This window comes from Chroicocephalus ridibundus, chromosome 11 (genome assembly GCF_963924245.1).
Source record: "Chroicocephalus ridibundus chromosome 11, bChrRid1.1, whole genome shotgun sequence".
Lineage (NCBI taxonomy): Eukaryota > Metazoa > Chordata > Aves > Charadriiformes > Laridae > Chroicocephalus > Chroicocephalus ridibundus.
The window spans coordinates 13,775,813-13,881,242 of record NC_086294.1 but is presented as its reverse complement, the minus strand read 5'-3'; the positions used below and the strand labels follow the sequence as shown (position 1 = coordinate 13,881,242).

Sequence of the window (105,430 nt, the reverse complement as noted above, 5' to 3'; positions counted from 1 at the left end):
AGTGTATCGTGAATTATCCTGCCTGGTCCCGCTCTTGTTGCCCTGCTGCTGGCCCTTGCAAGGGCTGTACCCGATGGTGCTGCTCCCTGACACTGGTTTTGGCTAATAAATACACTGAGAGATTTGGGTTTATAATACTGCATCTTGCAGTCAAAATTGTGTACGTTATATTCATTTTACTGATCAGACCCCATGTTTCAGTTTATAGAGCAGAGGAGTCTCATTGCTTCATTAACATGAAAAATTTGAGATAATTCTTTGGCGTTACTGGATTTCCAAGTAAAGGGAGAGATGCAGGTGCACGCAAAAACTGGAATAGAGACTGAACACTTTTAAATTTTATTGTTTTAGACACATAGTCTGAAAAAATACTATGCATTCCTAATTGTCAATTCATATGAAACAAGCATATACATTTGGTTATATTATTATTGATTTAAAATAAAAAATGAAACCATTACAGAAAGACTGCTGCATCTTCAGAGAACTTTGCAACAATTTTTTCATGGAAGATTGCTAAAATCAATCTCAGGTTCCAATATTCCTTTGGTCGTTATTTTATTTTATGTATTTATTATTTTTCACAACATGTTTAGTATAGGCATACATTCTGAATGACTTTATACCGATTGTGAGGACAGAGTGCTGGAGTAACAACAGATTTTATAAAAGAGCTTTTATTGTCAGTCCACGAGAAAATCTTATGAACAGTTTTGAGAAATGTGACAATTTAATTCTTTACAAAAGTTTCCATAGATGACTTTTTGAAATACATGCTAATATACCAAAACTGAAAAATCTTTAGTTACAGTTAAGATTTTTTTTTTTACACAAATGTATATATTTTAACCCCTCCACTTCCAGTTGAAAATAGAATAGGCAACACTTAGGAAAATGCCTCATTTGTTCGCTGCTTGTACTTTGCTAAAATACCTAACAAAAAGCTGAAATGAAGTGAAGGGCTTAAAGGGGCTCTAGATGCCTCAGAAAACATTTTATTTTGGAACAATTCCAGGGATCTAAAACTGTTTCCCTCCCAGACTACAAGCATCCAGATTTCTCCTCCAAAAAGAACAGCCTCAGCTTCATCATTTAACAGGAGTAAAGATGGTGTAGAAATCATTGAATGTGCAAAGTACTGAAGAATGTTAATTCCAAAAGGAAACAAAGATCTGAGATCTTTTTTTTTCCCCCAGACAAAACCAAAGTGAGCTAAAGACACAAAAAGTACGCAGATAGAATTGCCTCTAAATAAAATGCTTCTCCAAATTTTCTGTAAGGCATCAAGAGGTCTTTAAGTAATCTGTTACCATGCAAAAATAGTATATTCTTTCCCAGTTTACATTCATCTTGTAGCAGTTTATTTACATATAGATCACCAGTTTGTGCTTTTAACACATGGAAAATAATAATAAAAAAAATCTACAGTTAATTTGTTTCATTCCAGAAGATTAAGTCAGATTATTTTCTGTTATATGCAAGAATTTCATATTCATGGTAAAAATGACACTGGACTTTACTGATGCTGATTATACTTACTAACAGTGAGGACAGATTGCAAAATAGTACGTTTCATCAATGAACAATTCACCGTCTCTCTCTTACCTGATGCGCATCAACTACTTTAACCTGCAAATGTGCCTTTCAGGACAGAGCAACGCTGTGTATTTCCTGCCAATTTGGGGTTAAGACTGGCAGGTATGAGTTCTGCTCACACCTGTGGATGTCTTGGACCCTTTCTGTGGCAGAACAGTATTTTGTCTGTGCAATATATTGAGCAAAGAACATATAAAATACATAACTAAGCAATATTCTCTTCCTGGAAACATGTTATTTTATTCTGTTTTTTATATACGAGCACTGGAGACAGTGTCCCTGGGATTTCACAGGCAAAGCACTAGGCCCAGGAAGAACCTCTCACATTTAAAACATCCGAGAATACAGTACTCATCCTTCGGCGACACCGAGTGACAGCCCTGTCGCGGGAGCCGGACTGACTAGCACTGAGCCCGCCTGCGATGGCAGACTAGAGCCGTGCTCATTTCAGTGGGCTTCCTGTATTTTGTCATTCATTGATTGCGGAATGAACCCCCAGATGACAGTGATTAGTTAAAACCAGTCATCCTGAAGCCATCAAGAATCGGGCTCTTTACAGAGAAGGGTAGCTCACGTTGCCACTTATGCAAGAGCGCTTGAGTCTCAACTCTTTCAAGGTGAAAGTTAGAAATTAATTTTGTAATTAATTATCTTGAGGGGGAAAAAAATGGTTATTGGACAGCCCTGGGGATTTTTCCTTGGGGTTCACAGCAAGTATTTCACTGTAAGAAAGCCCAATGCAAGACAAATGTTCCTGGAATTTGAAGAGAAGCCTGTTTGTGCCTGGCTCACACATTACACATGTGTTCAAGTTTTAATCTCTTAAAACATTGTTATGATTATGGTGAGAGTGATCTGCAGAGGAAAATCTGATTACACAAGAAAGAACTGAAGAGAGCTTTTAGTTTATTTATACAGTTTTTCACAAGTTCTGAAAGTATTCACACTTTCAGTGTGGCAACACAGTTTCTCCCAAATTTTGCATCATCCAAGTGTGGCCAAGTCTGTATTTTTTCTTTTTTATTTTTTTGGTGTTCATATCTTTGGCTCTAATGCATCTGACATTTTGCATCAAATACTAAAAGAAGAATACAGATATTCTTTTCAGCATTATATACATAAAAATAACAGCCATCTAAGCCATAAACAAACTCATTTCAGGATCTTCTGTGCTTAAACAAAGTCAGAGTGTAGTTGTCTAGAAAAGTCTAGAAAACTGAAATCATTTTAGGAGAAAAGCAAATTAAACTCATGTGGCAGAAAAAGTTCAGTGGAAACTAGTTTTTCTGTATTTATTTAGATAACTAGTTGGGGTTTTTTTAATTATTATTTTAAAAGTATGTCGCGTTAAAACAGGAAATTGAACTAATTCTTCATTGCTTTGAAGTATGCATATGTAATGACTGTCTTTTGGCTGATACAAAAAGGAGATGAACTAGACTCCGCAGAGATGAAAATCCTTTATGACTTGACCTAAAGAGCCAGATTTTATATAGTAATTCCAATCCTCTGTAGACATGGCAGATGCAAATTCCCCAGGGATATTGTTGCTGTGTACATTGCTGACAAATGCATGTACAATGCCATCAGATCACAGCAGCGGTATTTCTTATTTGCTTTGGACTGATATGAGTCATTGCACTGGAATTGAATGAGGAATCGAGCGCAAAAAAGGGATTCAGACAAATCCATCCACATTTGATAAATCAAAGCGCTGTGTTCTTTATATGAGTGGTTAAGTTAGCTGATACGGCTTCCTTTGTATCGTTTTGTTCTGAAATTACTGCAATAAATCAGTCTTCATGTAACACTAACTCATTAATTCATTTTATTTCATTTTGAAGCATGCAATGGAATTTCAGAAGAAAAATAAGAGATCATTTAAATTAAAAATTTTAACTTTTCGCTTGAAAAGTCTACAGTGGATTTCAGTTTGAGAGAGAAAATAGTGTGCTTTCACTGTTCTAGCAAAGAAGATCCAGCAGGCACGGCTCCATGCTAGTATGCACTGGTGCAACAAACAGCAGCTAGTAAAATACACATATATATTTAGGACCCTGTTTAGCAGAAGGAAGCCACTGACAGTCCACGTACTCAAGCGACTTTACGTTACAGTTTTCTCATTGTTTTGTACCATGCTTTGTATCAGGAGAGAGCTCTAGAGTCCATTCCTGTTGCACATGGGACTTATTCCCTTCCCAACGGCTGCAGCTGGTTGCAAAAGCCCAGGTTTCATCCCGACTCCTTGCTCTTTATTCCAGAGAGGCCACTGGAATTGATGACAGTGGGAACAGGGGCTTCCAGACGTCTGAACAGAGAGATGTTCTTCTTAGCAGGCCTTTCTGTAACCACAGCCAACGTTTTACCGTACCACAACACCTTCCAAGAGCACTGGCTAACACAGCCTTTCGCCCATCCCTGGGGCCTTTTGGAGCAGTATTTCTTCTTCTTCTGTGGCCAGCCAAAGGATGACCTCCACCACTGCATCTCAGGCTGGCCTTTCTCCCAAAAAACCCAATTTGTTTTGCTAAGCCCCGTTCAGAAGTGCAGCGTACACCTTGTGCTCCGTTTCTTTAGCACTGTTTCTGACAAGAAGTTAGTCCAACTGGACTACGCAGTATTAGCAGCATGTAAAGTAATAAATTAGGGACCGGGAGCATATGGGTTAATGTGACCTCCCACAGGAAGCCGCCACAGAGCCAGTGATGCTTTTGCAACCTTCGTGGTTTGAGTAGTTCAGATGTCCGTGAATGTACTGTGCTGAAGGAGGCCCTAATGCAAAATCAGCATGCCATGTATAAATTGAGTTCAGATGAAAAGGAAATAGAGGGAATTCTATCCTATCACTTCCTAACCTGTTCTTGTAATCTCAAGGTAATATTAATCCATTAGATGTAATATACTAATAGGTCTATTAAGTACAAATAATGGGAGATTCATTCCTATTTCTTTCTGGTTGTTAGTTGGGTCATTAATGATTAAATCAAATCAATGTAATTTATGTCCTGGAAAATATAAAAACTATCACTTAATATATAAACTGATATCCAGCTTGAAGTTCCAGATCAGGGAAAACACTTTCACCATCAATCACTGATTGTTTTGAGGTAGACCACATTATTGAATTATCCACAATTGTAGTTTCTAATGTATTAGGTTATATACAATCAAATACTAACAGAGATACCTGAAACTTTCCCTATTTTAATTAGAAATGTTTGTAGTTATTAATAAGGTAAGTTTCCATAATTTACTTGGTCATAGATTGAAATTTCTGTATATTTTGTGGCAATTTAGCATAATTCTTAGTAGTACCCTACTGTGTACATAGAGTAAAAAATAAATTGTATCACACCTGATGGAAAAAAGGAGGAAAATTATGGTTAGTGGTGAAGTCCTAGAACAATGAAAGGCTCAAATGTAAGATTCAGATGCGTATCCATTTCAGCTGTGTCATTCTGGCTCTGTACTTTTGAGTATTATTCTAATATTGCTACGAAGTCCATTATTCAGAAGATGCTTCCTTCAATTTCAGATGGAGATGCTTGAATATAGCTCTTCTATTTGTTTTTTGAAGTAATCTCTTAGTTCTGGTCTCTTAGCCTTTAATGTTGGTGTCAACAAACCGTTTTGTACTGAGAACATATCAGAGTGAATGTAAATGGCTTTGACCTAGAATAAAAGAGGGATATATTTTAGCAAAAGTTACAGGCATCCCACTCAAGAAGCGCAACTTCTCACGCCAGCCCTGCTGCATTACCTCTGGCTGTGCCTCGAGCCCATGGTCCCCAGGGTTTTCCTCACCTTCCCAACTTTTCCAAGGTGACACTAAATCCCTCCATCCCAAGAGCCAGCGCGGAAGGGAGAATGAGCACGGAAATCTCTCTTCCACATGAAACCAAGGGCAAAGAGCAGCCAGGCAGTGCGCAAGAGACAGCGTCACCATATGTGACACTGGAACTGCAGGGTTTCACACGGTTGAAGGGCTAGAAGAGCGAGGAAGGGAGGGAGGGCAGGGAGCCGTGCTGAAAAACATCGGCTTAACCCAACTGCAAAAGAAAGCAAGCAGCACGGATGTGGTCTGGCAAAATTATCATGAAGCTTTGCAGGTACAAGGAGTGTACATGATGAGCATCTTTAAAGAAGATGAATTGACGGCATTTTACTAGGTAATTAAAATGATGTAAAACCATTCATCCTAGACAAACAGGATTTTACAAGGCTGCCCTTGTTAGCGGCGGTGCCTCTGAGCACAGCAGGGAGCCTGGCAGCGCAGATGGGAGCCAGCTTTTCCTCCCCATGCATTTATGGGAGTGCTGGTGCGGGAGAAAGCAGAAAACTGCTGCGTGACTGGTCACAGTCCACTCATTTAAGACAAAATTCCCCACCCATCTGCTGCTTTTGTGGTTCCCCAAACCAGACCAGTTTGCATTTTGTTAGACTGGGAGTTGCAGGAATATAGATTGAGAATCAATTTTTAAATTCCCATTAGATATGTGATTCATTTTTCATTTGCAAGCATTGTGGGCCAGTTCCTCCCCCAGTGACATCCTTCCCAAAAACCGGTGTTTGTGCTATTAATGCTTCCCTCCCTCACTGCACGGCTCCCAGAGCCTGCGCCCTGGGCTGTTGGTTACAGAAGGCAGAGTTGTCACTTCCCAGCCTGAGGTCCAAGCTCTGGCCGCTGGCACTGCAGACAAGGACGGGGATGATAAAGAGCAGCTCTTCCACATAACGGGGCTCCCATCCCATCCCATCCCATCCCATCCCATCCCATCCCATCCCATCCCATCCCATCCCATCCCATCCCAGCATTAGCCGTAATATCTGGCTCAAAGTTCAGTTTTAAGATTACGTATTGCAACAGAGATGTCGATTTTTAAGCCCTTCAGTTTTGAAATGCAAAATATTTCTTCTTAACTTTTAGAAAAATGCCAAGGCTTTCCTCACTACTTTATTAATTGCAAACTGCTGGTAGACTAGATTACTTGAGGATATTTCATACTGTGAAGAGTACGGCTGGAGCAAACCAGACTTATTACCCAAGACGATCATGTGCATTGCAAACCGTGCTTTATCTTGAATTTCATTTCAAAATTCATTTCTTTTTACTATCATTTCATTTGCATATGTAACCGAGAAGTGAAGAATAACAAGTTTATGTTTAATGGTGCCTCTGCTGCACTCGGATACAGTGAATTACTCAATAGAATTACTACCCAGAAACAGCCTAAACAAAAGCAAAAAGGCCCTTGCTAATTATATGTAATGATTAAGGTGTTCATTATTTTAAGAGAAATAAGCATTGAGACTTTTTAAAATGTGGTGGATTTTTTTTTACTGTGTTTTTAATGCTATGTAATCCACGGTTGATTTCAGAGTTCTCCTTCTGAAGTGTTTGTAGCTCTGTTGCAGAAATATTTACACAACCACCAGAAAAGAATTGGTGCGCAGGTTGAAAATACATAAACCAGCAGCATTTCCTAGGTCATTTATAAGAAAAGTAATTAGTGACCCAGTTTCTTAACAGTGCTCTCAGTGGCAGAAGCATCAGAGTCCTATGGATATTTATCTTGAGCCCTGGTTGTCAGACTGGAGAGATTATCCCTGTCCTTGGATTAGATTTTTACCTCTGCCCCCCAAATTTTCACTAAATTTAATTCAAATTTCAAGCATGAGTGGAAGGTAGAAGCACAGCGTATATATTTTTCAAAGGAACAAATGCAATTTGCCAGCAATAAAGCTCGCTCTCAGAAAACACCGTGTGCAGCTGCAACAAGGATATGCAGTAAGAGAACAAATGCTGACAAATCCCCAATTCAATACAAATGGACAAATTGCCTGCCTGACCGCATTGAATAATGTATTAATTGTTTCATTTTACCTGCTCAAAGGAATGAAGTCCACTCTCTTTACCTAACCGTACCATGTCTTCCATTATCGCTTGCTGCAGTTCCTGGGTTAAAGCACGTAAAAGCACATAATTCTTCATGAAATATCAGTCAACCTTACATGCAATTAACATCATTGTTCATCAAGAAAACATGTTTCTGAGTAACATTCAAGTTATTGATAGTTAATACATAATTGATACTATTGATACTTAATACTATTGATAGTTAATACATAATTAGCAAATATTCTATTAAAGAAATGTACAGACATTAAGTGTGGTGATGTTAACTGTTTCCTCGGGATGAAAAGTAAGGTTATATTTTCAAACATATATGGCAGAGATGCTTAAATTTGCCATCCTTCAACCATTTGCCAGACGTGGATGCAGAATCCTTTCCCACAGATGCCAGTGGGATGATTCAGTGGCATCAGTGTTCATTGATGGGATCCCATGCAGTTACTCAGTATTAATGAGCGTGCATAAATAAGGGATCCTTATTTAAGCTATCTAAGCAAACACAACCTCTCCTACACCATCCTGGTGTCCTCTGCAAGACAGACCCTTGGTCCCCCCCCGACAGGGGATTGCAGAGGTCTGTACAGTCAGCACACATCACTGTATCCACATCAACCCTGCTTAATTTTCAGCGAGGAAATATTTCTTGTCACCGAGATCATTAATAATAGATACCTACTCTATCTAGGTTACGCTACAGTGAAAAAGTGTCTGTACTGCAAATAAATAGAAAGACAAACCTTATTTTTACAGAGTTCTGCATACGTTCCATCAAACCCTCTTTTCTTTGCCCAGCCTGGCATAACTTCGGAATCGGGCACCACAATCCCCACCAGAAAGGCCTGGAGGTGAGGGAGAAGGAGAGTTGCAGGCAAAAGCTGAACCACATTTAAGACCCTACATTGAATTCAATACGTGAAGCCCTACGTTGAAGCCCACTGAATTTGCTACATGTTTGTCACTTGTTTAATTATGTCAATAATTTACTAACATGTCATAGCGAAGTAAATTTTGGTGCCTGTGCCTTTTCCTCAGATAAAATGGCTCTCTGTGACTGTTCCTCTGTGACAACAATTTCAACACCTTCAGTTGGGTTTGTGTTCTGCTTGGATATTAATTTACTAACTTTTTTCACAGGCATAAGCCAGAGCTGAACACACCCCGTATCACTTACGCATACAGTTCACGGGCCTGCAAGTCTCAGGCAAACTCCGATGCCAAGGGAAGCCTCATGTTTGTGGCCAACGAATGTAGAGGGATGAATTTCAGTGGTTTCAGAAGCCGTATGTGTTTGTATAAATATGTGAATAAACAGGACAAGATTGGGCAAAATGTGTAGGCAGTGGTCATGGAACAGCAGTGGCTCTGCCTGCATCTGGCTTACCACAGGCAGCGTGGGCAAAGGAGAGCATTAGAGACCCAAAGGGTGAGACCAAAGCAAATTAAATGTTGTTCTTGATCTTTGGCCACAGTATCCTCCAAAGCTGCTTCAGGTCACACCAGCAGCTCAGCTGCTGTGCGCCGGGCAGCCGGCTCTGGAGCAGAAGATAGACATCGGGGCAAAAACTGATGCGTGATCCATGCACACTTTCCCCTCTTCATGCCCAGCTCTCCGTCTTCTATTTACAAAGAGTAAAGATTTTCTGAAAACTTAGTTTTTACCTGCAGGCTGTCTCCATGGACGTAGATCTGGGCAACAGGGTCACTGCGGATATAGATATTCTCTATCTTCTCCGGTGCAATATATTCTCCCTGAGCAAGTTTAAATATATGCTTTTTCCGATCAATAATTTTAAGAGTCCCATTCTGTTAGGGGAAAGAAATGAGAGTTCCCAGAGAAGTTATTTAACCATAGAGACTCAGTAAGCAATCTGCTTTTAACAGAGCTCTTTAAATTGCCACAAAATGCTTCACTGACATATCAAGCTTATTCTGTAAATACTCGGTCCTTTGTAAAGAGAGATCTGCTTGGAGATTTAAGTTTGGTACTTGAAAATTTACATGGGATCATACAGTTGCCATCAGAACTAAGTATCTGATCAGTACGCACAGGTAACCATTTCCCAATGTCTCCAGTGTGAAGCCAGCCCTCCTGGTCCAGCGCTTCGGTTGTCTTCTCTTCATCTTTCAGATAACCTTTGAAAACATTGGGTCCTTTCACGCATATCTGCAAAACAGTCAGAGTTGCTGAGAAATTATTTTATTATTCTGCTATAATACTTACGAGATAAATCGTAATTCACTAAAATTGAAATATTTTAAAGGTTGACTTAATGCCTGTGCTTCGTGAAACTAAAATATATTTTGTTATAAAATTACTGATGGATTTTTTTCAAACTAATGTAAGTATGAAGTAGGAATTGCAAAACTGATTCATTTGAAGTTGGTTAGCATTCAGTTTGCAGTTAAAAAAAAGTTATTTCAATAAGTTTCATTTCTGTGCAATATAGAAACATCAGCAATGTAGAATTCACAGCACTTCAGCTCTTCTTAGCTGAACTAATTAATTTAGTCTTAGCTTTTAAAGGAATTTTAGGCTTGGCATTGGCTGGAAGTGCTGCCGCAGCCCCTTTTTAATTAGTGCTTTGCTGCTTTATTGCTGCATTGATGTTTTCCTTTCCTTATTGTAAAATGTAACACATCTGCAACCATGCACCTTACAAAGGTAAAATGCTTCTACAACTACATAACTATTTAATACACTGTTAACTAGTGAGAATTTGATATAAAAATGTGATTTGCTACCTCTCCTTCTCCTTTGGAAGCAAAATAATTCAGCTCTTCCACATCCTTCAATCTGATTAAGTTACAGGGCAAAGGGGCTCCTACATGACCTGGAAATCAAAGTTATCAAGTCACTTGTCATCTCTCCTATAAACAATACTTAGCATTTTATGATTAGTTGCTCGCACAGTTGTAGATACCCTGGATGTTCTTGCAGGAGCTGTGTCTCTGTGCAGAAATAACTTCCTTATTTAAGGTTTTGCACTATTAAGACCAAATACTTGAACTTCCTATTTGGCTATAATCCCCTGGGAATTCCAACTGCAGTGAATTACGCTGAGGATGCTTCCCCCACCCCTACAGATTCTCCAAAGATGAAGTGAGGACAACACCTGCAATGGCCGACAAGCACAGCTAGAGCACTGCGCTGGGCAAAACAAGCCTCTTCCCCCAAAAAATAGCCACTAGGACAGATGAACTGGAAGAAGAACTCTGCCTCACAGCCCTTCGTGCGCTGTATCTCTTGCGGGCTGATGTCTTGTTTTGCCAAGGAGCCAGATGGAAGAGCACCAAGGATGAGGATGCAGTGTTGGCGCGCAAGTGCTGCTTTGCCCAGTGCTAGCCAAGGCAGGGGCCGGTGGGCAGCGAGCCCCAGCACACACCGGTATCTGCAAGGGAGTGGTTTTGGTTTGAAGAAAACCAAAATGGTGGGCACTTGTGCTGGGAGAAGAAAGTCTGTGTTCTTCTCCAGCCATGGAAAATCTGGGTTGGAAAGAAGGAAATGTTTAACTAGCCAGAGCCATTGATATCCAATGTCCAGGTTTCCTACTAGTATTCATTTGAATGGGTATGATACCCATTTCAGAAAATTTTTATAAATACTGATGAATTATATTAAGAAGAAATTAAGCCGCAATACTTGTATGTATTATCTGAATCTTACTTAGTGCTAATTTTTATCTGATTTTGACAAGACTCAGAAGTTTTGAAAGCCTGAGATACATAAAGTATCGAGTAGTGGTGGATCTGTATTCGAAGCCTGGGTTTGCTCACTAAGTACATGAATGTATTAATCTTTTCTTTGTTCCAGCATTCCATTCTAACAAATGTTCTTTTAAATTCAGCTCCAATGCTCTAGAGAGGACTCACAGGCCAGGAGCGCAAAGGTGCACTATTGCAACTAACAGCTTATGGGACAATTCCAAACCTCCCCAGGCAAACGTGCCCAACGTCCAATCCCTGTGTATTTATTCTGGACTAGTGACACTTTCAAGAACACCACATTTGCTGAAGATTATCCACACGGTGGTGAATGCTGCCTAACACCCTGCGATGTTACAGTCCAGAATTTTCAAAAGAAATGTGCATTCTACAAGCGGTGGAAGAAAATTCTTACCTGATGTCCAGTCACCTGGGGTGGTAAAGGTGCATCCAGCTGTGCATTCTGTTTGGCCATAACCTTCATAAACCTGACAAAGAAACAGGTATCTTTAAAGCAGCGTAGATAATTTCACTATTACAGAATAAAATTAGAAGAATTGCCCTCTGTTGCACCGTCTGGTGAGCTGATCCTGCCAGCTGTGACACACAGGCGCACATTTACCACAGGGACACTTCCCCTGGCTATCACTGTATACAAGATGTCATTTACAACCCTATGAGTTACCATGGCTCTGTAGAGCCGAAAATAGTAAGAAGACAAGTTCAAGCACTTAGCTTTTGAGTCAGGAAGAATGTTACTCTATGAGAGGAACTTATTAGTGGGGAAAAGAAGGTATTTCTTTGTGGGATGTTTTGAAAATACACCTTTTAATTTTTTTTGACTAATTTTAGGCTCTTGAGTGAAGCCTTTTAGTTGCCCTGGGCTTCCCAGTCAAAGGGAAATAACGGAGTAGACATCTTCAGTGGGTTAAATTGCCATCTGAAGATTATCTTTCTCTATTTATATATAGAATAAAACTCTTGTAACAAAGTGCCTAGCACATGCAGAAGTGCATTTAATTGCACGTACTCGATTAAGTGCTGAGAGACAGATGGGATGAGTCTATGAATTTTTTTGGCAGCTGCCTGCAGCGCAAGCAGTGCCCGCCTGCTGCTCCCTTCCCAGGGCCACGGGAGCAGAGCTGTGGGGACACCAGTTGGAGCCATGCTAGGAATAGGAAAGCTGTCCCCAGACGCAGTTCTAAGGTCCCAACCGATCACCTTGCTTCAGTGCAGTGCATTTCCCAGCTGACAGTAACGAACATCTCCATCAGCTCACCTGGCATCCGAGGGCGGCACGGAGGAAGCCCAGGACGGTGGGAGACGCAGGGGCAGCGCCTGTCACTATCATGCGAACGCACCCACCGAGACTTGCCTGGTTGCGAGCACGAGAAAACAAAAGAAAACATCACAAATTACTATTGATGGCCAAACCGGCAGTGTCGGTCAGTGTTGCTGATACAGAACTTAAACAAATTGTACCAGGTCCTGCACTTGGGTCCCAGCAACCCCATGCAGCGATACAGGCTTGGGGCAGAGTGGCTGGAGAGCTGCCTGGCAGTGAAGGGCCTGGGGATGTTGGTCGACAGCCGGCTAAACATGAGCCAGCAGTGTGCCCAGGTGGCCAAGGCAACCACCAGCATCCCGGCCTGTGTCAGCAAGAGTGTGGCCAGCAGGACAGGGGCAGTGACCGTCCCCCTGTACTGGGCACTGGGGAGGCCCCACCTCGAGTGCTGTGTCCAGGTTTGGGCCCCTCACAACAGGAAAGACCTTGAGGTGCTGGAGCGTGTCCAGAGAAGGGCAACGGAGCTGGTGAGGGGTCTGGGGCACCCTCAAGTCTTGTGAGGAGCGACTGAGGGAGCTGGGGGTGTTCAGCCTGGAGAAAAGGAGGCCGAGGGGAGCCCTTCTCGCTCTCTACATCTCCCTGAAAGGAGGGTGTAGCCAGGGGGGGTCAGTCTCTTCTCCCAAGGAACCGGCAACAGGACAAGAGGAAACAGCCTCAAGGTGCGCCAGGGGAGGTTTAGGATGGATATTAGGAAAGATTTTTACACTGAAAGGGTTATTAAGCATTGGAACTGGTGCAGTTGAGGCACCATCCCTGGAGGTATTTAAAAGCCGGGCAGACGTGGTGCTGAGGGACGTGGTTTAGTGATGGTTTTTGTCAGTGGCAGGTTAATGGTTGGACTCGATGATCTGAAAGGTCCCTTCCAACCTAGGCAATTCCATGGTTCTACATGATTCTAAAATGTTCTCTCTAGAATAGATGCAGAAATACAAACTGGCCCCGAATCTCTCTTTAGGAATAAAACCCCAGCTAAATCTTAATAACTGTGTCCCTTGCGGGTAGAATTAGTGTCCAAAGGAAAAAAACATTGGTTGTCGGGGGGCAGGAGTCACACACGGGGCAGGAAGAGCGGCTCGGTCTCACCTCCTGCCGCCTGGGCACGGGGCTGACCTGCGGGGAGCCAGCCCTGGCCTGCAGGACACGCAGCGGCTCCGGGAACCAGTGGGTAAAAAACCCAGACTCTTCCCCCCTCCTTTTTTTATTTGCGCCTCATCATTTTTAATGAATTGGCTTCCCAAGCCATCTAAAACAATGCTGTCCCTTTTTTAAGGCAGATGACCTTCAAATATTTGTGGAGGGCATTACATCAATTCCTGTGTCGCGTCTTACTTCTTTTTTCCCCCTTCTTCCTTTCCTTTTTCTTATTCCACAAGTAAAAAGAGAGCCCAGCACAAAAGAAAACAGCTCCCGACTGAGTCTGCCAGTCTCGCCAGATCCCGAATCAATATGCAGCCTGTCTCGCCTCGTGTCTGCGCTCCCCTCAGCGTCCTGTGAACTCGCCTCTCTTCGCAAACCGAGGACAACTAATCCGCAGACAAAAAGGACAGTCAGTTTCTCTAGTTAAAAATAAAGTGGCATGGCTCCATATAAGTTATCCAATTAAAAAAAAAAATGAAGTAATCAGAGGCTCCTGGAGTAGTACAGAGCCCAAAAAACCTTGTTGAAACCAATTTAATCATTTTTTACTGAGATGTGTGGCACACAGCAGGGCATTCTCATTTCTTTCCCCTCTTGTTAAACCATTTTGTGTTAAAAATCATTTAATGTTAAACCATTGCATTTTTCTCTACACCCTTATTCTTGTTCTCCTAGGAAAAAAAAAGTGGTTTTGAATATGCCCAATTGAAGACCAACCCTAAACCAAATCATATCTATAGCGAATTTGCAGAAAACTTTACTGCGATGTCTCTTTGCTCATACTCCTCTTTTCCTGAGCACCTTCCTGAATTCCATCTGTGGTGGGAGGAGAGCGGCGTGGCTCCGAGGGGATCCTCTCTCCTGCCTGGTGCTGAGTGTGAGCAAGGAGAAACACTTTCCCCATGGGACACGGGCAGAGCCACGGCGGGTCCCGGTCCAAAGCACGGCACCCAAATATTTCTCGGTGCTCCTGAAGGAGGGATGTGGTAAAAGCCATCTTAGTCTGCCTTCTCCCTTCCCCTCTGGAAAACTATCCCTAACAGAAGCTGAAATTTTGGCATCTTATGCACGGTGCTTAAAAAATAAATACATAAATAAAAATAAATGTGGCAAAAGTTAATGCAAAAGGTCATTCAATAACTAACTGCGTTCCATTTCCTTCTTCTATTCAATTTATCCGTCTGCCATTTGCTAGTGAGTAGCAGTTGCCCACAGTTCATCAACAGGCAAACGGACCACGCTGACTTCAAGGAAGATCAGTCATTGGTAGAAGAAATGACAGTCCTTTGACTTTAGACTCCTTTCTGAAATTCCTTACCTGTATTTTATTAAAGAAAAGTTTATCCCACAAGCTGTCATTTCTAATGATCCCGTTTCGAACTTCAGCCTTTTTCCGTCTTGCAGCAAATTCCAGGATCCAGCGCTTGAGGGACGTGTCTGCCTGGCTGAAGATCTGCGGGAGCGCAGGGAGAGAGGAAACATCGCCTGCTGTGCCCACAATTACAGCTTTACATGCTGCCCGTGCCAGGTAGGGCATGGTTACATTAGCAATAGAGTTAAATAAGACTACACCATGGCTTTTTTATTGGATTAAAACCAAGGAGTGGCTTGTTTCACTCTATTTGCTATTGTACATCCTGTTCCTTTGGGGGAGAAAAGGAGAGAGGATGATGGGGCGGGCTTTGCCTAGATTTACACAACTGCTATTTCTATATGATTTCTATGATAGGATTCAGTGAAATAATGAAATCTGAGCAACTAGGAATGAGCAACTTGGATACTTGGCAGGTAGAGCAGGTATCGGCGCTGGGGGCTGTGTTTACCTGAGCGTAATCAGACACCAGCGTGAGCTACATCTCTTCAAACGAGAAGCCCCCAGTGCCCGTCCCTCTAACGAGGCACCAGAACCCCTGAGCCAACAGTCCCGACCTTGGGAAAAAATTAAATCAGTAGCTTGTGCTTAAGCTCATCTTTAGAGGATAAGTCTTCTGAGGAATAAATATTCCCAGCTGCTCAAACAGATTTACCATGATGACCAGACGTGTCTGGCTTAAATACCTTTTCAAGACCATCTCTTAGTTTTAAAGATTTCTAGATCCAAAAGCCAACCTCACGTTTACACCGCCTAAATCCTCACAGTCTTTTTGCAGTTCCTGATTTTCAGCCATCATTGACACCAGAAAGAGAGATTCAAGTTCCAAAACTGGTTGAAGGGCACAAAAAGGCTTCCAGGTTTGCCTGGTGTTGCTGTGATGAAAAAATCCCTCGTCTCTGGAAACGTCACTGGAAACCTCAGTGAGAACAGGGGAAGAGCCTAATACAGAGGGATTTCATAGTAACGTGCAATAGCCATGCCTGCAGTCTGTGTAAATCAACATAATACAGACTTACAGATTGGAGCGGCTGCATCAGTTACGCAGGGTAAGAATGCGTTTGCAGTGAGGCAGAAACAGTACCCCCTGCTCAGGAAATCCCCGCCACTACGGGAATTCTTTCAGATAAGTACTAAAGGGACAGAAACTTCATTATTACAAAAAAAGAGCAAAATTAAACTCACCTTATCATACATCCTGTTTAACAGCCGCGGCACGACCGGGAAGATGGTTGGACGCAATGCTTTCATGTCATCAGACAAGAGACGAATATCTCCTTGAAAGAACCCGATTCGCCCGCCATGGCAATACACGACAGACTGATGGGAAGAAAAAGGAGCACATGTAACCCCGTCCCTTTGAATTCCCGCGGCAGAGCATCCCTCCCACGCGCAGAAGTGCCTTTCCTGAAAGTCTGCTCTCAGTAAGGCAAAAACGGGGCTTTAGAAATATATATAAATATACATAAATTTTGCACTGAACAGAAATAGATGGATAGTTCTGGGCACTTTTCAGTACTGGCAATTCAGCATCCACCAAATTTGCCACTGTTCCTGGAAGAACAAAGCTTTTAGAAGGGATTTCCCCTAGTCCCCTGCATACGGGGATGGAGAAGTCAGTTACGGTCAGATTCTGGATCTGAACTTCTCCTCTGAAGCCCAGACCTACCACAGCAGCTCACAGCACAAGGAACTGTTGTCAATAAAGAAATGAGTATTAAGAAACACTGTAAAACATACTGAGGGTCAGCCGATTTTTAGGTGTTAATACTTTAGTTTTGTTTAAATACAACAATACAGACTACGTTAGCAATACAGTGCCTGATCCTGTATCCCAGAAATAGAAGCCCATTTCATAAAAGGTGCTTTGCTCGTATGGAAACTACAGATCCAGAAGTTTTGTACTTGGAAAGAAAAGAGGTGACTTTAATCAGATCAGAATGGAGCTGGGAGTGCGGGACTGGGCCGGGCAGGCTGCCTGCGATGAGCCAACTGGCAGCTGAAGCGGCAGCTCTGGTAGTCAGAGGACTAGTCGCTAACTGGGTAAAACTGGTATTTTATCGCTTGTGCTCCTGAATTCGAGACCAGCATCCCTTCCCTGCTTTTGGAGCACAAGCAGGAGGAGGCATCCTCAGCTTTCCTGAGCTGTCTGAGCTCTGCAAGGGGCAGGTGGAAAATGTCAGCTCCCTTTGTGTCAACTTTTCTCCGCAAATAACTAAACCAGTTAAAAATTCTTTAAGAGACACCTACGTCTCCTTGTGCTACTCCTGAATAATCTGTAATGCTAACCAGAGTGCTCTCACTGCTCTGTCAACCAGTTAGAGCTTGTCTCTCCATCAACTGAAACCACAGGAATTTTATGCATGTGATGTGGGTTTAACGAACACCACGCTGCCAAATCTCAGTTTTACACTGCACATGCACATGACTTAAAAAAAAATGTAAAAAGGAAAATATAATCAGCGGTCTTATTGGGAATTATAAATAACTATTAGAAATCTTTATCTTTGAAGAAGGTATCTGTTTAATTTTAACTGTAAGTTCCAGGAACCAATAATGTTGGCTAAAGCAAGGGAAGCTGACACAGTGCTTGCTCTTCAGCATGCTTTTGAAAATGACTTTTTACCCTTTTTGAAAAAATCTTTATATTAATGATCTTTTTTTTTTTTCTTAGAAGAGGGGATTAACCTGTACATCCTTTGGTTCAGATGTACATATTTCAAATGTTTTTAACTTTTGCCCCCCCATCAGATGACTTTTTAATAATTTTTTAAATATTTTTTTTAATTATTAAATTAAACTTTTTTTTAATAATTACATTCTTGTTTGCTGGCAAAGCAGTTTACTTCAATAATGACGCCACACTGCCCAGCTTGCCTTTTACAATGAGACTTACAAGTGAAGATAGGCTGGGCTGTAATTCTCCAAATCGTTCATGGACTTTCACTTCCAATTTGCAAGTTGTTTTTTTAACAGGGCAGAATATATTATTTCTGGCACAGATGTTACTCAGAAGTGGGAGGCTTATATTCAAATGCCTGTCTGACTCAAAAGTATGTTTTCAGCCTGAAACAGTCCTCCCTGTGGAATTACAGAGCTGCAACTGAATCCAGATCCAATCTTTGCATATTGGATCAGTTTTTAGTTTGCAGCTTCTCAGGCTGGGAGAAGTGGTGTGATCGTCTCGCTGACTTGCCTAACACGCTGATTGCAGCACAAATGATCACCTGTCTTTTCAGAAAAGAGACATGAAATGTCAGTTCTGCGGGCTGGCACGAGTTAACACTTCTATTTGCCATTATTTCCAGGGGACGCTGGCTTCCAGTTAATGCCCACCGTACGCTGCCCTGCCAGGAGGATCACGTGTGTCACACCATGATCTTAGTTTCCTCTTTTTCAGTATCTGCAAGTTGTTGGCTTGGGTTTTTTTTGCAGATCTGATTATTTATGCAATAAAAGGATTTTAGCTGATGTAGAAAACGGCACGAAAAATCCTTTTACTCCCATGACACCTCATCCTAGAGTGATTTGAGAAGCTGCCTCCAAAATGGTGCAGGTAGCAGCTCCTGCTTGTTGACAAAGGGCCATTTTCCAATCTCAGAGCCACTGGTGTAAGCCGGAGAGCTTGGGAAAGTCTCCTGGAATGGCTCTGGACTCATGACCATGTCACCGAGACCAGAGTCTGGGCCCTGGTGTTATGCATGTGGCGCTTCTGGAGTACAAGTTTTTTTAGTGCTACAAGATATCGCTGGTTATTTAGTATTTTTTTGTTTGTTTGTTTGGCGTGGAAAAAGATGTTTTCCACTGACACTAGGACCTTACCTGTACCATTCTCTCAAACATGTGTGCTAAAGGCAAATAGGAAATGTGTACATCCGCACAAGTAGGAGACCACTGACTCTGGAAGAAAACACAAGGAGCCCCACGAGGCCTCGTCAGTTCAGGCAGGTTTCTTACCTGTATAACTCTTTCAAACATGTGAGCCAGAGGCAGGAAGGAGATGAGCACATCGTCCTGTCTCGGAAAGATCACTTTCTGCAGGTGAAGGGCATGGGAGACAGAAAGGAAAGAAACACTGACAGGAAGACAACAAGAAAGTCATAAAACAATAAAAAGAAAAATGGCACCAGAGGAGCAAAAGGGTAAAGACTGTCGAGAGAGGAAGGGAGCAGCATACAAGGTGAAGCGTTAAGCCACAGCGGCAATGAAGCTCGGTTAGCAGGAGGAGTAGAGAGCACGGAGATGTACACAGAGGGCAACGGAGAGGGCTCTCCATGGCAGAAGGCGTATCGTAGCCACGCTGGAAACAGAGGCTCACCCTGACAATGGACCCAGTTTTTATCCATTGCTTTCTACCACGAGACGCTGAGCCCAGGACGTGCAGACCTGCAGGAGCCTCCTGGAGATCAGCGGGGCTCTACAGCCACACCAGCTTTCCACATCCCACAGAGCCCATCAGAGATTCGCAGTGTAACCACAGCCAAAGCTACAGGTTTTTTTTTTTTCTTTTCCTGAGGTTAATCATCAATTTGAACCAGAATGTATCAGAAAAATTTATGATATTTTTTTTTCCAGCTGCAAAACCTAATGATTTCTGTTAGTGTTTCTCATCATTTCAAGTGATTAAAATGTGATTTTAAGGGCATTATCACTGCCCCACAGACAGGTGCAGTGGGGAAAAAGAAGGCTGGACAGATTACGCAAAAAATTAAAATGACCAAAGTCTTCGGTGTGCCAAGGTTTTAATTCTGTCTCACAGGCTGGGGTAAACAAAGGCCCGGAGAGCCTGACCTGACCCATGCCCCAAAAGAAAATCAGCCTTTCTACCTACATTTCCAAGGGTAAGGCTTGTCATAATATTATGGATTAAAAAACCTGAAAGCTTGATTACCCAATAATTTGCACCAAAGCCAGTGGTATAAAATCTATTAGCTCCCAGTATTAGCAGTTTATACCCACTTTGCATCTCCGCTGCTGTGACAGAATCGATAGTCCGTGCCCTGGGATGCAGTGGTGGATGGAGGCACGGGAGTTTCTTCCTCGGGGAATATTTTATTGGAGTTAAATCTGCGCAAGTCAGATTTGGGTATGCCCTCCCAACCGCTACCTAGGGAAGTCAAACAGGATTGACAACGCAGGGTTTTCAGCATCCCTTTGCACAATATTTTATGTGCCACTCTGAATTAAGGCATTAGGGCCTGTAGACCTATTTATACGTTGTTTCAAATTGGCCTCATTTTCTGCAAGCACAGTAATGTAAAACCATTAGCATCACTAGCTATGCTGCTTTTTGTTTGCGCTGCTAAAAGTGACCAGACAATAAAAGATTTGGTTTTAAATCAGACCAAAATGATGACATTGAATTTCACAGTTGGCACACTTGTCCAGTTAAATGTAAAAATGAAAACTGCTTCTTGGCATTTGGGATCAACCTTATAATAAAGCTCTAGGTTCACTTAAAATTGTTCCATTTATAAAAATCACTGAACTAAGCAAAACTGGCACATAAACAGCAAACCTATGGTACTTCTCAGATTTGGGTATTTTTATTTTATGAATTGATACTACCTTCAAGTATTTTGCATTTTGCTTGTTTTCATTACTATGAAATGTCATTAGACATTGCCCAAATCGTGCGGATCGGCCACTGGCATTTACACTCTTGCCAACAATCTCTGGTGACTGAAGCTCTTGAATTTACCGCCACTTACACCAGACTTAGGTCTCAATCCGATACCACAGAGATTAACCAAAGAGTCCCATTGCCGTCAGCGAACACTAAATCCATTTCCGCGGCCCGGTCCTGGAAGATGCCAAGTTCCCTCAGCTCCCTCTAAATTAGTTCTCTTCCAAAATAAACGTTCCTGCCCTTTGAAACTCAGCCGTAGCCACGCATCAGCTTTCACCTCAGCAGCTCGCTGCCTCCAAACCCAGCGAAAGCTCTGCGCTGCGGAGCCCAAGGGCTGGCTGCAGCGAACCGCTGGGTTTGACATTTCATACCGCAAATTACTGGAGTCACAACCCTGCAAATGCTTGGACACGTGATGTGAGAAATCCCAACAATACGCGTGTCCAATTTTCTTTGTAACAGCGGCCTGGAAATCTCAGAAAGTTCAAGGATTAAGATAATAAAACTGCAGTATTTGCAGCACCAATGATAAGACCAGCAAGGGCTGTAAGGTAACAAATTGTCCATCCCATATGTACATCACTACTTTATGGAATTGCCTGTTTACTACCAAAAAAAAAAAAAAAAGATTCTTTATATTTGTTAGGTACATACTCCATATAACCCTTAATACGTTGTGCGACAGCAATTCTGCTTCCTACATTGTTTCTAAACATAAGATTACACATTGCGTGAAACATATTATACAGGTACTTGGCCAGCACTACACTTTTTTAAAAAAATGTATAATGGAAACCGAGATATACTTTAATATCAATGACATTAACCATTCTCATAAAAACTTACATGTTCTCATATATACACATTTCATATGCAGAAAGCTTTAAAAAAAAAATGAAGATGACATTGTGTGGGCACCCTTAGGAGTGGACCCTGTGCTCTTCTTGAAGCACCAGTTGTAAATACACAGGGCTTGTTTGCTCTCCTAATTATTTGAAAATAATTAATTAATCGATTTACAGGAGCCAGTGTTGCTTCTCAGAAGCACTTTAAGCCCTACAGAGCCAGGGAGCCAGGGCTGGAAAGGGGATTTAATGCCCTCCAGTGCTGTAAGCTCAGACCTGCTCCCATTTCCACGGATTTGGCCCTCTAAGAGACATTTCACCTCCTTCTGCAGGAGCACATTTCCAGCCCGTGCAGGGACACAGCTTAACCCCCACACTCCGCACATGGAAACGTTTTCTAAATCAGGGTATTCACCTCCGTCACTTTCAGAAAGCCTGAAAAATCAGCAACCACGTTCCCGTGAGTCAGCATAGCACCTTTGGGGTTCCCTGAAAGGAAACAAAGAGCGATTTTAAAAGACGAGACAGCAGGTAATTTCCAAAAGCTTAAAAAAAAAACAAACCAAAACAAAACACAACAAACCAGGAAATGGTTACAATATTAATTTCTCTTTTTGAATTTTAAAATTTATGTAATTTTTGTAGTCATTACTGTGGAGTAAACGTGCATCAAAACCACTTATTGCAACCCTCAAAATTTAAGAAAATGATACTGGAAACATGGTATAACATGAACATTTCTACTGGGGACTCTGAACAAGTTTCCACCAAAAATAGCCCAAATACAATTTATGAGATTACTCAGGCAGAGCCGCTTGGTGAGCATGGCCACCAGCCCTGCCCCGTTCTTCCCAGCCTCTCCAGGTAGGATTTATTTCATACAGATTTTGACTAAAAACGATCCTGAACACCCACAGACCTCATTTAAAAGGCTGTTAAACTCTTACTTAGACAGCGCGCTGGATAACCCAAACAATACAGAAAACAGGTAATACATGGTAGAAATGAGGCTACAAGACGACCCCAGGAGACCGCAATTAAGGGAAGTCATTAATACTGTCAGCGGCGGAGCAGAGGTGACCTGAAGACGGGGACAGGAAGATGGCAAAGCCCCAACGTGTCACCCCAGCGTGGGGCACTGCGCCCATGGCACGTCACCCGTGGGCACCTCCACACCGCCCGCATTTGCTCTTTCACCCTCTTTTCTCCTCGGAGCTGAGAATCAGCACCGTAATACAATTTTTGGATTTTGTGTCTGTTCGTACGCCAAAATACGGTGTTTGTTAAACAACAAACGTGCAGGTTGAAGCCTCCAAGGACACAAAGCAGAGCCCAGAGCCCCATCCCTGCGGCGCGTGTCCTGTCACTGCACTGTCCCTCGTCATCACCCTCAAAGGGTTTTTTTCCAAAAGGTGTAGCTCAGCTCGAATAAAGATTACAGAGCCAGACTCTGCCTCTCTCTCTCCAGCGTGTTTTTAAGCAGATTGCTTTAATTCGATCGAAAGCCGACGGGAGGAGCTTTCCCTGCGGGTACCCTGCCGCAGGGATGCCGGCGGGAGCTTTGCCACATCGTTACACTTAACGATGGATGCAACGGCCTCAGCAAATTATAAATCAGCCAGAACTTCATTCTGGCTTCCTCAGATCACGAAGGGGCACTGGTGTTTTGTGAATCAGTCTCAGCACAGAAAAATTTGCTTAATTCTCCCGGTTTCAGAGCGGTTTGCAGGCTGCATCGCCGGCAGCCCCTCACTGCGGGTGCCGAGCCCTCTGCCCTGCCGGCTTTGCCGACATCACTTCCATCGAGCCTCGCAAACAACGGAATAAAGGCCCAAACAAAAGTAATTATTGCATGCATTTATTGCGCTAAAGCAGGACATTTTGAACACAGTGTATTTTACTGAAAATCCGCATTTGGTGTTCCAAGTGCCTTTGAGTACTTCAGCCCCAAACACTTGCGTGGGAACAGGGTGCACAGGAGCTGTTTTGGTCTCACATTCGTCCTTCTCCGAAGCTCAGAGGCGAAGCTGGGGCTGACATCTTTGCTGACCACAACTGCTCCTGCCCTAATGTCTTGTACAGACGGGCTTGTGGGCTCCGGCTCAGCCAGGCAGGTTTCATTTCAAGGTGCTTATTTTCACAGCTGGGTGCACACGTGGATCCAGACCTCAAGAAAAGCTCCACGATCCGATGCCCGTTGTAAACACATGCCAACGACGCAGAAAGTGCTCCTGTTATTTCAGTTGCGTCTAGACAAATGCGCACGCTCAGCCCCCGCAATTCCACACGTAGCCGTGCTCCCGCGACACTGCATGCATTTCTCTGCATCGGCAGCCGGCGGGTTGCGCATCGGTGGAGAGAATGTGCTCAGTGCTGGTTTGGAAATTCAAAATTGTGCCCTCCGGCTATATCAGCCACAGATCTGGCTCCCACACCTTCACACAGCTCTCCAGACTTTTTTGGGAAGATTTCTCAGATGCTTTGAGACTCATTTACTTACTCTGACTTTTTTTTTTTTAACGCAAATTCAGTGCCTCTGCTCAAATCGCCGTGAGGTGCCTGGAAGCAGCATGAAGGTTGTGGCTCCTTCCCCCATGTCCTGCCCGCAGCAGGCTGAGCATCATTATCAGCTGCAGTGATAACGGCGTCAAAGCAGAGCGTAGAATCATAGAATCGTCTAGGCTGGAAGGGACCTTTAAGATCATGAGCAGCAGCGTCAGAGCCAGGATAGCCTTCATCGGGAGAGATCCACAACAAACCATGCTGCCACGGGGGAGCTGGAGCTTTTTGGGCTGGGGAATTCCTGTAAAATTTGTCCTCTTTTCGTTCTTCTGTTTTAAGAGCCAGCAGAACAAGTGCCCCTTGCTACGAGCCCTTTCCCAGAATTAACACTTCGAGAGAAAAAGGTTGGCAGTGATACTGCTTTTCCTTTAAATAAAAAAAAAAATAATAAAAAAAAAAAAATCAATCAGTAACACTGCTCTCAAGTTTGAATTTCCTTGTAAAGACACACCTGTGAGTGTCTTCTTATGGAAATGGGTGCGCTGTGATCCCAGTCAGTTGATAGCCCAGGTATGGCAATTTCTCCTTGTCCTGGTGCCAGGCTGGTTTGACCCTTCTCATAAGCAACAGAAGAACCTTTTCCACTTCACTAAACGGGTACCTCAAGTAGCAGCTCCAGCACTAACTCGGTAGCGTGATCCATCGGCACTTTGGCATGTGCTTTCCTCCCGCTGGGAGGCTCTGGGCTGTGCCCTGGCAGGCTGGGAGAAACCGCTGGGAAGCAATTTTAATCCAGTCGGTTACATTTCCTTGAGGAGGCGACAGTTTGCTTCTCTGGAGCAGCCTGCATGAAAAATTGTATCCTGATGGTTTGGGGGCATCTGTGTGGCTTTGGCCCATTTCTGGGTGCTGATGGTTTCTTGGTAAAACAATGAAAGTTGGTCTCGTCATCTGAGCACGGCAACCTCAGCCTCTCCCTCCTCCCCAGGGAGGCAGTTGGACATCTCATCCTATCAAAGAACAGCACATGTTAAAGTCTACTTCTGGGGTTTTTTTATAAGCAGCTAAAATTATTTCCAGTACTGCAATTCCAGGCTACAAACTGTAGCTAAGATTTGTTTCACACCATAAAAAATGTTTAGAGCCCTTCAGAATTGAAAAATCCCTTGAGTACATATCCGTTGGAAGAAAAATTCCGATTCTGATCGTTAAAAATATGCTGATGTGGGCTATACAAAAAGCCAAGACTTTTACGTCAAAACACACCACGGGAACCAGACCAGAGTGTTGATGCAACCCCTGGAGAAGCCAGAAGGTGATGTGCAAAGTCCTCCAGCAGCAAAGGATGGGCTGGTGGCTCACAAAGCACTGCTCTGCGGGAGGTTAGTTTGCACGTAACCTGCGGAATTTGATATCTCTGGTTTGGGTGGGAGAAAGCAAACGAGCTCCCTGGTTGTCCTATTTCTGTAACTCCAGGCACGTTCCTAAGAAAAGCAGAAAGAAACCAGCCTATGATTGCATTTGCAAATAAAAAAAGAAAAATCAAAACCCCCTTCTCAATTCAGAATTTCTTATTTAGAAATAAAAATATCAACAAAAACGTGACTTGAAAAAAAAAATTGCTCTGCACTTTAAAATTCACACAAATTGTGCCCCACCGTATGTATCCTTAGGCACGGCTCCCATTTGTGCCTGGCCACTTTGTGCCAGCAGAGCCGGCGCTCCCAGCACACATGGCTGTCAGGTCCACCTCCTGCACTGGGTTCAACCTTTGCCTTTTAGGAATTCCCACTGCCGAGACGGAGCGGAGCCACGGGCTCCTCTCACAGGGCACTGCATCGTGTACTCTGGAGTGCACAGACCTCAGAACTAAGAACGATGCATGAAGGTAAAAAAGCCAAAGCCTTTTAACACATTTTGAGTTTGTACGGGAGTTGACAAAGCAGCTGCCTACCTGCTGCGCAGTACGAGTCTTCTGGAGGTGGAAGATGAGGATGTCCCCTCTTGCTCTGCTTCGCACTCCGCAGGTGGAGCAGCAGCTCCCTCCTCAGAGGGCAGCTTGGTGTCAAACAGCACCTTCTGCTTGCCTAAATGAATGGAGGCCAAATCGAGGACCCCAAATCCTTTGGGGTAGGACCAAGCGTTAGGTAATCCCAGAGCCCAGGTGAACCTGGAAGAGCCACTCCAGCAGCCCCCAGAGCGTGGTCCTTCCCTGCAGGTAAGTATAAAAGCAGTTCCCCAAGCGTTCATGCCTTGTGCATCTGTGGCAGAGATTGTAGGGGTTTGGGGTTTTTTTTTGTGTGTGTATGGTTGGACTCGATGATCTCAAAGGTCCTTTCCAACCATGAAGATTCTATGATTCTATGATCTGCACTGTCTGCTTTTTGATAGATGTTATGTAGGTCGAGTTCTCGAGAGTAGGAAATTCATAGACTCATAGAATGGTTTGGGTTGGAAGGGACCTTAAAGCCCATCCAGTGCCACCCCCTGCCCTGGGCAGGGACACCTCCTTCCAGACCAGGTTGCTCCAAGCCCCGTCCAACATGGCCTGCAAGCCCTACAAAAACCAGGGTCTGGAGAGAGGAGAAAGCACTGTGCCTGCTACGAACAAGCAGGAAAATGCCACTGCTCCTCTCCAAGAAAAAGGGTCCAGCGGCATGGGAGTGCTGGCAGCGTGGGCTGCCCAGGCCCGTCCCCCAGCACGTGGTGCCCCAGGGCCAACCCAAGGACATGGCCAACAGGCCAGCAAGCTGGGACACACAGCAGAGGAGACAGAGGTGCTGAGGACGTTGGTGTGCTTAGGATACAGAGAATGGAAAGCTGTGCACTCACATTTCCGGGTTTTTTTAAAACATCTGCAGAAGGTAAATACCCATCAATCAAGAGCTTCATAGCTACGCTGCAAAGGGGAAGCAGAAACATGGGCAGATTTCCAAACAACTGGAAAATCATACTGCCAAAGTGTATGTCAGGGAATTCAAGTGAAAAATAAATATAGCATTATTTTTAATTTGCAATCTACAGAAACGTATGCACATATTTGTTCTTAAATATTAAAAATGCATAGAAATTGCCATACCAGCATAGCAGCACATTTGCACATATTGAGGTGGTGCTAATAAATAATTCAATAATCTTTTCTAACATGTCAGGATTAAAACACATCTTCTTTTACCTGTAGTGCCACTAGTAAAACAGACAATTGATAGATCTTCTGGTCGAGGAGGCTAGAAATACACAAGGAAAATCACATCAATCAAATGCAGACGGGTCAATGGTAGACTGTTGTCATTGTATAAACTTAAAGATCAAACCAATTATATCTCAGCTCTGTCATAAAAAGCTTTCATTCCCCTTGGCAAATATAAAAGACCATCATAAAACTCGGGTTTCTTCAGTTGACGCAGTCACTATTCTTCCCATGTGTTTTGCTCCAGCTGCATTAAGGGCGTGCTTTAGTGTAAGATGACTTTGATGGAATATTTGTCTTGCGGTTAGTATTTTCAAAGATACCATCTATACCTGTAGGTGTGGGGGAAAACTTGAGATAATTTACTGATTTCCAGATAAATTCTGGAAACCTGTGGTTATCCACAACAGGGGACAGCTTTCCGAAGCTGCCGATTGCTCCCGTTTCCAGTAGTATCTCTGTATTCTCAGCACTGCTGCATGTGTGTGCTATTTTGGGTCACCGGCGAATAAATAAGCGGCCTGAAAATCAGAGGCTGCTTTTGAAGGTTCTGCACGAGTATGAGCAGCCAGTGAAAAATATCAATGCAATTTTCCAGAAATAACCCAGAGAAATACTGCCAAGTAGCGTTTCTGAGCTACAGAAACCCCACTGGAAAGCCAAGGGTGGAAACACATTCCCCCAGTGCCGCTTCGGTAAGGTAGTGGAATTAGTGTGGCTTAAAAATGGCATTTAATTACTGTCTCATTAACATGTTCATCAAGGATGAGCTACCTCAGTTAAGTGTCTCAGGCGGAGGGTATGAAGCAAATGCTGCCCATCTCCATGGGTGGTATCGACAGTCCCTGGGCTCCTCCACTGCCTCCCACCCCAAGAGCATCACGGGACACGCTGGCTTTTTCTGCCCGGGGCAAACCTTTCCTCTCTTGGCGGTGCAATAAATCATAGAATCACAGAATGGTTTGGGTTGGAAGGGACCTTAAAGCTCATCCAGTGCCACCCCCTGCCCTGGGCAGGGACACCTCCCACCAGACCAGGCCTTGAACCCCTCCAGGGATGGGGCAGCCACAGCTTCTCTGGGCCACCTGTATGTAACGTAGGCAGCTGCAATCATAAGTGGGGAAAAGCGGCATGCCAACACTCACCACAGGCACGTGTCGACTCTCACGGCCACAGTCCTGAAAGACATTAAAGTAACAAAAATGATTTCCACTTAAATTCCTGTGGTGTAACCCACTTGCTAATAATCTGCAAACCACTAAGGGAGAGCGTGAGCTAGAGCAGAAAAGTTTGTGGCTAACGCTTAGGTCATCTTTTCTATCCAAAGCTTCTTGCATCGACTGCAATGCCATTCTTGGATTCCGTAGTGCTTGGGCTGGTTGAGTTGAATCCAGGCTGCTTCATAAAAGTGTAAGGCTGTAGGTTTACGTGTAGGAGGACAGTGTCTCGAACAGCAACCCCCCTTCCCAGGCTTAAATAGCAGCTGATACCTTATTTGAGCAGGAAAGTTTGAAATGTTGGCTCTTATCAACAAGGAATAACACTGAGAGGCAACTGCACTGAGCATCAGCAGTATCAGCCACAAGCTGCTCTTTTCTGCTCTCCAGACACTGAACCTGCCACGCAGTTCACAAGTCCCTGGATATTTTACTGTCTTTTTAACAGAAACTACAAAATACAGTAAAAGGAGAGGGAGAGCAAACTTACCTCCACCTCCTGCATGGTCTGGATGCGAACCCCACAGCGCCTTCCTCTCTCCGTCAGCTCCTTCTCAAATGGGTCCATCAGGATGATGGAGCTCAGCCCTGGCGTTTCTCTCCTCTCCACGTGGTCCAGGAGTATTCTGGCTTTTTCAGGTTTGTCACAGATGACTGTGGAAATGTCAGCTGGAAGAAAAGCAGCCAAAGGAGTTGTTTACAGTAAATCTTTATTGATGCAAGACAGGCTGCTGGCTGATAGCTAACATTATATCAGTTCTGATATTGACTTCAGGCTAACATCAGAAACCTGAGAATGCAACATATATTTCTCTTAGAAAATTACTGCAATTTTAGCTAACCTAAATGAATGCCGAAGCTGTAGCTGACATCTACAATTACCCTGGGATTCAGTTCAAAACACTAAAATTGCTCACCATGTGGGCTAAAAAATCTAGGAGGCAAAATATGAAGCAGCACAGGATTGGGTGGCTGTGGAGTAATTCCTGCTGCCAGAGCATCCCCATCCACGGCTGTGCATGGCCAGGCGCGTGGGAAATGCAGCAGAGGCAGCCCTGACCCAGCATGGGGACACAGCTCCCCAGAAACATCTCTAAGTGACTTCAAGACACTCAATGAGTAAAATTTGGAAAGCTGAAGAAAATAAACCATTCTGAGCAACAAAACTGGTTTCTGAGAAGATTACATCAATCTTGTTTTTACCTGTGTTGACGATGTAACGAATGGCTCCGGGACCTAAGGTGTCGTAGAGGGGAACAACCACCATGGAGTAGGTGTAGCAAGCCAGCTCAGAAATGATCCACTGCAGGAGGACATCATGGCATGAAGGTGAGAAGGGGGTCATGGAGGCAGATTTAACACACTTGAGAACAACCTTCAAGTATAAAGCAAGCTCACAAGTCAGGAACATTATTAATAAAGCATCAAGTTGAACTTCAAACCTTACCTCTGGACGGTTTTGAGCAAAGACCCCAATGAACTGCTTTGTGGATGGCTTGCAGCCCTGCTGAAGAAGCCCTGAACCCAGAGCTTCTGCTCTTTCAGCCACCTGGAATTTGGAGAGAAAAAAAATACATTAAAAAAGAGGAATATAAGCAATACCAAACTAAGTGAAGACTAAGCTTATACAGGGAGGCTCTCAAATTATTGTATTTGCTATCTAAAAGCTCAATTTTTTATGTCACCATGAGCCATTAGTAGTTGACTAGCAGTTGACCTCTGGTTGGCAATGCCCCATGGCTTTGAGCATGTCAGTGCTGCAGTCAAGAGCGGGCAAATGGCATCGAGCTGGTCCCCGAAAGCCAACACACCTATATAATGCCGGGATGTTCCCGACACACCTATGTAACACCAAGGTGTGCCTGGCTGGGGAAACCAGGAGCCCTTGCACAGCGTGTTGGCAACCTCCTGGTCTAGACTGTGCGTGTTACTGACGGATGCCTTAACACCCCCTTCTTCTGCCGGGCAGGCGAGGGCACTGGGGGAGAGGACTCCGCGGTGGCGTCATTTCCAGCTCACCTCCTTGTAGGACAGCCACTGGTAGGGCTGCTTGGGCTTCCTGAACCCCAGGCAAGGGCCGTTTTCTGGAAGACACAAGCAGAGATGACGGTGTTACAGGGGAGTGCCGGGAGTTAATGCGCTACCCACGCTGCGGGGATGCAGCGGAGCCCTCAAGGAGTAAATCTGTTGTTATCAGGGTCGACTCTCACTCCTGGGGCAGAGCTCACAGCAAACCCAACCAAATTAAAAACACAGGTGCAGATAATGAGAGATTGGCTGCTGGGGTCTCCCAGAGTCACTTCAGTCCTTGTCCCCAAGCTGCAGAGGGGACGGCAGCAGTTTGCCCCCAGACAGCCTCATTTAAAGACACTTCTCCGAAGGCGGCATGAGCGTTACTGTCTGACGAGGGCTTTCATCCCAAACACCGTCTCCCACTGCCTTCGCTGCCTTTTGATTTAAACACTTCAAAGTGAAAACTGCTATTTTTAGCACAGCCGACTCTGGAGGAGGGTAAGACAATACACAGCATTATGTGACAGGAGGAATATTTGAGAAGCTTAATTAATTTGCTAAGTGTACTTACCTGCACAAGATCCATCCCTCCATGCTCCTACCCAGTTATTTATTTACCCCTATCCTGCTGGGTGGAACATTTGCGATTCCACTGAGGCTTTTCGTGGCACCGAAAATAATAATCTGACATGAAATTGGTGTGTTCAACGAGGCAGGACGTTGTAAGCAGCGGACACAGAAATAGCTATGATAGAGCAGGGAAGAGTCGCTGTGGCTTTTTGGAGGGGGAAATGATGTCTCACAACTGTGCGAGCGCTCTTTGGTGGTACCATCGATCATGGGGTAAGGGTGATGGACTGACACACCACACTCAGCTTTCCGAAGAGCTTTTGGCAGAGTCCCTCACCCTGCCCTGCTGTGGAATGAAAGGTAAGCTGGAGGAGCTACTGATGAAAAGGCAGCAACAAGCAGGAATAAGTATCTGCGTTTGCAGCGGAGGAAAAGCTCTGTTGGGTTCCACAATTCTGTGCTTGGATCAGCCCCATTTAATGTATTCATAAATGTTCTGGAAATGAATAATTTATGATGAGCTTTGCTGATGCTGCAATATTCAGGACGTTAAGCTGCCTTCCAGTGGCAGCAAAAAGTACCAAGAGGCTGCACAGTAAAATTCAATGGCATTAAGGGCAAAACAATGCACGTTGCAAATAATAACCCTAATTATAACCCTCACCAAAACCAGCACCTGCACCACCATGGGCAGCACAGGCTGCAGCACCCGCCCTGCCCCTCGCTGGGCCTCCTCCATCCTTGGCCTCTACCCCTTGGACTTCCCACTTTCTGGATCTTGCAGCTGGGCCTCCCACTCTGTGGTCCTCTCTCCCTTCCACACCTTTTTGGCACCCCCACTCTTTGGGCCACTACAGTCATTTGACCTTCCACAGACCTCACCACTCAGGCCTCCCAGCCTTTGGCCTCAGCACTTGTGGGTCCTCCCACTCCTCTTGGTCGTCCCACACCTTTTTGGCCTCTACACTTTTTTTGGCCTCCCACACGTAATAGTGCTCTGTAGTTTTTGGGCCTCCCACACTCTCTTAGGGTCTACATTCTCTGGGCCACTGCACTTTTGTGGCCTCCCATACTCTTTCAGTGATTGTATCTCCTCCAGCTTCCCACACTCTTTTTGCTTCTTCACTTTTTGTGCCTCCTGCATCCTTGGAGCCTCCTACACTTTTTCAGCCTCTCCGCTATTTGTGCCTCCCCTATTCTTTCAGCCTCTCACTCTCTTGATTTCTACAATTTTGTGGCTTGCCACATTTTGGTGGCCTCCCACTCCTTTTTTGGGCCTCCCATGCTCCCTTGATCTTTGAGTCCAAATGAGCCTCTACACCATTTGGGCCTCCCACACTCTTTCAGCTTCTACACTGTCTGAGCTTCCCTAAGCCTTTGAGCCTCCCACACCATTTGGACCTCTACATCGTCTCATCCTTCACCTCTCCCTGCCAGGCCTCCCCGTCACCATGCTCTCACCTGAGATGCTGAACCCCCTCCTGAAGACCTCGTACATGGTCCTGGCATCATCGTAGTAGTGCGTCAGCAGCTGCGGGCTGTCCCCGATCACCGACCGGCGTGCCCCATCCAGGCCCTGTGTGACACGACATGACATAATGCGACACAGTCGGGAGATGGGGAAACCCCGAACCATAAAGCAGCACGCTCCCCAAATGCTGGAGAGACCTCTGCAGCCACCACCGTGTTCCTGCGCCACCACCCAAAGGGACAGGAGAGGTGGGACGTCCACCTTGGCTCCCCAGTAACATGGAGAACCACCTGCCCAGAAAGGAGCGCTTGACCCGGCTCGTTGCCACAGGAGATGGTTGCCATTTCCCAAGGAGGTTTGAGGAGGAATTATAAATCTGCAAGTAACAGAGTGGGGACATGCTGGGGAGGGCGACTGCTCTGGGCTCCTCAGGTCCCCAGGACTGGCACCACGGGCACCTTCTGAAGGACATCCAGACCAACACCAAGGACAGATGAAGGCAGAGGCCAGACTCCAGACCCCGGTGCATGGGTGCAGTCAGGGTGTTTGAGGAGCAGGAGGCAGGCAGGGCGAGAGCGACCCAACCGGGAGCACACTGGGAGCCAAGAGAAAGTCTCACTGAAGCCGTAACCACAGGGGAAAATTGGCTTGGAAAGCGTAAATCCCTCCTACCCTTTTCAAAAGTTGTTGGAATTAAAGACAATAAGGTTTTCGAGGGGCCATCACAAAAGACCTTAAAAATTCTCATCACACTTTCAGATATTAATTTAAGTGGAAACAATTTTCAGAAATATTTCTGCTCTTTAAAATGGAGCAGCTTTATTAAACTTTAAAACCTTTTGCAAGCATGAAAATTAATAACTCCTCAGCCTCCCTGCATGGATTTGGGTCTGCTTTTTCTTATCATTACAAAGTTTGCAGCAGCAAACTCGGTAATGGGCACACACAAGAGGTGCCGGCTGATTTGATCTTATCAGCTGTTGCCTTTCAGTGGTTTCTCCCATGCAATGGCAGCTCCTGCAGTTTGTGGATCTGGATGGTTAAGCAAAGCTAAGACCAAAATGTTGTGGAATATCTAAGACAGTAAATCAATGGTCTGTATTCTAGTTTTCCAGTTTACAGGAAAAGGTGAATTAAGGAGCGAAGCGATCCCTGGTGTAGCGCATTACATGACTGATTTCAGGATGGGGTTGGGGAACCCTCAAACCAAGCAAAAGCACCTTTTGGCATCCCCTGTGCTCATTTCCAGGCATGCAAACCTCGGCCGAAAGCCATCCTCCCCATCTGGTGTGCCCCTGGCCTCACCTCGACCTCCTCCGACTGCATCCGCAGGTCACAGGGCGGCTTCACAGCCCGGGGCCGGCTGGCAAACCAGTAAGCCACAACGGCCGCGAAGGCACCAATGCCCACCAGCGCCGTGGCCGGCAGGTTGCGGAAAAACTGGCTGAGGTCGTCGAACTCGGGGAGCCGCAGGCTCCGCAGGATTTCCTGAGCCTGCATCTTCTCCACAAGTGAAACGGCGAACTCTGCAAGAGCCAGGAGGACGCGGTCAGGACACGCTGTGGGATGGGCACGGTCAGCGCGGGTTGGGAAGGGGGGGAACGTGCTTTTCTTCATCAGCCATTGCAAACCCACTGCTCTGCCAACCTGTGGGGCTGCCTGCACACAACCACCTTAACTTGGGAAGAACACCATCCACGGAAGAGATACGAGAAAGGAGGAAACGTCCCGGCAAGGATGAGCAGGAGCAGAGAGCTCATTCCTAAAGGACACGTGGGTACCAGTGTAGGTCAGGCGATGCAGCTGCAGTTATCTGTAGGAGACAGATGCTGTGACAAGCTCTGGGGTCAAGCTATGACTGTACCCTCAGGGCTGCCAGGAGCTTGTTCTGCCTTCCCCGAGCAGGACGGGGGCTGCGTGGTGGCCACAGCCCCCAACAGGGACAGGCAGCACGGTGCCAGCTCCAGCCACAAGGCCTCAGCTCACGTGGAGCGGGGCAAAGCCAGCGTGTCTCTGCATAACGTTGTGCGGACACACTCCGAAACACCACTCTCTGCCTTTACGCCAGCTCCACATTCTCAACTTCAGGTTCCGTATGATTTACATCAGGGTAAATTATAGGTGCTTCAAGCCAAGGAAAGCTTCATTTCATCGCACAAATGTTTCCTGGAAGAAACCACAAGCGACTGCAGAGCGGGGATAAGGGAGTGCCGGGGTATCGGGCTGAGGACACGCCACCGCCGGGTCCCCACCCTGCACCCCACCAGCCGCGCCACCACCAGCGCTCTGCGGGGAGACAGGAGGCTGCCGGGAGGGTCGAGTCCCAGGCCATTCCCCGCAGGCAGAACCGCAGCCCTGGAACCAGAGGAGAAGGGCTGAAGCCTCGACTCCTGGCAGGACACAGAGGGTCTGCTGGGAACCCCCGCGGCCCCTGCGCTTCTCTGAAAATAAAGCCAAGAGAAAAACTCTTCTCCTTTTGTGTGAAAAGGGCTGTGCATGGAGGAGGCAGGTGAGGGGAGAAGTTTTATGACACGGGATGGTGACACTCTGCCGTCCCCAGCTCATCCCCCTTATACCTGCAGCATCACTGTGCTGCGGGCGCAGGGAGGGCGGCTCTGGCTTGTGCCGGGCTCAGGGCTGAGAGCTGCTCACTGGGAAAGCAGAGGGCATGCCGCTGAGTGGCATCTTCCCAAGAACAAACCCTGCAGGTTGACTTACTTTTTTCTTTTGCATGTACAGAAATGGCCACCGGAGAGAGGAGCAGGACACCCGCCTCGCGGGGTGCAAGGGGAGGCTGTCCTCAGGGGACTCGCGTTTGGCTGTTGAGTGCACAAGACGCATTTTAAATAACTCCTATTTACAGCAGCAACGGCCCCGGTATCAACTCCCCGCCAGGGAGTCTCCAATAACGGCCAGCCCTGCAAGGGAGAAGCCAAGCAGATGCCGCAGGGGAGGGGATCCACGCAGTTAAGGTTTCCTGTTAAGCCCCACAGCTCTATTTGTGACTTTAGCAGCAGACAAGATCTTAAAGAAAAAGCTTTTCTGCGGCAGGAGCCCGGGCAGCCCCTTTCCTCTCGCCCTCTGGCCTCGCTCCAGCTTCGGAGCTGCTGAGTGATGAATGGAGGGGCTTCGCTCCCATGGAGGGGCCGGGGCTTCCCGCACAATGGCACCACTGACGTTAACACAAACCAGCTTTTTTCCTCCTGGGAACAGTGTCTGGGTTACGCCGAAGGTCAGGACTACCCTCTCGCAGCCTTTTCCCCTATTTGTGCCCAGCGAGCTCTGGAAGCCGGCGCAGGCCAGCCTGCAAACAGGGAGGCACCCCCCCGCACAAAGCTCTGGAGGGGTTTTTTTAAGTTTGCATGAGCAAAAAAACCACAGCGAACAATGAACCTCACCCGTTGTCGGGCTACAATGTTGGGGGGTGGCGGGGAGCAGCAGGGAGTGGTGGCAGTGACACAGAACCTGTGTTCAGGGCCACCTCCTTCCTGTGGCCTCTAGCTCAGTCACCCCTTGGGCCAGATGCTGCACCCCGGTGCCAGCCCTGCATCCCGCAGCCACCTCTGCTCCCCCAGGGGCTCCCGACTGCGCAAACCCTCTGGGACCACAACCAGCCCCTCCAAGAACGGTTGTGATCATCACAGCAAACAAAACAGCACCCGGACGATGTTACTGGGCAATTCCCAGGCATGGGGTAACCTTCTCCTGAACTTTGAGCATTTTTCCAGGAATCTGCTCATCCAATAAAATATTGACTACACGGTTGCAATGGCATTCAGATGAACTGAGACCAAGTGCTGATTTCTCCCCCCAGTATTTCTCCACAGCAGGCTATGAAAAGCAGCTTGCCAGCCACACTTTTACTAGCCAACCACAAAAAGTGGGAGAGCTCAGTGCGGGAGCTATTCATTTACTGATTAATTAGCTATTTGTGCAAAAGCATTTCAGCCAGTCCCACTTCAAACCCCTTTGCTCCCAGAAATACAACCTGCCCCACCAAAGGTAGCCACCCAGTTCGCTGCGGTTGCTGGTTACACTGAAATCTTGAGAATAACTCCCTCGGCAGCAGCCTGTGAGCAGTGTTTTATATCCACCCGAAAAGCCGAAAGCTGGGAAGGTACTGGTGGGAAGAGCAAGGGGGTGGCAGCGCTGCCGCTGGGGGATGCTTGGTCGCAGCCACGTGCTTCTGCCCTGGTGTCACCTGGGGAGCACCAAGGCCAGGCCTTTCTGCACGTCTGTCCAGGTACAGAGCATCCCCAGACATCTGGAGTTCATGGCATCATCCAAAGGATCATGAGAGTCAGGGTTGCAATAAAAAGAACGAGTGTTGGAAGCCAGACCCTATACAATATGGGAATAAAACTATTTCTGTTATAATACAGACAACGAAGAAAGTGTGACTACACCTTTACTGACTTTGCATCCCCTTGATATGTGCCAGGTGTCACTTACGTCAGTACCTGGATTTTGAAAATTTGCTCTAGAGACATCAAAAGCACACTTCTAATCTGCCAAAAAAGATATGATGCCTTAATACAGAATTAAGAATCAGTTCTAATTGCTGGGAGGTATTTGGCCTGAGCAAAGTGATGGGCACGGTGCTCCTCAGGTTTGCACGGAACATATTCCCCTTATTGGGGCGGTGGCAGGGACGCCGGGGACCGTCGAGTGCCAGGAGCAGGGTGCCGTTGGCAGCATCGGCCTCTGCGGCGAGGTAAACCGGGTAACTTTGGCTGCTGCAGCACAAGACCTGCAGGGAAACTACCTAAATTGCACTCATTTCACCCGCTCCCAGGGGAACAATCAGAACATTCATCACAATCAAATGCTCACGGTACATTTATTATTTCTGGCCACTCGTGACACATTCTGCTCCTTCTGCTGAATTCCTGCCGGGGCCATTGCTTCCCACCGACCTGAAGTTTTTGTCAGGCAGCAGATCATACCCCAAAACAGGTGCCCAAATCCTTCATTCATAACCACATCAGATGGATTAAATAAATAAGTATGACTGGAAAACAGAAATTCACTTTTCCCCGCTCAAGGGAAGCTGCTGGCCCACTCCCATGTGAACGTAAGATTCCCGTGACCACAAAGTCTGCACGGATTTTTAGATCCTTTATGATTAAATAAAAAAGGAAAAAAACCAACATGTAAGTACTTCTAGTCAGTGACTCATTTTAAGTACACCCCCGGGCATCTCGGAGGATGCCACAGTGATGGAAGTGTCAGCAATGGGAAATAATATCAGAAGATACGCTTGATAGCAGAAACCCACTTAGTTTTCTGCCCAGATGCAACAAGTGTGCTGGGGTCCCTGGCAGAGTAAAGCAGACGTGCTGACGTGTAAAGAGAAAGTTCACAGACTCATCTGCTTCTGCTTTCCTACTTTCACTTAGTGATCTAAGTTCAGGGAAGACTAAACATCTACATCGAAAACAAGATCCTGTTCCCAAGAGTGAACTTACCCGGTCGAGGGAAGCTGCCGGTGCCTTTGAATCCTCTTATTCGACCTGAGACCTGCAACTTCAGTCACTAACCCCCGTTTCAGATCACATTTGACTTTTGCCCTACAGAGCTTGTCCGGACTTTGCAACAGTTAATTTTTGCATCCCAAAGTGATTCGTGATGAGCCCGTACTCGATCTGCTCGGAGCAGCAAACCTGCCTCGGGAATGCGGCCAGGAAAGGGGCCCAGGTGTGTTTGGGAGGATCAGGGCGGTCCAGACAGGGAAGAAACAGCCCAGCACCCTCTTACCCAAATATTTTTCTCATGTGATCAGGAAAATAAATAATAATAATTAAAAAAAAAAAAAAAGACAGCACGGTTGGGCTTCCCATGAGCAAGGCAGTGTCACACACCCCAAAGCGCACCATCACCTCAGCCTCAGGACCCTCTGCATCCCTTTTCCAGTGGTTTTTGCCCCATTTCTGTTACCGACAGTGAATCCTACGCCTGGCTGCGGTGTGTGCTCCCTGCCAGCAGGCAGAGCACCACGGCTGTGCACGCAGCCAGGGAAACACCAACATTTCCAGTTATTCCAAACGGGACTTCACATTTACCACTGGAATTCTAAAGTATTCACATGGCAGAGATAAGAGAAAGAAACATGCAAGGGAGGACAGAAGAAAGGGGTTCTGAGAAAGGAAGACGTGCTGGTTAGTTGTTAAGAGGGAACAGCCACGGCTGAGAGCCAGGGCTGCCCGAGATGGATGGCACACGTGGAACCTCCCGTGCCCAGGGTTTGGGGTGACCTGGGCTTTTGCAGCCACTCTCTGGGTAGCCAGGAGCGACACTGGGCTCTGAATCACCCACCAGCCTTTGTCAACAGGCCGTCACCACAGGGACAATGCTTATTTATTTCTTTTTTTTTTTTTTTGCATTACAAACGGCGCTATTGTGCGATTCAGTTTTGATCTCTTCCTGCTGGAAGTGATTCCGTAACTCCAGCGCAGTCAATGGAGTTTTAGTGACACGAACCAGTGTGGGAACAGCCTCACACTACTGGTGTATGCATAATGCAATTAAAATTTTACCCGTCCTGTGCAGCCGGGCAATCACATCCTTCCTACCCTTACATCAGCACCCGGGCACCCGCTTGGGAAGGAGAAATGCTTTGGAGATGCCTTTATCTCCCTGCCCACCACACATCCACCGCGGGGGAGGGAAGAGGTGAGTGATTCCTTTTATGTTAGGAAACTCGGCGAAACGTCTCATTACTATCCCTAGATTCAAGCACAAAATAAAGGGCTATTATAGCACTTTATAGCACTAAACCAAAATCATACATACAGCTTTTCAGTCTGTCTGAGAGAATTAACTATTTGCAGCGGGGAACTACGAACTGCAGCCGGCTGCCCCCCCGATGGCTCCGAGCCTGCAGACCCCCAGCTTCTCTCCTTGTGAGTTGTGGTGAGAGGAAGGCGATTCTGTGATTCTGGGAATATCCCCGTCAGCCGGCGCTCGCCGCAGCCCCGTGTCCTTGGCTACGGCCCCGGCAGCTCACGCGTTTCACTGAGGAAACGGAATTTACAGGATCTAAAACGTCTCAATCCAGAGAGGCAGATTTAGAGGGTTTTTCATTCAAGTGAAACAGCGTGAGGTTTTTGAGCCGTGTTTTCTCACATTCTCACATCACCCCAGACTCTGAGATTTGTAGTCGCTATCACGGAATGGTGTTGGTGTCAGAAAGTTTGCAGAAGGAAAAGCACCCGGCAAAGTTTGGTCCATTCGCCCTCACCTTCCCCTGCAGAAGGAAAACACGCTCACAGTGCCCCGAGCACGAGCTCCAGGTGACTTTGAGATGAGGCTTCAAATCATCCTCTGAGTATGTCACTGTGTGAGAGTCTCTGTTTACAAAGGGCAAGGGAGCATCAGAATTCCCAGGGACACACTGAACTGGCCGGTATTAGTCGGACAGCATCCCTGGAACCCATTTGCTAATTTAAACAAAAGCTATTGCAATGATTACCGTGTTTCTGGAAACACGTGCGCAGAGGCTGCTGTAACCCTGCAGGCAGAGGGCATTTGGGGGTTTTGTGCATTGCTTGCCGAGTACAATTCTTTTTTTCTTTTCCTTTTTCCCAAGCTTCAAGCAAGCACGCGGTGGGGCGGCAATCCTGGGAGAAGCCGCTGCCATTAAATGCGGCTCAGGTAGCACTGACTTTGTCTTGGCCGGGGCAGCAGCTCTTGGGAGACCACAGGCTACGAATTCCTAATCACTGCTGTAATTACGATGCCAAGCCAGCCTCTGCCATGCTCCTCCGCAAGTTTTGCTTGTGTGGGAAGAGAAGAAGAGTTGGATGAACCTTTGGTGCCCAGCCCGAGGCCCATCTGGGCTGTGGTGGGGCTCAGCCGAGGAGGGGGGACACCGTCCATTTCGCTGCAGATGGGACCCACACTTGCACAGGCAGAAACGCAAAAGATTTTATGAGAACAAGTGATCTAACCATATCTCCGACCACAAAACCTGAAGCCCTGCCTTCGTTGTGCTTCAGCCACAAAGGCAATGCCCAGTTTTGTGGCTGTCGTGAACCTGCAGATTTATTTTCTCATTTATCTTAATTAAAGAGGAGAAAATCTGTGAAGCTCAGGGCACATGGCCACCTTTCTATTTTCAGCTAGTTTGAGATTAGGTCAATTTTATTCTGTTTTAATAGTTTTCCATTATGGTGTTTATGGAAGTGGTAATGCCACACTTTATAGCAGGCACGAAGCCAGCTGAACAGTGTTAATCACAGAGAGGAAATGTCATTATGTACGTATTGATCATTACAGATCACTACTGAAAACCTTGCAGAAGAGCTGCACTGCCAGGAGATGGGAAGCCAGACAACCCGCGAGTCCTACAAACCACTTGAGAAAGAATAAAGGGGGTGACAACATCAAGGGGAAAACACAAGCACCAAAAGTATCTGAAACTATGCAAGAATCAATGTGCAGAAATCCAACAGCCCCAAAAGGAAGCAGAAGATGAGTGACACTTGGCTCAGGTACTTCCTGGCCTACACGTGTGATTGTGGTACAAACACGCCACCACAGCAGTGACCCAAAATATATACAATCATGGAATGGTTTCAGTTGGAAGGGACCTTAAAGCCCACCCAGTGCCACCCCCTGCCCTGGGCAGGGACACCTCCCACCACACCAGGCTGCTCCAAGCCCCGTCCAACCTGGCCTTGAACACCTCCAGGGATGGGGCAGCCACAGCTTCTCTGGGAACCTGGGCCAGGGGCTCACCACCCTCACAGCAAAGATTTTCTTCCTAATCTCTCATCTAAACCTAGATTACCTGGCCTGCATCCCTCTGCGAACAGCTCGGGCACCGGTGACCCTGTAGCACTGACCCACCCCGTACTTACCTCAATGTGTACTCAGGGACCCTCTGTTCTCTGCAAGGATCAATCAGCTGTGACTACCTGGGATTCAGCAATTATTTGGATTATTGGCCAAGCCAAGGCTAATGCTGTTTAAAACTTTCTTAAACTTTACCTGCTTTTGCTCCTCTAGCAGGACACGTTTCACTGTAGCCCTTTTCCCCATTTAATGTCTCTCACCTTCAGTCAGATCACACTGAACTGAACTCCCACGGCTTTCGGGTGATGTATCACTGCTTTGATTTTTTGGGACAGTATATTTTCATCAAAACCGTGTTTGTCATTTAAAAAAAAAAAATGCCCCCTACCCACCAAAACAAACTCTTGCATATGCTTAATTTTACCCCCTATGAGCAAAATAATCGACTCTCAAGTGCAACAACATATAAACCACAATTACTGTGTTTTACTTAGTTACACAAGTCTTTGCAGGGTCAAATCATACGTTTATATTTATTTTAAGAATCAATGCAAAGGCATTAGTCCTCATGGGGCACGGTTCCACTGTAACTCAGTGAGTCATAACAGGGAAGGTGCAGGGCAGGGGGGGAAGAAGGATCAGTTTAGAGATAAAATTGCTTTTTTGTTATTATTATGCTAGGACTCAGACAACATGAGAAGATGTGAGAGGTGATGGACTGAGAATAGGTATTTGCTCTTGGACATCTATTGGCATGGATGGCGAAGAAGGGAGGAAAGGCACAGAGCACCTGCGAGGCTGTGGCATCTCTCTGAGGAGCAGACACTGGAGAATCACCCAGTGAACAAGAAAGGTAATAAAAAGCAGGTTATAATTTTTGTGTGTTATTTTTACTGATGAAAAACGTCCTTCTCCCCTTCCTTTGGGAATCAGACACGTCCAATCCGTTAAACTGGCCCTTTGCCAACAAGACTATTAAGGAACGAGGTTTCAATGGTTCCATAAGCCTCTTTAGCTGGAATTGCTTTTGTGCCGGTGGAGCTGGCCAGGGGCTCGGTGCACCCCGAACTGGGTCTCTGGGGCACGGGATGCAGATGTGGGGCTGCAGCGAGGCCATCGGGGACGGTCCCCGTGCCACCGCCTCCCCCTTACCCCCGCAGCGCTGTCCCTCCCCGGCCAGCACGGCAGAGTTATCTGCCATGGAAAAAGGCTTTACAGCCAGGTCAAGCCTCTTTGATCTGCTGGAGAGGAATAAGGCAAATAAAGTCCACCGGGAGGAAGCCTGCAATGCTTTCGCGTGACCTCTGGCTACTGCATGGAGAAGACAGGGATGAATGAAAGGGGTTCAGCGTGTGGCTGCGGCTGTGGCATGGTTTGGCCCGGTGATGTAAGTGGCAGTATTACTTAGGAAAGGCAGGCAGAGAAATGCCTGGTGCAGAAAGACTGTCTTAGAGAGGAGCCTGCCAAAGGATTTGGTACCATTTTCTATACATATATATACACACACAGAATTATAAATCTGCATATGCAGATGTATATGCTTGTGTATGCATGTATGTAAAAAAAATAATAATAAAAAAATATATATATCAATCTCCCCCTGCTCTGGGTGACTGATGAGTAACACTTGCGCCACTAACTTTATTGCAGAGACATCTCACGCTTCTGAAAAAACCACTGCCCACCAGGTATCTGGTGTGTGAACGGCATGGGCTCCTCCTCAGCACGACCACGGCACCACGCTCTGCTGCGGCTCCCGGGGACCCAGCTGGTGGCAGAGCCCAGCGTTGGGCACAGGGGTCCCGCTGACCCTCCAGCCTCCTCCAGCCTCCCCAACGCCAAAGCCAAGGCACAGACAAAGGATGGGGATCTCCAAGCAACCCGGAGGAGCGGCGCTGGCCTCCAGCTCCCAGCACTGCTGAGAAATGCATTTGCAAGGAGATGCATTTGCAAGACACAAGATCTTTGCAAGCGTCCACCAGAAAGGGAAAAATGCTAACAAGGAGCTCAGTGTCCTGAAAGTCCAATTTTACAGAAAGAGCACAGTAATCGCACATCAACAGAGGTATTTAAAGTATCTAAAATATCCACAGCATACCACTCCCTTGCCAAAAGAAATTATTCAATAAATAATTCAGTGGCTGTGCAGAGATCTTACTTTACACACTTGTAATGTTTCAGAGAGCAAAATCCACCACCCGGACGGCTGGAAATGCCCTGTCCCTCTGCGCTGGGTCCACCCGTTCAGCCGCTGATGCCAAATCCCCACAAAAAGCTGCATCCCCCGGTCCCACACCTCCTCGCCGCCCTCGGGCACTGCTCGCAGACGTGAATCAACCTAGAAATACCTTCCGCACCCCTGAGATCGGCGCAGCAGTGCTCAGCAGTACTCCAAAGCCACCGTGACTCACGCATACAGGAAAGTTGAGACTGGGATCCTGGTCCAAACCTGTCACTTGTCTGGATAACAAAGCATTAGGAAGCCCGTGCAAGCATTTTAAGTTTCCTACTAGAAGGGAAAAACTCAGCAAGCTCAGAGCTCTGTTGCCTCTGAAGTCTATCAATTGCCTATGGCACGGTGACAAAAAAAGCTCCTCAAACTGCTGAGATGTCCTTAAAACGTTACCCAGCGCCAGCATGTGATGAACCAGAGTCACAAGGTTTCATTGACCAGGCTAAAAACCTCAGCCTGTGGTGGCAGAGGATGAAGTTCAGATGACAAAACCCACCCGGGCTATTTCTGCACCCACTCTCGTGGGTGCCGCATCTCCCTCGTGCCAGCTGTGTGCTTGCCCAAAGCAGGCTCGGGCGATTCCCCCAGGCTAAATCATAACTCAGACAGAAGAAAATGCAAACCCCAAAGTTGTGTGGTTTCCTGGCTCTTTGGTCTTTTGCCTGCAGCTCTACTGGGGCCGCTCACACGGCGCTGACAAAACCAGCTCGGGGCCTGCAACGTTTCATCTGGGGAAACCACAGCCTGATCCTTCCCTGGCCACTTCCTCAGCCCCTGGGAGCAACCCAGGCAGGTGACTCCAGCAGGAGAGAATTTGCCCCTCAGCCTTATGGCAAAGTTTACAGGTGCCAGTGACTCCTCTGCACATTTGCTGGGGCTCATGTTTAACGGCCGTGTCCTGCGGGCATCATTGAAGTGGGGCATTGCACCACCGCGCTGCTCCTGCCAGGGCTGGGGCTCAGTTCGGGAAGCTGCTTCCAGAGCGTCTGCAAAGCTCCCCCACTTCCCAGAGATGCCCGTGATCATTTGTAAATCTCAGCTCTTGAGAAGAAGGGGCTTTGTTAGGTTTTTGACTTTTTTTTTTGGTGGATTTTTTTTTTTTTTAGTGACATTGATGGTCGATTGTCCCATATATGGTTCTTGAATGCCGTGCAACAGGCAGCAAACAAACAGCTTAAATAATTGCACAAAAATAGTTATCTGGGGCAGAGTACAAAGAGCGCGCTGAATGGAGAGGGAAGAGGCAGCTGCACCCACCCACGGCCAGTTCTGCAGAGGGGAAAGATGAAGGTGCTCTGAAAAGAGCTCCATGGCTTGTTGCCGGGCAAAGTTTTGACATTCACCTTCAAACGTCAATTGGATTTAAACGAACCTTAATACTGTCTGTAGAGGCCACAGTCCAGCTAAGGAACCCTTTTCACAGGGGTGTCAGTGCTGGTCAATGCACCACCAGCCCGACGTGGTGGGGGAAGGAAGGGGGTGTCCAACCGCAGCGACCGGCGGGCTGGGGCAGTTCAGCTACAGACCTTGCTAATTCCCATGTCATCGTTCCAGTTTCTCCTTTTCCTTTCTTTCTTTTATGGAAAGCACCACCTTTCGTTGCTCAGCAGAGGATGCGATTTGCAATGGCGCCTCGGCCTCGACTGCACCTGCACTCCCAGCCCCAGCCCAGAGCCCTCGGCCAGCAGCAGGATGCAGCCCAGCCCACGCAGGCTGCAATGCCCCACTATGTGGCTGGCGCTTGGACTTGATGATCTGAATTGTCCCTTCCAACCTAGACAATTCTACGGTCCCAGGCCATGGCTGGATGGCAGAGCGAGTCCTGCCAGTGCAAGCGGCCGTTCCTGCTCCCACCCGGCCTTTCCCAGGCGCCAGCACAAACCTTTGCGCAGCAGCGCAGGGGGACCGATCCAGCTGCAAACATTTTTGGGTTTGTTGCTGCTGTTTCTTTTGGTGGCAGCACCAACTTAAAGTGGTTTCTGAATACTGCTCTGAGCATCCTGTGTGGCCGTTTAGTTTTATTCAGGCAAGTCTGGCAGCCCTGGGAATCATAAAATCGTCTCAGTTGGAAGGGACCTTTCAGATCATCGAGTCCAACCATCAATGTGACGCTGACAAAAACCATCACTAACCCATGTCCCTCAGCACCACGTCTGCCCAACTTCTAAATACCTCCAGGGATGGTGCCTCAACCACTTCCCTGGGCAGCCTGTTTTAATGCTTAATAACTCTTTCAGTGTAAAAATTGTTCCTAATATCCATCCTAAACCTCCCCTGGTGCAACTTGTGGCCGTTTCCTCTTGTCCTGTTGCGTGTTCCTTGGGAGAAGAGACGGACCCCCCCTCGCTACACCCTCCTTTCAGGAGTGCATCACCCAAACCGAAACAAGCTTGTAATAGAAGACCTTCCATAACGCTTAAGAGACAACGGAATGGCAAGCTCAGAGCTAGTCCTGCAGATGACAGGAAAGAACAGGAACATTTTATACACCACTTCCCAGCCATGCGCTCACCTGCATTGTTTCACTGACAGCTCAGACTGGACTGAAACTCTTACTTGATCAAATTTCAATTTCATGTTGCCTTCTGTAATATCAACAGTTATGCACAAACCTTTTGCAGCAGGGCTGGGTGGGCCAACCTGCAGCTGGCATTGCCTCCAGCCATGAAGATCCTGGAAATCAGGCCCCTCGCTGTCTGCAGGATTCTGCCCATGCGGCATGGCACCGCAGACGCTGCGGAAGACATAGACCGAGACCTGCTAGCTTACGCCATGTAACACCTAAGCACTGTCTTTATTACAAGGAGCAATTCTCTTTCAGCCACTATTACAGCTTGAAGAGCTCCAAAACTTACTGGTCTGCGGTAAAAGCAGAGCCAGATGAACAACAAGCAGGCCAAAATGCCCTCTGCCAGTTGTGTGTCAAACGTGTGCCCGTGAAGGCGGCCTTATGACAGTCACTCTGGAATCTGACACTAAAAATTGACATTGAAAATGGGAGCTTAGAAAAAGTAACAGTCATGTCATGATCTAACTATAATAAATACGGTTGTGTCCCTCACAGTAAGCTGTCTATAATTAGATCAGCTTAATTACCAATCAAGTGCCCTGCAAGTTGTAGTGCTTTTCTGAAGGACCCTGTCCACGCAGATGGGAGGAATGAGGGGACCCAATGGGTGTAAGTACATCTGGAGAGAGCAGGGTTTTATCCAGACCCTCTGCACATACGTGACTGCCTGAATTGGGCCTGGGCTTTATCCCAAAGCAGACTAGCAGCCAAAGAAGGCTTTGAAAGTCACTCAAGGCTCATTTGACAACCTTGGAGTGCAACGAGGGGCGAAAAAATAAGGGTTAAGAAAGAGGCAGGTCGTATGCCAAAAGACCCGAAGGGAAGTAACTCCTTCCTCCTGCTGCAGGTGGACCAAAGGCACTGGGACAGGACAAGACAGGGCAGGAGATGGGATGCGACAGGCGGTGGGATGGGATGAGATGGAACAGGACAGGCGGTGGGATGGGACAGTCGGCAGAATCGCGGTGCACAGGCCTGCCAGCTCCCGCTGTGCCCTCTGCCTGCCTGGGCCCCGCGCCAGCAGCCTACAGCCATCACCGAAAGACGGTGCCCGCAAGCAGCCAGAAATTCTCAAAATAATCTCTGCATATTTCCTATGCACAAGAATATCACTGTGCTTTTAAAGGCACATAACTTTGAGTTTCTTTCTTGCACGTGAAGCCAGTAAAAACAGACAGATTACTGCAGAAACAGTCACCACGTTAGGAACCTCTCTCACTGCGCTGCAAAACAGCAAATAACCATGTTTGGTTTCTGCAGGTTTCCCGAGGAGGCCCCGCTGCTGCACACAGCAACCCGGGCAGCTGTCCTGAGCAGCCATGGCCAGCCCACCATGCTCTAAACCACCAGGAACAAGCAGGGACCCTCCACCCTCCAGGACATGAAACCCCTGAAAGCATCCTTTTCACGTATCCAACCCAACCTGTCCCCATCACACCAAAGGATGGGACACACACCAACGCAATGCAGCAAGGAAGAAACCACACTGGACGTCCAGAGCGGGTATTTTATGCCTACAGATGAGGTTTCCATGCTCTGTGCCTTACCCCAGGGTACACCCCACCAGCATTTGCACCCCACACACCAGCAAGCTCTTCCCATGTGGATGGAGCACGTGGTTATGTGCTCAAAGGAGGTATGAGTCCACCACATTTGGTCGGGAACCAGACCACATAGTGTGTTTAACACTTGTAACCTGCCGCCGCTGTGTAGCTTTGGCAAAGGCACATGTAAGCCACCAACATCTGGAGATCCCACCACCAGCTACCTCCATCCCAGAAGAGCCGACCTTGAAATCCAGGCGGTTTTAACACACTATGGAAAAAGCCTAGAAACCTGCAGGGTGTCAACCACAATTAAACAAGTTCACTAGCCTCTGCAGAGCTCCTGCTCTGGGAAACAGGCCCTAATGGTTGGGACCGGGAGTTCTGGGGAATGAAACCCAAACCAGCAGAACCCACCCCCCCCACCACCCGCCCCGGGGCAGACCCAGAAACCAGCCTCCATCTCTGCATCCCAGTGACCTTGTTCCCGGTGCGGGGCCGGGGTGCAGGCGGAGCTGCCGTCCCCGGTGAGCCCATGGAGTTACTGGGGGGGTCCCCGAGCCCCGGGAGGGGGTTGGTCCCCGAGCCCCGGGGCTGGAAGCAGCAGCCCCCACGGGCCCGGCCGCCTGCAGCGCTCTGATCTCCAGCCAGAGCCGGGCTGGAGCTTTGCCCCCCCCGCCCCCGGCTGTTAGAAACATCTGAAACAACAGGAAACTGCAAAAGCCACAAACTCTTTCTGGTGCTGGTGTTACATGCCCGGGCTCTCCCCGCACCGCAACCCCCAGGAACGCAGCCGAGACCACCCATCTCCGCAGCGGCGGCGCCCGCGGGGTCCCCACCTGCACAGAGGGGTCTCCCGCACCCCTTTTTTTAGGGGGGGGGGGTTGGGGGTGGTGTTCTCCTCGGCATCCCGGAGCCCGACCCCGCAGAGCCCGGGGCTGGGCGAAGCCCTGCGGGGTCCCGCCAGGAGCCATCCGGGCTCCTCACCCGGATTTCAAAACTTTAAAGAAAAAAATAAAAATCAGCCAGGGCCTTACCAGCTGCCGGGAAAAGCTCCTGTCCCCGGGCAGGCATCAGCTCATGGCTGGGGCTCCCGCCGCCGGGGCTGCCGCTCATGTACTTGCCGACGAACTGCTGACTAGGGGCCGGCCCACCCCCTTCCCATCTGCAAACTGGTGAAAGAAGTTAAGCTTGGCTAATATCAGCTTAGGCGGCATTAGCGCGGCTGCAGCCCTGCCCCGCTGTAACCCTTGAGGCACTGGAGGCGCCGCATCCCGCCCGTGGGAGCCTGGTTCCAGCTTCCCGCAGATGGGCAGAACCCCCCCCCCCCCCCGAGCCCTTCCCCTGCTGAGCATTGCATGGGTTTGACACCTCTGTTTGTCGCACTGGGAGCTTTCCGGCTCTTCGCAGGCTCCAGGCGAGGCTTTTGGATGTAAAGCTGCAAAGCCTTCCTGCAAATGCTCAGTTTAAAATGAAAGACATCATCGTTTTATTTTTTTTTTTTTTTTCCTTTGGGAAAAGCTTCTGACGCTGAGAAAGCCTGCATTGCCAGTCCTAATCTGCTAAATTAGGAACTTCACAGCTCGAGTAGAATAAATGTAAATCATCTAAATCAATACAATAGGAAAAGAATAACTATTGCCAACATCCTGACATTGTTACACATACCAAAAAAAAACCCCAAACCAACAACAAAAAAAACCCACCAAACAAACTGGCATTTGAGCCAAAACCAGTTTGTGTTAATTTACGCTGATAAAACAAAAACTTTGCAATTCATTTGTGGTGGTAAAATGACTAATATTTAAGATTTGAGAGGTCTGGCTAAGACGTTCATCCTAACTAAAAGAACATTCCTTTCAACTGAAAGCTACCAGTCTCTAATTGCCCCCAACTCCCCACTTCCGAGCTAAGATAACACCCCTCCCGGGGGTGGGCCACCCCTCCGGGCCCCCCAGGAGCCTCTCTCCATATTGCCACCTTCTTCACTGTTATTTGTGTTATTCCTTCTTAGAATTGTGGCAGTTAGCAAGGCACTTGAGGAGTCCAGCCCCCCCAGGGAGGGATACTTGGCTTTGTTAACATTGACATTATTGTTTTCCTCACCTTCTTTTTTTCTCAAACAATATATAGGGTCTGGTAATCGCTTAGCAGAAAAAACGGGAGCAGAGGGGGCGCTGCCGTCCAACCCTCCTCCCACTGTTATCATAAAGTTTCTGTCTGACATGTCCTAAATTGTACTTGCAATATTACGCACTTGGAGTCCCCGCATTCTCTGACACTTTATACTGCCTCTATGGAGAATATTCGAACAACATTCAACACTCGTGAATGAAGAGGGACAGATATTTAATGAGATTTCAGGCAAGCTTGTCAAACATCGCTCATTTGGCTCAGATGTGGGTATTCTGCAATCAGGCTTAATTCATAAATTTGCCTGGGTAGGGCAGGGAGTACTAGCCTAAATGCTCTGCAGGTGTAAATCAGCATCACAGTGCTGGTGTAATGGGACCTCAGCAATATTCACCAGCTCAGATTCTTGCCCCTTTGTTCTTCAGGAGCCATAGTTTGACAGAAAGTTTGTATTTAGGAAAATATTTGAGGTGTGTGAGCAGCCGCGGGCTGGCTGGGCGCTTGGGTGCCTGTAGCCCACAGATGCACCACAGCAGTGTTCATGAGGGAGTTCTCCAAAGGGGATGTGGGAATACTGATTTAAGATAATATTGGATTAAAACCAAGTTACTGTGCTGCATTTATTTGTAAGAGCTCTTCTTTCAAGCTCCCGTTGGTAAGGGATGCTCTTGCCTACCTCCCTGGGGCCCACAGTGGGCAATATACCCTCAGCGTAGGTGGGGGGCTTCAGTAACACACATATTTCAGGACAACTTCAGCCTCTTCCACCTCCCCAGTAAATACTCTGAGCAGTAGTTGCTGGAACAACCATAGGAGAAACGTGAGACAGAACAAAGGGAGAAAAACGGATTTAGGTTTCCTACCTTAAGGGGAGATGGACATAAGCACACTGAGTAGTACACAGAATAAAAGCTTCCCCAGAGCCCCAGTATTTTCTGGCAGGTGATTTGGATTTGCAGAGCAGAGTAATGGGGAGAGGTTTTTATGGGACGGCAGCCTCCTTTTTTGGACGGGCAGCTGAAGGAAAACAGGGGGTTTGCTCCCAAGGGCCTTTGGCGCTGCGACTCAGAGGACAGTTCAAGTCTGTGTTAAGATCCTGCTGCAGATGTATGAGCTGTGCTCTGCAGAGGCTGAGGGCCCGGCCAAGGCAAGAGGAGCCACAAAGCCCTTTGTGCTTCAAACCAGGACTCAGGTGACTTCTGCTTCTGCAGAAAGCTGCCCAAAACTCACCCTCACCTTCGTGAGTTACGTAGCAGGGATGTTTATGCTCTACAAGTACAAAGGAAATAAGAGTTCACCTTTTGTGCTGATTACTGCTCAGTCTAAAGCCTGGTGAGATCCAACTATCAGTAAAATCAATGGAAAGACTTCAAAAGGACTTTTATGGGATTTGGCTGAGACCCCACCTGTCCAGGAAAAGAAACAAGTTGTATCAGTAAGTCACAGTGCTTTTAATGTTCACAGTCGAACACAACTTGAGAGATGAGAGTAACCTATTGAATTTCTCTATGCTTTATCAAAATTATTGAGAAACACAGATTAAGGTTGAATTTTAAACAGAGTGATGCTTATAGCCGGGAGGATGCAGAGCCACCAGAGCAGCTGACCGAGGCTGTGCCACCAGGAAACCACACTGGGCTCAGAACCGCCCATGAGCTCCTGGCCTTTCATGGCTCCGTGGCCTGGAGTCCCACACGGCGCTTCAGAATTCTGAGGATAACTCAATAAAAACCGCTGCTTTGTCTTTCAAGACTTTCCCATAACCCAGGTCAATAGCTTCAGTTACAGAACAGAAACCTGCCAACATGGTCCTTAAGGCCCATCCATGGAAAATCCTGCGGCAATTAAAAATAGAAACCAGCCACTAATTAAAATAATGTAAAAGGTCTCTCTTTTTAGCAGTCTCTTTTTTCTTTCTTTGTTTTTTTTGGTTGGGTACTATGCTTGTGTTGATTATGCAGTATATAATTTTGACCACTTACAAAGAGCAGCAGGAAGGAAGCATATTGTATGAATAGAGGATTAATTCAATAATTAGGAACACTAATATGAGGCTAGCAGACAAGCGTTTCTTCCTCCTGCCTCCTGTCCCTCTGGCTCTCCATTTCCTTACACCGCAGGGAAGCCAATGGATGTCAGGGGGATAAAAATAAACCCACGATGGTAATGATTTTCTTGCTTATGCATCTCTTCCCAGCTGTCATCCTCAAAACAGTTTACAGGCATCCAGAAGCACCGATTCCATTTTGCAGCTGAGTGCGGTGGGTGCAGGATGCGGTGAGGTGCAGGGGCCGCATCCTGCCCTGGTCCAAGGGGCTGCCTTCAGCATCCTGGCACCCACCACCCTGAAATCCCAACCACAGCAGCCACCCAGCTCCGGTACCCCCGGGTTGGCATCATCCCGCGGAAGGTTTTTGAGAAATCCGTGGTCGGGCTGTGATTTGAGATGTCCTTAAATATTGGAAGTTAAATACTTCACCAAAACATTCTTCTGACAGTAATAACACGTGGTTACATTGTTTGAATGTTTTTAACCACTTGGTTTATGTTTCAGGATCTTTGTTTTTGCCTTAGTTTGTGTTTGTTTGTTTTGGGTTTTGTTTGTTTTGGGTTTTCTCATTATTTTGTTAACTTAATCAGCAATTAGGCTATTTATATTTTTGTTTCTAGTCAGTTCCACTCTCCGATTTCACACCCTGCAGTACGTTTCTGTGCCTGGCACTACTGTAACTTGCTTTTGCTCTCATATTTTCACAGATATTTTCAAGTCTCCATTAAGACATTTCTGTCCATGCTAAATTTTACAAACTCTCCCCAAATCTCTACGGCTGCACAAAAGCAAATGTTCAGTTCAGAGGTGTACGGCACCTTTCCTCTGCCTCCCTGCTGTCAGGCTTTTCCCCATCTCCAGCTCCCTTCCCTGCTGGAAAAGCAGCCCTTAAGTCCCCTTTTCTGTATATTTTAAGACGTCCCTCTAAGATACTGGAGGTTTCAAAGAGTTAAGGTGGGGGGAGGCCCTCAGACAGCCCATTCTTCAGTCTCAATGACCCAGAGCTTTTGCCTTTTCAAATGTGTTTAACCAAATAAAGTGAATAGAGGATATGCAAATGCCTTTTCCGAAAGGAAGCGCAGCGCTGAATCGCTGTTGGCAGGTCAGAGCATCACACCACCCCCGGCAGCCTCTCAGCGCCGGGGATTTGCCTGCCCGGGGAGAGCCGGCTGCTCCCGGCCGCCACAAAAAAACCTCTTTTCAGGCAGAATAAAACCCGGGCTCGGGCATTGCGCAGGGGCGGAGGGAGGAGGTCACTGGGGATCGCTCCCCCGGCGTCCCCAAAACACGCGTGGGCTGAGCCGGGGGGGGGGGACAACCACAGTCAACCGGGCGCTGCGGGAACCATCCCCTGCTCAAAGGTTCGGCGGACACCGGGGCGCGGGGACCCCTCGGGTGACCCTGTGCAAGTTGCCCACAGGCTGCTCCCAGCTGGGCTGCTGGACGGAGTCATTTCAACCTTTTTTTTTTTTTTTTTTTTGGAAGAAAAAATAATTCTGAATTAGGTCATCTGGAGTTACGGGGAATGGTTCTACCTAAAACTGAACTGTATCGAAGTAAAATACATTTAACATTTCAAGAGGGATCATAATATTTTATATTTTTAATTTATATTTTTATTATTTTATAATTTTATTATTTATTTTATATTTTATTATTTTTATATTCTATGTATAAGGAAGAAATTGTTTGCTGTGAGGGGGGTGAGCCCCTGGCCCAGGTTGCCCAGAGAAGCTGTGGCTGCCCCATCCCTGGAGGGGTTCAAGGCCAGGTTGGACGGGGCTTGGAGCAACCTGGGCTGGTGGGAGGTGTCGCTGCCCAGGGCAGGGGGTGGCACTGGATGATCTTTAAGGTCTCTTCCAACTCTAACCATTCAATGATATATTTGTCTTTTTTTCTCCACCACTGGAAAGAATCTTGAAACAAGCTCTAAATAATGTTCTTTCCACTTTCTATACCCAAGTACTGGTCTCAGCAGAAAAGATACTTAAATCCATGTCATTCACATCTTTTGTAACTTCGGTGCAAGTTTGGCTTAGATCACTTCCAATTCATTTAAATCAACAGCAGAATGATTTATTCTCTTTCTAGGTACTTTTTCAAAGACAAAAATAACCCCCATAAATTAAAACAGTTTAGCAATTTCAGTGCTGGGTCCTGTGCTGACCAGCTCACACTTGTCCTTGGAGGAAAAAAATGAAGTTAATCCCAGTTCAGCAAACACCTCGGTGCTTTCCCCGTCTGCAGCTCTCAACTGGTGCCATCTAGCAGCGACTGCGGACACCCCGGCCAGTGTCTGCCCAAGCAGCATACACAGAAGCTGCTCCTCTGCTATAGTCCCAGACCATAGTGGGAATTTGCTAATTTTTTTTAACTTGCCAAACCAGGGAGGTTTTTAGGACTACAAGAGATGTCCCAAGTCTCGTTCCCCTCTCAATCACAGCGATGTCCATATTGCTCGTTGAACTGATTTTAGGGATTTGGTAGCCCTGGGAAAGGAGTACCTTGTTGCTCCGGAGGTGGAGGGGACGTGGCTCTGAGCCTCGCCACGTGGAGACACTTCTACATCCTTCCTGGAGGAGGCTGGTCCTGAGCCTCCATCTCTCCCCAGGCACCATCACCAGCCCATGGGGGTCAGCGCAGCCCAGGAGCTGCTCCAGCTTGTATATGGGGCAACTCAGCCTCAATTTCTCAATGGCTGGTGGGAGAAGGAAAGGTTATTTTATCCCTTTCTCTTCTCAGCCATGAACAAACGCAGAGGCTTGGCTTGCCTAGCCAGGGAAAGGAAGGCTGCAGCTTTCCATCCAACGACAGGTCAAGGGGCGGCCCAAAGGGAGCCATGGTGCTCTCTGCACCCAGCCATGCGCTGCCTGTGCTCTCCACAGCAGGAGAACCCATCCTTTCCAAAGGCAAAATCTGCCAGGCTGAGGAGGGGACACAGCCCCGGGAGCAGGCAGATGGGGGCAGAGAGCTGCCACGTGGGCAACTGTCTCAGGGAGGAGGTTGCGCTGTGGGAACCAACACTGGGGGAAAACAAATGGCTTGGCTGAGGCATCACGCTGGCATCCAAACAAGCAGGATCTAGATCAGTCATAAGCAAATCTGAGCTGAAACTTGGAAGATTGTGGAGCAAAAGTTTCTAGAACAACTTTCCAAAATGAAAGTTTGTTCACAGCAGGGAGGGTGACACTTCTGCATAAGGTGGCACCCCACGCCTGGTCCCTGCCACCTCAGCACTTGTGCTTCTGGACCTGAAGGTGCAACTCAGAAATGAAGGCTTTGTGGTAAGTGCCATCAGGTTGATAGCCTTGAAGGCAACCGTCCTTCATCTGAGGTCAAAGCACAACCCCAGGTGTCCAGATGGAGCATCCAGGTGTCCATTCCCAGGCTCGGGACTGGTGCTCTCCTCCTTCCTACCATCACCAAACCCCTCAGCAGTGAGAGTGATGAAGGCTGTCGGAGTTTGGCCGCTAGATGATGGCCTTATTCAGGTAACCACCTCTGCCACAGGCACCAGCACAGAAAAGACCCTTCTCTGGGGTTGGTATTTTTCTGAATCACCCAGCATCTCACTGCTCGTGCAGCATTCCCATCGGACAGGAATTGCTGCTCCCTGTGCCAAGTGACACCGTTGACCTCAGCGAGCAAAGCCACGTAACGAAACACGGGTATCTCTGAAACCCATTGGCCTCACCAAGGCCAACTCAGCCAACACTGATTTTGCAGAACTATTGTGCAGTAATGAAGTGGAAACTGTTCACTGTAGGTTACATGTGGTGTTTCTGAGATTGTATCTCTACCACAGCAGCCACATCGATGAGCGAATGGAAATGTGAGCTGCAGTCTTGCGACACCATAGCACACAGGTCTAAATATAAAGACTTTTCCTCCCTTAATTGGGAGTTTCCTAATGAGATGGTGATTTCCACTGAATGATACCTTTTTTTTTTTTTGACAAGTGACACTTTCTTCCTGTGGTGCAAAAGAAAATGTCTTGGACAAGGTGGTTGGATTTATCTTCTTTCCACATTTTTGAGAGTGGTGTACCACAGAGCACGGAAGACAGAAAAGCCCAGAAAGAAAAGAACTGAGAAGTTGTGTGGTGAACAGGGGAGCTTCTGGGACAGCAAGAGCAGTACCTGGGTTTTTTGGGAGAGTGACTGCAGGGTCCTGCCAAACCCTGCCGTGAACTCAGCCCGCGCTGGGCAGGGGCTGCGTTTTCAGCCATGCCTCTCCAAAGCATCTGCTACATGTTGTACCTCCATCACTGCTTGTAAAATCCCAAGCAGTGAGTAGAGTGTGAGACATGGCTCCAGTAGGGAGTGTGGGGACCAGCTCCAGGGCCCCATGGGGTGGAGTTACCCCTACAGTTTTGAAACTCTTCCTGGCTAAAAATCTCAGTGTCTTACCCTTTCTTGTTGTCAGCCACCAAGTTTTCCGTAGTGCGGTCTCCATCAGAATGGTATTTATAATTTTATCTATATACAGAGCATAAGGAAGAAGCAAAATCAGGCAAAGCCTTCCTCCTCTGGTCCCTCCCCTCCCTCGGTCTTGCCTGCCTCCCCACCGCCGCGGGTCACCTTGACGGCTCCGTGACAATGTTTATGTTGGAAGGAGGATTTGACACAGTAAATGACTTGTCATCAATAAGCGCTGATAGCACACTATGGCAATCAATCCCAGCCCAGCAAAACATTTACCCGTATCACGCTGTACGGTACCGATGCTAAGTTACTCGGCGTCTCTGAAAAAGGATTTGCAAAGGCTCTGAATCAGCACGTCTGGGAAGAAAAGTCCCTGGAGAGCCAGGTGTGGCTCTCAGCAAACTACAGGAGAGCGCAGAGAGAAGCATGAGGGCTCCCACTGGGGTTCCACAGATTTTACAGATATATTTCAAGCATGCTTATCCATATTTTAAAGCCACATGCTCTTGAGCACACCTTACCCCACTGCGTTTGACTGGTTTCCAGGGTAAGAGGCTATCTGGGTTCACGAGCTCTGTAAGCCCTCCTGGTCAGAGGGAGAGGAGGAGAGAGGCCAAAGTGGTTCAGACACCGGTACCTTCTCCAGAGGGGACATGGCCCGAGAGCTGCAGGAACAGAGCACTGCGGGTGGCCCTGCCGTGCTCCTGGCACCCACAGCCCTGCAGGGACAGATGGGACCCCAGTGCCAAGGACCTGCAGGGCTTTGGCTTCGCACCATAGCACAAGGGACAGAAATAGCAGTGATGGAAAACAACTCATTACTTGTATTGATCCATCAGCAAGGAGCACATGCAGAGCACTCAAAAATAAAAGAATTGTATTAATAGATGTTCTTCTCTCCTGTTCCTTTCTGATCAGAAAGAGGGTGATTAAGTCAATAATTTTGTTTGGCTCTGTATGAAGGAATAATCTAGCAAAGCCAATAAAAAAGCCACGGGAAAAGAGCTGCCCTTGATGCCTGTGCATCTATCAAGAGGTAATTGCCTGCGTCTCGTTCCCGACCATCGCCTCTTCGCCCTCGCCCAGGCTTGTCTCCAGTTACCTACAAGTTATTCAGGTGCTGGTTGCAACTCTGCAGTGGTAAGGAAGGAAGATGCTGGCGTTTCTCTCAAAGAGCTCTCAGAAATGTAATAACAAGGGAAGGTTTAAACACTGTGGTTCTCTGCAGTGTTCAGTGACGTCAAAACAATGACAATTATACTCTTACTGATGTAATGTTGTCTTTCTTTGTTCCTGGCCTGCTCCCAAGTCAGCTTTCGTTTTTCTGTGGGTATTCAGTTAATTCAGTTTACCATCTGTCTTCAAAGCTTTTCTCCTCTTTTCATTACTTGATTATATTTGTAAAATCCATAGTAGCGTGGACACAAGAATCAAATAAATGTCTAGATTAGTCCAGAGCAGCAGAGAAAAATTGCTATGTGCTGTCTTTCCCCGCAAGCAAGCAGGGAAATCCAAATACATTTACTCTTCCTTTTTGATGGTATGTAGCAACTGTACAAATGGAGCAGTAATAGAGGGACGGAGAATAAAAGCAACTAAATATACCTCATCAATAGCACAGGCTCTGCCTCTTGTGCAGCAGCCAGCACTCCATGGGCTGGGCTGAGCGGCCTTGGGCATCTGCTCCGTTTCATACACAAAGCACAGCAGGAAATATTTCTTATCCAGAGACCTGAATTTCAGGGCATCAGCAAGGACTCCTGTGTCACAGTGCAAGAGCCGGGCTCAGCAGTGGGACCGCAGAAGTCTATTGCAACACCAGATGAACCCCCTGCTCCTTTGCGAACGTGCACTGAGAAGTATTTGGAGATGCGCAGGTGGCAGCGAGGAGAAGGGACACTGTGATGGCAGAATTCCCTTCTTGTGCCTCCACACACCGGCACAGGCGCCCGCCGGGGCCTCCAGCTGCTGCCAGGATTGAGGAGAGCAAACCCTCCTCTTCCTCGCTGTAAGACAGGACTGACAGGGCGGGCGAGTGGCTCAGGGTTACAAGCACATTAAATGAGGGGGGAAGAGAAGAGCAGAAGAGTCTCTGGGATTGCCTTCTCTTACTCAAGCGGAGAGAAGCACAGGGTGAACCATAACCTCATACTGCTTCAACCAAACCAGCCCAACGTGTAAACCCCCAGGAGGATTTGGTCTTGGGTTTGTTTGTTTTATTTTACTATACCACTCTGTGCATCCATCAGACCGTCTGAGTCCGTGCATTAGGAAATAATTAACTTTGTCTTTCTCTGACTTCTACCATTATTTCATTGAGGTGAGCATTATAGACCTGTTCTCAACTAGTCAAAACCCTTGTAATGATGCCAGAAGATCATTTACAATAAACAAGAGTGCCGCACTGGGCTGTAATGGCCAAGGAGCCCCTTACTCAGCAAATCAGCAGAGCTGCTGTGACTGTCTGATGGGATGGGGCCACCAGAAGATCAAGACCATGCATGAGAGCAGCGACCACAGGCATGTGGATGAGCAAGTGCCACGCTGCCAAGTCAGGCAGAGCCCTCGTCTCTCCAGTGGGCTCCATCTTCCATGGTTTAGTGGTGGATTTGGCAGCATCAGGTTTATGGTTGGACTTGATGATCTTAAAGGTATTTTCCAACCTAAATAATTCTGATTCTATGACCTGTGTTATTGTACGTCTCGGCTGCTGCTGAGTGCCACTGCAAATGGCAACAACAGCACATCTGTCTTCCAAGGGCATCTATTCTGTAGATCAAAATGTTGGGCTAAAGTTATGTCCGCGCTAAAATAAAATGACCATGGCACTAAGGAAGGCCACGAGTCAGAGCCGCACCTGAACGGATACACTTCAGGATAGCTGGATGCACGAGGGAGATGCGTTTGGACACAGCAGAGTAAACACTGAGATGGGAGGCACAGGGATCGATACCGCGGGGCGGATGTGGAGGCCTGAGAGCAGGAGCTCGCACAGGAGACCCGCTCCCAGCAGGCCCAGTTCTCCTCCCACTGTCACAAACAAGCCTGGTGCATCCAGTAACGTAGCTCAGAGCAGTCCTTGGGGCCTCGGGGCCCAAAATACTGTAACAAACACTTGCCTGCAGCCTCTGAGCCAAGTCCTGCTTTCTGATTCATCCATGTAATTCCCTCTGGGCCATATTTGCACTGCATGAGTTTTGCCACAGTTGAAAAGCAGCTGATTCAAGCTGCTGATATAAGCAGCTGTAAGCCCACTGACTTTAATGGGAGCCACCAGGATATTTTCAGAGAGAAAATTCAGGCCAGAGGTATTATTTTCCTCTTTTTTTCAGTGTGAATCATCTTTTTTCATAGTCAAAAATAGATAGTAAATATGAACATAAATAATTATGATACATTTTCCATTCTTGGTGCTCCCACCCTCCCCAGTATTTACCTAATGATGCAAAGATGATGTCTTTAAAATCATTTTCCTCTTTTACTTCTTCCCCTTGGAAGTCTGCCTGCCTAGAGGAAAGCTGTTTGGTAGATAAAGGGCAAAACAGCACAGACATTGAACGTTACCTTTCCTTAGAAAAGACACTTCACACAGATTCAAAGGACTTGATTTTGAATCAGTGCAGCAGATCATTTAAAGCCAAACCTTTCAATGCCTTACAGAGAACCTCCTATTTCAGAGTCACGACAATTTTCTAGTCCAGGCACACTTTGAATCGTTACTACCTGCCCACACAACAATGGGATTCACGGTCACCCCCGTCCAATAGCTATAATGCACAAGCATACACAGACTAGTGCACTGCCCGGTTTCACGCACCCCCTACAGACAAAGTGCCCTTACCAATTTGCCAAAGATGGACCAGCTGAATGAACCAGCGAGATGATTTGAGAGAAATTATGTAATGCGTTGAGCCGAGCTTGCCGTATCGCGCTGCAATAACATCTCATTGTGCCGGCTTTCGCCTCGCACGCGTGCAGCAGAAGATCACATTTCCATTTTTGCTATGAAAGGCGTGCTCCCGCCTGCCTTTTCCCTTCAAAGCGCCCCAAATCCCCTTTACTCCGGAGCCGGGGAGGGGAAGGGGGAGCCAGACAGCAGAGAGCAGCGCCCGGAGATTGTTTCCGTGGGGGCCGGCCCGGCGTTTCCCTGCCGGGGGAAGGAGCCGGCACCGAGTGGGATGTGATGGGGGGGACAAATCCCAGCCGCCGAGGCGGTTTTTGGGGAGCACTCACCCAACAGCAGCCAGCCGGAGCCCGCGGAACCCAGGAGCGGGGCGAGCATCCCTGCGGCGCGGCCCGCTCCGTGCAGCCGCGCACTGCGGCGCGCTCCCGGCGCGCTCCCTGCGCACCCAGGCGCGCTCCCTGCGCACCCGGGCGGCCCGGCCCGCCGGGCACCGCACGCTCTCCCAGCATAGGGCGGTATTTTTAGCGTCCCTCCTCCTCTCCCCATCCTGCCGAGCCCTCCAGCTCCGTCTTAAAAGGGGCGATGGTGCTGGCTGGTGTGCGAGAGCATCCCTTCCCCCTCGGAACGGCCCCCAGCATCAGCGGCATGGGAGAGCGGGGGGCGGGGCAAGGGAAGAAACTTTACTCCATAATGGCTGTTATTATCACCTTTGGCCGATAAAATTGCCACCGGACAGCGACACGCGCAGAAATGGTCCCCAAAACCCAACCATCAGAGATGCTGAAACACGTACAGCTCCATCAGCAGCACCTGTGAGGCAGATCGGCATTGCTCCCAGATATTTTAACATCTTAAAATACAGTTAAAGGCTCCTCAAAAAAAGGAGACAAACTATGTGTGTGGTGCTAAATACAAGGCAGGGAATAGGAGATTTGTGTTCTTGGCGATTCCATCTTTCCCTGAAAAAGCTGGTTGTAGAAAATGAATCTCTGAGCTCCACAGTAGAAGGAGGGCTTTGCAGAAAAAGGCTTTAAAAGGGCTGCACCAGCGGTGAGCTCACGTCTTGCATCCCTCCAGCAATCACAGTGCTAATGGGGTAAACAGGACAGGAGTGGCAAGAGGTAGAAGACACACTGTGTGGTTTTTTCCTAGCCCTTTGAGTGACTAACATGGCAGATCTGCAAAGCAGGCAGAACTGCTTGCTCAAAGCTGTGATATGCAGCTGTTTAACTCTTCATAAGCATGGAGCAAGATACACCAAAAAAAATTCCTTGCCTGTACCAGGAATTAGCAGTAGTTCAGGTAGGATTGTATCAGCAATAATGTGGCCAGCAGGACCAGGGCAGTGACCGTCCCCCTGTACTGGGCACTGGGGAGGCCCCACCTCGAGTGCTGTGTCCAGGTTTGGGCCCCTCACAACAGGAAAGACCTTGAGGTGCTGGAGCGTGTCCAGAGAAAGGCAACGGAGCTGGCGAGGGGTCTGGGGCACCCTCAAGTCTTGTGAGGAGCGACTGAGGGAGCTGGGGGTGTTCAGCCTGGAGAAAAGGAGGCCGAGGGGAGACCTTCTCGCTCTCTACAACTCCCTGAAAGGAGGGGGTAGCCAGGGGGGGTCGGTCTCTTCTCCCAAGGAACAGGCAACAGGACAAGAGGAAACAGCCTCAAGGTGCACCAGGGGAGGTTTAGGATGGATATTAGGAAAGATTTTTACACTGAAAGGGTTATTAAGCATTGGAACAGGCTGTCCGGGGCAGTGGTGGAGTCACCATCCCTGGAGGTATTTAAAAAATGGGTAGACATGGTGCTGAGGGGGTTTGGTGGTAGTTTTGGCAGTCTTAGGTTAACAGTTGGACTCGATGTTAAAAGGTTTTTTCCCAACCTAAACAATTTTAAGATTACAGTTGTCCAGGACACACTTCTTTTGAAGATAAAGGCTTTTGGTTTTCTTAAAGGTGATAACGAAGTTGATGTAAATGAATTTCCATTTCATGGTACACATCATTTTTCACAATGTGGTTTCCTTCTGATTCACTATGAAAAGACTTCAAAAAATTTCCTGTATACAGAGGACCAGCAGCTGACTAAAACTGATGTCACTTGTGCTAGTGTCACTACTGCCCACTTCTGAAAGGTCTTAGAAAATTGCCACATCCATTTTGCTCAAGGGCTATTTGGCTTCCAAGATCCATGGTCTCAAAGCAGAAAACCACCATCAAGCATGCTAGCAAGTGAGCTGGGAACCAGGAACAACTTTATCCGGTTCCTCAGACTACGCTTCTCACAGTAAATACCTCTACAGCAATCATGAATTCAGCTATACTTGATGTCATAAAATCAAATAAAACAGCTATAAAATAGGACTTGGCAAAATCATATCTACTGCAATCTATTTTACTTAGGAGTAAAATAGATTATAGATTAAATACTGCACAATCTATTTTACTTAAGAGCTTTTGTCTAGCCTATTCCTACAGCCTTCTCTTTCTTGATAAGGAAGAACAGATTCTACCCCATTTTTACTTTCCTCCCTGCAGCAAATTTTGTGCTGGAAGGCTGTTAGCATGTCTCATCTTCTGCAGGCAACCCAAATCCTACAGCCCCTGTGCCTAAGCAAGCCCAGACTTCTCCCTGAACCACCAGTGTCATTTGCTGACCCCTGCTTCTGGGCTCCTGAAAACCTCTGTTAGCTAGAAATGACAATAATGAAGTTCATTGATAGAACAAATTAAGTTGTCCAAGTGATATGGAATCTCTTGGTCCTTCAGGAGATGGGCCTTTTTAAATAATACTTCCTTAGGGAAGCTGAGGGACCAGTAGAAACTGGTTGAAATGGACCAACTCCCAGAACTCCACTACATAGGCTTACGGCAGAGATTTACACAAACAGTTGCACAATGAGTCCTGAAAACACCTTTCTCCCATCTAACACAGGAGGAGTGAAGATCATTGACACAATAAATACCACCTAGACCTCCGTGCCCTTGCTTTGGGGACCCACAAGGTGTCTGCCTGTGCTCTGCAAAGAATAGCGTTCCTGACCTCATCATCTCCTGCAGCAGCTCCTCCAATATGTATGCAGATTAAAAAAAGATAAGTGACTTCCTCTGTTTCACCACAAACTTCCTGCCTCTCTGTGAAGTTCTCATGAACCTTTTTCCAATTCTTGACTTTAAAAATCTTTGGTAGATTTCTGCTTCTCTACACAATACAGCCCAAGACAAACTTGGCCCAACTGGTTATCAAAAGGCCCAACCACTCCATTTTCTGGAGTTGTTTACACCTCAACAGGCACCAGTTTAAGTGCTATCACCAAATTAAGTGCTCTCACTTAGTGTCTGTCATCTGGGATGATAGTAATGGAGATTTTGTCTTCAGAGGTGACAGACACTTGTCATGATGATGCTGAAATTTTCCACAGTGAGAAACCACCCAGAATCTTATGAGTCACAGACAGGCCCCAAATTGCTATTACAAATCGCCACAGAGCTCGCTCTCCTGCTGAGGGCTTACCCTCAACCATCAAGAAATTTAAGCCACAGCCACAGGCCAGCAGTGATCTTCCTAATAGTCAGAGAAGAGGACAATATCAGAAAAGACTGGCCAAGGAATCTGAGTTCATACCCCTCTCAAAACCATGTTAAGTTTTGCAGTTCACCCCAAAGCCTGTTGCTGCCAGAAGAACCCTCTGCTCTGTGTTCCTTCACAGCCTGGGCTGAGTTACAGACAATATGTACTATGCCACATCCCTGTGAATAAACAAATCCAAAGTGGTTCCTACTTGCTCTCACAATTAGGTGCAATAACATCATTCTAGCAGAGAAGAAATATCCATTTCTTACTTCTTGAATACATTTATGCATCTATTCATCAGTCCAATGTAATCTGTTTGCCCCAAGTAACACCCATAGAAAAAAAAAACCTAGGAAGTGTTCCATTCTGTTAAGCCTTTTTTTTTTTTTTAAAAAAAGGGTGTGTGTAATGTGTTTCAAACTGCAATTTGTCTAATTTTTATTTCTGGTGGGTTTTCTTCCCCCGAGTCTTTCCTCATTTCCAACCAGCTGGTAAATAGTTACTATGGCAGCACTTAATGCAGAGTGACTCAGCACTCCCCCACATTTCAGTAGCAGCTCTATCTGCCCTTCTGGTTTCTTATGATGATAAACTTGCCCTCTTTATCATTTCACTGCAGAATTATGATTTTAGGAAGATTATTCTTCTCTTGCATAATTCTGCATTTATTGAGGGAATCAACGCGGGAATCTGTTAAATAAAGATCATACCGATTCAGGATGCTATTTCAGCTTTCCTTTTGTGTTGATCACAAAGATGTTTGGACTGTTCTCATCATCTCTCAACATCTCATTGGAGCTTTATATTACCCATTGCCAAGTCAACTAGTCTAATATCAAACCACAGCATGCCTAGATCCAAAATGTCCCAGTCCAGTTGAGTGTGAGCAGAAACCTCCCCTTCTCTCCGTTATCATTCAAAGCTCCTTGTTTTCTATTCCTGGGTAGAAACTTTCACTTTTTTTTTTCTTTTATTTATTTACCTTGCTTTAAAGCTTGTATTTACACCTTGAGGTTTCTTCTTGATCCTTTCTTTGGTCTTTAGAGGTGAACTGATCAATCAGTTTTCATTATTACTAACAGCATTGCTGTTCAGGTGCAGAGAGAAGCCACACAGCTTTTTATCTTAAAGCAAATTGTGGAGATGAGGAATCCACCACAGTTATCCAATTTGCCATGTCTAAAAACAGGAGAAGATTTTGGTGAGTCATGAATTTAGAAATAATTTTGATAACAGTGAAGCCTGCAAAGCCTGCGGCTTTCCATCTCATGGTTGGATTGCCCCAGGGCTAGAAGGGTGTGAAATCTCTCATCATGGCTTTTTCTGCAGTTGAAGTATTTGTTTTACCTTCTTCTGGCATGTCATAATACAAGTGAGTCTTAATTGGCGGGCTGGGGATCTCATCTGGTTTCATTTCTTAACTTTCACTTTCTAAAGTTGTAGCTGACAGGCTTACAAGAAACAACATGTCAAATATCTGTGGAAATGGTTAAGGTACTTTTGCAGTACACTTGAGTAAAAACTCAGACCCACAATGCAAAAAACGCACTTGAGGAAGAATCATTTAGTTTTTGTAAAGTTCCTCAAGTGCCTTCCACTTTTCTCTCAGCTATCCCTGAGCACTCACAACCCTGATGCCACACACGGAGTGCGAAGCCCTTTGCACTGTGTGAGCCCCTTCTCTGGGTGGTCTCAAAGAAGGAGTGAGGAGGAGGATGGCGGCCGGGGCCAGGACCCCACCGACGCCCGCGGGCGCGGGAGGCGCCTGCAGCACCACGGACAGCGGCGGCCCGGCCGCACCCCCTGGTAGCGCCACTGTTATTAATTAAAGAACCCGCTCTTTGCCCCATTAAATCACTGACATTTGTGGTGGGCTCCCTACCGTGTTCCCTATAACTTGCCAATATTAGAGACAGCAACATTGCTTAAGATTTTACCCTAGAAGTTGTGCTTGATCCTTCCCCGTCTTCCACTTCTGTGCCAGCCTCTTTAGCCATTTTAATTTTTTCTGCCTATGGAAGAGAAGATAATTAGGTCCACGCTGTACTTCCCAATGGTCATCTCATGCAGATGAATTTTGGCTTCTGACTGAGAGCTGGAGGGCAGCATGTGTGTTCAGGATGAGCAGGGGATATATTTAGCAGAGGGACAGCACACAGATCAGTGCTCTTTGGCAGCCCAAATCAGGATGAAGTGATAGGACTGGCATTACAATAAATCTACTTTGCATATCTTCACCAAGAGAACAGTACAAATTGCTGCTGAAAGCTATACAAACATGTTGCATGATGCCAACTGTCCCTACCTGCCCAACCTTGAAGATTTAGAGAAAAATATTTTGGCTAGATGAAGGGACAAGGTCAACCCTTTGAAGTCTTCCCTCAAGTCAATAGAAACATTTACTTTCTCTGACCACTGCATCGGTGCCTAGAGCATTCTGAACTTTTGTATTACTTGTAATAGCTTGCAGAACATTTTGACTTGCTAGCAGCTCTCATCTAAAGTATATTTCTGTCAGTGTGTATCTTACCTTACCAGCAATTGTACAATTACAGCCAGGGTGCAGCGAGGGCTGACTGCTCCCTAAGATAGAGGGAGCCAGGAGCCAAGCACAACAACACATCTGACCTCACCAGCCAGAGCACAGTCTCATCATATCCAAGCACCGCAAGCAGGACAGGCATCAGGATGGCAACCAGGGCTCAACCAGAAGCCCAGACCACCAGGTAACTGTGTGGTGATGAGGCAGGTCCAAGGTCAGGAAGTCAACTCACAGGTTGGGGTCCAAATCAGCAGGTCCCGTGGCCAAGCACCATCATGGCTGTGACTGGGCTGGAGATCAGCATTCCTGCAAAACAGGAATCAGCCCTGGGACTGAGCTTAAATGGGCTCTTGGGCCCATGGGAAGGGTGTGGGCAGGAGCCCAGGTGAGGCTGGTCAGGGCCATCAAAGCCCATTAGTGCCCTCAGGACTCTGACAGTTAAAAACTTTCTGCAGCATGTTTGACTCTAGGTTGTTGGCATAATGGTCCCACATGATACTGTAATAGTGCTAATTAACTGTCTTTTATCTGTTATACTTTCACAGTAAAGACATTTCATTTGGTAAATGCATATATAAATTATAATTCTTGAGCTCCGAAGCAAATTACCAAGTGAGGATACAAAAATACCAGCAGGCATTAGATTAGAAATGGTATAATGACCTAGGTTATTCGTTTGGTTTCTATTATCATCCATTCATCATCATGAACTCTCTGAACTGCTTCTGGCTGGGTTATGGAAGGAGAGCGCGGGTGCCACTGCCACTCTGCTGCTGCCCCAGTCACAGGCTCCAGCTGCAAGAACAAAGCAAAAACTTACAAGAGCTTTTTGAGAAAAAAGAAATCCCAGTCCTGCTCTTCCTGCATGACAGTAAGAAATGAGAAAACAACTAGTTCTATTATGACTGTTGTGGAACAAATTACGATATCAGAGTTGGACAGAACAGCCACTTAATCTCATAACCCTTCATGCCAGCTATGCTGAAATCACATAAGGCAAACAAGAGATATTCAGCTTAACCTCTTCTGGCTTAGAGGACAAATTTACAGCTTGAATCCAAGAGGCTGCCATCAACAAACAGGAGGAAGCTCTGGTCACATTTATGCTGTGGTCAGTAACGATTAATTCTGTTGAGGAAAATTATGATACATCTCCATCAGATGGGAAGTAAGGCACAGACCCCTTTATATAAGTACAAATATGCATTGTAATGAGCTTTGTGCTTCTTTAGATAAAAGCTTTTCTTTTTGGTTTTGGATAATGGATAAATACAGACATTGTGATTTGGCTTGAGCCACACCTCTAAAGTGAATAAAGGACAATGCCAATACTTTAGCACATATGAAAATGCTATCTTTTCACAGTATTTTGATGGGAATTCCTCAACTTTAAGTGGCATTTTAAAGGATAACTTATATATATTAAATAATTTTGACACCGATTTTGGGTGGAGGATTCACCAGAGCATAATGGTTTTATACTAACTATAAAACTACCTGTTCTTCACTTTCTCTTCCTCCCCTGCCCATGGATGAATGTCAGGAGGAGGAAGCTGATGCAGACCTGTTTACGACAGTATTGCAGTGAGGTTGTGCAGTGACTGTAAAGCAACAGACCGTTCATGCCAGCGATTCAGTGAAGTGTTGATCATATTATTTAAAAAGTGACCAGGCTCCTTTTGAGCTGCAAATGCTGCACAGAGAAAGAAAGCGCTCTGCTTCCCCAACCTAGGCAAGCAACGAGACGCCCTCATGGCCAAATTTTGCCGTCCATCAATGATGTGACCTTGTCAACTGCAGCAGGGTGGCAGAGCAGGGCAACGAGCTTTCTGCTTTGTTTTCTCCTGCAGCAATCTCTTTTGCCCCTCTGGTTTTGAGGAAGCTGCCATCTGCTGTCAGAAGCTCATGCAGTCAGACACACGGCTCTGGGGACGGAGCCAACGCCGGTAAAAGCAACAAAAGTCAAAGAGCTGGAGAAATAGCCCATTGAGAGTGCAGGCTGAAACGCCTTTTATGTGACTTCTTATTGCTATCTATCTATCTCACACATTTATTCATGATTTTATGTACTTAGCTTGTACTGAGATGGAGTATCTTTTAAACAGGCATTTGCGTTGCAGACAACGAGCTGTTTAAGCCGGTCTATCAGGGCTTTTGGTGTTGTCTGCCTTCTTGCCATGATCAACTGCCAGCTGCCTACTTGTGTTGGTTTAATTAAAAGATAGAATGGATGGGTCATGTAACTTTTATAATAGCAAGTTTAAGAATTTATAAAACTGTTCAACAGGAAAGATAAAAGAGGCATGACTATCAGAGCTGGATGTCGTGGCGCCTGAACATGGCAGGCACTTCAGAAGTACTGTAGGAGCATCAGCATGGAGTCCATTTCTGCCACATGGGAAGATCAGTGTTTGCCAAGGTAACAGAAAAAGCAGCTGTGAAATAGTAAATCTATCATTAATACTTTGAGTCAAAAAATATATCTTGCAAGGGAGTAATACACACTGTATGATCTAATAAAATTGATGTAATAGAAAGGAATCATAGTCTGAACGTAGGGATGCAGAACTGAATGTGCAAAAAGGGGACATAAATAAAATCAAAGTGATAAGGGGTTTGGGTCACTTCAGTCAAAAGGAAAATGCCATTGCATGAAACAATTAATTTAGAGGAATTACTCACAAGAGCATGTGTCATCAGCAGGGTTTAAAGCCAGAATTGACAGTATGAAAGAGCTGCATTGCTTAACGTCCTTTGGAAAAGGAAGTGGATGTAACGTGAGAAAGTGTGGAGTGGTGCCAAGTACTCTCTGAAGCTGACTAGGAGGCGTCCTAATGGGATCTCACAATGACGAGTGTCTGGGCAAGAAATCAGCACAGGAATTTCAGTGTTGGTAAGCACAGACATGGGGAAACGTAACATCTCTAAAAATAGCAAAAGGCTCTACCTGAGTCTTACTCGGCCCAGGATCACTGTGGACCATCCTCAACAGTAGCAGCTCAGATGTGGGAAAGGCTAATAAAATATCCTACATCATTGTTTGGAAGTGATTGGAGTATAATACAGAAAAAAGGCACTGTGTGCGATGGCTGTATCTTAACTACTGTTTATGGGTCCGATCGCTCCATCTCCGAAAGGGCAGCGCAGCGTTCGAGGGGGTGTAGGGGCCACTTGGGGCACAGAGGAACTTTCTGAGCAGAAGACACTAGGAAGAGGAGCAGCAGAAAGGGAGACCCTGAGCTTTGCAATCAGGGGCAAGCAGAAGGTGAATTGCAAGTGATAATTCATTACTTCTCAAAGTAGAAAAAACAGGAAAGCATTCAATGAAATTGTCAAGCAGCAGCTTAGTTAAACCACAAAGTTAATTGCTATGGAGTATAACGGAAAGAAAATCTGTATGTAAGTTAAAAAAAAAACAAGTTACACAAATTCACAGATCATAACCCCGTTTGTAGCATTAATTGAACAACGGGGATCGTTTGTCTCAGAGATTTCCTACATTGCCAAGGGACAGGTGTCAGGAAGACATGGTAGGGAAAGACTTTTCTATACAGTCTGTGTCTCAAACCATTTCCTTAAACAGCCACTGCTGCTCAGAGGACACTGGGCAATGACAGACCAGTGCATCAAGTCTTACTTTCTTCATTAGTATGTTCTAATGTAAAAGCTAAAAAAGCTGAGAGCCATCGCACACTCATTAATTACATGTAAGCATTTACATTGAGGTATATGCAAGAAACAAATACATTCACTGTATACAATGGAAAATGAATTGACTTCATTAATGGCATTGGGAAATTTCCGTTGACCTAAACTTTTTATGCCCAACAGGAGAGATGGTAACTCAGCTCAGGTCACTGCTGTGATGGCAAAGAAACAAGGGATGGTACTGCCAGACAGCAAAGTTACAACTAACCCGAAAATCACACCAGGCTGGAAGATGGTGAAGATGTGAGCCGCTAGCCCATCATTAAATAATTTTAAAATGAAACGGCTATTTTGTAGAGGGCTCCAAGATCCATGTTTGCATTTTCAAAACCTGTCTTACCTCCTGTAATCACAAATACAGTGATGTTCTCAGTGAAAGTGTCCATTTTAGTACAGTGGGTGAATTTTCAGAAGCTGTCTTACGTTATGCATCCCAAACTGGAGACTCCTACAGAAGCACTAGTAATTGTTTCTGGAAACACTGGGCTCAGAGACCTGAGGCATCAGCAGACTTTGACATCTAAGGAGACACCGAAGTGACTGTGGAGTTGTAAGAAACCTCAGAATTATCCTTGTATATCCTATTTCTTAATCTTCAGCAGTTACCTAAATTATTGCACGGGATGGTGCTTATTCACACATGTTTTGGTGACAACTGTCTTAAAAGAGGAATTAGCAATACAGCGTCAGGCTGATTTGAGAGGAGTTTGAAATAATGGCTGTGGGACCAAAATGAGGAAGTGGGTTAGCGAAATGAAAAATGGACAAAACTGGCAGGAAAAAACATGAATTATTTCTATATACTCTCTATGAGAGAAAAGCAGAAACTCAAACAGGTAAATTCTGCCTTTAGGTCTTTCCCCTGTGTGGTGCTGAGAGTTTCAGTGCCTATATGAATACATGCCGATATTGTGGTGTAGCTTTTGACACAGATTTTTCAGACTTTCCTAGTCAAGAAGCAGAAACCCGCCCCAGCCGAGCAGCTGGTTTGATGGTGGAACACAAGTGCCGTGTTGCAGTGCTGAGGACTGATGACACAGGTGTAAAAATCTGAAGGTCTAAGAAATCCACAGAAGGCTTTGACTTTCCATTTACATCAGTATATTGAAAACTCCTCTTGAATGCTAAAGCAGTTGCCTTTAAGCACACAAGAGACCTCAAGATCTTTTCCTAAGCCAGGACAAGCCGTTTCCTGGAGAGCGATAGCTCCCGTACAGAGGAGGAGAGCGGGAGCAGCTGGAGCTGCCAAACAGCAGCACCGAAGGAAAAGGATGTTGTGCTGCCTGTGACACTTCTGGCTAACGGTGATAAACGCACTCTCTGCTGGTCACTTTAAAATAACACGCTTACTCCCAGAACCTACTTCTCTTTTCCCAGGGCTGAGAAGTATTGAAATGCAGTAGTTTATTAGACGATAAAATGAGATTTAGAAACCTGTTTCTCAGCACCCGAGTAGGGAAAAACAGACTGAACCCACAGCAACCTGAAATCTCCCCTTTCTTTCTCCTCTGAATAACCTGACTCTGATATATGTTTGATTTCTCAGCCCTGTGCTGTTGCCATCCGTCTGCCATGGGGATGCTGACACGTACCCTGGCCTGTTCGTCACGCACCGATGGCCACGGGCTGCGTACCACTGTCCCCATGGCTCTGTGGGGAAAGCGATCCAAGAGGCACAGAGAAAAAAATTGTCCTGGTTGTTTGAAATGGGTGAGAAATAAATGGTGTCTTTTTTTTTTTGCTTTGTTTCATTTTGTTTAAAAATACCATAGCAATTCTAAACATCGGTGTTCCTCTCAGCTGGTTTGGAAACATCAGAAACTTCCAAAGGATGTGATTAAACTTCCAGACAGGATCTCCTGCAGCTGCTGGGGGATCACAGAGTGCATTGAGACACTTTGCTCCACAAACTCCATCCAGGGCTCTTTAACCTCTGACTCCCGACATTTTTGTCATTAAGACATTGATGATCGTGGAAAACCTTCTGCCTGAGAAAGTCCTGCCTGCAGCCATGCAGTAGCTGCAGCAAGACCAGTCACCGCCTTGCTCCAGATGGGAAGATGAAACGTGTCCTGAGGGTAAGGTTGGGTTTTGCCATCTCACAGGATCTTCTCTTTTCAGTTTCACCCATGGTTTTGCCCAACTACGAAACAAAACAGTGGTGAAACTGCTCTGATTTCTCCAATATTACTCATGATGCTTTTCAGTTAGCCACCTGAAACAGAAAAAAGTAATTTCTTTTTAAGAAATTTCTTTTAATGTTAAAACAAAAGGGACATTCATCATATACTGACAAGTGCACAAAGCTGGAATTGATAGATAAATGGCTGTAAATTGAATAAACACAGGGAAAAACAGGTTGGAAGGTCTTTGTCCTTCCCTGAAGACTGACTGTGAGGATCATAGAATCATAGAATTGTCTGGGTTGGAAGGGACCTTTCAGATCATCGAGTCCAACCATCAACCTAACACTGACAAAAACCATCATTAAACCATATCTGTAAGAGAGTTATTTTGATTTTGCTAGGGATTTCCATGAAAAAGATGGATAAAGAGTAATTATAATTTCTGATACAAAAACCAGCCAAAATCAGGGAGGGATGGGGACCCGGCATGAAGGCAGCGCTGCCAGGTTTCAAGGGGTGCTGGCTGTCCTGGGGTGCATCACCAGCTCCCACACAGCCACAGGTATTTTTTCCATTGTGCCGAATCCCACTGGTTTCACCAAGTGGAATGTGATGCTGTCTCATAACGCCTTCGAAAGACGCACCTTTTCCCTTTTATCCGGAAGCCTCAAGCACTGCCTGTCATTTTCTTTTGCTGACAGACTTGCCTATATCTAATTGTGAGGTTAAAATTTTCCACACTGACTGGGAGCTTATCTTGAAGATGTCAGTTCAGTAGTTTCTAAAAACAGAACTAAGTAAAAAAAGTTGCTTAGTAAGACTGAAAACATAAAAATGACCTTTTGTTTGAAATTTCTGTGGTCTTATATAGTGCAGTTCACCGAGTTTCTAACCATGCTGGTGTCCCTGTGACTCCACAAGGTACCTTGCCTGGGACTTTGATTGTCATTTTACTTGATAAAAAAAAAAAACAACTCAAAATTTGGTAGGAAAAAACTGACTGAAAGGATTATTACGGTTGCAAAGCAAGCACTTTAGAGTTAGAAAATGCTAAAACAAGACAACTGCTGCAGTCCAAGAAAGGTCCACCCTGAGCAAAGTAGGGGCTGAATAATTTTTCATGGGAAAAAATATATGAAATATAACTAAAGAAATTTTGAAAGCGGAATGTAAGGAGACCAATTTATGGCCACATAAACAAACTTCATTTTAGGATTTTCTTGCTTAGGTATCATAGAGTCATTTAGCTTGGAAAAGACCTTTAAGATAAGCTTCTGAGTGTTCAACTTTGGTCTTATTGGCAATAATGTGTAAAAAGTGGTAAAAGGAGTCATTACACAGACAACAGAAGAAGAAGAAGAGGGCAGATTTGTGTAATCTATTATCAGATCACTTGTATCCCAGACTATTACAAACCTGTAAAAAATGCCCAGGTAAAACCCTTGCCTACAAGGAACCCATCGGCACTTGTGGTTTTATGCTGATAGTTCCATTCTTGGAGTTTGAAGGTTCATTTCATAAAAAATACTCATATATAAATCCACAAGTACTTGTAAAAACTAAATTTCCATTCTCTCTGCATAGGCGGCATCCTTCCTCCAAAAGAGAAACCACCAGCTGCCACCTGACATCTACTCAGCATTTTCAGCTCAGCACCACTGGGAATGAGGAGTTTCCAGTCCCTTCCCGCCACCGCCTGTGTCCCAGCATGCCTAACGCTGCCTTCCAGATCACAATGGATTTGGGAAAAAAAAGTCAGAAAAAAGTCAGATTTCTATCACTTGTTGTTGACAGTGGTCTGATGGTCATCAGACTGTCATCAAAAATTTGAATTCCGTTTTACATTTATTATGTAAAATATCCCAAACTACTTGCTGTACTTAAATCCTTCTTGTCTGCCAGGTCTAGTTCATGGGTCTTCCCTGATTTTTGTCTGCGGACTGATTGTGATTGTGGGCTTATTTCCTCCCCCCAGTGCTACTGATAACGTCTCTCGTTCATGTAATGCCAATGTGGCCATCTCAAGCTCACGTCATGGAAGTATTTATAAACATAAGCCCTCGCTGTGCTTCCCTTTCTGTAGACAGCCACTACCAAATGCACCAAACTTATCGTTGAGTTTGAAAATAAGAAAAAAATCAAGAAAAGCAGAGATAATAAATGAGTTCTAGTCACGGCACAGATTATCACAAAGTACCTTGAGGTAATTCTTGGCCACGTGGGAGCAAATCCCACAAGAAAGTGTGCCTGCCTGTCCTGGGCTCAACTCCAGAGCAATGGGATCCCAACAGGATACAAGGATATGTGCACAGGGGAACAGACCTCAGGCTCTGGCGCTGGGAGGACCCAGACTGACCCATGAAACATGACCGAGGTTATGGCTTGTATTTTTACTGTCTGAATAAACTTGCCTAAACTTGTCTAACTGCAGTTGGTTATCAGATGGCAAACACAGCCCAGCAGAAGACTCGATCTTTACATTTTCACGTCAGGCTGACAAAACCCGTGATGTTACATCTGCTTAAACCGGGAAACCCTCACACAACTCAGAGCAACTTTTTCAGAGGTCCATTTTACAGAGACAGGAATTTGGGTGCACACCAGAGTCAGTGATTAAAGCACTCATCAAACCATTGCATTTTTGATGTCTTGATTAGACCTCACAAAGGATTTGGTAAGAGTACAGAGAAGCACTTGCTATCTGTACTTGTGGTTTTTATGACAAGGCATCTGTAAAGCTTCCGTAGGAAACTGGAGATAAAACCTGTGTAAGACAAATTAACTTTCTGACATGAATATTTCTGTTACTCTTTTATTCCCTCAGGAGTTTGGTTAATTAAACACAATTAATAGGATTATTTAATCACGATCACCCCATAATAAGTTGTGATAGTTCCAGGAGAAAATATTATATGTTTGTAAACATATACACCTTTCAAAACAAGTAATTGAAAGAAGAGTAAATAAATTGAGATTACTAAGCATGGAATAAATTCACCCTTTTGCAAAAGCCCACTCCAGAGAATGGACATCCCAAAAATGAATTAGACCCTCAGCTCAGCTTAATGAGAAACTGAGTGTGAGAGCGAGTCAATGTCTTGCAGGACAACAGCAGATCGTTGCTTCACCTGTGTTTTGCCATGTAGTTTCCAGTCACCCCATCGCTACAGAAGAAATCAAACTATTTCCTACATAACTGCATGTAGTGAACGGCGATGACAGCTCTGGAGGTGGGCTCACTTGCAACTTGTGTTATGTACTGAAACATCTGGATTTTTTCAGTATTTACTATACGAACAGCACAAGGTTAGTCCAATATGCTAAGTTCAGAGAAATTAATTTCATCTCAGTAACATGAGATTCCATTTGGAGTCAGAATAGAGGGCATCCTTCCTTCCCCGTGCCTCCCGGCACTGTTCTGCATGACCAAAAGAGTGTCTCTGACTTTGCACATCTCCATGCACCCTTGAGCACTCAGAAAAAGCACGTGGGCTGACGTAATTGCCATGATGACTATGTATGAATCTTCCTTTACACCACTCTCCAATATAGGTCAGTACTGACAATTTGCCACAGGTATGCTGTTTCCTAGAAAGTGCTTTTGCAGGTTTCTTAGAACAGACTTGTAAGGAATCTGTGGTTTCACACATTGGAAAAGTTGGCCCAGCGGTTGGATGCTCACAGTTTTACAAAACACTATTGCAGTTTGAAGTTTAAGGCTTTGTATAGATTTTCTTTAACTAGAGATACTAAACATTGAGTGGGCCAAACTCTGAGATGTATTTCTAGAGGATAACCTATATACTGACCGCGTAACCCTCTGTAACTGGGTTATCTTCTAGAGGCTCTTCCTTTGCCACCAACACACAGCTGTTCTTACTCATCTATTGCAGAAATTTGGAGCAAAGCTTCTGTAAAGCAGGATGTATGTAGGAGACCTGGTCAACAAAACATACCAGTTGTCTTCAGAAAAAAGGCATGAAAGACTATTTAAATAAAGAAAGCCATAGCTGAGTCTGCAGGACATGATGCAATTAATTTTCGTCTCTGCAATGTGACTGTGGATGACTGCCAATAATCTTGGAAAACCCGGAGGACTGTGGGAATTTCTGGGAGTGGAGAAAGGTAAACACAGCCTGGGGCCAGAAAAAAGCCAAAGAGCTTAGAGAGCAGCTTGAGCTGCGGGAGCATCTGGGAACCAATTCTTTATCAGTTTCTTCTACTACAAAATAAGATGACTAATGAGGTTTTTTATAGTCAGTATGGATTTGGGGTAACGCAACCTGTTCTTCACGGTTCAGCTGTTCTTTGACAGACTGACCGTCCTCGCGGCCGAGGGGCAAGGGGTCGCTGGGCTCCTGGCTGGAGACTGAAAGGTTGAGACGTCTGAAGACATTTTCTTCAGAGGATGAAACGTCTCGTCATTGAGGACAGTTTCCTACCAAATGGAGGGAACGCACTGTGGGTTTCACAGGCAGGTTTCTTGGCCCAAATATAATTAAAAAAAAATTTTAAAATTAACTAATTGAATCATAAAACAAGGACAATCCATATCAGATTTGAGTGTGATATGCTCTCGGGAAGTGCGACACTGAGGGAGGCAAATGGCCAAAATACAGACACGAAATGGCCAAGCAGCACCGAAGGATCACAAACATCAGCAATGTTTGCCTGGCGCAGAATATTTTTCTTTTTTTTTTTTTTTTCTTTTCTTTTTTAGCCTGCTTCACATTATATAAATGTGCGAACTCCCTTTGGGACATACCAGCAGGCTGCGGAGCGTAAGACATGACAGATGCTTACTGTGTCCTACATATCCCTGGAAACATAAGTAAGCGTCTCACCCCTGTAATGCTAAAGCCTTTCCCTGATGAAGCACTTCCTCAGAGGAGTGATGCTGACACCAGACGGCGACACTGTTTTTCCATAACCTCCTCAGCGCAGCTATTTGTTTTCTCTAACGATCTAGATTGAATCCAATAAAGTAATCATAAAACTCATAGTCCTGGCATTTATCTCAGATTATCATCCCACAGTTTAACACTGCCTTATGTTTTTTCTGGCAAGTGTCTTGATTGCAGGACGGCGTGACTAACTGCTTTATGCTGGCCCATTGTAAATCACTTGCTGTGTTTGAAGTGTTCTTACTAATAAGTTTTACACCTGTTGGTTTTCATCCTGGACCACTCATCCCTCTCTGCACAGTCCCTCCCTCCTGCCTAAGCTTTCAGCCAGTCTTCAGCCCTCGCCTGAACACCAGGTCCTCTGCCTCGGCACGAAAGTATGTCTAGAACACTCAAAAATTCATCCTGAAGTATGCGTGACCCTGACAGCTGCCCTAAAAATGTTGGGAATTACCAGAGAATTGTCATAGATTATTGCAGGAATGTGGAAGGAATTATTAAGCGTGGCTGAAATATTAGTGAAATGATGAGGAAACTATAGCTCATAGCTGGAAACTACCCTTTAGATGAAACATATAGATACGGGGAACACTGAGGTGGCTGGAAGAAAGCCTACCGATGATGTGACTTGATAATACATTTAACTCAGGAGATATGCTTTCTCCTTTCCCCTCTAACTTTACATTTTTTAAAAACTGTGCAAACTCACAGTGCCATCTACAAAATGCTTGTCACGGTGCCATCTCTTTCATATTACAGAAGGAGAAAAGCAGATTGTTAGAGGAGAGTCGACATTTCAGGACACAAACGTATTCAGTGAATTAAGCAAAATGCATCCTAGAGATGGAAAACCACAAAACTATGGGAGACTTGAACACAGCTGATAGCACAGGGGCTAAACCGAGAGGGAGCATCCAGTTCCCTGACCTGTAGGTCACAAAGCACCCAACGCCAGAATAACACCACAGCCTGCGCAGGAAACAACCTGGTTTTAAACCTCTTTCAGTTTCTAGAAGGCAATAACAAACAAACAGAGCAAAGCAGACCATGTCAAACATAATGTTTGGAAGGAATTGTTTGCTCTTTAGACTTTTACTTTAGTTAGCAGGAAAACATTTATTGACATTTTTGCTCAAGACTACAGCATGTTTTCATAAGCAAACTTGGGGAAAATGACTGAAATTACTGTATTATATCACTGCTCAAAAGAGCAGGTAAGCAACAATTCGCCATCAGCTTGAAAGGCTGTACCTAGCCCCGGCTGTAAGGGTCTGGGCTGGGTCTAGCATTAGTCAGGATTTTCATTAGAAATACTGGATTAAAAAGCAAAGCATACCCTGACAAAATTTCTGGATGACAGAGTGTCTACTCCTACTCCTTGCTCTGAAAGTGGGCTAGGCAAGGGAAAAATACTGAGTAGAGAATTCCTTTGCCTTCCCAGGAGATGGCCATAACCTCACCCAGCATCCCCAAATGCCTTCTCAATAGCCCAGGAGGTACTAAATATCCTGTTAATGCTCTGATAAGGAAACTGCACTTTCAGACTTTAAGTAGAACATGGAAAACTACTGCTTGGTTCCCATCTTCTCTTGTAGCCTGAGATCAAATCAGCGCAAGATGCCACAGCCGTCCTGTCCAGGGTAAAGCTGATCTGACACCTCTCTGCCAGGGCTCCAGCATCCGTGGCTGATCTTCCTCTAATACCAGCCTAGGGGACAGCTGTTCTTCTGAAATCTGATTTTCCTTATATTCACAGCCCAGCAGGCTTCTGAATCATTCTTTACCAAATCTCTGCTTCGTATTCACAATTAGCTCGTCCTGTTCATTGGCAACTCTACATGTATCAAATGAAATTTGATTGCAAACCTACCCTGAGGCTACGGTGCCTTTGCTAAGAGCCCAACACTTGTCACCTCTGGCTTGACTCAGACAAGTTGCAAAATATTTCCGTATTTTAGCCACAGAATTCCCTGTATAAACTGTATAGAACAGTTACGGTAGTTTTAATGTGAATGTAAATGTAATAAATGTAAAAATGTAAATATTCTAGTGTTGAGCACTGTAACCCTAATTTTCTGGGGGAGCCTGTACACTTTCTTTAAATGACCTCTGAATTTTTGGAAGTGCTGAAGAATTAATACAAACCAAGATTATGTTCTCCAGCATCTTCGACGGGGTGTACGTTTATCTATATATGCCTATGTGTAGTCTATGAATACGTACTCTGATATCTTCACACATGGCTACAGATATCTGTGTGCACATTATCCACACTAAGAGTTACATATCTTGCCTTGGAAGTACACACTACAAAGGGGTTCAGGTATAGAGTCTACAAGATTGCTCCTGATATAGAAAGTACATGGACTCTTACTCATTTGAATAACCAGCAGATTCCGTTCTTCAGGTAAATATTCCCCGCCTCCCCTTCAGCAAGAGCAAGTTTGTGGTGAGCTATTAATCATTTCCTCCAGCAGTGTGTATATAAGAGGAACCCAGGGCAGAGGCACACACAGTTCACCCAGCCGAAGAGCAGAGCTGACTTGGCGATGCTGGTCCAGGTGGTGGCTCTGCTGAGTCTCGGGGTGCTCTGCACCTCGGCGCCCATGCGGTCAACCGGACCCACCAACACCGGGAGACACTTGCCGCAGGAGGAGCACTCCAGGAGTTTGGTAGGACTGATCGTTCGAGAAGTTCTTGAAGACATGCAGAAACTAAATTTAAATGCTGTAAGTTCCTTTATTTTGAGTGGCTTTCACCTGGCTGCCTTTCTGTCCCCAGTTTTATTTTGAAGTCGTTAACTTCTCTTTCTCTTGAGCAGGTTCCCAGCGTGACAACTGTGAATGCTACGGTAAGAAACTGCATACTTTTCTTCTATTTAAAATTATTGTCTCAAATCCCCAGATTTATTTCCCACTTCAGAACTTTGATAGCACTAAGATAGCTCTAGGAACCCAGGGAAATGCAAAGTTATTCCAGGAACCTTCAGAGAGCTGCCACCAGTGCTAGTATCCTTCAGGTGTCTCTCTCTGGAGGTACAGATCTTATGTGTGCGCTGGCGTCTTCTCAATAGCCTCAAAAATTCACTCTGAACCCTTAGTTTTAGAACAGTCTAAAACTATTTGGTCTATATCCCATACAGAGCCATTAATTTCACTCAGCTGTATTTTCCTGAAACCCAGTGAAAAAAAAAATATTAAAACCAGAGCTTTTTGTGGAGGAGACGAGCAGTGGAAATGAGAAGCAGGAGCCCATCTCCTATTCAAAGTGAATGGGAGACAAACAGCATCAGCCCCTCTTACTTTCAGGGAGAAAGGTTGAAAAGTCACACCCGTAGCAATAATTACTTGTATTTTATTAAGATAATTCTGATCTAGTTTCAACAGGGACACAACAGCAAGAAATGAAGCCCTAATGCAGGGTTGGCCTTCCTTTCCCTTGGGGAACAAATACCTCTGGTGTTGGACACCTCTAAATTTTACATGTCCAGTTTATAGTGGCACCTGCAACTTCCACCAAAAGCAGTAGGAGGGTGGGGTTTTTTTTGTCCCTGGCATGTTTTTAAATGAAAATTATAGATTTTACCACAGTATCCTACATTTGGTGTACAATTGCTGAATACAAAATCAGGGGTCGTGTTTGAAAACACAGCTCTACATTCCTGTAGGTTGCTATTTCTCATGGGTATCTGAATTCCCAGGGTACGATGCGTTATTTATGTGGTGCCAACGTATCCCACAACTGTTGAGATAACTATCCGCTGTCCTTGCAGGTGGAAAGATGTATGCACAGCCACCTGAAAACTTTCGCTGGCACCTTGGCAGCTCTCGACAAGCCAAGCAAAGTCATCGCCAGAAAACTGAACGTAGTCAACACCTACAAAAACCTCCTCCCCAAAGTAAGTTTGACTTGGTGGTATTCGATAGCCCAACGTTCAGCAAAGGCTGCTTAGTAACGGGACACGGCAGCTGGGATGGGAACTGATTTGGCTGCAACAGGCACTAGAAATCTCTTCTGAAAATTAATATAATTAAGAAGGCTTCCTTGAAGCACTCTCCCTTAAGGAGCCATGTGCTGCCACCTTTCCCTGCGGTAATCTCAACTGCAAGAAAGATAATAATATGAAAAACAAGCAGAGCTGCGCGGAAGCTGTGGTGGCAGTGGGTCTCTGGGCACCCTCTGTGTGCCGCCTGGTTATCAGCTATCATCCGTCTGCACATCGTCACGCCGAGTTTCCAGAGACCATCTCATCCAGCTCTCCAAAACACACCGAGATACCATAGCCCATGTTGTTAGTATTCATTCGAAAATGGATGTATCAAATAACATAGACTTAAATATTCAAGTTACATGGCTGAATTATGTTCTCTCTCTTTTTTTTTTTTTTTAAGGATCTTGATAAGGAATGTAAGACCGTACAAGTAACAAGTGAGGTGTTCCTGGAGACATTGGACACTTTCTTGAGATTGCTCTCTGAGAAAATCCAAACTGCCTAAAGAGAACAACTACACCAAGCCCAAGAAGAAATGAAGAACTTGAACTCTACTTCAACCAAAATGTGATGCAATTGTTAACTTATTCTCAGGGATATGGCCATAGCATATTTATATAGAGAGATATATGTTGTGTATATATGTTTTTTAAATGTATATATATACGTATAAAAAATGCTGTTATGACAGCAGCCATGTTCTCTATAATGATTGAAACATGCTGGTCTGTTAAAAGACAAGTATTTAAAATAATATTTAAATATTTAATTTTTTTTTAACTTATGTCATACTGAGTCAAGGAAAGAGTAATTTATTTATTTATTTATTTATTTATTAGATGTATTTAATTTTATGGGTACTTTGAGATATTTATTGTGATGATGCTGTATTTAAGTACTTACTTTAGGAAACTTCTCTTCACCAGTGTGTGAGGAGGAGCTCTGTGGATCCAGCTTTGGATTTGCCGTCACACTATTTCTCTAGCACACCAGCCCCAGGCACAGCTCCAGGGCTCAGCTCTGCAGCACCCAAGTGCCCTCAAAGCTGGGACAAAGCCACCCTGCGGGACAGGGACCATCGGTGCCACCCAGGACCTTCCCCTCCCTCTCAGCCCTGGACCAGCCGCGGGGCTGGAGAAGATTCGCCTTGGTTGGGAGCTCCCATCTCTGCTCCCTCCCTGGGTGTTCGGTTCCTGCAGATAACTTCAACCACTACATGTTTTATTATTGACTAAGCAGAGCCACGTCACCCAAATCCAACCAAATTCTGGGTAATACCAAAGCAAACAGGGCTCTGATGGTCTTGTTTCCTTTTCCTCAAGGTTTATTCAGCTGATAGGAGGTGTTCCCCACACCTCATGTGAGCTGAGTTTTACTGAGCTGAATCAGGCAATACTTGTTTTTCGAATTGTTTAAGTATCCCTAGCTATGGGAGGTACTCAGAAAGTGTGTACCCATGTAAAACTATCAGTTTAGATTCCGAAAGTTAATATTTAATAAAACAATATTCAAGAGGAATGTTGCTGCTCGGGCTGGTTTGTAGGGATGCATGCCATGTGTTGCCTACGCTGACATACCCATTACTTCCATGAGAATGCAAATGAACCTTTACAAAAATAAACAAATTTTCTTCCAGAAGTAAGTGACCTTTATTTGTGAAGGGTGGGCGGTTTCAGAGCTGTTCAGGGGAGCTGGGTGCGATTTCCAGGTGGGACGGACATGTGGATGGTACCGGGGATGGGGGAGATGTGCCCTGCTCAGGGTGAGCACCCGACATCTGCCCTTGCCCACCCAGGTGCCATCCCGCGGACCCGCAGTCTTCACGCTCCACCCGGCCCCAAGCTCAGCTTTACTGAGTCTCGCTGTGCTTGAGTTTTTAAGACAAGCTGCCCTCTCACCTCCCGGGGCGGCTCATTCCTGCCTGCACCGTGTCCCTGCCACCTTCACAGCGCGGCCAAAGCAGAAGAGCATTCACTTGCCGCAGCCGAGAAGTGTCCCCTCACCTTCCCCAGTGAGGGAAGATCCCAGCGTGGAAAACTTGGGAAGCATTCATGTTCTTCAGGAGGATGGGGACGGAGGGGACAGTCCAGCTGGGGCAGGAATGAGAGCCCAAAGAGCCAGAAGTACGCAGCCACCGTGGCAAGCACTGAGTTCTTCAGAGACACTTCCAGGAGCAGCCATGCTTTGCATTCAGATCCATTTCCCCCACGCAACTGGTGCATGTGGCAGAGCCCAGCCGGGTCGGACAGATGGAATTCATTCCCTGCCATAGGAGGAGCCGCCCCAAAAGCCCCTGCAGTGGGGACGCAGCCACCAGCCCTGGAAGGGACGAGTGCCCCACCATCCCCGGGTACCGTTAGCCACCCAGGCTCTGCGGGCAAGGCCATCGGTGCATCGGTTTCTATTGAATTCTCATAGGAATCAAGAAACCTGCAAATAAAACCAAGCCTTGAATCTGTTTGCTAAAATCAGAGAAATGGAGAGCAAGTGTCCGGATGGATTTGCTCAGGTTAAAGGGAGTCAAGAAAATCTCTGGTCCTGAGCACAGCCTCCTTCAGTGCTGGAATAGCTCAAGTAATAGTAAGAGTCGCCCTGAAAAGACTCTTGCTGCCACCAAATTGAAAAGTTTTTATTAGCAATGAGGTGTTTAATTTTTCACATGCATTATTTTAAATAACTTTTAAATATTCTACATGAAATCTTAAATTCACCCTTCAGATAAATGGGAAGTCATAGAACCGCAGGTATCTAAAAAAAGAGAATAACGTCAGGGTTTTAAGTAGAAAACATTAATCAGGCTCAGCATTCTTGGCATGGCAGTCCAGGAAACTCTGACAAACAGACAAGAGGGAAAAGTGAAGCGTTAATAACTCATAGTCAACGCTGGGCTGGATGAAGGCAAATGCAGCCAGAGCGGTTGCCTGGGGCAGCAGACTGATGGGGGAAGAAAAATAGTGACTCCAGTGCCTTGCAGGGTGCAGGCAAGGGGATGCAGGCAGGGAGATGCAGGCAGGGGGATGCAGGCAGCAGGGTGCAGGCAGGGGGATGCAGGCAGGGGGATGCAGGCAGCGGGGTGGAGGCAGCAGGATGCAGGCAGGGGGATGCAGGCAGCAGGGTGCAGGCAGGGGGATGCAGGCAGGAGGATGCAGGCAGCGGGGTGGAGGCAGCAGGATGCAGGCAGGGGGATGCAGGCACGGGGATGCAGGCAGCAGGGTGCAGGCAGGGGGATGCAGGCAGGGGGATGCAGGCAGGGGGATGCAGGCACGGGGATGCAGGCAGCAGGATGCAGGCAGCAGAGTCCCAGCTCCAGATGGAGCCTCCCATCCCTGGTGCCAGCAGCACTCTGTGACGACGCTCCACAGCATGGCACAGCCCTTCCTCTGCATCGCCCTGCCCAGGCGTGGGGAAAAGTACATTTTGCTGGAGTTTCCAAGAGCCCTACCCTCATCTCTGATCCCACACAGGCTCCTAAATAACCTGAATACCACAAAGCCGACCAGAAAACTGCAGTGCAAATGGGAGTGAAGGGAATGTCTGGTTTCAAGCAGGCGACAGAGTCTTATCACTGGCATGACTGCACTGGCATGCTGAGCATGATAACCATGATTGCTTCATCAGGCTGATAAGAATCTTGCACCATCATAACAATAAAACGCACGATTTAAAATCTTAGTTAAGACTCGACTTTGACTCTTGAGGGCTGCTGCAAGGCTTGTTCGTATAGGAAGTAGATTTTTTATTAGTTTATCAGCGTTGCATTTCTTACATCACCAGCAGGAAAAGCAACAGCCCCACGCAGCTCCGCGAGGCCCAGGTGGGGACGAGACTTGCGAGACGGTGACAACGGGGGAAGGTCTCTTTTACAGAGGCACATTCTACTTTTAGTGGTTGTAGGAGTGAGTTATATTTAGCACTCCCCATTTGATAAGCAAGAAATCAGTCTCAGTAAAACCCATCTGCCCACCTTGGTGGCAGGAGAGCAGATCCCCCAGCCTGCCCAACCTCTTTGAGCCTAGACCTGCCCATGCTCCTGGGCTCCATGATGAGCTCTCCAAGCCCATCTCCCCCGTGTAGGACCAGCCACAGTCTTCTTGCCCTTTAAATCCTTAATGGTGGCGGTTGTCCTGTGCCACCATCACAGGCAGGGCTGGGAGAAGGTTTGCTGAGACACATCAGGCTCTGGGAGTGCATGGGATACACAACACACCCTGCTCTTGCACAGACACCAGCACCTTGAGGCCACATTTTGCAGCCCGGTCCAGGGGTGCCGCTCCTAGAGACCCACTTTACAGGCTGCGGATGGCTCTGGAAGAGCTCCTCCTGCTTGGCAGCATGTGGTGGAGCAGCCACGAGGGAGACAGATCGCCCAGCATCACCCGGAGGATGGCTGTCCCGGCCCACAGGTAGGGGTCCCTGCCAGAGGCTCCCCCTTGTTTATGCCAGGGCAGAGCCTACAGAAAGCAGCTTGGGCACAGAAACACTGCTCCCATGCTCCATCCTTCCCCTCCTGTCTGAGCATCGCTTCTGTTGCCATCATTTCTTAGCCCTGAGGATGAGAGGGACGGAGAGCGGCCGTGGCATCACTCTCCCGATCAGCCGCGTATAGGGGAGGGTGATGCCATCATGGCCAGATGAAGGCAGGCTCAACTCCATCAAGTTGCAATCTGGGTTAACACTCTACAAGGGTAATTCCCCTGTTTTCTTTTTTGAAAGGTTTGATTACTCATTTTCTGTTGTTATTTTATTATTTTTTCATCGTCGGTTCTCATTAGTCACTTGTCAGGATTCACAAACTGTTTCCAGTTTCTGTAGAACACAATCCCACTTTTACAGGCTTTGGATCACTTTTTTTTTTTTCCTTATTCATTTGTGGTGTCTTTGCAACTGAAAAATTAACCGTTCCTTTCTGGCCACCCCATCTCTGGAACCGAATTTCAGCTGGTCAGTGGGTTGGGCTTGAAAACTCCCACTGCAGATTGTTTGGATTGATCATCTGTGTTTCTCTCAGACTCTCTTGGTTTCGGACGGGTGACTGAGAAGGCAATGAATCACTGTTAAATATGTCCAGCCTTCTTTGGATGCTTCCCAACAACTGCCAAAGCCACCGCACACGTGTGACAGGCACCAGCCTAAAGATGCCAGAGGTGGAGGGCCGGGGCTGCTCCCAGGGTGCTTGGGGAGCTTGAACGGGATTTACACCATAAACTCAAGCCCAGAGTTGGCTTGCAGTTAGTCTTCATGGATAGGAAGATATAAGAAATTGTTGACATAATTTCTTTCAAAAAATAGGGAAGACTATTTTATTTTCTCTGCTGCCATTATTGACGTGCTGGAACGTGTTATGGATGTGCTGGAACGTGTCCAGAGAAGGGCCACAAGGATGATCAGAGGGCTGGAGCACCTCTCCTATGAGGACAGACTGAGAGAGTTGGGGTTGTTCAGTCTGGAGAAAAGAAGGCTCCGAGGAGACCTTATAGTGGCCTACCAGTATCTTAAGGGGGCCTACAAGAAAGCTGGGGAGGGACTTTTTAGGATGTCGGGTAGTGGTAGGACTAGAGGGAATGGATTAAAACTAGAGATGGGTCGATTCAGACTGGACGTTAGGAAGAAGTTCTTCACCATGAGGGTGGTGAGACACTGGAACAGGTTGCCCAGAGCGGTGGTGGAAGCCCCATCCCTGGAAGTTTTTAAGGCCAGGCTGGATGGGGCTCTGAGCAACCTGGTTTGTGGGAGGTGTCCCTGCCCATGGCAGGGGGTTTGGAACTAGATGATCTTTAAGGTCCCTTCCAACCCTAATTCTGTGATTCTATGATTCTATGTGTGTGTGCGACAACATATGTTGGCCCATGTGCACCAACCTGCCGTCCCTGGGGCTGGAGAGGTGTGGAGGTTGCCCGTGAAAGCCCTTGTCACAAAACAGGCATTTCATTTCTTAGAATTTGACACCCAAATCCTGAACTTATCTCATCCCTACTTTTGCCTGAAAAGTAAGGAATTCTTTGTGGATCTCCGAGACAACATCTCTCTGAGCGAGCAGGGAGATTTTCCTTCCTTTCCCAAAGTTGGGTACCTACAAAAAAAGTCCATGAGTCCTAAGGCGTCCTGCTAACCCCTAGTCAGACAGAGAGACCTTGGCAGAGCCTCAAAAAACAGAGGGACAACAGAGGTCAGGGGGTCAGAAGATTTTGATGTGCAGAATGAGTTGGCTTTGGACTCATTTCTGATTTCATTAGTCTGTAACAGTTCTCCCCCGGTCCTACAAAGGAAGGGCATGCCTCTGTGACTAACAGGCTGGTTTTTTTTTTGAGTAGCTGCAGAGGAAGTCATACACACCATGGGGAATACCTTTTGATCAGTAAAAAGTCTTTCTGTACCCAGAGCCTATTTCAAAAGGTGCAGCCTCTCCTCTTCCCTTAGCCTGACTCGGAGCTGTGCTCCAAGGGCCACTTTCCAAAGATGACAGCCCACTGTCCAGACGGCTGGCCACCGACCAGCAACCACAGCCAGAGCACGAAATGCAAAAGGAATGTCCTTGGGCCGGGGAGCGGAGCTGCACATCTGCTGCAGATGCCCCGACCGAGCACAGTCACCAGCGACGGCGATTTCAGTTTCTCCTGTTTCTGAACAGCATTTAAGATTACCCTGCACCCCCTAGAGAAGTATGGTTTCCTTCCTTCTGCAGAGGCTGACCACAGAGATACAACACTGCTTAACTCCTTCCAGTACCGAGACAAGACGGTGTCGATGCTGCTGCGCAAAGAACACTGTAAAGCATTTCAGTCTCCCACGTCCAAGATTAATCCAAACTGGAAGAGAAAGAGAGGAAGGCCAAGGAAGGGAAGATGGAGCCCATCGTGTCTGAGAAGCCTGATGGTTTGGTCTGCTCAGAGGTTTCCCAGCTGGAAATGCGGCAGGGGCAAATATCCAGGGAGAAATAAAAACACTTCAAGGTTGCACAAGAATGCATAGATATGAACTTGACACAAGTGTGAAGAGGATGTTCAGAGGAGTGAAAGGGGGCAATGATCAATCTTTTCATAGAAGAATGACAGCAGGAAGATAACTTTAAGATGGAGTGTCATAAATTAGTAAAACTACACCCCAAAATGTCTATTTTCCCCCTAATACGATAGGAAGCCTCACAAGAGATGCTCCAGCTGGCTGAACTTCCATTCAAGTGGTTTATATGTGGTGACGAGCATATAATGATCACATATGGGGTGATAAACCAGGAGTTCTCCAGCAAATCCTTCGCAGGGAGTGAATTTTGCTCGGAAGGAACAGTTCCTGTACCATCGCTATTCTGAGGCTTCTCACCGGGATTTCTACTCTAGTTATGCAGAGCCCAGCCCATAAAAATGAAGCCCATCATTTCTCCAGGTTTAGAAAAGTGAACATTTCTGTTAGTTTTCATTTAATTTTCTGTTAAGCTTTCAGTTAATCCCTAATGGGCTAGGCCATTTGCTGCTCATTAATTTAATCCTGTGCCTGACTGGGATATGGATATTTCAGATGGCTCTGCCTAGGAGTGAAATCTTATCAGTGATCTACATCTCATTAGTGCAAATCCTCCTCAGATTTTTTGGCGGAGGTGGAGTTGGACGGAGGTGCTACTGCGTGAGCCCTCGCTGGAAACTCCCTCCTGCCATCTCAGCATCCCACAGAAGTTATCCCCAAAGTGCAGGACAGGAAAGAAAGGTCAACGCTGATCCTACCATGAGAGGAGCAGTGGTCACGGTGGTTTCATTTCTGCCCGAATATTTAAAATGAGTCAGTGTGTGAGAGACCACTGAGAGATCAATGTACGTACACGAGTATACCACAAGTTCCATCTTCCTTTCTGATTTTATCAGCTCTTTCTTTCCACCCTGGCTGCAATCTAAGAATGTATTTGCATGTCATTAGCGGCTATAAAAAGAATTAAGAGAACAAGGTGGAGTCCCAAGTTCACGGTTCTGTTTTTTCCAGCAGTAAAAGTCCGTCCTGCCCACACCTTTCCCTTCCGCCCTCTCTGCAGGGACTCTCGTTTCTTCAGCCAGTTTTGAGATAAAAGCAAATTCCCTGATGCTCACCGATAATTTTAGCTGCAGCCCTAATTCCTGCTGCCTCTACCAAGGGAAGAAATTCTTCCCTGTGATTTGAACCTGGCTACAATGTACAGCACCAGAATGTACAGTCATCCACGTGATACACACGATCCGTCGCTTCCCTTTAAATCATACCGTGTTCTGTTATATCTCCAGCAGCCGCAGCGGTGCCAGGGATGTGCAAAGTCCTGAACCCCCGTTCACTACAAAGGCAGCAAAGATGGGGTGAGTGTCCGAGTCTGAGGAGCGATTCTGCTTCCCAGGGTGTGTAATGCCCAGTGTCACTGGAAGGGTCCACACTACTCCTGAACTCATCAAAAATCAGAAGAACAGTGTTTTCTTAAAAGAAACCAGCCATGCACCATGGTGGCTGGTAGTCATCGCTGCTCCCCTGCCATCTGGCTGAATCAATGCAGATCCCTTGATGGCACAAGGCAACGATGGCATCCCAATGGATGCTGCCCCACCAAGGTAACACACAGTGGTTTAACCTCAACTCCAGAGTAAAACTGATCTGCTGCTTACAGGGAAGCACTGGGAATATCAGGGTGACTCCAGCAAGGCAGGAGAACTACCCCAGCCCCTGCACCAGCAGAGCTGGGGCACATGGGCCAGGGAGCACCTTCTGGTTGGCACCCGGCTTCTGCTCCCAGGGTGGTTCATCCAGCAAAGGCACCTAAATGCCGAGCTATGGGGAACAGCAAGAAAGATGTCTTCCTTACTCACCAAACACTTAGCGTAATGACTGAAAGCAAAGAACTGAACAAGATGCTCCTCAGGGGAGGGAGGTGCCCAACAGCATCTCCATGACCTGGTTTGTAGCTAATGCAATGCTGGCTCCTGATGTAATTAATATTACGCAGGGAAACTGCTGGAGTTCCAATACGTGTTCTGGGAAACATCAGCTCAGGGACCAGTAGGAAAATGCCACAGGAGCGCAGGAAAAGCAGCATCTGGGTTTTCATCATCTTGGCTGGCACACGTATGTGTGGCTCACCCACCTTCGCCTTGGGGAGGAGTGGCACCTCGAACAAAACAGTCACTCTGGCTATGTACCGCTCGATTTTTTTTAAGGGTAGGAAAAACGAAGGCATATTGAAGAATGTTAATTAGATAGTAAAGCTCCTGTAATACTGAAATAGCAAAATTGAAATTACAGCAAAAACATCAAACAAAGAATTCTGAATTTTTGGCTAGTGAAGAAGCAATGTCCTGTGGGGGTAATCCTGGCGCAGTTTTTGTTCCTCTTGGTGCGAGCACACCCAGGGCAGCCCCGCTCTCCTCCACAGCAGGTTCTGCGGGGCCGGGGGACAGGAGAGGGCTCTGAGCACCCAGGACTCCAGTTGGCGGCTGGTCACGAGTGGTGTTCCCCAGGGCTCAGTACCAGCGCCGGTTCTCTTTAATACCTTTATCAATGACCTGGACGAGGGGATCAAATGCACACTCAGTAAGTCTGCAGATGACACCAAGTTGGGCGGGAGCGTCGATCTGCTTGGGGGATGCACTCCCATCACTCAAGCTTCCTGCAGATGAAGCATATGGAGATACCGGCCAAATGGTTTCAGCCTCTGCAGGAGAGGACAGAAACGGGGCAAATGCTCCTTAAACGGCACGAAGAAGCGGCTTTTTTGCCCCCGCTGAGATGCTGAGCTGCCCCAGCAGCCCTTGGCTGGTCCCTCTCCCCGGCATGCTCCCAGGCTCACACAGGCACTGCAAGGTCTCAGGAGGGCTCTCAAATTTGTCCTTTATATGTGAGCATGCTACCATTGAGTTATTGTGGGGTTTCTTATGAAAACCCCACAGAAGAAAGCAGGAGAACTAGTTAGTAAAAATTAGAGTATTATTTAGTGTAATTGCAATATTAAGTAGGGTAGATGTGAAAGTAAAGATCTGAGAGACATGTAGGTAGCCCTGGTTTATCTTACACCAATCTTTAGACAATATTGGTTCATAAATGTGCTTCAGCATCTAGAATCAGAATGGGCTCAAACATCTGAATTACGTAGCTCCTACTGAACTTATGGGGGAACCCTTATTTTAGAAACATGTAGTTTCCTCTATCAGATAAGAAACAGCTTCCACCCTACAGGTGACTACTCGCCTTCACTTTAGGCATATTTGTGGTGAGGTATTAATCATTTCCTCACAACAGAGCGCGTATAAGAGGAAGCCAGGAGCCAGCCGTACCCAGTCCAAGGAGGGGAGCGCAGAGCCTTGGCCGCGATGCTGCACCTGGTCGGGGTTTTGCTGTTCTGTGGAGTGCTGTGCCTCGGGGCCCCCGTGCCACCCACCGCAGGAACGGGCTGCGCTGTCAGCTCCCTCATCCTGGAAACCCTCAGCGACATTGAGAAACTACCCTCTAAGGTGGTTCCATTTTCTTTGTCCCCCACGTCTGACTTTGTGCGCTAGTGGAGAACCTGCTAACATGATTTTTATCAATCTCTTTCAGGGCAGCAGAGAAATCACGCCTCCGGTAAGATCATTTTCTGGCTCACGTTGCAATGTTGTGTGCTTGTGGTGTGGGTAGCATGCTTTGTCAGACAGAAGGGGAAAGCAGCTATTGCCAAAGCCCGTTCAGGATGTCTGCAAGCTCTTACGCTCTTAGGATAGGTCTTAGATGGCAACCAAGTCACTCATGGGCTTTGCGGGAGCGCTGCACTGGAGGGAGCTCTGCTCGTGTGTGCTGAGAGGTGATGTGCAGATGAATCTTCCTCCATGCACAGTTATCAGTGCCGTTATCTCCCTGAAAAAAACAGTGCTTTGGGCTACCGCCTTCAGTACAGCAGTGCAGGAAAGCTTGCTTCCAGCCCATGCAGGTTATCCTTCTTTTCATGGGGTAGATAGGCAGAACTGACCACCTTCTGAAGTCAGGTGGAGACAGGCGCCTTCCTGCCGTTGGAAAGCGGGGGGACAGGCTCGCCCCTGCCTTTTCTGTGAAGAAATACCCGTATTGTGAGAGACTAATGCCAGCAGCAGCATCGGCATCACGCTTCATGGGGGAAGCTCAGGAGAGGCAAAGAGCAGGTACCAGGGTTGGAGGTTGGAGGTGCTCCTCAGCACCGCTGCCTTCCTGTGCCTGATGCTGCTAAGGAGCAATTGAAAACCAAAAGGTGCCTGATCCTGCCCCGTTTCACCTCCACAGTCTTGCTCTGTAGCTTTTGAAGGTAACATCAGCCTTCAGCAGGAGGAAAGCACTGGGCTGCAGAGCTGGTTCCCTACTCTAAGGTGTCCAAAGTTACTATAAAATGTTGTAGTAGGCACTTTAATTGCATTAAAACTATGCCAGCAATAGAATACAGAAAAGACGGAAATGACTTAACTTTGTTATTCCAGAACAACATGATGGAGGAGGGAGGGAACGTAACCACCTATCTGGAGGGATTTATTGAAGCCCTAAAAAACAGCAAAGGGCACTCAGAGGAGAGACTAATAGCCCATAAGCTGCAGAAAATCCAGGACGCCGGAAAGTCATGCCTCAAGTGGATGGTAAGTTTGGGTTGGATTTCCTGCTTGCTATTTTACAGTGTTTAGATGACTATGAACTACACTGTGCTACACCGTGGGGTTTGCCCTGATTGCACTGAGAACAAGTGCCTGACTAAAGAACACGGTTGCCTCCCTGTTGGGTGGCTGATGGAGCAGTTGTCACTTGGCCATGGCCCTGGTACCTCCTCTGCTCTGCTCTGCTCACCTCTTCCTGATGTGTCCTCGCTAAGAGTGAGTCCATCATCTGGGGGAGCTGCCCCCATGCAGATGGGGACCGGAGCTGCTGCCCCAGCCCCAGGGCAAGAGGCTGCTCCTGCTATGGGACAGCCATACTAAATGCAACTTGCTGTCCTACCCCACTATCTTCATAAGAGCCTTTGTGGTCTTAAAATTAATTATTAAGTAAAAAACTACAGTCAGGTAACAGAATGCAACTTATGTGTCCAGTTTCCATTGTTTTAACTCTTTTCCTTTCTGTCTGCCCCCAAGGAACAGGACTGGGAGCCAGAAGAAGAGGAGAACTTTTTCAGTAATTTGGAATATTTATTAAGGTTTCTGAATCACTATGCCCTTTAGGAGGAAACAGCGTAGTCTTCAAAGAAGTTTGAAGCACTCCTGGTCCAGGACATCTGAGCTTTGCATACCCTTGTTTGCATATCCTTACTCCAATGAGCAAGGCTATTGGAAGCTACTATTTATTGATATATCTATTCATATTTATTTATTCTATTTATTTGTAGAAACTTCAAGTTATTTATTTTTACAATGAAGAAATGCAATAATTATTTACTATAGGAAAGTGCTGTTCACTGGTGTGTGAGGAGGAGCTCTGTGGATGGAGTTTGGGGGTTGCTGTCACACTATTTCTCTAGCACGCCAGCCCAAGCTGCAGCCACGGGGCTCAGCTCCACAGCACCCGAGTGCCCTCAAAGCTGGACAAAGCTGTGAGATGGGGACGGGGAACCATCGGTGCCTGGCTGGAGATGCTGCCCAGCATCTTCACCTCCCTCTCGGCCCCTGGGACCAGCCCGCAGCACGGCCAGATGGCTGCTGGCCTTGGCTCCCCTGAGCTGCCACCAAACATGACCCACGGTGGCTCTCAAAGACGTCAACCTTTGCAAACCCATGAAAAGACTGCTTGCAAACTGAAGGCATACCTCATTCCCACTGAGAGCGTGTGAATGTAATAATTACTTTCACTGAGTCTTACGAGTGCCCCATCGGGATAAACTGCCTAAATCAAACCTGCTGACCAAGGGCCTGGTACATACCATACTCCTTTTATTGTCAACCAGATGAAGTCTTCACACAACATGCTTTAATGCTCTCGCACTCTGGCAATTTCAGCATTCTGTTCCGGCAGCTGAAGTTTCCAGGTGCCTTCAGAGCAGTTTCGCATCTCTTTCTTTGGGAGTTTCGGGGCATTTTCAGGGGAGAGTCTTGTAAAAGGATGTAACTTTTACTTTTTAAATTATGCTTAAGCACTTGTATTAACGGAAGAGTATTTCTATGCTATGAACACGATGATGATCATTTCAAAATGTAAAAAATCTGAAGTGCAAATTGTGGAAACATGACTCTTCTTACGGCTGTTTGCTGCTGACACACTGCATATACATTTTTTACAATTAAACATTTGGGAAACTCGTATGCAGAACTCTATGAAATGTAATCAAACTCTAACAGAATCTATGCAAAATAAATCTCTTGCACAAAGGTGTAACTCTTACTATTTTTTAATCGTGTGATGTTTTATGGTGATTTAAGGAATATTCCATCTAAAAAAAGTTAGATTGATTGAATCAGGGTCTTCTAGTGGTGAGTTTTTGGCAGTTTCAGGGGGCTTTCTATTCAGAAATGCACAAGTTCATGATATACTCTATAGATGATCGATCCCCCTGTGTAGAAGGTCACCATGAGGTCCAGATACCACCTAAGATCACCTGTGTTTTCAAATTTGGGTGAAAGCATTACTTCAATGGTGAGTCAGGATTTTCTTTCTTCCTTCTTTTCAGAAGAAAGCAAACATTTAGCAATCAGGCATAAAATCCTATTTGGGTCCAGGATGCGGGAGCAGAGCCAGCCCGCAGCTGCACCTGCATCCCCGTGGACCATCGGGGCTTTTGGGCACGCCCCTACCCTTTGAGGGGAATCTCCAACTGGAATTTCACCTTCAATCCTAGCCCAGCCCATCGTCTTGATCTACTTTTGCAGGCATCACTGAGCAGCTGAAAAAATTTCCCTAAACTCTATGATTCATAGAGAATTTAGCAGCGAGCAGTGTTTGTGCAAGCCGTGGTGTGCCTGTGGGATCCCCCAAACACCACGCTGCCTGCAGGAAAGGGCAGGCTGAAGAGACAGGGAAATCCATGCCCGAATCTGCAGGGATTACTTTAGTCAACTAACATGTTTGAAGAATTAGCTAATATTTTTAAGAACGTCTGAAGAGGAGTTTCTTGAGGGTGGGGGAAGTCAAACATAGTAGTCATCGTATGGACAGGGAGGAAAAACCCCAAACAATGGTAGGTTCAGTCATCATCACTCTGCATCCCCAAAATAGTCAAGAACAAAGCATTAACCGATACCTACAAAAATACAGAGGGCGTAGAAAAAGAGGTTCAACATTTTTAGTGGCTCTAGGCCAAAGCAGCTCATCCTATGAGCGTGTGAGAGGGCAGGAGTGTGACACTGGGCATATCTGGGAGCGTGTCTGCATTGCCCATGGGGACACCCTTGTGAGAGACCCGAGGGGATGCTCTAGGCTGCATACAGCCCGCTGAAAAGCTGGTCTTGAAGGATAGTTTCTGACCTCCAGCTCAAAGGCTGAAAGCTCTTTGGAGAGCTGGATCACAGTCCAACACACTGCATCCAGAGCTGCTCTCTTGTTTGGAATTGGGTGGAAAAGAGAGGAACAGTGACACCCTTCCAAGGCGGGAAGGGGCCAGGACTCTGTGGGATGTGAGGGGAAAACATGGCAAAAGGCTCAGTTTGCTTCCAAAGGAAATTTTACATTTGTTAGCACAAATCTTCTGGGAGGGAGATAGAGCAGTGGGCCAGGACTACTGGGAGATGCTGTGGACCATTGCTCATGGTGGGGATGGAAGGTTGGAAAAGGGTTTCCTTAGAGCAGGCTGAACCCACCGTCCTCACTGCTGGGTGCTTGGGGAACAGCAGGCACACTTACCCCCAGACACTACCTTCCCTATCACCTGTTAAAAGGCAAATACAAATTCAATTGCCCTCACTATCAACCAGGGCATCTCACCCAGGCAGCTCCTCAGGCTCCCAGGCTGGGGTCAGCCACGGGGCAGGTGGCTCACCCCTCACCCTGGGTCTGCTGAGGTTTGGCAAGTGCTTCTCCTCCAAAACGCGAGAAGATAAAGATGTGTCTGCAACTAGCAGTAGCTGCTCTCTAGGTGGCAGCCCTTGCCTGCTGCATGTCCCTCCATCGCCGAGCCAGGGAGGGAGGAGAGGGAGAGCTGCCAGTCTGTTACTCAGGCTTTTAATCAGCTTTTCTCACTATTACTCCGAAGAGCTCAGAAGTGTCACGGGAAGGTGAAGGAAGATCTCAGACTAGCTGTTTTCTGAACGACCCTGAAAAAGGGCTTGTTTGCCACAGGTTCACCAGCAATGCCCCAGCTAAGCCCACTGATAAAGGCGTCACCTCTTTTTACAAACTCTCTGTCTTTAATATTCTTTATTTGTCACTATTTCAGAGAATTTTATGTGCTTGCTTGCTTATCCCAGCTTCCCAAAACTCCCTCTGCCAACACCCTTGGAAACTCTTCAGCCCTGTTTATAACATCTTTTTCTAAGACACCTTTTTCTTACCAAAAGGCTACCGATCAAAAGGGTTTAATAAAGGACAGCAGGTCCTTGCCTCTCATTACAGAAAAAGTTAAAAGCAAAACATTGCAGCCGCAACTGTACCAGGCCTGAAGCTGCCAAGAAGACACTGGCTGGGAGCAGGAGTCGGTGCACGGGCACAAGGAGTCGGTACCCGCACCCAGCCCCCGCAGCATCGCTGAAAGCTGCATCCCATGCACGGCACAGAGAGCTGCTTTCTCTACGCTTCAGCCTCTTGATAACATCTTGCTGCTCCTCTCCAGCAGTTTTAAAGCTATTTGACATTAAGCCACGGTATGTTTTCCAAGTGGGTGAGTATGAAAAGGAGCAACATTGTTCCAAATGGTATCTGGTGTGAAAATCATTCAATAAATGGATTTAGTAGGTGTCAGTATTTGCCTAATGGCTTAGATGAATGTACAGCCCACATAGTGGTTTGCATCTGGTCATTAAATCCTCGTATGGAGTAAGATGATGATTTAGCCTACTGTCAGCGCCGTCCCCTGGGCAAATGATGCCAAGAAGTCAAGACAGAAGTGGGGGAAGGTAAAGGAGACAGGTTGTCCTGTCCTCTCCTCTCCCACCTCCAGAGCCAAGGAGCAGAACAGACTCCCCGGTGTTACCAAGAGATATTGAAGTTTACACCAGAGAAAGTACAGAGACATCTTTGTTGGTTTTTTACATCTTTCAGTGTGCCAGTTCAGCACACTGAAATTTAAACATTAATTTTAGTGACTCGATTTAATCAACTCTACCTCAAGTTGTTGGTCACAAAGGGCTTGCAAATGACAAATGCTACTTGGTCTCCTAACAGCTTGGTTGGGAAATGCGGGGGCCTGGACACCAGAGAACCAAAAGCAGTTTGATACTAAAATTTTCCCTTCAGAGAGAATGATTCAGGCCTTTCATCAGAGAGGTGAAGCAGGGCTGGAAAGTGCAGCCTTGACAATCATCTCCCGTGTGGCTGTTGATGCAAGAGCCTTTCACGTAGCACTGGAAAAGGTAAATACCTTCTCCGCAAACTGGAGAAGTCAAATGAGAAGTGAATAACATGGCCATGGTTAACACCCAGACTTGTATTGTCTAGTAGGGACAACCCAAAACGTATCTACACAAAGAACTTAAAACACCATCCAGTCTCAAATTCTCATATTCCATTTAGAAGACTCTCCAAGGTGGAATGTATCCCTGACTCAACAGCAAAGATTTCCCTAATCAAATCTGGTAAACCCCATCTGCCACTTCTGCACTCTGTCATTTTGTATGAAATACCCTATCTAAAAATCAAATCTAGATTCAGACTAGAAGCTGGGCCATATGGGAAGTATTTAGGCCAGCCCCTCAGCTGGCACGGGCTGACAGGGATATTTGCAGAGCTCTGCGCTGATGTGCTCCAGCTGAGAGTCTGGCTCCTCGCTAACCCTTTCCAAATAGCACTTTCCAAGCGTATTTCTCCTGGCATTGTACGAGGACCTCCTCACAGCTCCCTGCCGGAGCCAGCGCTGTTACTCAGGGAGGTGAGGAGCACATGCGTTCCCTGGGCAGGACACAAAACCTCCCGCCACACTGCCAGGTTGGCACTAATGCTGGCAATTCGTGATTTCCCTTTTCTTGATGGCCAGAAATAACTCCTGACTGAGAGCTCCCTTGACGACACTTCTTTTATTAACTGTAACATTAATTGCCATCCATCCTGGAACAAAGCAGACTTTTTTTTTTTCCCCTGCATTATCTTAGGGTTATCTAAGCCTTGGCTCTGCAATTGCTCTGGCAATTTCACTCTTCAAACACAGAGCTATCTAGAAGGGAAATCCCTTGTGTTTACTCATCTCCCAGCTGGTTGTGATGGGAGAGCCAGGGACAAGCCGGGACAAGGGTCCCAGCCTGCAGCCCCCGACCGCGCTGCTCCGCGCTGCTCCACAATGCTCCACTGTCCCTTCAGCCCTTCCCCCCGCTCACTTACATGTTCCCACATGCATATAACACAAAGCACCTAATTACCTCCGTGAAGTGCTACATAAGGGCCCAAGTATCATTAACGAAGCGACCAACATTTCCCCCGAGAACAAGGCGCTGCAGCTGCCAGCTGAGATTGAAGACTTGCGCAGCACTGTCACAAAACCCAAGTAGGTCAGAGTAAGATCCAGCCCTCACACTTACTAATTACGATGAACAAACAACCCTTTGTTTTCTTTTCAGGTCAAAGAAAAGATACTTGCTGTAGTAAAGCTGTCGGCTTTGCAAGGCTGCTGTATGTGCCTGTGCACCCCTCTGCTCCCACCGCCCGCCCGAGCCCCGCGGCAGAGGTGTAGAGGATCGACTCGGTCCTATGGGCTCCATCTTCAGCCGATAGTGACTCTGGGGGCACTGAAATCTTTAAACTGCAATAATTTCCAGCGATATAGGATGTAGTCTCATCTGACAGGAAACAATCAGTTTCACGACTTCACTACAAGTAGAAGAATTTCCTCAGATATTAATTTTTTTTTTTTTTTTTACAGTATCTTGTACATCGCTAGTGCCCTTGCACATCGCTCTTGCTTGCACCAAAGTGTTGCTCTGGAGTTAGAAGCTTTAGGAAGTTTACCAGAACATTAATCATAAACGTTTCTCCAATCAGATATGCTGCTAATTTGACTGCTCAAGTTGTTGTCTCTTTCCTATTTTAATGATTTATGAATGAGATAAGACAGTAATCACATCCTGCACTTACTCAGCTTCTCTATATAAGCGAGCTTAGCATCTGCCAAGAGAGGCGAGCTTGCATTCAAAGCCCATTTCAGATAAAAAGGGTCAAGCTCACAAATACACCACCTTTAAGATGTATCTTCATTTCTTATTATTACTTAGCTCTGGGGTCTCCAGTTACTTTCTGACTCTGAAGGAAACGCTGCGTCCGCAGAACAAGAATACATCGTCAGTAATTGACGAAATGCTTTGCTTACTTAAAGCTGAAAAGGAGCACGGAAATGTAAATCGCTTTCCACTTCCCCCACCCCGGGTTTGCTTTTTGAGATGATTTCCAATTTGTAACTAACATATTTCTATCGTTTTCAGGGGAACATCTCCAGACCACTTCACATAAAGGTAAGAAGCTGTTGTTTACTATTCTATTCTTATCAGAGCGGGTACCTGCTGGAGCAGTGGCTCTGAGGGCATTCAAAGGCAGGATGTGAATGCCGGCTGGGACGGGATTGCCAGGGACAGGACGGACGGGGAGGGCTCAACTTCATTCCTGCCCACTTCCAGGCAATTGGGCTCCTCTTGCTGTCCTGAAATACCACTGCAATGTTGTATTTTTAAATGATTATGGGAAGTAGTTGAGACACCATCCCTGGAGGTATTTAAAAGCCGGGCTTTTAAATAGTGCTTAGAGATACGGTTTAGTGATGGTGTTTGTCAAGAGTTATGTTGATGGTTGAACTTGATGATCTGAAAGGTCCCTTCCAACTGAGACAATCCTACGATTCTATGTGGCTCATAACCCATTCTAATTGCTAACAAGGATAAATGGTATGCCCTACCTCTGTTTTTATCGATTCTTTTTAATGCTTTTCTTGAGAAATTTATGTTGGTGATCACAAAGCCTGGTCTGCAAATGACTGGCAATATAAGGAACAATGGTTAAAGCAGCTCTCTGCAAGTGTCCTACTTCCCAGGCAAAGAAAAAGAAAATCGCTCTCTGATTTAGACGGAATTGAATCAAATCCCCAGTGTTGTCACATTCACCACTGACAGAAACTGGACCATTTTTGTTGCAAAGTTTCCAGTTATAATAGTTTTGAAAGCTGTCTTATAATGTGACTTCTTAAAAGAAGGTATAAAAAGGAAATCAGATAAAAGAAGTTAAGATTCCCTGAGAAAAATAACAGTTGGCATATTCAATACGATTTATCAACAGCTCTTTTAAGAAATAAAAGCTTTCTGGTTGCAAACTAGAAAAGTATTTATTTTCCCTTTTTCTCATAGAACCAAAGTTGTGCATATGAAAACGCAAAAAACTTTATTGAAGAACTAAAAAAGATGACCAAGTGGGAGTGTATGAAGCAAGTTGAAAAAGATATGAAAAAGCTACAAAATACCTGTCCCATTTTGTGGGTAAGCTTTTACTATTTATTTGATTTGAGTTTCAAACATATTCTTGCAGCTATGGATTTATCCAGATTTCTCACCCCGGGTGGTTTTGTTCAAACACTCACTCAGACACAACCCAGCGGCTGGAAAGCTCCAGCTGGCAAAGCTGCTGGAGCTACCGGACTGCTCTGATGCCTTCACCTCTGGTTTGGCATGGGATGGAGGATAAGGCATGAATCTTTATATAAATTTATTGATTTGCTGAGAAAACACCAGGAGCTGTCCTTAGGATTGAAAAGAAACCACCAAGCTTCCCTGAAAGTTAATTCCCCCTAAGGTAATAATTGAAGAAACATCAGTGGAAGTTGTACAGTAAGACTTCACCTGTCACTTCACTTCTTGCTCATGTTTGGGTGAATTCTAATTCAAAATTTTGAGATTTGTTAGCAAAGAAATTGTTCTTCCTTTTTAATTCTGGCCCAGCTGCAGCCTCAAGGAAGGATGCCGAGGTTTGGCTATCATGCACAAATTCATTCTTGTACGGACTACGTTAATACAGTTCATTTAGACCTGCAGGAGTGAAGATTATTTATTAAGTGCAATTAATAATGACCTGTACAGCTTGTCCTTCAGGAAGAAAAGGGCAATTAATAGCAAAATTAATAGAAATAGAAATTAATTAATACAAAAATTAACAGAAAAGGGCAATTAATAGCACGGATACTACAGAGAAAGGAATCTGCCTTATGAATACAAAAGAACGAAAGACAGAGAAAATAAGGGAACAGGAAATGGTGTTTGCATGTGCTCTGCCAGCGGCTGCACTTGCAGCAATGGCTGTGCTTGGATATTTCGCTGAAGCAGAGAGGCAGGCTTCAGGAAGAAAACGAGGTATGCATCAATTTGCTAATTACTGCAGGCTGCAGAAGAACCTGTGTCTAAATCTATCCCTTATCCAAAGGCACGCTGAGCTCCACGCTGCTGTGGCTGGAGCCTCTTCTGCACAGCGCTGAGAACGAGCCTGCTGGGATGTGCTGGGTTCCCGCCCTGCATCCCACACCCCCTCTCTGGCCCCAGGATTCAGATGTTATGAGAGAAACGTTTTGACTTGACTTCCCTTCTTCCAGTTTGGCAGAAAACTTCCCCACCCCCCAAAAAAACCCCCATAAAAATTTGCAGTAACTGTGAAAGTCAAAGACAAATAGCAAGGTCTTATTTGACTAATGATCTGTAGGAATTGGGTGAAATGGTTTGGGGGTGGTGAAGGGCAGCTGGATGGCTTCACCCTCCACCCCAGTGAGCTGAGGAAGCTGCAGAGAATGTGCAGCATTGGGTGGAATCACTCCGTAAATCCTGCATCAATATCTACTGTTTTTCCTCTTAGAAACCTCCACACACAGACTGTCGATGTTCAGAGATGGAAAAAACAAATTTCACCCACTTTAAAAAGAATCTGGAAGAATTCTTGAAATGGGTCAACGAGGAGCAGGACTGCAGCAACATCATGAGCAGCGAGTCGGGTTTGTATCTGGATGGGAAATGCAGCTGCAGCGACTTGTGGAAATACCGCAAAGGCTTGCTCTAGGGAAGAACTGCCCAGGCAGCCAGGAGGCTGGGGGAAACGGGGGCAGAAATGGCTGTTACAAATCACAGTCTTTGCTAAGTGTTAATGCAAGTAGGCGAAACAGCAATTAAACCTGTAGGCAGCAATTTAAACTGTACACAGCAATTAAAACTTTGTATAACAAGCACAGCCAAGTATCGTGATTTATCTCGTGCACAGTTATCAAACGCGAAATGTCGTTACGGCACCAGTGATACATTGAAAGGCTTGAAGTTTGTGGGGTTTTTGCACAAAGGGACAGAAACCCCAACCCTGACTCGCAGACCCCAAGACCACCCAAACGCTTTGGGGCCAGGGGAGGGCTCCCGCAGGCGGGTGCTGCTGGGTGCCCCGAGGGTCGGGACGTTCTGCGGGGACTTACGGGACCCAGTGCAGCTCCACAGCGCAGCCTCTACAGAGGGAAGAGACCTGACACCCACCGTTCACACCCTCTGCTTTAACTCCCCAGCGCTAAAATCCTTGCTTTTAAATTTCTGTTGATTTATAATGAGCTTTAACATGAACCTCACCAAATAAACCTTGAGGTTCCATGTGCCTGCCACTTCGGTCGCAGTATCTTCTCCCAACATACTGAATAGCTTGGGCGTTGAATTTTTCAGTATACGGCCTTTATACTGAATATACTATGTATTATAAATGATATATTATACATTTATACTATATATTATGACTAGGTCCAAACAGATGCTGAATCACGTGCTTTAAAAAACATACACGGCATAATATCCCTTGCTTGAGACCTCACATAGCTCTGCCTAAACCAGTACAAACCAGGTGCCAGATGCTGTTTTTCTGATATACATCTGTGTCTTTGCGAAACAGCTAAGTCTTAGGCAGAGACATAAAAGGGAAGAAGCTTTTAAAAACTGCAGACTACCACAAACCAGTGGTTACGAGCAATTCTGGTCACAGCAATACCAGTGCTCCCAGTCTGCAATAACAACAACTGATATAAGAGGTCCTGGATGACGGGTCGCCCAAAGGGTTCTTGCCTGCTGCCTGTTTCCCTGCGTACAGGCAGCAGTGGGATTCACAGGCGCCATAGAATTCAAGGGTTTTGTCCTCAAGACTTAGACAAGATGGGGGAACCCAGACTGATGACTTCTGTAAATACAGATAGAAAATACAGTTTGCCACAAAATTGAGGCAAAAGACAATTAGCATGTACCATAATGCATCTAGCTGGTATCAGTTAAAAATCTGTAGTTCTTCTAAGCCCAGGGAAAGGCTGAGAAAGGAATTTGAAACCGCTGTGATAAAACAGGATGGAGTCATCAAATAGCCCTCTAACTCAGAAATACCGCAGATACCTGTTTGCAAGATAAGTCTTATCTTGGTGGTTAAACCTTTGCTGCTGCTGAACACGCTTCACCACTCTTGTACTCACGACCCACTGAACGTCTACGGGTTTTGGACAAGGATTTGTGTTGAAGTCACTAACAATCATAGAAATGACTTATCACGCATGTAAAAATGCATATAATTGATACCTACACACAAACCAGAAGGCTTGCACCATTTACCATAACGCCTTAATCACAGACCAATACCCAGCCTAGAGCGGGATGTCAGAACTCATTTTTGCAGCTGATCAAAAGGTGGTAAGAGGGAGAAAAAGACATGGAATTTATAAGTTAGGTGGAGAAAAAAAACCCTGTCCTATTTTCATGCTTCAGTCCAAACACAAGTAGTTTTCTAGCATGCTCAGAAGGCCCCGAACCATCAGGCATCTCCAGTTTAAAACAGCGGTTGGGATGGGGTGGGATGGGTCTTGGTTTAGCTGTCTGCATCTTTCTGCATCCCAAGCAAGATAAGCACTTTGGAAACACCCACATGGCGGTGATCTTTGAAAAATGAAACGAAATGATAAATCGACTAAGCTCAAAGCCTATGGAAACACGTGACGTACCAACATGAACTGAACTGCAGTAGGGTTCTGAAGTGCCATATTCCAACAACCTGGTAAAGGATGATTTTTTGCTGGTTGTGCATGAAAGGATGGGACCTACACAAAGAAACAAACCTGCTGAATTACTGTACTTGAATATTCCACAGCACATACAGTAAATGCAACCAACTACTAACCTTCCACCCAGCTGCTGAGTAATACCTGAATTTGCTCATATACTCAGCCCCACCTCACCTTCCAGAAGACTAAAACACACCAGGCTTAAAACAAACCACTTTAAAACCGGGTATCTTCCAATGTTTTCCATTCTTGAAGCCACTGTTTAATGTTACTTGTCTATAATTTTACCTCGGTCCCAGGGTTTTACTGGAGGGGATGCAGCTCCCTCACCCTCCCAGCCCAGCCATTTTAAAGAACAATTCTGTTTAAAAAACAGAAAGCAATTGAAGAGCACTTAGTTTAGCTTCACAGGCACTAGAGATGAACAAAAGTGCTCCTGTCCAGTCCTATGAGAAAAAACAGATCAAATCACAAAATTTTCTGGGGCTGGCCTGTTCAAACACACGCCTGAAGGGCTGATCCATATTCGCAGAATCTCACAAAACCAGAGACAACTCCACCAGGCAGGGTATGAACTGGGGTGGTTGACAGAAGAGTAATGTTATTATCAGAAATGCATTTATTCTGCGGGACTCCATGATTTCAAGGAGTTCTTAGTGGAAAACGTCTTATTACCTCCTGTGCTCAGGTTGGCTGAGACATGCTCGGGTTTTGCTGCTGAGCCCCCAGCTTGCACCAGCAGCTCCTCCAAGGTATTAAATTTAATGTCCTTCAATTTAACGTTTAAAATTCTGAACATGACACTTGGGCTTACCTCAGAAACTGTGGTATCCCATTGATTTGATCAGAAGTCCTGTAGCACCCCCAGTGTGATTCGTATTTGGTGTTTTCAAGTTCATAAAGAGGGAAAAAAAAACCCAACCACCTACTCTCACTCCTACTATACCCACACGTAACTCTAGGTCGTTGTCCCTGTACAGATGTTTGCTTTTCAATATATCTACTTGAAGCCCTTGCACCAAGCAAATACAGAAAAAGAAACCAACTCAGAATTAAATCTTGACCATTCAGATTAGGTAGGTAGCAGCATTTTCCCCATCAACTTTATGAACGCATTTTTTCTGAGTTTACAGTATTTCCCATGCATGTTTCCTGTACACACACGTTTCCCTTTCACAGCACCAAGTCGGGCCAGGCCACTTCTGCCAACGCTCTCATAATTCCAGGTCATGATAGTCACGGTTTGTTTGCCCAGTCTTCTTCCCCCACAATCTCAAATTATTTGTGTAATGAAAAATACTAATTTTTTTTTCTGAAAACTGGGCCTTGGTTTTGCTCTAAGACCACCAC

The 105,430-nt window shown here is 46.3% G+C and overlaps 1 protein-coding gene across 5 annotated transcripts; it reads right to left on the bottom strand.

Annotated features, from left to right (window-relative positions):
- Positions 1-346: 346 nt before the first annotated feature.
- On the bottom strand, positions 347-60,682 carry ACSL6 (acyl-CoA synthetase long chain family member 6). 5 transcript variants are annotated; one of them, XM_063348681.1, is made up of 21 exons: positions 60,486-60,682; positions 33,809-34,029; positions 32,494-32,608; positions 30,469-30,533; positions 29,897-29,998; positions 29,653-29,752; positions 28,940-29,118; positions 28,378-28,410; positions 27,218-27,269; positions 21,956-22,029; positions 18,889-19,101; positions 16,252-16,386; positions 15,013-15,147; positions 12,492-12,587; positions 11,628-11,700; positions 10,253-10,341; positions 9,558-9,674; positions 9,170-9,313; positions 8,248-8,349; positions 7,481-7,552; positions 347-5,268 (listed from the first exon to the last, which is right to left on the bottom strand). In XM_063348681.1, the coding sequence occupies exons 1-21, from the start codon at positions 60,532-60,534 to the stop codon at positions 5,128-5,130; spliced, it is 2,307 nt and encodes a 768-aa protein (XP_063204751.1). In that variant the 5' UTR covers positions 60,535-60,682; the 3' UTR covers positions 347-5,127. The 5 variants fall into 5 exon arrangements, with proteins under 5 accessions (XP_063204751.1, XP_063204754.1, XP_063204753.1 ...); XM_063348684.1 differs by lacking the exon at positions 60,486-60,682 and adding an exon at positions 48,683-48,836; XM_063348683.1 differs by having other exon boundaries at positions 348-5,268; positions 18,889-18,966; positions 60,486-60,681.
- Between the last annotated feature and the right edge of the window lie 44,748 nt (positions 60,683-105,430).

Coding starts and splice junctions, on each gene's coding strand:
- ACSL6 (XM_063348684.1), bottom strand. CDS start 48,761: ATGAGCGGCAGCCCCGGCGGCGGGAGCCCCAGCCATGAGCTGATGCCT. Junction 15,148..16,251: donor TAAACAGGATGTATGATAAG/GTGAGTTTAATT, acceptor GCGCTCCCGCAG/ATCTTCAGCCAGGCAGACAC. Junction 9,675..10,252: donor CTTCCAAAGGAGAAGGAGAG/GTAGCAAATCAC, acceptor ACTGTTTTGCAG/ATATGCGTGAAAGGACCCAA.